Genomic DNA, 104,712 nt, shown 5'->3' with positions numbered 1-104,712 from the left:
GCTCAAATATTTCAAAAGGCAGTAAGGGCATGAAAAATATTAAATTTTCAGGCAAGGCTGGCTCTGCAGATCAGGAGGCTATGGTAGAATTTTTTTTAAAAAACCTGCTAAATGTTATACAGGAAAGGGTTATATGGAAGAGTAAGTTTACAATGCTGATGAAATTAACTTGTTTTACACGGATGTTGGCAAATGAACTGACACAACACAAGTGGCCTCCAAAGTCTTGCCTTTAAATCATTGAAAGACCATGCATTCAATTATTTGTAAGAAATATATATTAAATAAGGTGACTTTAAATAGAAACACACACAAAACAAGATTATATGTTGATGCATACATACATGCTAAGTCCCTTCAATCATGTCTGACTCTTTGTGACCCTGTGGACCATAACCCACCAGGCTTCTTTGTCCGTGGGATTCTCCAGGCAAGAATATTGGATGAGGTTCCATGCCCTCCTCCAGGGAATCTTTCTGACCCAGGGAATTGAACCTGCATCTCTTACGTCTCCTGCATTGGCAGATAGGTTCTTTACCATTAGCGCCACCTAGGAGCCCATATATAATTGATGGATTGATGAAAATGTGGTTAGAGGCCCCAAGGAACCTAACCTATTTCTGGTAAGAATATTGGTCCTGTATTTGCTAATTCAGTGTTTTCAGTGGCTTTATAGAACATGATGATGTTGTTAAGAAACAAAATTCAAATGAGTGAATTTAAAAATCAAACTGGCTTTATTCAGCGATGAATGAATCAAGTGGCATTCCATCTAGACACCAGAAAGGAGCTCCAGAGAGCTGCAGAAAGAGCAAGGTTGTTATAGACAAAAGGGGTAGTGACCAGGAAAAAAGTGGATGACCTCTAGGGGATCAGAGGAATCTCCTAGGCAGATTACCACACTGCTGTTGACCAAGAAATTCCAAGAATTCATCAAATTCTTAAGACTGACTGGTCAAGGGCTTCCTTGGTGGCTCAGATGGCAAATGATCTGCCTGCAATGCAGGAGACACAGGTTCACTCCCTGGTCCAGGGAGACCCCACATGCCTCGGAGCCGGTGAGCCCACGTGCTGCAACTACGGAGTCCAGAGTGCCTAGAGTCCATGCTCCACAGCAAGAGAAGCCGGCGCGCCACAACCAGAGACTAGCCCCTGCTTGCCACAACCTAGAGAAAAGCCCGCGCAGCAACAGAGACCAAGCACAGCCAAATAAATAAATAAAATATTTTAAAAAAAAAGACGGGTTAAGATGACATTCCTGCAGAAGACTGAAATTGCAATTAGGTTGGGTACTAAGTTTTGGCTTGGTGACATGGGCTTAGAAAGAGTAACTTCATTTTGGGCCTATGTTCTTTTATATTTAATTGTTAATTACTAGCATTACATATCTGAGGATTCAGAATTTAAAAAAATTTTTATTTTATTTTGGAGTAGAGCCGACTAACAATGTTGTGACAGTTTCAGGTGCACAGCAGAGTGACTCAGTCATGCGTCTACATGGATCCGTTCTCCCCTAAAGACTATAAAGAAAGCTGCTGCTGCTGCTGCTAAGTCGCTTCAGTCGTGTCTGACTCTGTGCGACCCCATAGACGGCAGCCCACCAGGCTCCTGAGTCCCTGGGATTCTCCAGGCAAGAACACTGGAGTGGGTTGCCATTTCCTCCTCCAATGCATGAAAGTGAAAAGTGAAAGTGAAGTCGCTCAGTCGTGTCCGACTCTTGGTGACCCCATGGACTGCAGCCTGCCAGGCTCCTCTGTCCATGGGATTTTTCCAGGCAAGAGCACTGGAGTGTGGTGCCATCGCCTTTTCCGAAAGAAAGCTGAGCGCTGAAGAATTGATGCTTCTGAACTGTGGTATTGGAGAAGACTCTTGTGAGTCCCTTGGACTGCAAGGAGATCCAACCAGTCCATCCTAAAGGAAATCAGTCCCGAATATTCATTGGAAGGACTCATGCTGAAGCTGAAACTCCAATACTTTGGCCATCTGATGTGAAGAACTGACTCATTGGAAAAGACCCTGATGCTGGAAAAGATTGAAGGCAGGAGGAGAAGGGTATGACAGAGGATGAGATGGTTGGATGGCATCACCAACTCGATGGACATGAGTTTGAGTAGCCTCTAGGAATTGGTGATGGACAGGGAAGCCTGGCGTGCTGCAGTCCAGGGGTCTCAAAGACTCGGACACGACTGAGCAATTGAACTGAACTGATTCTCCCCTAAAGTCCCCTCCTATCCAGGCCGCTATATAACATTGAACAGATTTCCCTGTGCTGTACAGTAGGACCTTGTTGGTTATCCTTTTTAAACAGAGCAGTTTGTACACGTGCATCCCAGACTCCCGAACTACCCCTTCTGCCATCTCTCCCTTCCAACCCGGCAACCAGAAGTTCCTTCTCCAAGTCTGTGAATCTGCTTCTGTTTTGTAAGTAAGTTTATTTGTATCATTTCCTTTTAGATTCCACATAAAAGGGATATCACACAGTATCAACTCTATTTTGGGCCTATGTTCTCTTTTTGTAATACTATAAATGATGACAAGTCAATGGTATTTAGAATTAAACAATATGCCTCTATCATAATCAACTGAATCACTCCATTATTAAACAATATTTAGGTGAGTTTCAGTTTTTTTTATATTATATCCAGTTTGTACATGTCTTTATACACATGAATATTTTTCTATGATACTTAGAAGTCCAAAACTGTTTGAAAGGGCCTGCCTATTTAAAATACTGATAGATACTGCTAAATCGTATTCCAGAGGCTCTCTCCATTTATACTTAGGCCAAAAGTCTATGAAAGTGCTTGTTTTTCTGGCTCTTCATCAGACTGGGTATTAGCAACTCCTAATGGCACCCCACTCCAGTACTCTTGCCTGGAAAATCCCATGGACGGAGGAGCCCGGTAGGCTGCAGACCATGGAGTCGTGAAGAGTCGGACACGACAGAGTGACTTCACTTTCATTTTTCCCTTTCATGCATTGGAGAAGGAAATGGCAACCCACTCCAGTGTTCTTGCCTGGAGAATCCCAGGGACGGGGGAGCCTGGTGGGCTGCCGTCTATGGGGTCCCACAGAGTCGGACACGACTGAAGCGAGTTAGCAGCAGCAGCAGCAAAAAATTTTTCCCAAAGTGATGGTCATACAATGATATCAGATTTTAATGTGTATATTTGGATTATTGGGGAATTTGCATACCTTTTTCATACGTTTAGTGACCAATTCAAAAGGTTTTACTTGAAGAATATAATGGCTTGATTCTCATATAATTTTCTTATGTTGCAGGAAGGGGGACTCCTTCCAGGGCCTGAGAGTGGGCTCTTGTCCAATACTCGGCAATGAATTGTCCAAGGAGACACATATGCTGACAAAGCAAGAGACTTTATGGGGAAGGGGCACCGGGTGGAGAACAGCAGGCAAGGGAACCCAGGAGGACAGTTCTGTCACGGGACTCACAGTCTCAGGTGTTATGGTGGTGGGGTTAGTTGTCTCTGGACAATCATTCTGACTCAGAGTCCGTCACGATGGCACACGTGTCGCTCAGCCAACATGGATTCCAGCAAACAGGATTCTGGAAGATTGGTAGGACATATAAACTCTCCTCCTCTTGACCTCTCTCCTCTTGACCTTTCGTGAATTCTTCCAGCTGGTGGTAGCCTGTTAGTTCCAGACCTTGTATTGTTGAATAATTCATGTAAGTGACTACGATCTTGCCCGGCCAGGCTGGGCAGTTTCCGTCAGTGTCTCCCCTGATGCTGACATCACAAACATTTTAATAGTAAATCTACATATTCATTGACCCCCACCCCTAGTTACTCAGGGTGACACGGTCTTGCATGGGTCTTTTTTTTTTTATTTGGAGGCTAATTACTTTATAATATTGTAGTGGTTTTTGTCATACATTCACAGGAATCAGCCATGGGTGTACATGTGTTCCCCATCCTGAACCCCTCTCCCACCTCCCTCCCCATCCCATCCCTCAGGGTCATCCCAGTGCACCAGCCCTGAGCACCCTGTCTCATGCATCGAACCTGGACTGGCGATCTATTTCACATATGATAATATACATGTTTCAATGCTATTCTCTCAAATCATCCCACCCTCGCCTTCTCCCACAGAGTCCAAAAGACTGTTCTTTACATCATGTCTCTTTGGCTGTCTTGCATATAGGGTTGTCGTTACCATCTTTCTAAATTCCATTTATATTGCATGGGTCTTTAGGAAACTCTAGGCTGAGCCCCATCAGTGGCTTCCTGACGTCATCCAAAGCCTAGGTTCTTTCTGTTTTTCGGCTCTGCCCTCTAAGGCTGCCTTCTACTCTTGCCATGGCATGACTGCAACAGTGGCAGACACCACATCAGCCTGGAAAAATCCACAGAAACAATGGGGCCATCTCTTCAGAGGATGGAAACCCTTCCCAGGAGCCCTCATGCAGATTATCTTTCTCATCTCACAGGTCAGAACGGGGTCACTGTTCACCCCTTAAACCAGTCACTGGGAAGGGAAACAGAATCAGCAAGATTAGCTTATAGTGAAACGAAGTCAGAGTCGCTCAGTTGTGTCTGACTCTTTCCAACTCCATAGACTGTAGCCCTCCAGGCTCCTCTGGCCATGGAATTCTCCAGGCAAGAATACTGGAATGGGTAGCCATTCCCTTCTCCAGGGGATCTTCTCAACCCAGGGATCAAACCTGTATCTCCTGCATTGCAGGCAGATTCTTTACTGTCTGAGCCACCAGGGATGCTCCCAAAAGAAAGTGAAAGTGTTAGTCACTCGTTGTGTCTGACTCTTTGTGACCCCACAGACTGTATCCTGCCATGTTTCTCTGTCCATGGGATTCTCCAGCCAAGCATACTGGATGATTAGCTGAGAGTCTTAGAATAGGCCTTCCAATCCTGCGCCAGGGCCCTTACACTTACAGTCTTCTGCCTAGAATGCTCTTCCCTGAGCTATCAGCAAGGCATAGTCGCTTTTATTCTTCCAGTCTTTCTCTATTTCTCATTTTACCAGCAAGGCTTTTTGTGACCATCTTGTTCACAATTATACCTCCAGCACTCTCCATGTGTTTTCTCTGCTTTCGTTTATTCTTACCTACCATGTGCCAATGCAGAAGATGCAAGAGACTCAGGCTCAGTCCCTGGGTACAGAAGATCCCATGGAGAAGGAAATGGCAACCCACTCCATTATTCTTGCCTGGGAAATCCCAGGGACAGAGGAACCTGATGGGCTACAGTCCATGGCGTCAGAAAGAGTTGGACATGACTGAGCAACTGAACACACACACACATCATGTGCTTTACTTATTTAAAAATTTTTTTTAAAAATTTATTGTCCATCTCTTTCAACCAGAATGTTAGCTCAATGAGGGTAGGAATTTTGCAGTTTTATCCGTTGCTCAGTCACTGGCACATCCTTCATTGGTGTTGTTCAGTCACTCAGTCATGTCTGACTCTTTGCAACCCCGTGGACTGCAGTACATCAGGCTTACCTGTCCTTCACCATCTCCTGGAGTCTTCCCAAGTTCAAGTCCACTGAGTCTGACACATATAAATAAAACTCAATAAATATTTGCTGAATGAGAGTAATCTATCTGAATGAATTCCACCTGAATCCATCTCTCAATTAATGCTAAACTCAGGGGAGGGCAAGAGGGGAGTTGTTTACTGACCACCCCCAAACTCCAGCAGTAGTGACATACCAGCAGAACAACCACACGGCCTCCCCAGTTTCACCCGCCAATCTCTGCCCTGCCGAGCACTGCCATGTAGATTCGGCATTGCAGCTGTTCCAAGGAGGGTGGCGTGGTACAGCTGAAACACAGCTCCTGATGCTGACCATGCTGCCCCAACATCCCTCCCAAATTGGTCTTGGACAGAACTTCCCAGGTAGTACAATGGTTAAGAATCCACCTGCCAATGCAGGGGACAAGGGTTCGATCCCTGGTCTGGGAAGATTCCACATGCCTTGGAGCAATTAAGCCTGTGCGCCACAACTATTGAGCCCATGTGCTGCAACTATTGCAGCCCACACACCCTAGAGCCCATGTTCCGCAACAATGAGAAGCCCGTGCAGCACAACTAGAGAATAGCTAGCCTTTGCTCACCGCAACTAGGAAGGTCTGCACAGCAATGAAGCCCCAGAGCAGTCAAAAATAAATAAATAAAATTAAAAACAAGAAGCTTTAAAAAGAAACTGATCTCGGGTGGCCGCAGCCTGCAGCAGCGTGAAGCAGGATTCAGGTTTCCAGCCAGAGATTGAAGTCAGGGCAAGGCGGCAGGAGTGCTGAATCCTAGCCAGTAGACCACCAGGCAGCAGTGGCCAGTGACAAGGCCCTGTCCTGCCAGCTGTGTAGCAATGAATTTCCGCCTTGAGATGGAAATGAGTGAAACAAGTCGAGTGTTTATTAAAAGGAAAAAGAGTAGGTGTGTATCAGTTCAGTTCAGTTCAGTTCAGTCGCTCAGTCGTGTCCGACTCTCTGCGACTCCATGAACTGCAGCACGCCAGGCTTCCCTGTCCATCACCAACTCGCAGAGTTCACCCAGTAGGCACATAAATGGACTCAAGAGAGTCATGCCCTCGTGGTAGTTTGAATCACTTATAAGGAGCAATTCTGGGTTTCCTTTGGCCAGTCGTCTTGCTTTGCCTGGTTCTGAGTCCATATTTGGTACATCTCAGCATCCTCCCCTGTGCGTACCTGCATCTCTTAGCCAAGACGGATTCTAGCAAAGAAAGATACGTACTATGGGGTGTGCCCCCTCCCTTTTTGGCCTTCAAGGAGCCTTTCTGACACATGTAGTCAGGAAGATACCCTTAAGAATGAGGAATACGTGGTCTTTTATCTCTTATCTGGGCAGGACTCAGCTCCTCTCTCGCTCCTGCTATTTTGGGGCATCTGGTCACAGAGGAGAAATTCCAGCTACTCAACCTGGGGCCCATCTCTCTCCTGCCTCAAAATGACCACACCACCCATGGGTGCCACAGCTTAGCTGGGAAACTCTGTTCCTGGCCATGCTGTAACCTTTTCTGATTGATGGCTTTGGGACCTGGCTCCCCAGCTCCTCTCATTCCTGTGTCTGGCTCTTGCTCTCAGTAACTTCAGAAGCAACACTGATCCCATGTCCAGGACCTGTGTCCATGGTCCCTTCACCTCCTCTGCTCCAGTGCTTTCCACCCCCATCTAATCAACCTCCAAAGGCCTGGCCATGTCGCAAACTGCTTCCACTTCAGGACCTCAGCCCCTCTCTCCTTATTCCATCTCTCCCTCCCCCTTATGATAATCAAATCTGCCCTTTATCCTCACCACTGCCTCTTTCGCTTCCTTGCTTGCTGTTCCTTTTCAGCCTCCTACTCAATCTAGACCCGTGGTAGGCTTTTTAATCATGTTCTTGCTAATGCCCTGGAATTCCTGTTTTTCGACTTTCTCATCCACCCACATCCAGGGGGTTTCCTATCCTGTACTTGTGTAGCTCCAGGTCTGGCAGAAGTGGCCACCACACTGCCTAGCTAGAAAGGCTTGTCCTCCCACCCCAGTTCCATCTGCCACTCTTTTTCCTCCTGCGGTCCTGGGTTCTGCCATGTGACTGGCCTGCAGAGCAGGAAAGAGATGGGGAGACAAGGGAGGGACATAAACATCAGGGCCTCAGTGTTTTGGGTTGCCCACCTGGGTGGGTGGCTGAGGGGGCATCTTTTGTCTTATTCTTCCTTGCTGCTGCTGCTGCTAAGTCGCTTCAGTCATGTCCGACTCTTCCTTGAGGCCTGTACAATTCCCTTCTGTGTGTATTAAATCATTTTAGTCATGTCGATCTCTGTGACCCTATGGACTATAGCCCACCAGGCTCCTCTGTCCATGGGATTCTCCAGGCAAAAATACTGGAGTGAGTTATCATGCCCTCCTCCAGGGGATCTTCCCAATCCAACGATCGAACCCACGTCTCGTGTCTCCTACATCGGCAAGCAGGTTCTTTACTTACCCTTATGCTTGTATAAAAACTTTCACGTCATTAGGGAAATTGCTTAATTTTACAAATGTTTTGAGTCAACTTATTACTAGACATGAATGAACATAGCGCTTGCCCTCCAGGAAGTCCTCAGAAGTTCACCGGAGTTTTAAGACCTTAATAAGACACTGGAATGAAAACCAAAAGAAATACAGAAAGACTACAATGTACGGACTCCACCCTATTTTACTGAAAATTTAGAAATGTACACAAATGTATTTCTTTATGTTTTCTGGGTGTCCCTGGAGGCTCAGATGGTAAAGAATCTGCCTGCAATGCAGGAAACCTGAGTTCGATCCCTGGGTCAGAAAGATCACCTGAAGAAGGGAATGGTTATCCATTCCAGTATTCTTGCCTCGAGAATTCCTCGTGAATATATTTTTTATGTCTTCTAAGCACAAGAAGGAATTCTAGCTTTCCTTGATGATTCATAGTTAAAGAACTGTTAGGTCTTAGCCTAGCCTTTTAAATAAACTCAGTTTGACTTTGAAAATAAACTGGTTCCAGAATGAATCCAGACTGTAACTTATTAACTCATGCTTTGAATATGAGTGATGTTTAAAGATAATTTTTATTGGAATATAATTGCTTTTCACTGCTGTGTTACTCTCTGCTGTACAACAAAGTGAATCAGCCATATGTACATATATCTCTCACCTCCCCCCCACCATCCCACTCCTCTGGGTCATCACCGAGTCCCAGGCTGAGCTCCCTGCTATACAGCAGCTTTCCACCAGCTATCTGTTTTACACATGGTAGTATACATATGTCAATAAAGCTAATTTTTTGAAGAGGACATAATCACTACTCTCACACAGATCAAAAATGAACACATGTCAAGGATTTTAATTTAACTCATTAATTAACCAGGGAACCAATAAGATGTTACAATGAATTCACAAGAGAATTCAAAGAACACACACGAACACATAGCCAGAAAGGGAATGCTAAAATTAATTTATAAATATATGGAAGCATATATCTATCCACAGGGCAATCAACAATTGCTTTCTACCAAACACAACTAATTTTAATTTCTATGGACAAGAATAATTTTTAATAATAAAGGTTTTCTACAACTTACAGAATTGTAAAATAGACCAAAGACAATAAAAAGCAGAGATAATATGGAAGAGTACCTTAGATAAGGCAGCCAGTAACTTTTTTTTTTGGTTCATTTCAGTGTTTCATTTTTTCCTAACAGTGACCATGGAGGAGAAGATCAAAAAATCTAAGTAAATAAAAATTTTAAACGTGTACATCACAGCAAAATATATTTGTTGAAATTCTTTGATATGTGTACTTAAGATCTGTGCACTTCATTGTGTATATAAATTTTATCTCATTTAAAAATATTTTTAATCTTAAAAAGCTCTAAACTGACAAAACTTGTGAACATTAAAAACATTATTAATAAAATTAAAAGCTAATTAATACGCTGAGACTCGGGGGGAGGGGGCTGAAAGGATTGAGAACTAAAAATGAAGCCTTGGGAGCTGGTAAAAGACTCCTGGTGCTGAGGGAGTGGAATCACCTAACAGGCCTAAGGACTGGCCTGCAGCATCACCTTGATGGGAATGCGCAGGAGCATCAAATAGTGACACCTTGTGGTGATAACGAAAACTGCAGGAACAGCCACTGTCCAGGGTTTGGGAGGTCTGGGCTTTTCTCCCACCCATGTCAGTGTCCCCAGGACTTCTTTGTGGGTTATGTAAATCCCAGGGCTCTGCGCAGTCCAGGAGAAGGGGGGGCTCCAACAAGGAGGTAATTGGCTAATTTAGTGGTTAGAGGCTTCTTGTTCAGTCGCTAAGTCGTGTCTGACTTTGTGACCCCATGGACTGCAGCAGGCCAGGTTTCCTCGTCCTTCACCATCTCCCAGAGTTTGCTCAGGTTCATGTCCTTTGAGTCGGTGATGCCATCCAACCATCTCATCGTCTGTTGTCCCCTTCTCATCCTGCCTGCAATCTTTCCCAGCATCAGGGACTTTTCCAATGAGTCAGCTCTTCGCATCAAGTGGCCAAAATATTAGAGTTTCGAGGCTAGAGTCAGTTTTAGCTAACTCTAGCCTCGAAACTCATTTGCTTTGGAAAATGTTTAAAGACATCCAGATTGTCCACATTCATATTCATAGAAAAAAAATGAAAGAAAATACACTAAAATGGTAACAGCTTATATCTGGGTTGAGATTATACACATTTTTTATTATCTTTTTAAAGTTTTCTGTATGTTCCAAAATTTCAACAATAAATATATATCAGTTTGCTGTTTTGTTCTGACAGAAATATTTATTTTTCTCATAAACGGTGTACATGGTATACTACTGTGATTTTTAAATTTTTAGTTATTTTTATTTTTGAAGACAATTTTTTAGAACAGTTTTTCTTTTATCTTTTGTGTTTTCTTTTTTGCATTGTCGTGCAGCTTGTGGGGTCATAGTTTCCCAACCAGAGATTGAAACCAAGACCTCGGAAGTGAAAGCCCAGAGTCCTAACTACTGGACTGCCAGGGAATTCCTTTGAACAGTTTCAGGTTCATAGCAAAATTAGAAGGAAGGTCCAGTGGATGGACCTAGAGGTTGTCATACAGAGTGAAGTAAGTCAGAAAGTGAGAAACAAGCACCGTATAATATTGCTTATATGTGGAATCTAGAAAAATGGTTCAGATGAATTCATTTGCAAAGCAGAAACAGAATCACAGATGTAGAAAAAAACCTTACAGTTACGAAGGGGGGTGGGATGAAGTGGGAGACTGGGGTTGGCATGTATACACTACTATGTATCGGAGAAGGCAATGGCACCCCACTCCAGTACTCTTGCCTGGAGAATCCCAGGGACGGTGGAGCCTGATGGGCTGCCGTCTATGGGGTCGCACAGAGTTGGACACGACCGAAGCGACTTAGCAGCAGCAGCAGCAGCAGCACTACTATGTATAAAATAGATAACTAATGAGAACCTGCTGTGCAGCACTGGGAACTCTACTCAGTGCTCTGTGGTGACCTGAATGGGAAGGAAATCTAAAAAAGACTGGATATATGTATACGCATAACTGATTCACTTTGTTGTACTGCAGAAACTAACACGGAGAAGGCAATGGCACCCCACTCCAGGACTCTTGCCTGGAAAATCCCATGGACGGAGGAGCCTGGTGGGCTGCAGTCCACGGGGTTGCTGAGGGTCAGACACGACTGAGCGACTTCACTTTCACTTTTCACTTTCATGCATTGGAGAAGGAAATGACAACCCACTCCAGTGTTCTTGCCTGGAGAATCCCAGGGACCGGGGAGCCTGGTGGGCTGCCGTCTATGGGGTCTCACAGAGTCGGACACGACTGAAGCAACTTAGCAGCAGCAACAGAAACTAACAGCATTGTAAAGCAAATATGTTTAGTTTTATAAGAAACTACCCAACTATCGTCCAAAGTAACTGTACTGTTTTGCTCCACATCCTCATCAACACTCTTTTATTTTTTATATCTTTTGGCCATGTGGCATGTGGGATCTTAATTTCCTCCCCAGGGATTGAACCTGCACCCCCTGCATTAGAAGGTGGAGTCTTAACCACTGAACCACCAGAGAAGTCCCAGTATGTCTATTTCAATACAAAAAGTTTTAAGAGGAAATAACAGAAAATTCCTCAACATTATTATTATTGAAAAAATAAATAAATGTACACACATGGTAAAGTGTCATATATTTTAGGAAACTATGGAATTAAAAGTAAAAAAGTCTCCCTCCTGTTTTCTAGTACCACTTGATAGAGTTTATCACTGTTCATACCTCCTTGTGTATGCAACAAGCAAAATGTGTGAGACGTTTCTTTACATTTTTTTTCACAAAATGTATCATACTATGTGCACAGCATCTTACCCCACCTGGAGGTCTTTCTACATTAGCATATAGAGATCAACCTCATTTTTAGAAAAGCAACAGAATTCCAAGGAAAGATACTCCAAACACTATCTATCTAGGCCTCTGTCTGTGTGTGCCCTGTTGAGTCGCTTCAGTCGTATCTGACTCTGCAACCCTGTGAACCGTAGCCCATCAGGCTCCTCTGTCTATGGACTTCTCCAAACAAGAATACTGGAGTGGGTTGCCATGCCCTCCTCCAGGGGAGGCCTCTATCTATAAACATTTAAATTATTTCATTTTTTGCTATAAATACTTCAGTAATAAACATTCTTATACCTATCTTGACATATTTTTATTATTATATTTATACGATATACTCCTAGCAACAGAATTGCTGGTTCTCCTTCTAAAAATGACTGCACTAATTTGTACTACCATCAACAGTAGGAGGGTGGATTATCTTCCTCATTGTCAACATACTGTGTATTATCACACTTAAAATTTTTTTGCTGAGACTTCCCTGGAGGGCCAGTGGTTAAGACTGTGTTTCTAACACAGGGGGCATAAGTCTGATCCCTGGTTGGGTTACTAGGATGCTTCAAGATATGGCAATAAAAAAAGAAAAAAGTTATCACAAGAAAAAAGAAATTGTTTAAATTGCCAAAGGTTGAAAGCAGGAGGAGAAGGGGATGATGCAGAGAATGAGATGGTTGGATGGCATCACTGACTCAATGGACATGAGTTTGAGCAAGCTCCAGGAGATGGTGAAGGACAGGGTAGTCAGGTGTGCTGCAGTCTATGGGGTCGAAAAGAGTCGGACACAACTGTGTGACTGAACACAGCAAGTAATACACGAAAAAATGGCATCTATATTTGTTTTGATTTGCATTTAAAAATTATTATAAATTTTTATAATTATTATACTTTATGATTTTATAACAATTATAATTTTGATAATTATTATAAATTTTTTAAAAGTGGGGTTGAGCGCTCACTTCCCGCCCCACTGCCCCTGTCTCTCTCTTTGAGCTGCTTATTCTTATCCTTATCTTTTATCTGTTTTCCTATTGAGTTCTTGGTTCTTTTCATACACATCTGTATAAATTCATAGTACATCAGAAATTAACCCTTGGTTTGTTACAAATAGCTCCCCCATTTTGTCATTTTTTTCTGAATTCATTTAGGAACTATTATGGTTTGTAGATGTTTTTGTGTTTTCGAATTTATTTTTCTTCCTGATTTCTGAGTGCCTTAGTTTTAAAATTTAGAAAAATTCAAGTTGCTTGCATATGTGAGTGTGTATGTATAAAGCATGTCAAACACACAATAGTAAAAGCCCATTATCAGAAAGTTTATGGCACCAAACCATTCCTTTTGGAAGTCTCTACCTCCCAGGCCATGTGACTCAGTAAATAATATAGTCAGTAGCTTCAATAATTTTGTAAAGGAGTATCTCAGGGGCAAGGATTCCGCTTGTGGCTCAGATGGTAAAGAATCTGCCTGAAACACAGGAGACATGGGTTCAGTCCCTGGGTGGGGAAGATCCCCTGGAGAAGGGAACTGATACCCACTCCAGTATTCTTGCCAGGAGAATCCCCAGGGACAGAGGAGCCTGGCGGGCTACAGTCTGTGGGGTTGTAAAAGAGTTGGACACTACTTATAACTATAAACAACAACAAATCTTAGGGGCACCCAGGCTCTGACAAGCCAGTCAGGCTCTGATGTTTCTTTTGCCTGCCAAGTGTCTTGGAAGCTTTTACTAACTGTCTCCCCACAAAATTCTTTTTTTCTTTTTTCAATGGTCAACTAACTATTCTGGTGAAAATTTTCTTCTTATGAACTAAGCAGGCTAGGGATACCCTAGTGTGTAGTGTGTTGGGTGTCCGGGTGTGTTTCCCTGTGCGTGAAAGTGTATGTATTTAATTTTTTTCCTTTTTTTCATCCTATTTGGGTAATTAGTCTTTGCCTGTAAAAGCTTGGTGACACTGAGGATTCTGGAGCCAGATCTCCTCTAAAACACCCCTCAAGCCACCTCCAGCGCCACTCGTGGCTCTGTGTCTTGGCAAGCATCACCCCACACCCAGGCCGCCTCCCGAGTCATTCAGTCCAGCCCAGAGCACCCTTGTGTCTTCCCAGAAATGTCCTTGAATAGAGCAGTTCAGCACAGGGCATGGGAACTGGCCAGAGGCTGTAAATCCATTTTTCTACTTGGCACTAAGGGGCTAGAGAAGCCCAGGCCGGCACAGAACAGCTGAAAAAGAGAAAAGCCAACATTCTCGGAGCGGCAACTCAAGGTCCAAAGCAAAGGGCCTCCTTCTGCCACGCTAAATGCAAACCATTCATTAAAAAAAAAAAACAAAAAAACAGGAAAAGATAGTGGTCTTGGAGGATAAAAAAAAAAATTTTACTCTAAAAAATTTTTTAAAAATCCTGCTCTAGCTCTTTTTACATGAGTATGTGTCAAGTGATACTTAATTTCACAATTTTTCAGTGACACCTCCTTGAACTGAATTTCACCCTTCTGTCTATAAAATAAATGTTTCCCTGATTCCGTTTGCTAGTTTCTCTTCCTGTCTGGGCTTTCCTACAATTGCAGCATCCTACAACACCTTCCCTTTAAATTATCTTTTCCTGGGACTTCCTTGGTGGTCCAAGAGTTACGACTTCCCCTTCCAATGCAGGGAATATGGGTTCGATCCCTGGTCAGGGACCTTAGATCCCTCATGCCTTGAGGCCAAAAAAACTTAAAAGAGAAGCAATACTGTAACAAATTCAATAAAGATGCTAAAAAATGGTTCACATCACAAAATGTTTAAATTATCTTTTCCCAGGCATACTTGGCAGGATTCTGTGGCATAGCTAGCAGAAAGGTGACCCGCCTTCTGCATAACCAGACCAGTCTCCCTTCTCACTCTGTCATCAAGGAAGTAGGTTGGAGTAAGCAATGCTGGGAGTCTTGAGGAGGAGGAGTTACTTCCTGGACCCTCAAGGCCCACAGGCCCCTCTGCCTCAATGCCTGGACCTCACCTGCTCAGGTGTCACTGGCTCTGATTGTCACTAGGTGTTATAGAAAACAGGATCTGCCCATCCCCACCTCTATCACCTCCATCCACTTGAGATGAGCTGGGAGCTCTCCCTAGGCCTTAGGCTGAGCATTGCTCGGGGTGAGTTTCCTTCCTGCTCAACATCTAAAGACAAGTAGTGACATGTGTAGTTTCTTCCTGTCCTGCTGCTGCTGCTGCTGCTGCTGCTAAGTCACTTCAGTCATGTCCGACTCTGTGCGGCCCCATAGACAGCAGCCCACCAGGCTCCCCCGTCCCTGGGATTCTCCAGGCAAGAACACTGGAGTGGGTTGCCATTTCCTTCTCCAATGCATGAAAGTGAAAAGTGAAAGTGAAGTCGCTTAGTCGTGTCCGACTCTTCTCGACCCCATGGACTGCAGCCTACCAGGCTCTTCCGTCCATGGATTTTCCAGGCAAGAGTACTGGAGTGGGGTGCCATTGCCTTCTCCATTCTTCCTGTCCTAGAGGCCTTCAATCTCCAGATTGGATAACTCACCTTTGTGGGGTGTATTAGTAAGGAAATCTAGAGCCAATCACCTCTCCTCTGGTGGATATCTGGAGTGGCCATGTGATTTATTTATGTATTATTATTATTTTGTAATTTTGCCGTGCCAAGTCTTAGTTGTGGCATTCAGGATCTTTAATTGTGGCATGCGAACTCTTAGCTGCCGCTTGTGAGATATCTAGTTCCCTAACCAGGGATTGAACCTGGGCCCCCTGTACTAGGAGAGCAGAATTTTAGCCACTGGACCATGAGGGAAGTCCCAGCCATGTGATTCAGACTCAAACAACCAAATACTCTTTTCCTGGTCTTGGAACCTTGAGAGGAAGGCAGGCAAACAGATATGGCTAGAGCCTCACCAGAGCTCATGGAGTGGACAGCCTGGGCTGTTTTTGCTAAGAGATTGTTGCTGTGGTTTGGGGGACTTGACTCCCTTTTCTTGGTTCCTGACTATTTTCAAGCCTGATACTTCTGTTCCCATTTACTCTGTAAGTTCCCTTATATTCTTTCAATAAGTCCCTTTTAAGTTAGCCAGAGTCAGCCTTTGAAGCTTCTAACCAAGAGCACTCACTAGTACAACTAAGCCTCTGTCATCCCTGTGGTTTGGAGGATGGAGAAAAGGAATCACTGGGAGAAGCAACCCTGCTCACTGTACTGGACTTGTTCTGGGCTTGCTCACTATCCAGGCTGGTCTTAGGGCACTGGCGTGGGTACCAGGACCATTATGCCCCAAACTGGACTTAAGTGTGACTTGCTCTCTATCTAAATGTGGGGTAAGTTGACACTGGCCAGGACCAACTTCTCAGAGAATCAGGCATGGCATAGAGATGGCTAGGTCCTAGATTCTCCTGTGACAAGACAGTGCCAGTTTCTTGACCTCATGGGTTGTCTTGGGAGAGAAGCAGAGGGAAATGAACCCTTAGACTACTGGGAAGTTTCAGCTGTATCCCACCTCTCCAAACCCCTGCCCCAACCAAACAAATATCTTCCCTTTCGTTGTAAATTTCCATTCCTCGTGGAGATGAAAAAGTGGAGATACAAGCTTTGTTAATACAATATCAAGTCCAGAATTATCATGTTCAGTCATTTTGGAGATCTTGCTTTTTAAGAATTCTGACCACTGCAGAGGTGGTGACTGGGAATTATGCCTGCAGGCACTTAGATTTCTCAGGCCAGCCTGGAGTGGTGCTGTTTGTATGTGATCACTTTGGACTAATAACTCGAGATGCTACCGTACCAGGGACAGAGCATTCAATAACTGAACCTCTCGTTGCATCTTATACTTAAAGAGGTTAATTAGTGAAAAATGGGTGAAATTCAAATAATCTTTGGAGTGGTGCCGACAGCTTTCCAAGAGTGACATAAAACTCAGAAGCTATAAAAAGACAAGACTGAGAAACTTGACAGCATAGACGTGTCAAATTTCTAAATAAAAAACAAAACAGCAAAAATCGAACAGCATGAGAAAAACAGGAGAGACTTCTGTGACAAACAAAGGAATCCTTTTCTTAATAAGCTAAGAGCTTTTTCCAGGCAGGGATCAGAGTCTCTTATCTCTCCTGCATTGAAAGGCGGGGTCTTTACCACTAGATCCACTTGGGAAGCCCAAAGAGCTTTTACAAGTAAATTCAACTTTAAAAATGGGAAGAAGATATGAAAAATCAGTTCATAGAAAATGAGATTAAAATCACCAATAATCATGAAACATTTCTCAAACACTCATGAAATGAAAATTAAATTTTCATGAAAATGAAATTTAAATAAAAATTAAATGTGGTCATTTGATTGTGCTGCTGCTGCTAAGTCGCTTCAGTCGTGTCCGACTTGATTGTGCATGCTCCCAATAATTGTGTTGTACAAAAATATACCATTGTTCTATCACAGACCATTAATTATTGACCAGACGTATTAATACCACTTTTGTTACCCAAACGTTATTGATCAGAGACGGTTCAATATTCACTAACATAACAAATCAGTGTTAGTTTCTGCAAATATCACCTGGTCAATAATGTTAGGAGTGTCTTTCTCTCTGGCCTTGTATTTCCCCCTTGAATTTCCAGGCAGTTATCCACCTGCTGTCATACATTGATATGACAGGCATTTCTTTAAGAGCACTGTGAAATGAAATATTTCTTGCCATATCGGTGGACAAGAAGTGTCATAGCTATCTGCGGTTTTCTCTCTCCAGATGTGAATTTCTGAGCTATGCCAAAAAGCAGCACCACTCCCTACGTGAGGAACTTAAGGAAGTCACAGTCATCAGTGACTGTGCTGTGCTGGACTTGCTCTGTCGTGTCCAACTCTTGACCCCATGGACTGCAGCCAGTCCTCCAATGTCAGCTGGTGAGCCCTAAAGGAAAAGGGAAAATGCAGGATGCTGGCCCCAGATAGCTGAGATGCATATGAAAGAAATGACTTCAATGATCCCAAACTCTTGCACCTTCCCATACACAGAAGAGTTTTTCTTACTGAACAATAATCTTTGTTGTGCAGATTACCTGCTCCCTTCCTTACAAACTTGTATATAGCCTGACTCCCTCTCCCGCCTTCTGGGAGCTGTGTCTTAGGGCTGAGATATTGTCTCCCGGGCTTGGAGTCCTGAACATTCCCAACTGAACAAAAGATTATCTACTTTCAAGTTGCGACTAATTTTTTAGTGGACAGTGCCAGCCACTGAAACCCCACAAGAGAGGCCAGTCTGTCACTCTCAGCCCCCCAGTGCCGAGACTGGTAATAAGTAAGGCTGGGATAACTATTAATAACGAGGCGACGTGGAGCAGGTGTGCTGGGGGCGGTGACTCCGCCTAGGGCGGTATGATAAGGCAGGTTCCATACAAGAGGAAACACAGGAAAGAATGGGAGGTCCGCGGCAGAAGAGGCGGGACAAATCTCTCCTCCTGACCCAGGAACACCACGTGCGTAAACAAAGGGGTGTCCAGAAGCCAGGTGCGAGCCGGGGGCCGGCTGTGGGAGGGGCGCCGGGCTGGGCGGGAAGGGACTTCTCTGTGCAGATTCTTTTCCTATTCAGGGGCCGCTTTCGGCTGTCGAAGGGCCTAACAAAATTATCTGCCACACAGTTACAGCTGAAAGGGAGCTTCCATCCAACTTTCCCTTTTTATAGACCACTATTTGGAGGACATAAAGAAGTGGAGTGATCTGTCCCAGGTCACAGGTCTGGGGCCCTGACTGCCAGTAGGTGGATTTTCCCGCCTGGGTTCCTCCCGCACTGCGCAGGTTATCAAATCCCCAAACTCTGCTCCCTGGCCCGAGGTCGCAGTCGGCTCGTGGGGACTACATCTCCCACAATGCCTTCGGCCCAGCCTCCCTCCCGCCGCCAGGCTGGGTCCGTATTCGCCAATGGGAAAGCAGAATTTCCAGGGACCGTTCTCGGTGGCCAATGAGCGCGGCGGGGGGGCGGGCCTCTCCCGTCCATTGTTCTCGGTGCCCCTCGGGCTTGAGCCGCTGCGACTCCGGAGGGGCCGGACCGTGCCCGGGGGCGCTTTAGCGCGTGGAGCGACCGAGGAAGTGGCATCCGGTCTCTGGAGAGGTGAGCCCGGAGACAGACAGCCGGAGCCGCGCTGGCCGGGGGAGCAGCCCAAGGCCAGGGGATAACGGGCCTGGAGCCAGGGCGGGCAGCCCTGCTGGGGGAGGGGCGTCGGGGGCCGTGTGCGTGTCCTGCGGGCCCCCGGCTGTCCGAGCTTAGGCGCTAGGTCGGGCTCAGGGAGCCGACCTGAACTCTTCTTCCTAGCGGCGAGCTCCTTGTACATCCAGCCAGGGGCACAGGCTTTAGACTGAAAGGCACAGTGGACGACATCCCGCGCAGCTCATTTTAAAAATGGGGAAACTGAGCTTCTGAGGGGGCGTGTCTGGCCCCAAGTGGGACAACGCTTAAATTGTCTGGGAACGGTTTTCCTGCCCCACCCCCCCCACCCCCCCACCAAGTTAAGAATTGTGTTATAACTGTTTGTTCTAGCCATTTGGTGAATACAGTTTGAGAGCTGTAGTGTTTCCACTGGCTTTTCTTTTTTCTTCTTTTTAAAAAGTTTTCCCGGGAGTGTTTCTGAGTCTTTATGCTGTAGTGATAATTTTTAAAAATACTTCATTGCCTTTTAGTCTTTGTTTTAAATAACTGCTCTCAACATTTTGTAGAATTTCTATCCAGGTTTTTTTTTTTTCCTTGTGTATGTGTTCATTTTTAAAAGGAATTGGGGTCATACTGTGTCTGTGGTTTTTCTATCTTGCTGGTTTTGTTTTTATTCATTAGTTTTCTTATTAGGATTATCTGAAATCATTAATGATTAATAATTATTGTCAGCATAATTTTTTAAATATTTAAAAATACATACATCAGAGCACACAAATCTTAAATTTCATATGTATGCTCTTATGCAGCCATTGCCAAATCAAGACATAAAACATTTCCAGCTCCTTTGAGCCCCTTCTCAGTAACATTCCCCTACCCCCTACCCCCCCACAACGCACCCCCCCCCCCTCACAAATGTAGCCATTATTACATCATCAGCGTAGTTTTTAGTACATTTCACTGTATGGATGTGCCATAATTAACCATTCTCCTGCTGCTGGATTTTAAGGTGTCCGTTTTTTTTTTGCAATTAGAAACGGTTGTGTGTCCTTGCAAATATTTAGTAAATTTAGCAAAGATGATTATTTTAAAACATAAATTCCTGAGGGGCCATGTATAATAATGCAGTTGAGATATTTCCTTCCTTTCACTGAGGCTCACAGTGCCTTGACATCTGATCCTTTGTAAATTCTTAAGACGTTCCTTTCAGATTAGTAGGATGGGTGTTCTTATCTGTTTATTAGGTAGTCCGTGAGATTGTGTGACTGAGTTGTATGTTAGGTCAAGGTCACTGACTCTGCAGCAAATCTGAACTTAGAGCAGGATAGCTCTGTCCTGGGTTCTTGCAAGGGCTTTGAATTTCTCATACTCATGCTTTGGTCTTTTGGGAAGAAAAACACTGTATTTTGTGCTTGTGATTCTTCTCTTGCCACAGAGATGGTTTCAGGAATAAGCCATTTTTCCTTTAAGAGGGACAGGAAACTTCTCCTGATTTGCGGATGTAAGAATCATTTGGTGGCCTGACCTGGGCTGTTGTGAGTTAGATTGTTTTAGGACCTTTTACTTATTGATCCTAGTTCTCTCTCTCATTCTTAGCCAGACCACTTGTTGAAACTGGAGAAGGGTGCCGTCTTCTCAGGGAGCCTGCCTGGAGAAGACCGAAGGTCAAGATCAGAAGCCTGAGTGATTCCAACCCAAGGACGTGGATGATGGCCTCAGAAGGGCCGAGAGTAACTGCTCCTCGAAGCCCTGTAGTCTGCCTCCCTCAGAAGGAGGACAACCAGGAGGAGGAGGTGGCCACCGTGATCCTGGAGGACGACTCCTGGGTACAGGAAGCTGTGCTGCAGGAAGATGGCCCTGAGACCGAGCCCTTTCCCCAGGGTGCTGGCAAGGGCAGCCCCCATGAGGACGTGGCCGGAGGGCCGCAGGGGGCACTCGGCCGCCTTCGAGAGCTCTGCCGGCGCTGGCTGAGGCCAGAGATGCACACCAAGGAGCAAATGCTGACCGTGCTGCCCCGGGAAATTCAGGCCTGGCTGCAGGAGCATCGGCCCGAGAGTGGCGAGGAGGCGGTGGCCCTGGTGGAGGACTTGACCCAGACCCTTCGGGACAGTGGTGAGATGGAGAGCCTCACAGGGAGAGGGTGGGAGCTCCCTCCCAGCCCAAGATGGAGGGGTGTGGTGTTTGCAGAGGAGGAAATTCAGGTGCATCCCGGAACCGAGTCCCCATCAGCCCATCCCGTCGGTCTGTGTGCAGGTGATCGGCACGCTGTCACCCCAGATGCCCTGGTTGTGTGCAGTGACAGTTCCAGAATTTCAGCATAAGGAATTACTCTTTTAAGTAATAAGAGTAACTTTTAGGGCTTAGAGGACTATTTTTTTTTCCTACTTGGCTGTGCTGGGTCTTCGTTGCTGCTCGGGCTTTTCTGTCGTTGCAGCGAGCGGGGGCTACTCTCCAGTTGTGGTGCACGGGCTTCTCATTGCGGTGGCTTCTCTTGCTGCGGAGTGGGGGCTCTAGGGCACAAGAGCTTTGGTAGTTGTGGCACATGGGCTTAGTCGCTCCGTAGCGTGTGGAATGTTCCCGATTAGGAATCAAACCCATATCCCCTGCATTGGCAGGTGGATTCTTTGCCACTGAGCCCCCAGGGAAGCACAGGCCTACCGTTGGAGCCACAGGTACATGTTAGCACAGTTGTTTGTGCTGTAGTTGATGGTTGGGAAGCTGATGGAGGTAATGAGGAAAGGGACCGAAGACCCCGGAGACCAGCTCTTGGCACCTGCAGCTGGTTGTGCAGTACACATCCAGATATTTTAAGTTCTAGCAGTTAGATAAACCAAATCCTGTTTTTTTTAAGTGATCATTTTTTGTGAAATCATAATAAATGACGAGTAAGCCAGCTAATAACTAGGGACTTAGTCTCTGGTATAAAGTCATCTTGGGCTCTTAAAAGAGTAATTCCAAACTGGAGCTTTTTGCAACTTAATATATTTGTCTCTGGTTTTATTATTACCTTGTGGGACCCACACATGCCATTTAGCCACCCTGCCTCCTTTCTGGTCTTCAGCTGTAAACTGGGCTGCCTTGATTGCCAAATGTTTACTGCAGATCTGCCTGTGCCCCTGGGCTTCCCGGGTGCTCAGTGGTAAAAAAAATCTGCCTGCCATTGCAGGAGACGTGATCCCTGGGTCGGGAAGATCTCCTGAAGAAGGAAGTGGCAATCCACTCCAGTGTTCTTGCCTAGGAAATCCCATGGACAGAGGAGCCTGGTGGGCTACAGTCCATGGGGTCCCAAGAGTCAGACATGACTTAGAGACTGAACAACAACCACCGCCTGTACCCCTAGGACTATTTCAGGACCCATGGGAAACGGCAGCTACCTTTGTGCTGATGAGAACTGCAGAGGTTCAGGGAAAAGGGTTGGAGGGGAGAGGAGAGGCAAGGTCAGTGAAGGCTTTGTGAATGACGTGCCCCTTGAGCAGGGGTTGAGCTGGTGGGGGGTTTGGAAAGGTGTGGGGGGAGGGGGAGGTTGTGGCATTCCAGGAGCTGTGCTAAGCAGAGGCCTGGAAGAGTGGACCCCTGTGGGATCATTCGGGTGACCGACTGTAAGGAAGACTGGTGGATTGGAGTGGAAAGTGTGTTTTTAGGAAGTGGTGCGAAGTAGGGTTTGGGGGAAGGGTGGGTGAGGCTTTGGCCTCAGCAGGTTGTAACCTGGGCCCCAGGGGCCGGGGAGGACGCTGAACTCAACGACAGGGTTCAGGTTTTATGCTGGAGGTGGGAGAGTAACTGGGAAGCCGCCTGGACGCTAGGTGTGCAGTGATGGGGTGGGGACAGCAAGGGAAGGGGAGGAGATGGGACACGTGAGAAAGAACTCATGGTAACACCAGCCAGCACTGATGGATCCTCTTTGTGGGCCAAGCAGTAGGCCTAGCGTCTTATATGCAAAACTCACATAGATGTCACCACCTTGAGAGATCGGCAGGATTATCATCACCAGGGAAGATAAATGACTCCATTAAGATCATGCCCCCAGTATGAGGCTGAACAAGAATGCCAGCTCAGGGGTCTGAGGACGTGGCTCATGTTCTTAATCGTTTCATCACAAATGAGATGCAAAGTCCTAGTTCTTGGTAGGGTATTGAAAAGAGGGCTACAGATGAGGACTGTAGGTGACTCATCTGTAGGGTCCCTAGGTGACTAGAGACTTCCCTGGTGGTCCATTGTTTGAGTCTCTTCACTTTAAATGCAGGGGCCACAGGTTCAATCCTTGGTCAGGGAACTAGATATTACATGCCGTGAGTGAGAGTTGCTCAGTCGTGTCTGACTCTGCGACCCACCAGGCTCCTCTGTCCACGGAATTCTCTAGGCAAGAATACTGGAGTGAGTTGCCATTTCCTTCTCCTACATGCTGTGAGACATGACCAAAAAAACCTTTTTTTAAGACAAAGGTGACTAATTCAGAGGCATCTAGTCTAGAGGATTCAGAAGACTGGGAAGGGAAGATGGTTTAGGGGCAGAGTTGTAACAGTGCCCAGAGACTTGGGAGGTGTGAATAAAGCTGTACTTTGGAGAAGAGGGTGGTCATGGAGGTTCCGCTGTGAGCCCAGGCCTGCACTGAGCACCTTACACCTACATCTCACTAATAATCCCGTGAAGTGTGTGGGACCATCATGTAACAGAGGAGGGGATATGGACATTCAGCAAAGTCAAGCTGTTCTTTGAGAGCTGGTTCGTGGTGGAACCAGGATTCAAACTCCAGTCTGTTTGCTTCCACATGTGTTTGGGGGGATCTCAGAGGTTTTTTTTTTAATATTTATTTTTATTTATTCATTTATTTGGCTGCACTGGCTCTTAGATGTGGCTTGCAGACTCTTACTTGGGGCGTGCAAGATCTAGTTCCCTGACCAGGGACAGAACCTGGGCCCCTTCATTGGGAAGCCGTGGAGTCTTAGCTAGTGGACCACCAGGGAAGTCCCTACCCCAGGTTTTATTTGAAGCAAAGTCCCAGATGGTCTTTGACCCTGAAAAATAACTTTTAATTTTACTCTTCCTGCTTAAAAAAAGCAAAAGCCTCTCATCCTTTTTAAAAAACCTTGTTTACTTTTCTAGCGGATGTAACAAGTCTGTGATGAATATCAGGCTCTTGAGTCAGAGGCTAAAGAGAGGCCAGAGGGCTGAAGGGCTGAAGAGAAGCCCCTGGGCTATTGTGCAGTCGGAGTCACAGAGCAGGGGGTCACGACTCACGAGGCATCTCTGACGCAATGACTGGCCCCCACTGTGACCGCCTTCCCCACCTGGCTTGTTGGAGGGGCTTTGTTTCATCTTTCACAGGACATCCCAGATGGAGAATGTCCAGACTGAGCAGCTTGTCAGATTTCTGCCTCTGAGGTCATCTTCGTTGGTTTTCATTTCTTCAGCATGTGTTCCTGACCTGCCTGGTGATTGCTCAGAGGAACCTCTGCAGTGATCTCCATCTCTTGTCAAGCATGTCCTCAAGATAAGACCACTTGACCTCTAGTCTGTTTGTCCAGCCTGGGACCTTTGGTCACATGTTTTACCCAGTACGTTTTTAAGACCTGGTTAGACCATGTTGTTTAATATTTGACTAGCAGGCACCTCTGGGTGTTCCCAGATCAAATATCTTGTCATTTCAGTTGAGACTGGACCTGTATTAATAGTTTTGAAATTTATTTTCCACAGTTCTGGAGACTCTTTTAAGTCCAGGATCCAAGTGCCATCAGATCTGGTGAGAACCTACTACCTGGCTCACAAACGGATGTTTTTTTTGTTTGTTTGTTTTTGTTTTCTTTTTTTTAACTAATTAATTAACTTGGCTGCATTGGGTCTTAGTTGCAGCACGGAGGATCTTCCTTGCGGTGCAGATGTTCTAGTTGTGGCACGTGGGCTCCAGAGCACTCGGGCTCAGTAGTTACGGCTCTCTGGTTTAGTTGCCCCCCTGCATGTGGGATCCTAGGTCCCCAACCAGGGCTTGAATCTGAGTCCTCTGTGTTGCAAGGCAGATTCTTAATTACTGGGCCACCAGGGAAGTCCCTTATATTAATAGTTTATGAGGTAAAGTTCATCTCTCTTTGCGTTTCCCAAGGACATTTTTGATCCCTGTGCATGCATGTTCAGTTGCTCAGTTGTGTCTGACTCTGCGACCCCCAGACACCTCTGTCCATGGAATTCTCCAGGCAAGAATACTGGAGTGGTTTGCTGTGAACTCCATTCCCAGCCCTCATTAAGGCTTTTGCTATTTCACCAGACTGGCAGGAGCCTCCAGAGGGAACATGCTTTCAGTCTCTTCCGCCTGCATGGCAGCTGCTGCAGTCCTACCTGAGCGATGGGGCACTTCTGCTTACACATCCTCTCTAGTCCCCCAGTGTCCCCGGATCAAGCATGACCTCTTTGTTCTGCTCGCACTTGTGGCCCTGTGTGGCCTGGCCCAGGTGGCCCCTGGCTGGTCCTCCCCTGATCCCCTCACCACAACCCTCGCTGCATTCAGATCATGCTGTTCCTTGAACATAGCCTGTGCTTGTAGCTTTCACCTGTGCTGCTGAATCGTGACTTGGAATGGTCTTGTTCCATCCCTGTGTGATGGTCATCCTCTGAGTACACACCTTTGGACACCTACCTGCTCCATAAAGCAGGTGCTTACTTCCGGCCTCTCTTCCCCGTCCCTAGATCTACCACCTAAGAGCATCTCTGTCACCTCTGCTTGAAGTCATTGCCCCTGGAACATTCAGATTCTCCTTCTCTTTTGGCTTTGTATCATATATTGTTTTCAGATTTTTTTTTTTTGATGTGGACCATTTTTAAAGTCTTTATGGAACTTGTTACAGTATTATTTCTGTTTTGTTTTGAATTTTTGGTCGCAAGGCACGTGGGGTCTTCGTTCCTTGACCAGGGATGGAACCCACACCCCCTGCATTGGAGGGTGAAGTCTTAACCACTGAACCATCAGGGAAGTCTCTTGTTTTCTGTTTGTATCGGTCCTCATCTTATTTTTTCTAGGAGCCTATAAAATCCCCAAAGTCAAGGAACCTGTCTTCTTTTCCATTTTTTTTAAAAACAGCACGCAGTACAGTGCCCTACACATAGTGGAGACTCATTGTTGTCGGAGTGAGAAAAATGAATCTTTCCTGTGTGGAGAAACAACTGCTGGGTCAATGAAGGAGGCAGATGGATAGCTTCATCATTCCAGGCTTATCTGCCTTTCCCTTGAGAAAGCCAAGCTAAACTTGTGTTTTAAAACATAATGGGGTCAAGCCCAAAGTTAGCACAATATTCCAAAATCTCAAAAGGGAGACTGGGTAAGACCTGGGAGAATTCTCAGGCTGGGAGGCAAGTCAGGCCAGGCAGCTTAGTACAGCAAGAGAGGACCTATGCCTTTTTTTTTTTTTTTTTTTTTTAATATTTAGGTATTTATTTGACTGTACCCAGTTTTGGTTGCAGCACACGGGATCTGTAGTTGCATGAAAACTCTGAGTTGTGGCATGTGGGATCTAGTACCCTGACCAGGGATTGAACCCGGGACCCCTGCATTGGGAGCGCGGAGTCTTAAGCCGCTGGCCACCAGGGAAGCCCCGAGAGCACCTGCTCTTAGGTTTTCACTCTTGGAAGCTCTGTATTAATTCTTTGTTTATATTTAGCAAACTCAATGGGTATTATCATCTTTTATGCTGGTTTTTTTTTTTTTTTTACGCTGTTGTTAAATACATTTTTATAATTTTATTTATTTATTTGTTTAGGGCTGTGCTGGGTCCCTGTTGCTGTGCGGGCTTCCTCTAGTTGCGGTTCGAGGGCTTCCCATCACAGTGGCTTCTCTTGTTGCAGAGCGCGGGCTCTAGGCATGTGGGCTCAGTAGTTGTGTCTCCCAGGCTCTAGAGCATGGGCTCAGTAGTTGTGGTACACAAGCTTAGTTGCCCCACAGCACATGGAATTATCCCTGGCAAGGGATCGAACCCATGTCCCCTGCATTGGTTGGTGGACTTTTTACGTAAAAACACTGAGCCAGCAGGGAGCCCATACACTCTTGTCAATAAGAAGAGTAGAGAGCAGTGAAGGGTTATAAAGGTATATGTCTTCTTAAAGCCATGATTCTCAGGTTCAGAACAACATCACTTTTAATTCACTTAAATATTTGAAATATATACCACACAGAACTCTTGAGATGTAACGTTATTACTAAACTATTTAGCAGTCATTCATTTAAACTGATAACAGCTCCTTGCTGTTTTTACCAGCACTTCATCTTTCAAGCAGTCAGAGTTCAGGGGGAACAATGGTCCAAGCCACCTAGGTGCTATCAGGTTCCCACCAGGCTCGCCAAGGCAGCACCCTGATGGGGAGAATCCCACTGGGGCATCAGCTGTATGAGAATTAGAAACCCACTTCTGCATTTCAAACCAGTAGCTCTGACCGTGGTATTGAGACCCAGCGGTATGTCACAGTCAGGTGGGAGGGACCCTTCAAGAATTGTGAGCCTAACACACACTAAAGCACTGATGTCTGTGACCAGTGATCTCGTTGTTCACTTACAGCACATGTACGCTTATCCCCATATTGACAGCAAATTTCTCCACACTTACTCTATTCTGATATGCTTTCTAGTATGGGATAGAAAGCAGAGGCCTCTGGCTGGGCAGGGGGACACACGTGGCCCTCTGAATTCCATGTGAGCCTAGAGCCTGGGTCAGGGTAGGAAAATGCAAGAACCATTGGTTTAGGATGCGTTGTAATTGTCTACTAACCAATAAGGGTCCTTTGGCAGTTCAACAGTATTTGAATGGACAGTGGTCTGACCCTTTTGAAAAACCTAAAAGTGGATCTCTGCTTCCTAACTTACACAGAAATAGAGCCCTGCTTCACAAGTTACACAGAAATAAATTCAGATGAGTTACAGATCTATACTGTAAACCATCTGAAATCACCTATAGGAGAGTATTTTTGGAATCTTGCAGTGGGGTAGGACTTCTTAATCTTAAAACAAGTCATCAAAGCTAGATTGGACTCATGAAAACAAACAAACAAAAGTCCTTTATATTAAAAAGATACTTTGAAGAAAGTTCAAAGCCAGTTCAGAGACTGGGAGGAAATATTTGCAACAAAGCCTTCAGTGTAGCAGATAAGTCAAAATCTTGCTCTACAATTCATAAAAAAAAATTCATAAAAAAATTCATAAAAAAGAGCATCTACAATTCATAAAAAAAGTCAACCCAGTGGAATAAAAGGTAAAAGATATGACCTGGCAATTTAGAAATGAATAAAAACGAATTATATCCATAAGAAAAGACGTTCAACTTTACAGATTACCAGGGAAATACCCATTAAATCGAGATGCTATTCTGTAGCCTGTGAGACCGTCAGAAATGGAATAGTGGGACTTCCCTGGTGACTCAGTGGTTAGGACTTCGCCTTCCAGTGAGTGGAGTGTGGGTTTGATCCCTGGTCTGGGACCTGAGATATTCCACATACCTTAAGGGCAAAAGGCGAAAATATACAATAGAAGCAATATTGTAACACATTCAATAAAGACTTAAAAAGTGGTCCCATGTCAAAACAAAAACAAAAACAAAACATTGAATCATGTTTAGAAGAATTCTCTGCCTTTTTGAGCATTGACTTCCTTTCAAACTGATTCCAGAATTCTTCTAGTAAGTAATGTTTTATTTATGTGTTTATTTTTGGCTCTGCTGGGTCTTCATTGCTGTGCAGGCTTTTTCTCTAGTTGCGCGAGTGGGGGCTACTCTCTGGTTGTGGTGCGTGGGCTTGTCACTGCAGTGGCTGCTCTTGTTGCAGAGCACAGGCTCTAGAGCTTGAGAGCTTCCGCAGTTGCAACCCTCGGGGCTCTGGAGCACAGGCTAAATAGATGTAGGGTCTTCCTGGATCCGGCATTGAACCCATGTCTCCCACATGGGCAGGGGATTTCTTCACTGCTGAGCCACCAGGGAAGCCCCTCCCCTTTGGTTTTCTTTTCTCATCATTATAGGAAATTGAGTACAAATTGCACATTTTTCCTCATTGTTTCAGATTTTGAGATCCAGAGTGAAAATTGGGAGAACTCCAACCAGGACATATTCGAGGACGTCGAGTCCCACGAGATGTTCTCAGACGTGCCTGAAGGGGAAGGCATCCCGCAGTCCGACTGGGAAAGTGACGTGGAGAGAGACTGCAACCCCCAAGGGCCCCGGAGAAACACCCCCAGGAAGGACCGCGGGGTGGTGCCCGCCCCGGGAAGGGAAGCTGGCCAGCTCATCGGCCTCCAGGGCACCTACCTGGGCGAGAAGCCCTACGAGTGTCCCCAGTGCGGGAAAACCTTCAGTCGAAAGTCCCACCTCATCACCCACGAGCGGACCCACACGGGCGAGAAATACTACAAATGCGACGAGTGCGGCAAGAGCTTCAGCGATGGCTCCAACTTCAGCAGGCACCAGACCACGCACACCGGGGAGAAGCCCTACAAGTGCCGGGACTGCGGCAAAAGCTTCAGCCGGAGCGCCAACCTCATCACCCACCAGCGGATCCATACGGGCGAGAAGCCCTTCCGGTGCGCTGAGTGCGGCAAGAGCTTCAGCCGGAGCCCCAACCTCATCGCACACCAGCGGACGCACACGGGCGAGAAGCCCTACTCGTGCCCGGAGTGCGGCAAGAGCTTCGGCAACCGGTCCAGCCTGAACACGCACCAGGGAATCCACACAGGCGAGAAGCCCTACGAGTGCAAGGAGTGTGGCGAGAGCTTCAGCTACAACTCCAACCTCATCAGGCACCAGAGGATCCACACGGGCGAGAAGCCCTACAAGTGTCCCGACTGCGGCCAGAGGTTCAGCCAGAGCTCGGCCCTCATCACCCACCGGAGGACGCACACTGGCGAGAAGCCCTACCAGTGCGGCGAGTGCGGCAAGAGCTTCAGCCGCAGCTCCAACCTGGCCACGCACCGCCGGACCCACCTGGTGGAGAAGCCCTACAAGTGTGGGGAGTGCGGCAAAAGCTTCAGCCAGAGCTCCAGCCTCATCGCCCACCAGGGCACTCACACGGGCGAGAAGCCCTACGAGTGCCGGACGTGCGGGGAGAGCTTCAGCTGGAGCTCCAACCTCCTGAAGCACCAGCGGATCCACACAGGCGAGAAGCCCTACAAGTGCGGGGAGTGCGGGAAGGGCTTCAGCCAGCGCTCCCAGCTGGTGGTGCACCAGCGGACGCACACGGGCGAGAAGCCCTACAAGTGCCTCATGTGCGGCAAGAGCTTCAGCCGGGGCTCCATCCTGGTCATGCACCAGAGAGCCCACCTGGGGGACAAGCCCTACCGCTGTCCCGAGTGCGGCAAGGGCTTCAGCTGGAATTCGGTGCTTATCATCCACCAGCGGATCCACACGGGTGAGAAGCCCTACAAGTGCCCCGAGTGCGGCAAGGGCTTCAGCAACAGTTCCAATTTCATCACCCATCAGCGAACTCACCTGAAGGAGAAGCTGTACTGAAAGGGCAGAGAGGGAGGGAGCATGAGGCACAGGGGGCCCGGGAGAGGGACCAGCCACCCTGCCCCCATGCAGGGATGCGTCTTTAGAGGAGCCGTTCCTCCTGAAGGCTTGTTGCCGGGATCTTAACCCCTGCTCACCCTCACTGCTAGGATCCCGTCACGTCAGAGTCAGAGTCAGACAGCGATAACCAAGCATGGGAACGGAAGCTCAGAAAGTTCAGTCCATTTCCTGTGACATTTCTCGACTCTGTTGGCTCCGTCCCTCCTGAACCTCTGTGCCTCAGTTTCCCCTTTGATAGAACAGGGGGGATAGTTCTCCGTGTGCAACAGAAGCCAGCGGGGCCCTCGTTTCAGAGAGAGGCCCCAGACCTGGTCCTTCTGCTGCCACTGTTGGGGGCTGAGGTCCCTTCACCCGAGCTGCGAGCATCCCAGGCCCCCTGCCTTGGCAGAACTGGCTCTTCCTGCCTCTGGGTCCTGGGTTTGGATCTCCGGTCAAGGCGGAGGGCTTCTCCTGTTCTGAGTCATCCACAAGAAGGTAAAGTCCTTTCCTAGAAAGTATCAGGAACATGGAAACACGAGGGAGTCTAGCCAGGAACCTTTCCATTGATAGGAGGTTGCCCAGGACTGCCAGGGAAGGCATGACGGAGAAGCGACGTGTTTACTTTTGTCTCTGCTCACTGTCCTGGGATAAGTCGGCTGCGGGTGGGGGATGCACATACTTTTACAGAGTTTCAGTTTTCGAGTGTGAGGTGTCATCGGAGCCCCCCGCTGCCCCCTGGTGGGTGGTGTTTCTGTCTCATTCCGGGTGATCCTCCTGCACTCTGCAGGGTGGCCTTGCATCTTTGCCCACCAGATCCGTGGCCCTGTAATCGCCACCCTGTGTACTTGTCGTTTCTGTCTTACATACGCAGACCTAGAGTTCCATCTGGTAGCTTTTGTGTACAGAGAGCATTCTTTTTAAGGTCAATTTTGAGGCCGCATCGTCTGTCGCCTGAAGAGATCTGGGCTTGAATCAAGAGAAGGTGTCTCCCTTAATCTTGGGACGCTCCTAGGGCTTTGTTCTCGGCCATGAAACAGTCGAGACAGGATGATAGCAGGTGAAGGGGTTTGTTAGGAGGGAAGAGGATGGTAAAAACAGGTTTTTCTCTCCTATGCGTGGGGTCTGCACTCAGAACGCACCTTGGTTTTTACAGGATGGCTGCTCCAAATCACCTAATAAAGTCGAGTCCCATTCTTTTCCCGAGTCTGTCTTTTCACATGTGTTAAAAACCCAAACTTGAATGTTAGAAAACCTGTGTCTCACTTCCCCATTCCATCCACCCGCTCACCTCCTGCCTCAGACCAGAAGTAGTACAAGACCTTTAGATTAAAAGGGTCACGTGCTTCAAAGAGCACAGCTTTAAGGCAAACCTGGTCCCAGGTGTTCGACCAGTGCGCACACCTCTCCACTTGCCCTTTGCCATCGCTGCATCTAGCCATCAACTGGCGCCTGGAGCCCCAGCTTTGGTTCCTGTGCCAGATTGCCTCCCCAGGAGGTATCATCTCCATCCAGAATCGACTAAGACACAGGAAGCTTTAGGCAGCAGCAGCTGTTACACCAAACCACTAGGCTGTGAGATCCCCACCGCTGGCTCCATTCCTTCACTTACTGAGAAAACGTACCGAGGGCGTGTGTATCCTCGCTGTGCTGGGTGCTGGGGAGAGGCCGTGAACAAGCAGTTCTACTGCGCATCGTCATGCCGCTTTACTGGGGGAGAGATTCCCGTCTGTCTGGGAAGAGACAAGGTCTGCCCTGCCTGTAAGGGAGGGAGACCAGGAGGGTTTTCTCAGTGATGCCCTGGAATTTGGGTTGTAGAAGATGGTGGCTCTCTTCAAGTCTCACCTCAAGAAAACAATTGATACTAAGCTTTTTAAACTTTTCTAAGTAAATTTCCTTCTTTATTCCTCCCTACCTGGTAGAGACACAAAATATCCTGGGAATAAAAAGCAAACAAGATTAGCTAGAATTGCAGAATCAATCAGGCAGGAACCAGGTTGGGAAAATGACCAATGGTGGTTTTCTAGAAAGGTTGAGAGCCCCTGGCTTCCTGTCCTGCTTGCAGCTAGAGGGGGTCTGCAGAGGCAGAGAGGGGTCTGTGTGGCAGGTGTGTTGGATGGAAGGACACAGCTTGTTCCCCTAAAAAACATTGAGAAGCCCCCACCCCCTGGGCAGATCCACCTCTGCCAGACGTGCGTCTGTAACAGACCGTCTCCCCTTCAAGGTACATATGTTTAGGGACCAAGTTTTTTTATTACCAGTTTGTTTCTAAGTTCATGAGGACAGCCGTGGGACAATTAAAAGCCCACAAAAGGTTTATTTGCTTTGCTCTCAGTGTGGCCCCACAACGACCACCCTGTACCCTCTGGCCTCTGCTCACCTCTGAGAACCTTGAGCCTGCCTGGTGTGGCCTCCCTCAGCGTCCCGCCCTGAAACCAGCAAACTTCTCTGAACCTTGCCACTTCCTCGCCTCAGGGCTCAGCCTGGAGATGCACTTTCGGTTGTCCACCTGCCGCTCGCCTCCACCTCCCTGCAGAGCTCAGGACCTTGCTCTTCTGCGGTTTTCTCCCTCAATTTCTAGTCTGTCCCTCTCTACTGGCTCCTTCCTGCGACTTCCCTCTAGTGTTCCTAGAGCCTCAGACTCCCAAGTTCAGAACTCACGCCCCCACCTGCCTGCCTCGATCTCCTGTGACCAGCGTGCTGGTGACAGGTGAATTTCCTTTTCGTGAGTAGCACTGCCATCCACTAGGTCTCACCCAACCTGGAAACCTGGGAGTCACCCAAGACTTCTTCCTTCCAATCCCTTAGAGCCATTCGGGAACCAGGCCCTACAGAATTCTTAGCCATTTGGGAATACAAGCGCCCATGGAGTGTCGAGAGCTGGACTGACCTGGCTCTGGGCACACTTGTGCCACTAACCACACACCCTCACTCTTATTATTAGAGATTTTACAATTTGAGGCAGGTAATCATGAGACTTCCTCTTGTTTTCCATGGACTTCTACTTCCCTGTGAGTTGCATTTCTGGTTTGCAGTAACCTGTAATAGCTGAGAGTTGCACAGTCTATGGCAAGGTTACTCTGCACAGGCAGCATGCTTATCAGCTCTACATGCAGGACTGAATCCTGACAACCACCCTGTGAGGTAGTAAGTTATCCCCACTTTACAGATGAGGACCTGGAGACCCAGAGGAGAGAGGTTCAGTTTGTAACTTGCCCAGCTGCTGCTGCTAAGTCACTTCAGTCGTGTCCGACTCTATGCAACCCCACCAGGCTCCCCCGTCCCTGGGATTCTCCAGGCAAGAACACTGGAGTGGGTTGCCATTTCCTTCTCCAATGCATGAAAGTGAAAAGTGAAAGTGAAGTCGCTCAGTCGTGTCCGACTCTTAGCGACCCCATGGACTGCAGCCCACCAGGCTCCTCCGTCCAAGGGATTTTCCAGGCAAGAGTACTGGAGTGGGGTGCCATTGCCTTCTCCGAACTTGCCCAGCACCTGTCGCTTAACCACTCTACTCCTGAAGTCAATTCACCCCACTGCATTTTTTTAAAAAAAAAAGGTGTTTTTTTTTGCCATGCCACATGGCAGGTGGGATCTTAGTTCCCCAACCTAGGATTGAACCAGAGCCCCTGCCTTGTAAGCACAGAGTCTTAACCACTGGACCACCAGAGAAGTCCCCCCACTGCATTATTAAAGCCAAAAGAAATCCCAAAGGAGCAAATGGAAAGAACAAGGAAACATTAAAATCGGCATATTGGCTACTTGTTCCAGTCTTCTCCCCCAGTGTCAAGGTGATCCACTGCTATAACTGACCCTTTCTTGCCCATCACTGGGAGTCACCCTCCTCAACCCTTTATCCCTGATGGGAGGTCTGTCTCATAACCAGAGAGTTGGGCAGGGGCCCCGTGTGCTGGGCTTGGCCCCTCCCACAGTCACTCAAAGACAGACCTGGAGTTTTTTTCAAATGTAAGGCCATTATAACCTCCCTGTTGCCTGACCTTGTGAAGCTATTTCAAATCTCTGGATAGATATTAAAGTCTTTGCTTTCTCTCACCCTCTTGATAACATAGCACATGGCCATAGAGGAATTGGAAGTAGAATTGCATGGATGATGCTCAGATTTTGAGATAGAAGATTTCAGAGCCTAGTGGGGAGCAGGGAGCCACAGCCTTTGGGCAACTAAGCCCACAAGCCACAACTAGAGGCCTGCATGTGCAGCTGCCGAAACAAGAAGCCCTTGTGCAGCAACTAGAGAGTGCTGCACAATACTGAGTGCCACCACGAAGACCCAGCACAGCCAAAATTAAATTAACTTTTAAGGTTATTTTTTAAAAAGAACAGGTAAAAGCAGAGATGCTCTGATGACTGAATGATGGGAACCAGAGCTCTCTCCTGGGCTGGGTCTTTGCCCCTCTTTGCTGGTCCCTGAGGCAGCTCTGTGGAACTTCTAGGCTGGGCTGGTTGGAAAGCTAGGTGTGTGTGCACCCTGAAAGCGCTGGGCTGAGTTTTCCACATTAGCCCTCTTGGAACTCTTGTTCCTAAGAACCAAGGGGCTAGAAGAAATCTCCATGATCCAGACTTGCAGCTGGATTTAGGACTCTACAGATAGAGCCCCTCTTGTCCTATACCCCACCACAGGCTGCCCCTCCTGGGGGGAAATAATATCTTCACCCACCTTCCACTGAATTTTAAGACCCAATTGGAGAAGGCAATGGCACCCCACTCCAGTACTCTTGCCTGGAAAATCCCATGGACGGAGGAGCCTGGTAGGCTGCGGTCCATGGGGTGGCTAAGAGTCAGACAGGACTGAGCGACTTCACTTTCACTTTTCACTTTCATGCATTGGAGAAGGAAATGGCAACCCACTCCAGTGTTCCTGCCTGGAGAATCCCAGGGACAGGGGAGCCTGGTGCGCTGTCATCTCTGGGGTCACACAGAGTCAGACATGACTGGAGCGACTTAGCAGTAGCAACAGCATGTGTTAAATAGGGAGTGAGACCTACTACACAAAATTTGTTGTCAGAACCAAATTAGATAAAATATTCTGAGAGGGACTTCCCTCGTGGCTCAGTGGTTAAGACTTTATGCTTCCAGTGCAGAGGGCACCAGTTCAATCCCTGGTCAGGGAACTAAGATCCCACATGCCATGCGGAGCAGCCAGAAATAGCAAAGGTATAAAGTATAGTTTCCCCACCCTCTTCCTTGAGGGTGCACCTTTTTTCCTCCTGGGTTCTCCCAGCTGCTCTCTAGTACTTCCTTTCCAGTCATTTACTTTGAAAGCTACTCCATTTAGCACTTAATCTTACTGCTTTGGAGCTCCTTGGGTTGTTCACCATTCCACTTTATAAAGTGCACCCTCTGCCAGTTTGCACTCAAGAGGAGGAACTGTTTTTCTTGGCCCAAAGTATATGCTCCACAATGGACTGTTAAACGAATAAGCTCAATGATAGTCATCTTGAATCACCCAGGACTGTGCACTGGGGAAATGAGGACCATGGGGAGAGGGGGGCAAAGGGGAGGATAGTGGTGAAGCATTACTACAGTGGGCAGCCAGAAAAGCACTTTGTTTAAATGGCAAAACATCTGAATTGGGGTCTCAGCGCCACCCTGAGAACTGGGTCCAAGCTGCCAGGGTTTATTCACCTGTATAATAGGATTAAATAGGGATAAACACCCGCTTTCAGCTGTAAGGGAAATGCTTTGCCAAGGTCCCTCTGTTTCAGTAACGCCTCCAGGCGGAGTAAGGCAAGAAGCCGCCACATCCCCAGATTCCCACGGGGGTGGGAAAAGCGACGCAGGGATGCAACCTCCCAACTTCCGTGGACTACAGTGTGGCTCAGCAACCCCGAATCTCCTTGTAGGAAAGTCCCACCCGTCATCGATGATTCGCATCGGTAAACGGCGCCCAAGCCACTCCGAAAGATTATTGGTTAATGCTGCTGTCAGTCGGCAGACGCTGGCGGAGGCCTATGGGAAATGTAGTTCAGCCAGCCCGAGTCCGTCAGAAGCTTGCATTTCCGCTTCCGGCGATTAGTCGCTGTCCGAATGTGGTATGTTGCGGTCCTTTCTCGGGGTGGGAGTGTCGTGTATTGACTGTGTGTGGCCACAGAGAAGGTGCCGCGGAGTCAGGCCCCCGGTGGTGGTCACAGGGCCTCGGGGGACGGGAGCGGTTCTCACCTCAGGTCTGGGCTCTCCACACGGGCTGGGCGTGACCAGGCGAAGACCCGGGGTCCGACCGTTCGGTCCGGACCGCGGGGGAGGATGGGACCCTCATGTTGGCGGCGCCCTCCTTCTCGCTGTCCACCAGGCCCGGCGGGGACGACTGTAGTTCCGTAGCCGACGAGGCAGCTCCGTCCGCAGGGCCTGCGTTTACCCCATAGAGCTTCCAGAGAAAGTCGCCCGCGGAGCAGAGTAGCCTTCCGGTGAAAGTCCCGCTCTTGCGGGTCAGACACCCCGTCCGCCGTCCCCGGACTGCCCATCTCCGGCCAACTTTGTGTCCTCCGGCAAGGTCCTGGGGTCTCTGAGCCCGACTGGGAGCTTTGAGGGAGTGGAAACCTGAGTATCTCAACTTTCCTTCCAACGGTAACATCCTTTGAGTCTGTGATCACATTATCCTTGCTCTCACACCTTGTAACCTTAATAACCAGGGTAGTTCTCCTTGTTTGGGAGAGTTATGATGCCGGAACTAAGGAATCCCCAGAGCGCCCCACCCCCCTCCAATCTGAGAACCCAGCCGGTGGGAAGGACAGCTGAGGGCTGGAACCATCGAACCTCCGAACCTCCGAAGCTTAGAGCGGGCTCCAGTCAGGCGCTGCTCTCCAAGGTGCTGCCACCTTGGGTGCCCGTCTGGCTCTCAGACCGCACGTACTTGGCAACACTTTGAAGACCAGTGGCTTGGGAGGGTGGGCAGTTTTTCGTTCCTATTTTCTCCATCCGCCCATCCTCATTCTTCAGTGTGGATAACTGGCATTTTCTTGGTGTAAAGTAAATTGGTATGCAAAACAGCTTCACATTCCCCTACTTTCCAGCCAGATCACCAGCCTTTGACCCCTCCTGTCAAACTTCTGGACCTGCCTCCCCAGAGGGGAAGCCAGTGACCGAGGGCCAGACTCCACAGGGCATCAGGACATGGCACAGGCAGGGTGTGGGTGTGGGGAGGAACAGGAAGACTGTTTTCATCACCTCAGTCTTACTGGGCTAACCTTGTGTGTTGAGGTCCTTTAATGGACCGGAACCTGGTGGTCCGGAGTCGACGATAAGAAAGTAAAGGAGAGAAAGAGGCTGATATTCCTTGGTTTACGCAGAAAGCCAATAAAGCCTCTGGCACGGGGCTTGCTCTGTTCACGGAGGCCTCAGGCGCCCTCTCAGTGGGGTGAAGGCGCAGAGCGCCTTCTCGAGAGGGTCTTAGAAGCCCCGGCAGGAAAGTGAACTCCGAGGGCCTCTGCACTCCAAAGAAATAGCCTGAGAGAGAAAGAAAGAGAAAGACCCGGGGACCAGAGCTCTGATGGAGCAAAGGTGTTTTATTCAACATTGTGTAGGTATTTATACTGTCTTACAAGATAGCTATTTTCAGCAGAGATAAAGTCAAAACTTACAAGTTATCAAGAAAACGTGAGGTCATCCATATGAAAGAGAGAGTTGTAAATAACCACTTTTACCGTATGGTTCATAAAAAGGAAGAGGGTACTTATCACTGTATAGAAAAACTAACGAAGGAAATGCCTGGATTCCTCAGTCCCGGGAGAGGCTTGTCTCTCCTCTTAATTCCTGAATATTCAGGAATTAATAAGGAACAGAGAATTCCTGACAGATCCAAAACAGCACACAGGAAGCCTCCTGTTAAATGCTTCCTGATACTTGTGGTTTTCACTTGAGTTCACTTTGTAATGTATGTCTCTGGCTCTAGAATTTCAAGTTCTACTTCAATTCCTATCTGAATGTGGCTTCTCAGGGAAGTGAAGGAAGAGGTTTGAAGTTCAGAGCACAGCTGCAGGGTTTCTCTCTGATCTGAACAATGGCTGTAGCTGTGGACAAACAAATCCACACTCAAGTACAAGGACTTCAAATAATGAAGCTGGAAGAAGATTCCCACAGGGAGCAGGAAATTTTCCTTCTAGGGAATGTCCCTGGACCAGAGACCTCCTGCCAGTGCTTTTGGCATTTCTGCTATTGAGAAGCAGCAGGACTCTGAGAGTCCCTCATCCAACTCTGGAAGCTTGGTCATCGGTGATTGAGACCAGAGATAAACGAAAGAGCAGTTCCTAGAGTCACTAGTCCTAGAATCGTTCCTGGCTGTCCTTCCCCAGGAGATCCAGATCTGGGTTAGACAGAAGCATCCACAGAGTGGACAGGAGGCAGTGGCCCTGGTGGAAGATTTGCAAAGAGAACCTGGAAGACAGCAGCTGCAGGTGAGACATGGGAACTTAGTTCTGAGTAGTTAAAGTAGAGGAATGTGAGAGAGCCACCTTGGGTTGCCAGCAGTATATGGATGATGTGTAAACTTTTCTCTTGGTATCAATGTGGAATTTGCTCAATACCTGGGACTGGTAGCTACAGCTTCCCTTCCATTTTCAGACTGACTCTTCTTTTTCCTTAAACATTTTTAAATTAATTAATTAACTTGGCTGTGCTGGGTCTTAGTTGCGGCATGCAGACTCTTAGTTGGGGCATGTAGGATCTAGTTCCCCAACCAAGGATCAAACCCCAGGCTTCCTGCATTGGGAGCATGGCGTCTTAGCACTGGACCACTGGGGAAGTCCCTTCCATTTTTCAGACTGACTCTTCAGAGAATGCACAATATTGGGTACTCTTGAGTGTTGGTCCCTGCCGTTAAATAAGAAAATTGCTTAAAATAGAGTGAGCACCTCTCTGATCCAGGAGGAGCATGCACAAGCTATTTTCCCTTTGGAGAATAGCTCTCATTCAGCAGGAGCCAGCCTGAAGCAAAGGGCTTCACTGGGCTTTAGTAACTTCATTGAACTTTTGGGTCCTGTTGCAAAATGGCTTTTTTGCTGCAGGCTGTTGTCTCTATGTTGTCAGTTTTGCCTAGAAGTGAGCAGAAGCAGCCCCAGGAGAGCTGGGTGGACAGACTGCAGTGGGCCTGGGTTCCAGATATTATCTCTCCTGTGTCTTCCACACCCACCCTCCTTACTGCCTCTGCAGTGATCTACATAAGACTGAGCTCCCCCTCTGCCTTTTTTTTTCTTTAGGATTAAAAAAAAAATTCATTGATTTTTGTTTGCACTGGGTCTTCGTTGCTGTGTGCAGGCTTCCTTTTTTTTGCAGAGCATGGGCTCTGAGCACAGGGGCTCAGTAGTTGCGGCTCTTGGGCTCGGTAGTTTTGGCACATGTGCTTAGTTTCTATGTGGCGTATGGAATCCTCCCAGACCAGGGATCAAACCCGTGTCCCCTTCATTGACATAAATTCTTAACCACTAGACCATCAGGGAAGCCCTCCTGTCTCTTTGCTTCTTTATGTCTTAGGATGATTTTTAGTGCCTACAGAATTTTTACCTTCTCCAGTGCTTGAACAGGGATTCAGAGAAGGAATCCTCAGGATCAGTACTGGGTTCCCTAAACATCCATCTGAAGCAAGCATAGAATCCATGTATCTGTTCCAGGTCATGGTGATGATGTCACAGCCAGACCAGAAGACCAAATGAATCATAGCCCCGAAGTAGAACTGGGAGCCTTCCACAAGAGTGAGCAGTAAGCAGCAGCAGTGGAGGGAGGGAGGGAGAAGGGACCCTTCTGGGTGGGTGTGAACCCCCCCCTGATTACAGTACGGGAAGTGGGATAAAAGGGTACAGCTGCTTTCCCTGGGAGGGTGTGGCATATAAACTGAAGCTGAGCACAGGAATCTGTGGGATCCTCAACAGGCACCTCCAAAGAGAAGAAGCACCTTGGTTGGCAGGTTTTATAAAACTCCACAGTAAAGCCTGTGACACTGTTCCTTACATGAGTGAGACATCATTGGTCCCAGTAGGTAAGGTGTGGTTACCAATTTTAGGCCTGGTTGGTAGGAAAGGCACAAGGTAGGGTTAAACTATTGTGGACTAATTCGCAAAACAGGTACATGTCCCCAGACCAATTCAGATGATTCCCATGTGCTGTCAAAACTGAAGAATAGGGACTTCCCTGGTGGTCCAGTGGCTAAGTCTCTGTGTTCCCAATGCAAGGAGCCCGTGTTCAATCCCTGGTCAGAGAACTAGATCCCACCAGCCGCAACTAAGAGTTAGCATGCTGCAACTATGATCTGGCATAGCCAAATAAATAAATAAAAATAAGTATTTAAAAATGTCATCAGCCTGCAAAATATTACCCAAATCTCCTTCCTTGTTTAAGGCAAGCCACAGCTGAGGTATGAAAGGCACTGTTTTCCCTGACACTAAGATTGATAGTTTGTCTTAAAAGTAATAGTCACTTCCTTCTTTCTGTATCTAGATCTTGCCCTCATGGTATTTCTTTAACATCTGGCGCTAGTGGTAAAGAAACTGCCCGCCAGTGCAGGAGACTTAAGAGACACAGGTTCGATCTCTGGGTCGGGAAGATCCCCTAGAGAAGGGCATGGCAACCCACTCCAGTATTCTTGCCTGGAGAATCCCATGGACAGAGAAGCCTGGTGGGCTACAGTCCATAAGGTTGAAAGAGAGTCAGACACAACTGAAGCAACTTAGCATGCACAGACACATATACATAACATAGTATCTACCACTTTAACCATTTGTAAGTGTACAATTCAGGAGCATTAAGTGCAACCATCACCACTATCCAACTCCAAAACTTTATCATCCCAGTCTGAAATTCTGCCCATTAAACAGTAACTCCCCATTCCCACCTCCCCCCGCCCCACCTCCGGCGGTCACCATTCTGTTTTCTGTGTCTACGAATTGGTCTGTTTTAGGCTCCCCATGTAAGTGGAATCTTGTATCTCTCCTTTTGTGTCTGACTTAACTCATGGCATCCATTTTGCCCAAGTCTAAGAAGTGACACTGGGCAGAGAAAATCTGACCCACTTATTGACTGGTTACACCAAAATGAACCCAGGACAACAAATGAACCATAAAGATGTGCTGCCCCAGGTGTGAGCATTGGATCACATGCCCCGGCTCTTCCTGCCTGGAGGAGGCCCTCACCCACTCATCCCACGGCACCTGAACCCTTGGGGGACTCCCTGCTCAACTCGGCACAGCACGTGGGACCACTGCGGATCAGCTGCAGCCCACGTTCCCAGTTGTATTTCCAACTTCCTTTGCTCCCCAGGCTGGGGCTGCACCTTCTCCCACTTCTGTCTTTTCTGTGCTGTTCCCTCTGCCTGGGATACCCCACACTGCTGAGGCTCCTCTCCTGACGCCCGTGGTTGAACTGGATTGGGTCCTGTACAGAAGTACCGCTGGGCATGCGTGCAGGGCGGTGCTCCTCAGCCAGGTCCACAGATGTGCACCCTGAGCATCACCTGGGAGCTTAAATGAACTGCAAATTCTCAAGCCCACCCTCAAACTGGAGGTTCCTTTTTCTTTTTGGCTATGCTGGGTCTTCACTGCTGGATGAAGGCTACTCTCCAGTAGCGGTGTGCAGGCATCTCATTGCAGTGGCTTCTCTTGTTGCAGAGCACAAACTCACTGCCCTGTGGCATGTGGAATCTTCCTGGACCAGGGATCGAACCAGTGTCATTAAAAGGATTCTTAACCACTGGACCACCAGGGAAGCCCAAGTTGACTTTTTAATGTGGTGACTTGTCTGGGCAGAACTACATGCCCGAGTTCACCCCGTGTTTCCAGGTAGAGGAGGCCACTGAAGATTTTTCTGAGCAAGAAGTGGTGGGTAGAAGGGAAGCCGCAGCCATCCTGGCTCCACGCTCAGGAGATGGGGCAGGTGCAGCAGTGTGACTCACGCACGTGGCTGGTTAGCTACCTTCAGCGATGCCATCTTCCCAAGATCCTCCTTAAGCTTCTCCCAACCCTGGGCCAGGGGCGTGTTAGCTCAGTGCTAGACTGTACCCGCTTCTCCAGAAGGTGACCTGCATCAAGAACTGACAGGTTCCAGCTGGTCCTTACCCTCCCCATCTTGTCTGCCTACCGGGGTCCAGCCCCAGCAGGATCCAGGGATACCCTCAGGATGGACAGCGTCGGTGAGAGAGAAAGTAAAGGAGAGAAAAAGAGGCTGATATTCCTTGGTTTACAGAGAAAGCCAATAAAGCCCCTGACACAGGACTTGCTCTGTTCACGGAGGCCACAGGTGACCTCTCGATGGAGTGAAGACACAGAGTGCCTTCTCTCTGGAGTGGAGACGCAGAGCGCCTCCTCGATTGGGTCTTAGAAGCCTGGGCAAAAAAAGTGAACTCAGAGAGCCTCTGTGCTCCGAGGAATCAGCCCGAAAAAAGAGAAAGAGAGAGAGAAAGAATGACGCGGGGAGTCCAAGCTCTGATGAAGCCGGGTCTGCAGCCTTATTTTCAAAGGGAGCTTTTATACCCCGAGTTACACATTTCCATAAGTGAAAGACACAAAGTCATGCAGAGTCAGCTCAACATTACATCTGTTTTACCTTTATTGAAACCAGGACATTTTCTGCATAGCTTTTCATAAACAAGGGTCTTATGTACAGCATCTTCTGGCCCTGTGGCCTGTTAACATTTTGTAACTCTTTCTTGATAAAGGTTGGTCAACCAGAAAACCTGCTTTCCCTTTATCTTCCCAATCTGCAGTCCTCCTCAGGAAACACAGCTACATTCTTATGGAGCAGAGGTGCAGTGGGTTACAACAAAGAAAGAACTTACTAACTCAAGGGTCTTATATTGCTAATGCCAAGGCTACTGCTTGTTTTCTTGCATACCAACTATACTAGCTAATGCACTCCCAGGCGCACATTGGGTAAAGGACAAGGAAACTCAGTAGCAAACATTGGCTCAACAATATAGTATTATTCTAATAAAGCTTTTTTTTATCGCTCGAAGTTTATGCTTGGGGTGTTGTGAACAATCATGTGTGTTAGTTGCAAGAGGATGGATAAACCTGTCAAGCAAGCTAAAATAGTAACAGAGGGGTTAAAGTAAAAATGCTCCTTTCAAGCCCAGGAGACTTATTAACTAGAGCCCTAAGTTGATTTTCTTCAGAGAAAGGTGGTTGGGGATAGCCCCCTGTTAATGTCAGAAGAGTTGGTGAAAGGCATAATATAATAAACAGTAGACAGATTTTGTTTTCCGGGTAGATGCTCGAGCAGGTCCAGGGAATCCCTCGAGTCCTGATCCGCCTTTGCCTGTCAGGTCTTCTCCGCATGACCTTTGTCATGAGTGGGATCTCCCGTGGTGGCCCCCGGCATTTGCCCTGTGGGCCCCAGGCTCCAGCAGCAGATAAATGGAAAGACAGCAGCCTTACAGAGACTGTGGGCCCAGCTCCCACAAGTACTGGTCTGCTTCTCTGACTACACCCCGGCTAACACTCCTGAGTGCCAGAGGGCTAAGTCGCTCAGTCGTGTCTAATTCTTTGTGACCCCATGGAGTGTAGCCCAACAGGCTCCTCTGTCCATGGGATTCTCCAGGCAAGAATACTGGAGCGGGTTGCCATGCCCTCCTCTGGGGGAGTTTCCCGACCCAGGGATCGAACCCATGTCTCCTGCATTGCCAGGCAGGTTCTTCACCACTAGCACCACCTGGGAAGCCTGGCTAACACTCCTACTGATCAGAAACTCTGGGAACAGAGCCCAGCAGTCTGTGTCTTAACCAGGTGATTCTGATGCATGTTAAGATTTGAAAATCACTGATGGAGGGGGAAGCTTTTTTACAATTACTGAGAACCTAACTTTCTATACACACATACAAGTAAAGTTTTGCATCAAGGAAAGGTTAGGATCAATATACCTGAATGTCCCAGAAATTCAACTACTGAGTAAAACTTTGAGAAAACAGTACATTCTTTTGTGGAGAACTTTCCTCAAGGGTTTTTTCATCAATTCAGAAAAACCAGGTCCTCAACTTTCGAGTGTGAGTCACAAATGCAGCAGCCCTCTCTGGGTGCGTAATCCTGGCTGCCCAGTTCTTGATTTTACCACATACATCCACAATTCGATGGACATGAGTATGAGTAGTTCCGGGAATTGGTGATGGACAGGGAAGCCTGGCGTGCTGCAGTCCATAGGGTCACAAAGAGTCGGACATAGCTGAGTGACTGAACTGAACATACATGCAGGGGTCTGATGACCGCATTAGGTGAAAGAATGGCATTTATATTGAAATACAAAGTCTTATGTTATTTTGTTCCCTTGTAATATTTTTTTTTAATCTTCTTTTAAATTGCTATTTCCTTCATTGCTACTGGGGTTGACATTTTTTATGTTTATTTGCCACTATTCCCCGATGGCTCAGACAGTAAAGAATCTGCCTGCAATGCAGGCAACCCAGGTTAAATCCCTGCATCAGGGAAGATGCTCTGGAGGAGGGAATGGCACTCCACTCCAGTATTCTTGTCTCAAGAATCCTATGGGCAGAGGAGCCTCCCCATGGCTACAGTCCATGGGGTCACAGAGAGACAGACACAACTGAGCAGCTAATACAACACCACAATACATTTTAGTTCTGTAGAAGAATTCACAAAACCTGTTCTTCAGATTCTCTATATTGTGAACACGGACAGGGTAAAACACTGCCATTCTGCACTCGGGAGAAATGGGGCTTCCAGAGCTAAGAGCGGTTACCAAATATTTATTGTGCCATGCATCCTAGCAGTTATTGTATTTTTTCTAGCAGTTATTTTAAAATATGTTACTTTTAACTTTCCCAACAGCCCTGCCAGGTAGTTATTACCAGCCTCATTTTACAAATAAAGAACCTGGGGTGGGCTGACAGGCTGGTTAACTTGCTCTCAGCCACTGAGCTGGTAGCAGGGCCGTCTGCGGTCGCCTGAATCCGTCTCCTTGCTCCGCAGCAGCTTCCCAGGGCCTGGGCTGAAAGACACTGGTGTCAGCGAGAGGCACAGGGGTCCACCCAGTCCCACACATGCAGAGAGGCGTCACTGGCTGCCGATAACACAGTCCTTGGTTTGTAGGGGTGCCAGGTGTGGGTGGTGACCAGCGGGGCAGGGTCCATCCCACTGTCGTCTAGGAAGATGTGACCTCTGTGAGTGAAGAGAGGTTCTACTTGGCGCCCCAGTCCAGCCCAAGACGTGACGTCATAGACCTGGACTGTCCCATCGAACCCTGAGGAAAAACAAGAGAAGAGTGTTGACGCTGTATCTCTCAAACTGTTTTTATAATTTGCTCTGTGGAACCAAACAGGCTGGAGGGTGAGGAATCCGACACTAATGAGGTACTTAAAGACCAACGAAGGGCACGTGACACGCGACTTCAGCCATGTCAACAGGCTGATGGCGTCACAGAGCACATGCTCATGAGCATGTGTGGTCTGTCCATCATGTGCCAGGCCCTAGGCTAACTCTGAATTCTCTCTCTTTTACCCCTCATGACTATATGAAGTAGGTAGTATTTTGTTTTTTTTAAGTTTATATATTTATTTGTAGCATGTGGGATCCAGTTCCCTGACCAGGGATCGAACGCAGGCCCCCTACATTGGGAGCAAGGAATTTTAGCCACTGGACCACCAGGGAAGTTCCCATGAAATAGGTACTATTATTTTCCCCAAGAAACTGAGGGTAAAGAGACTTTTCAAACCTTTTCTGCTAACCCCCAATTCTAAACCCTCCACATGTGGGTCCCTCCCAGCAGATGGCCTTGTCTCCTACCTGATGGGGGAAACAGAGACACCTAGAGAGAGAGAAATACCCCAGAGATGCCTACAGAGAATTACCCCAGCCTGGCTCATGTCTCCTGCTCTTTCTGGAGCCGATTGTTATTAATGAGCCTCTCCCGCTCTCTCAACTACTGTCAGCCTCTCCCTGCTCAGAGGATTCTTCCGTGGGCTTTAAGATACCTCATTGCACACCCTCATTCAGCTAGATGCTGCCAGAACAGACCCAAGAGTCTGCTGACCTTGCTGGCTTGCTGTAATTCTAAAAGTGAGTAGCCTGAGAGGCACCCGAGATCCTGTCACCTCTCCCTGGTTCAGCCCATGGCTGTTCTGGTGCTGTACCACCTGCAGGCTTCTGGACCAACCTCAGAACCGAATTCCTGCTGGAACAGGAAAGGCCCACTACCCACGTATGAAGTTTGGTAGCCAGGATGAGGAAGGGCCATCCCTCACGAACCTGGAGAACTAGGAGCTTTTCTGTGACAACTGTACCTTCTGGGGCCACGTTTATTATGGGGCTGTGGGCTCCCTCCCAAGCACCTGAGAATCCCCTGGGAGAGAGACGAAGAGACAAAGTCCTCTCAGCAGTACCTGAAATGGCCAAGCAGTTGTCCAGGCCAGGGGCCCAAGTCACTCGCAGCAGCTCTGGCTCAGGGCTGGGCATGGACACGGGGCACTGGACTGAGCTCACGGGCTGGCAGAGATCCCGGGGGTCGAGAAGACAGAGCTGCCCGTCTGAGCCAAGGCGGGCAATGCTGGGCCCAGGGCCCCGGCCGCCAGCTTCTGCACACCACTGCCTTCCAGTGGACCCAGGGCCGGGGCTGAGGTTCTCTGACGGGGCCCACTTCTGGCGGGTGTCAACCAGCCCCAGGCGGCCTGAGGAGCAGCAGAAGGCGAAGGTGTCCATGTCCAGGACCTGCAGGCTACTTAGCACATCGTCGTCACTGACACCTGGAGAACGGGGCTTGTGAGAAAAGCTGCTGCAATCAGATGGGGCTGGTGGGTGCGGCTGACGGGTAAGTTCCCCACCAGCCGCAGGCAGAGCGAGCCACGTCTCTGGTGCCCCTCATCTCGCAGATGCACCCAGCTGGCTGGGTGCTGCTCTGAGGACCACCTCCCCACACCCAGAACAGGAGCCCCTGTGGCCAGGCCTTGTCTCTCGTTCACCTCGCTTCCCCAGCAGTGGGCACACAGGGCTGAATCTGGATTCCAGTGTGGCTGAGCAGGGCTGGGGGGCAGAGGAGCTGGAAAGGCCTGTGGTACCTGAGGTGTACATGGTCTTCTGTGAGTGTAGATCCACCACCTTCAGGCTGCTGAGCCTCGTGCCGTGGAGGACGCCGGGTGCCACCGATGGGAAAATGGCCACCCTGGGCCAAAGAGGCTCCTCGCGCTCGTGTACGTCAATGGTGCTAACAGCTCTGATGACATCTGGCGGGAAGTGGGAGAGGCTCAAGTCCAGAATGTTAAGGCAGGTCTGCAACATTACATGGTAAGGGCCAGGCAGAAGGTCGGGGGAGAAAAGGAGCTCACTGTTGGCGAGGGAAGATGTGGAGACGCAATAACTGCGTGCTGTGTTTCCATTTCTGAAACTGTCAGGAGCACTGCCATTTCTCTGTGATTTGTCTTACGAACTATTTGCAAACTGGATATAATGAATGACAACAGCCACATCCAAATCCGCCAAGCAGTTCTGGCTTTTTATAGTTTTGTGGAGAACAAATAAAGGAAGAGAAAAGAACACACCGGCACTGTCGTTTATAACAGGAAGAGTTCATGAAGTAACATGATTTCTTCAAAGACATGTCCCGTGACCTCACGCTGTTTACTGAAGCCTAACAGGTGAACGTTACAACACAGATGTCTTCAAATGTAAACAGGGCAAGAAAGTCCACGTCTTTTTTACACTGAACATCGACACACTTGACCTCAGGCTAAATCAGACTTTAGCTTTGTTCGCCTCAGCCTGCTTGGACAGCAGGCAGGTTCCCATCCTCTGCCATCTCCATGTATAACAGTTCAGAACAAGCAGTGTGCTGTACACGCTATTGTTATTTAAAGGGAGACACCCATTTTCCATTTTCTATTTTCTTGCTCCTAGAGAGGGCTCACTGTTTGGTTTCCAGGTTCTCTGAAGAAAATGGAGATCTGTATTTTTACACTCTAGATGAAGAAGGGATGGATGAGAGAAAAAACACCACCACGGCTGATCAAGCGAGCACGTGACAGCTGTTGCCTTGTGACAGTTGTCACACACACACACACATGCACACACACGCACACAGACGGGTCACAGAGGGTATGGCCAGGCCCCCCCCACACACACACACACACGGGTCACAGAGGGCGTGGCTGGGCCTGGCTGCCTGCAGAGGCCCCAAGCCCTGTTCCCCAAGCCACAGGCTCTCGGTGCCTTGGTACAGACCTGCGGAGCATAACTGCGCTGCCCCAGGGACTGCGGGGGGGGGGGGGGGGGGGTGGAGGGGCGGGGCTCGAAGCAGACACCACAGCTGAGCCTCAGGCCCAGCATGTCTCTAGGGGCGCCAGTGAGGCCGAGATTCAAACAGCCCAGCCCGCCTGACGATCCAGGGCCTCACTTAGATGGCTCCCTCTTCCCCTTCCACAGACTCCAGGGAGCCTGGCAGGGATCCCCCAGGACCTCCTCAGGGCCAGGCGTTCTCAGGTGGGATCTGTCCCAACGGCAGGGAAGGAGGCAGCTGAGGGAAAGCCATCAAAGGCCGATTTCAAAGATGCAATGGAAGACAAAAGCTTTGGAGCTGCTGACTGGACAGTCACTCCACGGTTAGCAACAGGAAAGAAATGCAGGTTCCTCCTCCTTCTCCCCTCTCTCAGGGGAAAAATACCCCCTCTACGAAAGCACACCACCCTCACCAAACCAACTGAAAGGAAAAATTACTATGAAGTCAAAGCAAAAGATGCTGTGAGGCACCTCCAAGAACTGGGCAATAAAAGAAAGTGGGGACTTCCCTGGGAGTCCAGTGGTTAAGACTTTGCCTTCTAATGCAGGGGATGTGGGTTCAATCCCTGGGCAGAGAACTAAGAGCTCACTTGCTGCAGGACAACTAAACCCGTGCACCGAAATACTGAGCCCAGGCACTGCAACACAGATCCCGCATGCCACAACTAAGACCCAATGCAGCCAAAATAAATAAATAAATATTATTTGAAAAGAAGAAAGCAAGAAGGTTGTGTCTGAAGATTAAACCAGTAGGCCAGGTCACAGCAGCTGTAAGCAACCTCCTTCAGGAGTCAGAATGGCTCCAGACCTGAGATACTGAGCAAATGTATTACCGGGGTGAAAGGAAAGTGGTGGCCATGAGAGGGCGCTGTTGAGCCACCAAGGCACAGAAATCGGGGCAGCCTCTGGGGGGAGGGGTGGGAAGAGCCACTCAGACTGAAGGTTCTAACTTCAGTGGAGGCCTCGGGAGACAGGTGGCTGACACTGTTAGACATGTCTTCATCTAAAGACATCCTCAGCAGATTCCTCAGCCCCAGAGCTGAGAGAAGCCACAGACCCTACCTCCAGGGGCCTGGACAGCACCTAGGCCTGGGGAGCCACGCCTTCACAAGGAAGGTCTATACTCTCTGCCTGGGAGAACTTGGGCTTCCCTGGTGGCTCAGACGGTAACGCGTCTGCCTACAATGTGGGAGACCTGGGTTTGATCCCTGGGTCAGGAAGATCCCCTGGAGAAGGAAATGGCAACCCTCTCCAGTATTCTTGCCTGGGTAATCCCATGAATGGGGGGAGTGCAAAGTCAGACATGATTGAGCGAGTTCACTTTCACAGACAGCTTATAGCCATGCCATTTGGAAGCCTCTGAGCTGGTTCTTCTTGCTATGCTTATGTTTACCACACAGCCTGAGATTAGGTTAGGTCTTCTATAGGAAAAGAATAAGGATCTGGAATACTTCATCTTTGGGGATACTTGTTTTTTCATTATAAACTAATAAAAGGGCATTCTGGTTTATACAGCGGTTCTCCAAGTCTGGTCACTACATCCAGCCCTACCAACAGATTAGATTTGCTCTGGGTGTGCCACAAAATCAGGTTTCTGAGACACCAAAGCTGTGGGTCAAAACCTGGACCTTGGAAAACACACTTTTAGGTATCTACAAAAACAGCTGGCCAGACTTGCCCAGATATGGAATATTCTGCACTAATATCCAGGGGAAGATAATTATCTGATTTCCTACTGGCATATGAGAGTGTCAGGGCATGTCTCCTTGGGCCGAGCTCCCCGGGGCCTGGGGCTGCAGGTTCTCTGTGGCACCCGGTACCCTAGGCAGTGTCAGGACAGGAGGCAGCTCCAAAGGTGCCCCCCACCCCAGTTTTAAACCACCGCTGCCCCACACTGCCTAGTTTTACAGAAACATAAAAAACAACTATCAGTTACTGGTGTAAGGACAGACACAGTGATCACGGGAACAGAATGGAGGGTCCAGAAATAAATCCTTACATTCACGGTCGACTGATTTTCAACAAACGCACCAAAGCAGATCAGTGGAGAAAGGTCAGGCTTCTTGACCCATAGTGCTGGGAAAACCTGACATTCACAGGCAGAGAGATGAGCTTAAACTCTTCAGTCACACCACACACCAAAGTTAACTCTAAGAGATTTAAATGTTGGAGCTAAAGCAATAAAACTTTTTGGGGAAAAAAACATGGGGGAAATCTATGGGTAAGATAGTTATGATACTAGAAACACCATCCTTAAGAGAAATAATAAAATGGACCTCATTAAAATTTAAAATTTTATGCTTCAGAGGACCCTATTAAGACAATGAAAGACAAGGAGAAAATATTAGCAAAACATACATCTGATAAACAACTTGTAGCCAGAATGTACAAAGAACTCTCATAACTCAAAAAAGACAAAATATCCAACCAAAAAAATGGGCAGGTTTCCCTGGTGGCTCAGTGGTAAAGAATCCACCTGCCAATGCGGGAAATATGGCTTTGATCCCTGGGTCAGAGAGATCCCCTGGAGAAGGAAATGGCAGCCCCCTCCAGTATTCTTGCCTGGAGAATCCCATGGACAGAGGAGCCTGGTGGGCTACAGTCTGTTGGGTCACAAAGGGTCAGTCACGACTGAGCCACTAAACAACAATTAATAGTTGCCACCAGGCATGATTATAAGCAGACTCTGAAATCAGACTAGAATTAAGTCTTGGTTCTGTTACCATCTTTGTGACGGTAGCTCACTTGGAACAAGTGAGCCTCTCTGGACAGTTTGTTCTCAGACTCATGAAAATTTAATGAGTTCACACATGGAAAGTGATCAGTACAGTGACTGGAATATAATATATACTCACTAATATTACTGTTACATCTTACAGATTGTTGATTAATCTGAACAAGTATCTATTAAAATGCACAATGGAATGAGAATATCAAAGGGCCTGTGACAGCATATTACCTCAGCCTGCTGGCAGGGAGTGGATAACAAAACACCCTCATTGAGATCTGAATAGGTATTTTACCATAGAAGATACATGAATGGCTAGTAAGCACATTAAAAAGACACTCAACACTACTAGTTATCAAGAAACTGCAGACAAAGCCACGTGATATATAATTTCACATCCATTACGATGGCTTTAATAAAAAAGGACAAATAATAGCAAATGTTGGTGCAGGACATGGAAAACAGGAACCCTCATACACTGCTGGTGGGAATGTACATGATGAAGCCATTCTGGAAGAGTTTGGGAGTTCCCTGAAAAACCCAACATAAATTCACCACATGATCCAGCAATTTCATTCCTAATATCTATCCAAGACATAGGAAAACGTGGTCCACACACTTGTACATGAATGATCTTAAAAGCATTATTCCTAATAGCCAGAAATCAGATCCAGCAACTGGTGAACAGATAGACAAATGTGGTACATCCATACGAAGGAACAGTGTTCAGCCTTAAAAAGGAACAGACTGCTGATACATGTTACGACACTGTATGACATGGCAGACCACAAAAGGACTATGATTATGCTCAGTGAGAGAAGCCACAAGAGACCACATGCTGTATGAGTCCACTGATACGAAACATCCAGAAAAGGCAAATCTGTCACAGAGACAGATAGCAGGGTGTGGGCAAGGGGATTACTAGTAATTGGCATGACAGATCTTACTGAGGACATAAAAATGTTCTAAAACCGACTTATAGTGGTAGTTGCACAACTTGTTAAATTTACTATAAAAAAAAATTTCATTGAATTGTATACTTAAAATGGGTGAATTTCAATAACATTATGAAAAAATAATCATAATTATAAATAAGTATATTCAGACACCTGGAAGCTACAGCATCAGATAACTGACAAGGAAGAAACAACAAAGGAAAGCCCACAGGGTCAGTGACCTCAAAACCCAAATGAGGACCAGAACTGCCTTCCTGCAGCAGTGGAGCTGGGGGAGGAGCAAACAGCCAGTTTCTGGGAAGCACCCAAGAGAGGCAGTGTGGGAACCTCAGGCAGAGACCACAGGAGCCAAGGGGCAGTTCCCAGGGAGGCTGCCTGTGCCTCTGGGCCCGAGTCCACGCTGGCCCACAATGTTCCCACCCAAGGAGGGATGGAAGGGGCTGGTGCCTGCCTGACGGGAACCGCAAACCCGCCGCTGGAGCGGATGCACCAAGGGAGCCCCTCCACTCCCAGAGGAACAGTGCAAATGCTTCCCGCGCCTTTCCGTCTGCCTGCCGTAGGTCGGCCCGGCCTCTTGCTCGCTGTTTCCTTTCCCTGAGAGCAGCATGGCTGGAGAGAGAGGCGACCTCCCTGCCCTCATGGAGCCCCTTCCCGTGGGAGAGGCCCGCTGCTCACCAGGCGCCCTGCGTCTGACTGGGTTGGTGAGCTCCATTCCTGAAGCAAGCTACAGGAAGCTCCATGAGCGGCTTGTGTGCACTGCTCTGGCTGCTAATTCATCTCTGCTGTGTTAAAGTAGATACTGCATTTTAAAAATAAATTTTGGGGGCCACAAGGCATGCAGGATCTTAGCTCCTTGACCAGGGATCGAACCTGTGTCCCCTGTGGTGGAAGCACGGAATCTTAGATCACCAGGGAAGTGCCTATAGATTCTCCATTTAATTCCCAGTCGGCTCTGAGTCTACTTCTTAACCGGCTCAGATTAGGGATAGGGGGTGTGGGAGAAACAGGCTTTCCTACAACCTCATCCCCCACCAATTCAGTCACTCACCACTGTCCTCTGCGAGCTGCCACACCTGCAGGTAACTCCCGGGAGGGCCACTGGTCACCAGCAACCTATTTAGGATGGACAGGGAACCTCAGTGCAGACAGTGGGGAGCTCACCCACATACCCCCCAGCCTCTCCCTCTCCAGCGCACTCAGCGTGGGATCCCACACTCCCCAGATTGGGAGAGCTTACAGCAAGGAGGGTCATCAAGACCAGTCACCCTCATTTAGCAGATGAGGGGTAGGCTTGATCCCCTCCAGCGACAGCCGTGGGACTGAGCCCTGGCTGCCGCTTGGCATGATGTGTCCAAGAGGACCCAGCAGGAAGCCCGAACACCAAACCCTCACCCACGGGCTTTCGGCCTCTGCCAACCGAGCTGTGAGCCCCAACCACCCACCATCGGCTCTCTGAGAAACTAACAGCATCCCTTCTGCTTTATGCCCTGGAGCAACACTACTGATCTGTGAGTTACAGTAGTCAGATGGTTTGTGAGGGACCAAGACCCCACTGAGCGCTAGTGTCTCTGTATTCCAGATCTGTGTGTGCGCACAGCCTGTCCATGTGCCCCTGTGCTGAGGGCGGAGGGGGAGGGGTGGTGATAAAGAGGCAGGATCACCCTGCCATTTGCAGCCACTCTATCTGGAACGGAAGACCTAGGTCACAGACAGAGCTGACCTTACCTGGTGTCTGGCACGTGCTTCAGATCACAGACAGACCTATCTGAAAATCCTCCATGCTGTACCTTGAAATCTCTTTCAGGGAATAAGCCCTAAAATACAAAGAGGTGGCCGATCAGAGAGGGCTGCTCTCCAAAGGAGTGTTTCAGAGGAGCTCCAGGTGAGGAGCCATATCCCAGCCTGGCAGGAAACCCTGGAAGCCGCTCAGGTGGTAACGATGCTTCTTGAGGAGGGCCTCTGGCCACTGTTACTTGTATAATAAATGTTGGTCTCAACTGCCTACAGAGATGGCTTTCTTTCCTGCACACCCAAGGCCTTTCTTCTAACCTTTCTCCATAGTGAAAGCATTATATTCCAAGCCTGCTTAGGGGAGTCACAGAGGTTTAACAGCGTATCAGAGAAATAACTGGAATGTATCAGCAGACAAACACAGCCCCGTTCCTCCTGACACCTCCCACCAGAAGTTAGATGGGTTCCTCCAGCAGTAAAAATACAACTGTCAATCATCCAGTATTCACTGTGCCAGCCACCTTATTTAGAGCTTTATCACGTTGAATTCTTAGAACCACCCTGTGACGTGGACACTATAATTATCCCTATTCTAAAATGACAGAGCTAGGGTACAGGGAGCTTAAGCAATGTTTCTAAGGTCACACAAGGGTTATGTTACACATTTGAACCCAAGTCTGTCTAACCAAAGTCCATGCTCTTAGCTGCTGGACTACTATCTCCATGTGAGGAACCAGAAGCAGGGGAAAAGGAGGTGGCCACAAGAGAAAAGAGGAGGGACTTACCTGGTGGTCCAGTGGTTAAGAATCTGACTTGAAATGCAGGGGACATGGGTTCAATCCCCGGTCAGGGAACTAAGATCCCACATGCTACAAGATTTCCACGTAAGGCAACAAAGATCCCAAGTGCCACAACTAAGACCCATCGTGGCCAAATAAACAAATATTTTTTTAAAAAAGAGAGAAAAGAGGAAAATTCAGGGGTGAGGTGAGAGGTAAATCAGGTCTCTTATCAAAGCTTGATTTTGGTGTGGTCCTGGCTCCTGAGGGGTGGAGATGAGGGAGAACAAGAGCACTAGGAAGAAATTTACTCGAGGGCAGCAAAGGCTGAACTGATCTAGCCGATGAGTCTGAATGATTTCATAGTGACATTAGGCAACCATCAACTTTTTTCATCACACATTCTTTTCTCCTGGCTTCTGGATCGCTGGCCGTTTCTGAGATGCCTTCTACTTTGAACACTATTCATTCTCAGTATTCCTTGTGGGTCCATCTTCCTCCATCCATTCTTCAAATGCCCTCCCTGAGGTTCTGTCTTTAACCATCATCTCTTCTAACTCTATACACTACACATTCATCTGAGATGATCTTAATTATTCTAAGGTTTTAACCACCCTCCATACTCTAATAGCTCCCTAAATCTGTTTCTTTTTTTTCACATCTACAGGATCTTAGTTACCCCCACGAGGGTTTGAACCCAGGCCCCCTGCAGTGGAAGCACAGAGTTGTAACTGGACCACCTGGGAATTCCCCCTAAACCTATTTTTGATAAAGTATAATTGACTTCTTGCTCTAGGAGCCCTCTGTAAATCACAGGACTTTCTGTAGCACTTACCTCTCTGCATATCTGTCTGTCTTTATTAGACTATAGGGCAGGCCCAGTGCTTACAGTTTCTCTCTCTCTTGCTAAGTCACTTCAGTCGTGTCCGACTCTGTGCGACCCCATAGACAGCAGCCCACCAGGCTCCCCCGTCCCTGGGATTCTCCAGGCAAGAACACTGGAGTGGGTTGCCATTTCCTTCTCCAATGCATGAAAGTGAAAAGTGAAAGGGAAGTCGCTCAGTCGTGTCTGACTCTTCTCGACCCCATGGACTGCAGCCTACCAGGCTCCTCCGTCCGTGGGATTTTCCAGGCAAGAGTACTGGAGTGGGATGCCATCGCCTTATCTCTCTCTAGTACCCGGGAAAATATTTAGTAGACAATAGGAGCTCCATAAAGGTTTAATAAATGAGTAGAAGCAGACACATACATTCAGCACATATATTTCAAGTTACCTGGTTTTCTTTTACAGAAAGTCTGAGAGGCAGTATGAGATGAAGAATCTCATTTTTTTTCAGGCTTTCATAGCCAGCAACCAGGATTCCTGGAAAAAGAAGCAGAATATGCTGGGACAAACTGCTAGAAAGATTGCGAACCATGGCTGGGTCTAGACACTCTGCCATATCTCCCAAAGCAAAACTCAACCCCTTTGCCACTGGAATGCAGCCTCGTACTGGGGGACTGGCCCTTTGCCACTGGAATGCAGCCTCGTACTGGGGGACTGGAAGAGAGCTAGATAGAAATACAATGCTGACAGAACAAGAAATTGCTGCAAGTGACCAAGAGGCCCTCAAGCTCTCAGAAATGGTGGGGTCCCTCTATGCTGAGCTCCTCGAGTCCCAGCTTCAGGAGTGGGATTCCATCTCCTTCAGGGTCATGAAGGGCATCTCACCTTTGTCACCAATCCATTCAAGCACTCGAGTGGCTCCCGAGAGGTCGAATGCATGGAAATCTTGGTACCTGAATGACAGAGACACGATGTCACATATTGATGCATGGCACTTTTACGACTGTTCAAGATGAGATGTTAGCATGGTTCGGTGGTTGGGGGCCCAAGTTTTGGAATCAAGGAGAACTGGGATCAAACCTTGTTACATATTTTACCCTCTGTGTGACTGGAACCAGGCCAGTCACAATTTCCCTGAGCATCGTCCTCATGCGTAAAATGGAACTCCCAGAGTACCCTGACTTCACAAGGTTGGTGTGCGGAATCGAGACAATCTTTAAGGTTTAACTCAGAGGCTGGTGCAAAATAAATGGTCGCGTGCTTCCCTGGTGGCTCAGGTGGTAAAGAATCTGACTACAATGCAGGAGACCTGGGTTGGATCCCTGGGTTGGGAAGATCCCCTAGAGAAGGAAATGGCAACCCACTCCAGTATTCTTGCCTGGATAAGCCCATGGACAGAGGAGCTGGCCGGCTACAGTCCATGGGGTCGTACAGAGTTGGACACAACTGAGCAGCTAACACTATATAACAAAAACTATGCTATTATTATCCCCACAAGCACGGCTCCAACCACTACTTCACACAATTTGCACACACAGAAAGGTGCCATTTCCCAGAAGCGGGAGCCGAGGCCCAGACGAAGTCCTCCGTATAGGTCCCGCCCCACACCAGGATTCCCCGCATGCTCCACCCCGAGCCCGTCGGCCCCCAGGCCAGTTCCCTGGCCCAGATTCCACGTCCCAAGCCCACACGATTTACAAGCGCAAGGACTCCACCAGCCAGTCCTCCGCGGGCTCCATGGCAACAGTAGCTTCCGGTATCCTATTTCCGCCTCTGAGTTTTCCTGGGCAGGCGCGGCCTTCTCGCGAGGAGTGGGCGCGGCCTGCTTTGACCGGGGGGCGGGCCCAGAGATGCCCTAACGCAGGCGCAGACCTGCCGTTCCTTTGCCAGGCTCGGTCTGGGGTTCTCCGGATAAACTCTCTTGGAAAAATGACGTAAAGTCAGGGATTCCCAGGATGTCAGTTCCAGACGGGGCCTGAGGGAGCAAATACACGCTGGTTTTATGAACGTGTATTTGCAGATCAGAGGAAAAGGCCCGATAAAATACGCCCTGTTAAATTCGAATATTATGTAAAACAGCGAGTAGTTTTTTAAGTATGTCCATGCAAGGACTTCTTGGCCGTGCAGTGGTTGACTTCGTGCTCCCAATGCAGGGGCAAGGGTTTGATCCCTGGTCTGGGATCTAAGATCCCGCGTGCCATAGTGTAGCCAAAAAAAAAAAAAAAGTTATGTCCACGCAATATTTAGGATATCTTTTTATACAAAAATATTATTCATTGTTTATCTGAGATTCGACTATAACAGAGTGTCCTGTATGTTTATTTGCTAACAGTCAGTCCCACGAGGCCAGAGAAGAGAGTAAGGGGACACTGGGGTCTGGATCCCAGCTCAGCTCTCTCCTTTGTAAGCGCTGGGCACTCCCCTCAAACCTTGGCGAGTAGATAAAATCAGGTAAGCAAAGCCTTCCCGTGTCGTGTAGGCAGTTCCCTTTTACAGGTGGGAAACAGGAGAGACTTGCCTCTGCCAGTAGGTGGCAGCGGCGAGAGGAGAAAAGCGGCTGGCAGAGTACCTGGCATCCCAGCAGGCACTGAGTGAGTACCTGTTGCGAATGAGTGGATGAGCAGACGCCCAGAATCAGTTCCAGGCTGGTGCCACGGAGTGTTCTGGGCTCTTTGCGGCCAGCCCCATCTCAGTGAACACTGGATCTTCCAGTCTCCTTTCCCTCCCATCCCCTCCAGCACAGGCAGAAGGAGAGGACCAGACAGTCTACTTAAAGAGCAGGGTTTTATTCACAACTTCAACAGGGAAGCGAGAAATACGGCAGGGACATCATTTGCATCTGCACTGACAATATTCCTGACAGCCCAACCAGAAATCACAGTAATGGAGTGACAGAGATGTGAGCCCATGATTTACATCCAGATGGGTCCCATACAGCACCTTCCCTGGGTGGGCACAATTTCAGCCATGTCGTCATGTCTTCCTGATTAATAGCATCACTTCTGCAGCGTTTGCACCAGCAGCCTCCTGTGCTGAAGGGGAACACACAGAGGAATTGGCCCGGGCGGGGGTGGGACAAATGATAGGGGCATCCTGCCATTCCTAAGTGCAGGGGCACCCACAGAGGTCGGCAGGGGCAGCCTCCCCACCCCACCCAGTACCTTTCCTCCCTGAAGGGCCTGGGAGGGGTCAGGGCAGTGGTTTTCTCAACCTCAGAGTGGTCATGACAGTCAATGGAGATCCTAGAAATAAAGTCCAAGCACCAGGCCTGACCCTGGGCCAGACAGTGTTCTGACTCCCCAACCTCCAGCTCTGCCCTAGACCTCACTTCTGAAGTCCCACCCCCCCCAGGGTTAGGTACTGCTTCCTCTGACATTCTCGAGTTGGTCTTCATGTTTCAGGCCTTCAAGATCAGTGGACCCAGAGGGGCCATCGTCTTCCTTCAGACCCAGCCAGCCTGAGTACCTAGCCCTTACACCTGAGGTCTTTAGGGGCTGCGCAGCATGTGAGGTCTTAGCTTCCCAGTCAGGGATCAAACTCATGTCCCATGCAGGGGAAGCAAGGCGTCTCAACCACTGGACTGCCAAAGGAGTATCAGGGTGGTGGTTCTGTGCATCAGGAGAGTCACGGTTGACTGGGGCTGGGGATGAACTTTCTCTAGGGAATGTCCCTCCCTTCTTTCAAAATGTACACACTATATGCTAGGCACAGTGGGAGACACACGGTTAAGTCAGCCACCGGTGGTGCCAGGGAGCTCACAGACTGGTAACAGCTTCTGTTTACTAAATGTTTTCTATGCATTAGGCATCACGCTCAGCATGTGACATAAATGGTCTCATTTAAGGGAAGAGGGACACTATTATTCCCACTTTAGGGTTGAGGAAGATGAGGCTTAGAGAGGCTAAATGAATTTCTAAGGTCCCACAGCTACCAAGTAGCTGGATTATGAGCCCAGCATGCTGTCACCAGAGTCCACATTCTACTATACCTTACTGCCTTTTTCACAGAGCAACAAAGTACCAGGGAAGGGGTGTGGGATGGGGAGGTGCCAGGAGCAGAGAATGGGTGAGCTGCCCCTCTGCCAGCTGGAGACGAAGGCTGGCTTGGCTCCAGCTCTGGGGCCTTGAACCCTATGTGTGTGCGTGCTCAATGAAGTCAGTTGTATCCGACTCTCTGGGACCCCATGGACCCCGCCAGGCTCCTCTGTCCATGGGATTCTCCAGGCAAGAACACTGGAGTGGGTTGCCATGCCCTCCTCCAGGGGACCTTCGAACCTGCATCTCTTACATCTCCAGCATTGGCAGGCAGGTTCTTTACCACTAGTGCCAGCTGGAAGCTCCCTCCCCACCAAACCCCATAGGTCAGTGGTTTACAACCAAGGGTAATTTTGGCTCCCTCCCATGACCCCTCAGCAGGGGACCTCTGGCAGTGTCTGGGAGCATTGTTGGTTGTCATAACTGTGGGTGGAGAGGGAGGCTACTCCAGTGGATAAAGACAAGGGAGGCTGCTAAACTTCCTACAATGCACAGAACAGCCCCCACAATTTAGGACTGTCCCGCCCAGAAGAGCAGGAGTGCTGGGGTTGGGAAACCCTGCCAGTGGTCACTGAGGCACACGAGAAACTGGGAAGAGCACTGGTCAAAGTGAACAGGTCCAGACTTGGTCCTGGCTGTGGACTCACATCCTTTCTGTGGGCCCCAGGGTCCCAATAAGCACATACAGGGCACAGCAAAGGTGGACAGCCGGGGTGGGGCAAGTCTGCATAGACCAGAGGGTGAGGGGGTGTGGGAAGGCCCTGCTGGAAGAAGCTGGCTAAGCCCAGGCTGAGCCTTTAGACTGGGCAGTGGGTGAGGAGGAACGTCTTCCCCTACTTTTTTTGTCCCTTGGGGTTTGCTGAGGTCAGCTCCCTTTCTTTGGAATCCTCCCACTTTGAGCTCTGGATCACAGGGAGAGCCTAGAATCCCTGGCTTTCCTGGGCCTCTCCTACCCTGGCTGGGCACTCACACCCTAAGCCCAATGCGGGATCCAGGGGGAGCCCTGGCTGAGTTCTCCTGGCTCACCTGGGTGTGAGGTGCTGGGACACTGAGGCTCATGCCCAGAGCTTGCTTTTGCAGGAGGACCCTGAGCAGATGATGACTCAGCTGTGGTGTCTGGTCCCTCAGGGAGGTGTGGGGAGCTGTCCCCAGTAGGGATGGGCTGGGGGGCTCCAGGCTCTTCTTGCCCATGAAGTGACCTAGAAAGGAAGTGCCAAGGCACAGGGAAGTCAGGGAGCAAGGATGCTATCCCAGTGGGCATGTCCCCATCTCTCCCGCTTCTCAGTTCTCCTGGCAGGAAGACACACACACAGCCTTTCTCCTCCTGGTCACCAGAAACCACAAAGAACCCCCAGTGGTGGCAAGGCCTGCACCTCAGCTTTTCCGGAGCAGGTAGAGGTGGGTGGACGGGATGGTATAGCTGGAAGGGGCGGTGGGAGGCCCCAAGGGCCAGGAAGAAACTCTGCCAGTTGTGAGGTCTGCTCAGAAGAGGGACGGGAAACAGCAGAGAAAGAAGTGAGGACAATAGGAGTCTGGAAGGTGGAGGTGCAGAGAGAAGACACACTAGAGGTCGGAAGATTCAGTGCAGTCTTGTCTAAGGGAAGAGGAACAGACTGGCAGGTAGCTCTAGGATCCAGCCTCAGCTCTGCTTTAAACCGGCTGAGTGAATGATTTAAACCAAGTCACTGGGTCTGGGTCTCAAGTTCCCCCATCTTACTAGATGAGTTCCAGGGTCCCCACTAGCCTGGACACTAGTGTCCATGTTGAGGAGAGGCCAGAGAAGGAAGGTGGGAGGGGCGGGGAGCGCTTGCCGGAACCCCGAAGACTCACCGGTGGCCCAGAGGTTGCCCCGCGGGTGCACTCGGATCTTGCTGGCCCGGCTGCGGGACTCCGGAAGATCCCAGCCGAGCGGGGCGGCGCCAGCCGCGAGCAGAGCGAAGAGCAGGAGGCCACCGAGCAGCCGAACACCCACCGCTCGCAGGGTCATGGCTGGGCACGGGCAACGCCTCAGTTCAAGTGCACTCGGCGGTGGCTCCAGTCCCCGGAGCGTGCCTTCCCTCCTTTTAAACCCGCGCCGCTGGGGGCGGAGCCCGCCCCGAGGAGCCCGCCCCCTGCGCGCTCGCTGCCGCCCCGGCCCCGCCCTCTCGGACTCTCAAGTCTGCTGGGGCCAGGGTCGGGGACCCCCTCCACTGCCCCCACGCCCGCCCTCCTGCCCCGACGTGGGCATGGCTTCCTCAGGGTGTCCGGGCCCAAGCCCACCAGCTTCAAGATGAGGATGGGGGCAAAGCCGGCTCCCCTGGCCCTCCTCGCCACTCCCAACAGCTTTCGGCCGAAGAACGGCTTCAAGGTAGAAAAGGGGGCGAGGACGCCTCCTTCCTGGGTAACAGGCGTTACTGTGCCCAGCAAAGTGCACCGGAGGAGCTTGCCAGTCGGCCCCTCCCTCTTGGAGCATCTGACCTGCTCACCCAGCTATCTTTATGCCCTCTCTCCCAGCCAGCACTCACCAGGTCAAGCAGAAATCACGGCACATGCATGCTCCGGACAGGAGTGCAGAAGGATGGAAGGGGAACCCTCCTCAACCCACCTCAAATGGTGAGAGCCTGGCTTCTCAGTCGGCAGGGAGGCAGATCTTTTGAGTCAGGGGAGTGAAAGGAGCACTGGACCTGGAGTCTATATACAAGCTGTGTGATCTCTTTGACCCTCACCTTCTTCAACTGTCAAATGGGAATACCCCGCTGCCCTATTTTTAATAATATTACATCTTTTTAGCCCAATTATTTTGTTGCAGGAAGCAGCAGTCCTACAGGACTCTCAAAGTCAGCATTCTCATGGAGCTTGTCTTGGAAAGAACTTTTAGGTCAGTGGCAACATTTAATGAACAGGAGAAGACGCTGTGCTCCAGAATAATACATTTATTTTTGATTAAATGTTCACCAAACACCAACATTCAGAGCACCATGCTAAGGACAGGAGGGGAGACAAAAAATAACAATCTGCTTCCACCTTAGCTGACCATCTCATTGGAGAGACAGAGTACAAAAGCAGTTAATGACGGAGGCGCAGGACACCAACCCACCCCTGGGCTCTGGACTCTTCTCAGAAACACTGCACAGTGTGGCTGTGAGAGAACCTACTCCCCAGACTGGCTCAATAATGGTACCTGCTATTATTACTCTTGCCATATCTAGCTCAGCAAGGCTCTGTGGATCACCATCTTAGAAGGGAAAGTGTGTACTAGAAGCTGATTGTCATGCTGAGCTCCCAGAAAGCATGACAGGCAGGACAAGGACACTCCATTTCCGGCCCAGGCTTTCTTCCCACTCTCCCTGCTTCTCATCTCCCACCCTGGCATTTACACCTCTCTGTATTCTTGTCACTGCTTAAGCCATAGTGTACAGATATAGCTCTCATCACCTTCCCATTATAATCGTTCCCTTTTCAACCCCCCTCCCTCTGCTTGCATCACACACCCATCCTGTCTTCTCTGGTCCTCGGTCACAGAAATTAGGAGGTGGTACTGACTGCTGCCTCACTTAGATGCTTGAAGAAATCTTATTTGGCAGGTTTCTCTCTCCTCATTTTATAGCTGCAAGCAGGCTCGGACTGGAAACAAACTTGCCCAGATGTCATGCTGGAATCAGACTTCAGGTCTGTTCAGAGCACTCCTTCCGGGCCCCAGAGTCATCAGGAACCAATGCTGCTTTCTCTGAGCCACGCCCACTCCCGCTGTACCATCCTGTTAAAGAGCAGGTTGGTGTGGATTTCTCAAGCGGGCAAGGGAGCAGGCGCTGACTGAGAGTTTCACCTCTCTTCTGCAGGTGGCCCTGGCACCTTGGTTCTGCTCTGACAGGTTCACTTATAGTTAGGCAAACCTCTGACATAGCCTGTGTTCACAGCTCCAACCACACCTGCGAGAATGATCCCAGATGCCCCTGGGGATTATTTCATCTGTCAGGTGAGCACAGGAAAAGAGGGGCCTCCAAGGACCCTGGAGAAAGAAGCAGGGCAGCAGCTCCACAGCCAGCTATAAACCGCTGTCCCAGGAATGCAGTGTTAGGCACAGCAGAGAGGGGACTTGCCCAAGACAGCACTTCCACATCAGATCCCTCAGGGAGTTGTGCTGAGCTGAGTTTAAAGTGAGGACCTCAACTGCACACTACCTGTTCCTAAGTCCTCTCTCCCTGGGGGAAGACAGACAGTGAATCACATGTACAGTGAATCATATGGAACTGCCAGGGGAAGCTCTTCAGAGCTCACTCTGACCCTCTGAGATTTCAGACAATGCAGAGAAGATTCAAAGGACACCCAAAAGATGAATAAGGGGTGAAAGATATATGGCAAATCCTCTGATAACCAACACCAACCAAATATTTAAACTGCATCATGCTTTTAATAAAGATTGCTTAAAATAAAGAACATGTGTATTATTGATTGCTACGTTTCATTAAATTAGAATCAATTACAAATAACATCTTTTCACAGCCAAATCTTTTTTTGTTGTTTTCCAAAGCACTTCCATGCACACTCCTTTGATCACCAACACTACTTTGATGCAGTAAAGGACAGTACTATGTCCATTTTATAGATGAGTTAACTCAAGTAAACAAGTTAGATGCAGAGAAGCTAAACAAACGGAAAAAACCTGAGTGTGGACTTCAAACACGTGAAAGGTAGAGGACAGAGAAAATAAAAAGCAGAAATTTAAATGAGACATAAATGAGCCTAGAGAAAAAGGAGGGGTGACAAACAGAGACGCTCAGAGTAAGACGGTGTGAAATCCTCCTCCTGGCCAATCTCTGAGCACAGATCCCACAGGCATGGGTTGTGGAGAGAAAGAGCAACATCTCGGGACATCTCAGGTCCTGCTCTTTAGGTTCAGAATGGGCAAGGGGCTGTAGAAATCAGGAGAAATGCATAATCTTTAAGAGAGGAAGAAAAAGTGTCAGGGATATTTGATACAATTTCACAAAGTCAGAGGAAACACATAGGAACCAGCTAGAATATCAAAATATTAACCACTAATAAGGAACTATTTCAGGAACTGAAATTGCCAAAATACAAAAATTTTTTAAGACAATATTCAAAAACAAAATAGAGAAGATACATCTAATGAGAAAGTGATGAGGATGCCAAGAATAGCTAAGAAAGCTAAGCAGCTTCTGCTCAGCTAAATGGCACAGATGCTCAGGAAAGTTACAGCAACCCTAACCAAGTGAGAAGCCCCAGGCCCCGCGTTCATAAGGTAATTTGGGTGTAATAGGTACTTCAGAGGGCATTTCAGTAACTGAAATAAATACTCTTTTAACTCCAAAGAGGTTTAAATACTTGGAAATTTACCTGAGAATCTCACTATTTCTAGGAGATTTACTGAGGAAATCCATGGAAGAACCACCTAGGGCTTCTATGAAAGAACACCCAAGGGCCTTGTGATTGTGGGGTTTATTCCAGATAAATGAATCTCATGAGAGCTTATAAAGGTAGAATAACTGGGTTATGACATTGTGGCCTGGTTAACATAACCAGAATTCAAGTTCTGGCTCTGCCACCCACGGGTCTGGAGATCCTGGGGAAATCTCTTCACCTCCAGTTTCTCTCTTTGTAAAATGGAGTTTATTTTGAGGACTAAAGGAGAAAAAAAACAATCTGTTATAAATTCAAAAGCTCTTGGCCGAGCACTGGAGAATTCAGAGGACTCAGTATTATTAGCTGGATCCTAGGAAAAGCAAAGCCTGCCTTACATCTGAAGCCCATTACAGGGGAAAAAGCCTCCCTGGGTAGCGGGTGAGGCCATGGTATTGACACAACAGTCCGCAAAATGCCTATTACATCATGACTTGTTTGATAAACAGATGCTAGCATACCTACCTCAACTTTTGACCAATTCCAAGAAACATGTTCTCTATGGCATTCTCTCTTCTTGCTTAAATAAGCTGTCAAGCTGACAACTCTCATCAAAGCATCATGCGAGCAAATTTCCTTACTTACCTGCCCAAAGTCCTGAGTACAAATTATTTTAACTAGATTCCTTGAATTAAAGCTGGAAACCAGCTTGAAAGGGTTCCAAATTTGGCTCAAATGGTAAAGAATCTGCCTGCAATGCGGAAGACCTGGGTTAGAACCAGCTTAGCAACCTAAATAAACCGGCCAGTTAAAGTAAGGGTTTTACAGAAATGATTCTTGATGGAGAGTAGATGGTATTCCAGAAACTCCTAAAATTAACAGAACAAGGATCTATAATTTGAAAGTTGCATTGAATATAACTGTATATGAGAGATGAGTAACTACTGTTTTTATAATACAAACTTAAGAAGAAGCAAGATAACATGTTCTTGACTGGTAAGGATTAAGAGGCTGGATAAAACAGACCTGAAAAGAGGTTTATCAGAATGGAGAAGAGGTATGAAATTTTTGTTTCTTAAAAAAGACCATGAGTTTATAAAGACTTCCCTGGTGGTCTAGTGTTTAAAACTTTGCACTTCCAGTGCAGGGGGTACGGGTTCAATCCCTGATCAGGAAGATCCTACATGCCACATGATGTGATCAAAAAAAAAAAAAAAAAGACCATGAGTTTATAAAGACTTCCCTGGTGGTCTAGTGTTTAAAACTCTGCACTTCCAGTGCAGGGGGTACGGGTTCAATCCCTGATCAGGAAGATCCTGAATGCCACATGATGTGATCAGAAAGAAAAAAAAAAAAGACCATGAGTTTTTAAAGATTAAGGAAAACTGCTTTACAGGAAAACTAACTGGAGGAAGATTCCTGGCTGATTGGATGGGCAGCTGATTTTTTGCGAGGTGGCTTTCTGCAGAAGGGACCAAACTATATCTGAACATTCTCAGGAACAGCTCTATGAAAATTATTAGGCTAATTAATATTGAGATTATTGCATAAAGCTACACAGTGTCCTTGCAGTGAGGTCTCAGAAGAGAAGTTTCTAGATCTCTGAGTGTCATTACATGGAATTATATCCATTCCATGAACCATAGAAATGATTCTTACCCTCTTCACATTAGTCCCTAAGAAGCTGAGAACCAAAGCGACGGATCTCCTCCAGCAGACAGCAGGCTCTTCTGACATGTCTTGTAGGTACTAACCTCACCTCCCATTTTATTCTTTTCTCCTCTCATGCTTATTTCAATCCCAAATTCTTCAACTGTTTTATATCATATCACATAGTACTGGACGTATCTTTATGAGCCACTTTGTTCCAGACCTTTTCTGGAACAAAAGAGGCTATAAATAAATCTAAAATGTGAAAAACACTGTGACAGGGGCCAGGGGATACACAAGAATGAATTACAGGCTGGTGCTGTTTTCATGCCTTCAAGGAGCTAGCTGGAGAGCTGGACATACATAAGACAAACCACTCTGAGGACAGCGCACAAAGTACTGAGGAGACAGAACCAAGAGGGAAGCACTGTATACCCGAGAGCTTGGCGAATTAGAAACACCCCTCTTTGAGCGCCCTGTGCATCTCTTAAGGTTGCACTTACGATCCTATATGGGAAGATCTGTTTACACATTGCCCCAATTAAGGCACTGAGTTCCTGGCAGAGAAGGGACCTTGCCTCACTCATCTCCCCAGGGCCTGGCCCCAAAGCTGGCACAGAGTAGATGCTCAATAAATGTCTCCTGAATGAGAAAGCTTTTAGTAAGTAGAGAAGTGAGCAGGCACTCCAGGCAGGGCGACCCAGCATAAACAAAGACTGGATGTCCATACAGTGAGACCAATGTCAAGGCTATGAGAACCTGGGGTCTGCTAAGAGCTGAGGTCAGAAAAACCCTGTGGGCCTGGGATGCTACTAACTAAGTAACTACTAGAAGGCAATGTCCTTGATGTTTCTGATAACCTCTGCATATTCTAGTTCCTAACACTTTTTGGTTACACAGAATTCTTTCTATATCCAGATTCACCATAATTACGTGTGAAGGGTTAAATTTTTGTTTTATTTCTGAAACTTCTCTGATATTACTTGAGATTATAATAAGGGAGAATAGGGACAGAGACATGCCTGGCCAGGAAACAGCCTGAGGAGCTGACAAAGGTCCGTATAGTCAAAACTATGGTTTTTCCAGCAGTCATGTATGGATATGAGAGCTGGACCACAAAGAAGGCTAAGCCCTGAAAAATTGATGCTTTCTAACTGTGGTGCTGGGAGAAGACTCCTGAGAGTCCCATGGACCGCAAGGAGATCAAACCAGTCAATCCTAAAGGAAATCAGTCTTGAATACTCATTGGAAGGACTGATGCTGAAGCTGAAGCTCTAATACTCTGGCCAACTGATGTGATGGGCCAACTCACTGGAAAAGATCCTGATGCTGAGGAAGATTGAAGGCAGGAGGAGAAGGGGATAAGAGATAATGAGATGGTTGGATGGCATCACTGACTCAATGGACTTGAGTATGAGCAAATTCTGGGAGATTGTGAAGGACAGGGAAGCCTGGCGTGCTGTAGTCCATGGGGTTGTAAAGAGTAGGACACGGCCTCGCAACTGAACAACAAACTGAGGAGCATCCTGAGGAAGGGGGACAATCCATTCAGCCAGCTAGAATTTCTGAAGCTCAATAGAGTGATAAATGTCATAAGAAAGGTACCTTCAGAACCAGGGGGAGCTCCCACACCTGAGGGGTTATTAGCATTTGGTAACATCCTTATGCAAATGACCAAGAAATACAGTCAGGGATAACAGAGCCTTTATTCCAAGCCTAGGTTCTTTGAGAAGCCTGTGACTCCCTAAGAAAACTGACAAAAGCCATATTTCTCCCACTGAGAAAGAGAACATAGGAAGAGACCAAGAACACGCAAACAAAATGAAGAAAACAGGATTAACATAAAATATTCTAGAAAGGGAACATGTCGTTTTAAATAGAACTGTTGGGAGATAAAGTTTTTAGATTTAAATTTGGCAAGACCAAGATAATGTACTCACTAAATATCAGGCAAATACAAATCACTTTCATGATTCATATGCTCCGATCCAGAATAACAGCACAACAGTGACGCGACCCTTAGTTACTGCTTCTGGTTCCAATGCGTGATTATACTGAACACTTGGTATATGCTGCCGGATGCTACTGGGAAAACAGGGCTCAGTGTCTATGAAACGGGGCTCCTGCACTGGAGGAACTTACAGTCTGATGGGGGAACTTGAGTCCACAGCCACCAAGATACACAAATAGTATAAGGCTGCAAACACTGAATGACAGAGAAGGATAATTACGTTGTGAAAAAGTGCGACTCGGATGAGCAGAAACGAGAGTATGAAATAAGTGAAAACTTGGTGGGACAGCACAAGGTTGCTTTGCGTCAGCACAATTCAAAGTCTGAACTTGACACGCAGGGGATATGAGGGCAAACACAACATCTGTGGTCTAAAAAGAGACACTTCCTAAAGATAAGAGGGGTACGAAAATGAACTAACAGGTGGAAATTATCTAAAACAGGCACAGACCAGCATGTTATAGGGAAACTGGACGTAAAGCCACGCAAGCAACAGTCATGAGTTATGTTTCTGGAGTCAAGGCACGGTAATGAGAATGGGATGAGACGGGTAAATGCTGGCTTTTAAATGACTAAATATGATGAGGAAATGACAAACCCAGGCACATACGCCTTCGAAGAGAAGTTGACATGTGAACGGGAAGTTTGCACAAATTGCCATGAGCTTGGGTTTAAAGACAGGACGATGGACTGGAAGAGTCCTGTGGGAACAGACAGAAACAGGATTGGAGCTGAGGACAGGCACTTGGAGCCAGCGTGTGGAGACTACCGAGAGGGGATGAGTCACAGCCAGCAGATAAACCCATCATCACGCTCTCATCTGGAGCTTTCTCAATTCCTCTTCCATTCTCTTCACTCACAATGGTTAAATCCACCTAACTTCCCACTAGCCCTGTGAAATCTCACAGAGTTTATACTTCCCTTAAAATAACGAATCAAGCACCTCTGGCATTTCTTACATTTCCAAAGAGCTTTTAAAAATACATCTACTGAGATTTCCCTGGAGGACCAGTGGTTAAGACTCTGCACTTCCAATGCACGGGGCATGGGTGTGATCCCTGTTCAAGGACCTAGGATCCCACATTCCTTGTGGTGTGACCAAAAAAACCACATTCTATTTACTAATAAAATCTCCCAGTTTTAAGTCTTATGTTTTAGCAGTAAAATATAAAACGTGGGAACACGGTACCTCATTCCACAAATAATGTTTGTTTGTTTTTTTTTGCCTACTAGAGTGAGTCAAATTGTTTTAAATGATCTGATTACTTTTCAGAGAAATTTAGCTGTTGCTTCAAACTATGACATCCAGTTAAAGAGGAGAAACAGTAATTTTATAAGACTGGTATGAAAATAAGCAAGTGAAGAAAATATAAAGACTTCCCTCCCAGTAAGTGTAAAAGGAGGAGGAACCTGGATCACGGAGGATACAAGTACAAGCATGTTTATACTCTGGCGAGCTAGGATCACAAAGAACTTTGAGATCCCAACCTTTGCCAGCAGAACACACGACTTCTCCCCAGAGGAGTCTCAGAAAGGCTGGTACGAAAACAGCCAGTTACTACTGGCTCAACAGTTAGCCCCACCATCTTTAGGTTATCAGGAAGGAAAAATGGAGCAGGCAGCAATCTTCTACCACACGTGGAGGTGGGGTGGGGGTGGGGGGCATTTCAGCACTCTCCTTGGCTCATGAGAAAATAGAAATACTATGTAAGCCTCAAAGACAGGTTCAAAGAAGCTCTGTTAGCAGTAATTTGCCAAGTTTCATACTCTGCTGATATCTTTAAGAGTCTGTATGCAAAGTTTGAAGGCTAAATCCTAGAGAATGGATTTAGGATGGCTGATCTCTACAGGGGAGGGTTTCAGAAGATTAATGTCCCTGTTCTCATTCCATTAGAATTAAAGTATGGGCTGATTTCCACCTCAGTTGAACGAATCACAAAAACCATTCATTTACCCCACTATTTTGCAAAGTACTGAGATTTCACACTAATACAGAGAGAACAGAAAGGATTAAGTCTTTTGTGCTTAAAACACACCAGTTACCACATACTCCCTATTTCCTTTACTGTCTCAGTATTAAAAAAAAAAGAAAACACAACTGGGCTTTGCCTTTATCACTTTAAACCTTGCCTTCTGTTAAGTCTGCATTAGAGAAAAGCAAAGCCAGGCACTTAGGAGAACAGATTCAGGCAAATTAAGAGTCTAAAGAAAACAAGTAGCACCCTTGCCCTCCAGCACCTTCCTCATGCCTCCCCCAGACGCTAAAACTCACTGCCACCCTGCAGAAAGGGCTGAGAACGTCTCAAGTGCAGAAAAGGTTACAAGTTTACAGGAAAGTGAGAGTCACTGAACCTCTCAGCAACCAGCTGGGCTAATACACATCTGAGCCACACCCTCGTAAAGAGTCAATTTTATGACTAAGAGATCCTACTTCTTCTTCTTCACAAAAACAAAAACAAGCAGACAAAAACCAATTGTCAGCATTAGGACAACCTTCTTGGCTGAAGAACTGTTCCCATCAAAGCCTTTACCTCCCCAAGGGGCGCTAAGAACCAGCACAGGAAAGCAAATTTCAAACGCTTTCCCAACAAACACAAGTCAGGGATAAGGGGTTTCGATATGCAAAGTCTTTTATTTAAAATTTTGAAAAGTGAAAGACTACGACCACCTCAGTATATGCCATTCCCATGAGAAGGAGGGATGGCAGTTTCAAACTCGGGCAGAGCTGTATTTTCATTTACAGAATTCTGTAGGCACTTTAGAAGTGAAGCTTGGCTTCAAAATACAAACACTGGGGGCTTTGGCTCAACCTTTTAATATAAAAAATTCACTGATGTACAAAAATGCGAAGTGTGACAGTGACAACATATGAAAATCTGTGACGGAAAGTCCCCTCGAATGCACGTGGTGGTGCGCACACACCCGCCCACACGCACTCTGGCGTGGAAACATAAACGAATGCAAACCAGCCCGACCAGGAAGCGCCGATGTGCTCTCCACTCCACCAACCACAGATCGGCAGCTACTCCCAACATTCAGTAACAAAAAGGACCGCATCTTCCAGGAACAGCAAGGTAGACTTCTTACTCACGATGGACCAGCACAAATAAACCCAGCAAAAAGAGCACAGCGTACTGGAAAATAAACACAGAAGCACAAGTCAGAGAAGCTTGGAAAAGTTCACAAAGCCTCAGTTAATTAACTGGCCTTTGGGACCATGATAAATCACTAAAGCATCCAACTGGCCTTTCATCTTTTAACTGTAATCCATTTAACAGTTTCCAAAACTCATGAAACGCAAAGTACCAGATCTTACCTTAAATTTAGGATAGTCATTCATGAGGATCGTCACAATCCCAATATAAGGAACAAATCTAAACAAACAAACACACAAGAGATTGAGCATCACAGAACTTTCTAAGTAGCTATTATCATTTATGGAACATTCTCAGTTCTATCTTCCATTGAATACTGATTTTCGGCTGACAAAGTCCACTTGTATATACTGTTCTATTAGACTCTTTCAACAGCCCATGTGATAGGGAAGTTAGCGATATCACCATTTTATAGATGAGGAAACAGTTGCTCATGCCCAAGGTACACGGTAGAACCAGTATCAGATCTGAGGTTTCTGACCCCTAGTTGGTGGCCCTAATGTCACATGCTAATTCAGTGTCAGGGGCTGGGCTTGTTGTTATCACCTTGGGAAAGCTGTCAGTCTAGCTGGGGAGACCAGGCAAACACAGCCAGAGCTTTACAAGGCACTTCATGTTAAGTGTCCCCAAAGTGAGTGTAACAGCTCTATTACAGTACTTAAGATTTTACCACTCTCTCCTTTTACAACCATGTGTAATCTGGCTTGGGCTCTCTTAATCCTGAAACTTCTTTTGGAGTAGTCTAAACCCCAGGTAGCTCAGTTGGTAAACAATTTGCCTGCAATGCGGGAGACCTGGGTTCAATCCCTGGGTTGGGAAGATCCCCTGGAGAAGGGAAAGAATACGACTACTCACTCCAGTATTCTGGCCTGGAGAATTCCATGGACTGTATAGTCCATGGGGTCGCAAAGATAGTCCATGGGGTCGCAAAGAGTAGGACATGACTGAAGCAACTTTCACTTTCACTGTCTGCAGAAGACCCGTCTCAGTGCCTGTCTTCCTTTTCATCTCTGCAGCATTTGACTTTTGATGACCAGAAATCTGCCCATGAAACCTTTCTCCTTGGGTTCCGTTAACACATCAGTCTCTTCCTCCACCTCCACCTACCTCTTGGCTGCAACACCTGTTTTTTAATTTTTCACTAGTTCTTGCTTTCCTGTCATCCCTAAAGTTTATGCCCTCAAACTAGGTAAAAACCACGTATTAAATAATCTCATAGCACCTCATATATTTTCTCAGAAATCTTCATCAGAAGTTTAATTACAGAATTAGCTGCCTAACTAGCTGGAGAGTATCTGTCTTCCCTACTAGACGCTAAGCTCTCCAGGGGCAAAAACAGTGCCAATTTGCTCCCCACTGTATCTTCAAAGCCAAACACGATATACACGGCACACAGCAGGCTTCCAGCAAAGACTGCCAGACTGAAGGTTGGGATGTCCTGGCCTCGTCTTTTCTCTTTACCTGGGGAATCTCATCTCCTCCCAGGACTTCGATTCTCCCCTCAAAACAAAAGACTTTTCAACATAAAAATTCAGGGGAGAGAGATGTGGGAGGAAACAGCTATTAGAAATGTACAACTTTCTTTTTCTTCCTCTGCTCCTGTTGGATTCCAGAGTGGACTGGGGATACCATCCTAGAGCTTGTCCTAGAGAAGGGAGGCTGATCTTTGCCTACTTCAAAGTATCTCAGATATTTTTATTCAGGGCACTCACAAGTGTTGCACACATCAAAGGTGCACAAACAGAAATGACCTCCTATATAACACCTCCACCATCAAAGGCTCAGGCAGTCTTGAGAAATACAAGTTTTGTCTGGGGTGCATTTTACTTCCTTTTGAGAACTCCTCTTACTTCCTGCTTCCTGTCCCCACCCGCATCCTACCCTTCTCCCTTCTGGCAGTACCATCCAGACCCATCTCTCCTCCTCCCCCAAATTCCCATTCCTGTAAGCTGATGTTTCTCAAAACCTACACCTCTGTTGTGACAATCACTTGGACAGCTTGTTATGATGCTCTATCTTCCCAGGTTTACTGAGTCAGTGTACCTCCAGAAGGTCAGGCCCAAATCACACTTCTGCACATTTAAGTACAAGAAGCACAGCTTTAGCCAGTGAGATGTATGGAACAGGTGTGTAGTGACAGTAACTTCCTCTTTGAGGGCCCATGCTTTAGTTTCGACCCCTGGAACCTCTAAGAACTGAACAGTCACTACAGAATTGACTTGCTAAAGCTCTAGCAGGGTAGATAAAGGTTTTCTATATTTTTAATACACATTTTTTCTTTTTAATGCAACAACTCTATTTCTTTTGTCTCATTTATAACATTTCATATAAGCAACAGTTTCTAGTCTTTCAGAAGAAAAATGATCTAATTTAAGAATATAAAGGCAAATGCCTTTCAGTAAAATGAAGATTAAGTCATAAAAGCATCTATGACTTCCATGAAAACAATTATCAGGCTGCTAATTCTGGCCTGATGAGCAATCAGCAGCCATTCTCATGGGTAGAGACTTTCACTGTCACCTCCATACAATGATATCTATGCTCAAAGAACCAATGATTACACAGTCTGCTTACAGGTTATCAGTGGAAATATTTTTTTCCCCTAAAGGTGGTTTTACCTTGCTTATCATAAGTGAAATAGAAGCAACCTGATCTTTAAAAGTAACAGAAGCAAAATATAAGGTTGCCAGAATATGACAGGCAGTCCAAAGTCAAACGAAAATTTCGTTATCTGTACCACTGATTCCCTCCATGGACAGACAAGAGCTGCTATCATCAGTCGTCTTAAATTCAAATCATTTGCACTTTTTTCCTACTGAACTCAGATAAACTCTGCTGAAGCAGAGTTGATAATAAGCGGACGTTTAAAGTAAGTTTAAAAAAAATGGCACTCACAAAGCCAACTTCAACACCACCAGTGTAGCAAGTTAACATCTAGAAGGCAGAGTATGGGTAAATACATATTCCCCGGAGGTCTCGGTATCCAAGGTGCTGCTATGAAAGGAGCCTCAGAAGGAAAAAGAAGAACCATGCGCTGATGTTTTGGGTGAAAATAATCAGTCAAATGTCAAGAAAGGTCTATGCCTGGGAAGTCTGGACCCTAGTAGCTGACTTAAGAAGGATCACTGTTTCCATCATCCCGGAATGATCTGTTTCAAGTTAAGTAAAAAGTATTTTGAAAGCCTCCTCTATAAACCTGATTTCAGTCAACAGAGAGCTCACTTACTCTGTTCCTTCCTTTATTTTTATTCTCTTTATCATTGTCAATATTTTCCTATTTCCTGATCTTCTGCCAGGCTTTCTCCTTTTCTGTTGCTTTCTACCCTTCTGAAACTAACAGCTTCGCTTGTGTTTTTCAACTACCTGAAGTTAGAAAGAATCACCCCCATTCTTAGTAGGTCCAGTATTAGTTTCACTTTCTAAAATTGTTTTATTACATGCTATAACATGAATGAACCTTGAAAACGTTATGCTAGGTGAAAGCAGCCAGACATAAAAGACCACATATTTAAAAACAAACAAACATATATTGTAAGATTCTGTTTATACAGCATGTCCAGAACAGGCAATCCATAGAGACAGAAAGTAGATGAGTGGTTGCCAGGGGCTGCAAGGAAAAGGGGACAAGGAGTGACTGCAAATGAATACCCAGTTTTCTTTTTGGGGTGTGGAAATGTTCTGGAATTAAATAGTGGTGATGGTTTTACAACTTTCTGAATATAATAAGACCCACTGTACTGTACACTTTAAAATGATAAATTTTATATCCCAATATATGTGAATTATAGCTCAATAAAAAATGTTTTAAACTTGTTTTTATTTAGTGCCTTAGGCTTCAGTGTGCAGCTGTTTGAGAAAAAAAAAAAACCAGTTCCAAGGTTGGGTACAGTCTGACTCTGAAATGTAGTTTAGTGTTTTATAAACGCAATTTCCACAAAAGGAGGCGATGTGCCCCATTATGTGTCAGGGTTAAGTGGTGACAGGATCAACAGAAAGTGAATTTGTACACTTGAAGCTGTGCTCCTGCTGCTCACATCCCCGGTGCTTACACTTCAGGGAAGGTTACTTAATTCAGAGAGTTCCAGACTGTAACATTTTTTTAATTATAACATTTTTTTAATTAAAAGCAAGAAAAAGTTCTATAACTTTCAATGTCGGGATTTTAGATATGACACTGTATACAGTTACGGATTAAAAAAAGAAAAATTCTTCAGAATGACAAGCTACTTGAAAAAAAGAAAGCCTGGTTTCTCCACCTTTTCATGGGATGATGCATTTTTTCACCCCAAACGGGGCCAGAGTGAACAGACAGAGCAGCATGAAACACCTGAGAATCAAGATCTAGATAAAGGGACCCTCTGTCATACTGGTAGGAGTATAAATAAAACTGTAGAGTAAAACAGCCAAAAGCCTTAAAATACGCTCATGTTTCACCAGGTTACTCCACTTCTAAAAATTTACTGTGAAAAAGGCACTGGGCAAAAAAAAAAAAAAGGCACTGGGCAGAGCCACTGAGACATGTAAGAGGGATATTCCTCATTAACATCGCTCACAATTTAAAAACAGAAAAGAATCGAAGGCATTGAACAAATAGGAGGTTGGCTACATAAAAATGTGGTCTTTCCACACAGTGGAGTAGCATACAACTTTGATGATATGGAAATAAGTCTTTTGATCTGTAGATACTAGTAATATTGGGGGATAAAAAAGAGGTTATAAGCAGCGTGACCATTCTTTCCCCATACACAAAATATGTTTATGTCTGTATACACACTTACATATTAAGATCTGAATTTTTATACATAAAGATTAAAAGAACATGAACCAAAAAATTAAATATTTAGGGAGGGAGTGAAAAGGAGAGAAGGGACTTTGCTTTTTGATGTCTGTTATTTCCTCGTGTTTCTATAAGAATCTGTACATTTCCAATTAAAGGAAAAGCAAAAAGACTCAAAGAAGTTGATATTACCAGCACCTTGGGAACAGAGGGAAGTGGGGACTATGCCTTCTCTGAAGCCCTGATGTATCTAATTTGAATTACAGAAGTATGTTTGCCTCCATCCTAGGAAATCAAGTTCCCTTGAACTTGAGGTGTACACAAAATCCAGCTCTGCTGACGACAAAACATATTGGTGCGTTTTCTGACCCATTGTCTTTAGCCCCAAACTGAACATCTCTTACACTGTTACTTTTACTTAACAACTTGAAATTATTTCTTTACGGGAACACGGTTCATCAGTTCCACCATTGGCTCATGGGACCACTGAACCCACGGCGTCTGTTCTAGGTTAGAAGGAGCAGATGTCCTGACAGTGGAGGAGAGTACCACAGGCATCTAAAGAGTGAGAACAAGTGCTGCCCATCTCAAGTGTTAACCAGTAATTTGTGGGTGATGGTTAAAACAGTGGGTTCTGGAGTCAGCCAGCCACCTTTAGTATCAGTGTGATCTTAGATAGGCAACCTCACACGTCTGTTTCCTCATCTGTAGAATGGAAATATTAGGGTTGTTCTGAGGTTAAAATGAGGTAATTCGTGTCAAGAAAGCACTCAGGATGAGTCTCTGGCACATAGTAAGCCCTAGTAAATGTGAGTTATTGTTAATACTATTAATAACATGAAAGTAGTAATAATCCCATACTTCCTCATACCAATAACTTACAATTCCTGTCCTCCACTCATCTGTTCTCCTGATAAAATCTGAAATAAACAGGCTTAATATAACTTTAAAATTTCATTTGACCTCAGTAATTTCACAACTAGAAATAAAACAGTATGGAATACATTATCGTGATGAAATTAATCTAGATGAACACTTTGAGTTGCTGACTCAGTGAATACTTACGAAACGTGAGTTTTAAGAAGGAGGATTAATATCACTCTGGATCCCTACAGCCTAGCACAGAATAGACATCAGAGTACACGGGAGGTGCACAAAAACATTTCACAAATGAATTAAACAAATGAATTTTTTAAACTGTCACTCTAATTCATCCTCACCACTAATATTCTGTTCTTTTTCAGCAGTCCACATTCTCCCCCCTGGAGCAGTAGAAGTTACAGATGTGTTTTAAGAAGCGTACGTTTTCAAAAGACACAAGATGATTTGACCAAAACACGACCAAACCATTATATTCAATTGTGTATGACTAGCCAATACAAACGAGATAGCCAATGTGTCATAAATCTCCCCTCTATACTTACCCCCTTGCTCTTCCCACGACATCTTTTTTCTCTAACCAATGTTGTCCTTGTTTATAGAGGCCTCGGTCATCAACCGCATTATTATCTCCTTTGGTTAAAAACTTGATATGTCCATTTTGCCTTAAAAGAGTAAGGGAAACCCAAGTCATCAAATACCTTCATGCCATCCGAAAGTACGAAATTTGCTCATGATAACTGAAAATTCCTATGGAACTGTGGTATTTTATCTTCATTCCCAATATCAAAATAATTATTTAGCCAAAAGATGTTCACAGCTGTGTTGTTTATAACAGGAAAAAACTGAAAACAAGCTAAAAGGCTAACAGGAGTTGAAATCCATACAAGCATTAAGGATAATGATATAGAAGAACATTTAATGACATTAGAAGAGCATACAAATTTTATTAAGTGAAAAAATACTAAAAAATAGCATGCACAAAATAATTTTTTATATTTTTATTTTTATAATAAACACAAACCACCAACTTTCTGGAAATACCAACAGCAAAGGAAAACATTAAACTATCCTACAGGATATAATCTGCAAAATGAAGACAACGGGAAACTGCAGAATGACCCAGTTTCTTTATAAATCGCAAGAAACAAAGAAAGTTGGAGAAGGAATTTACAGATTAAATAAAAGACATAAAGCTGTATTAACCACATGCAACTGAGGACGTCCTTTAAATCTGGATTCAAACAAATTGCTGAAAAAAGTTAAGACACAATTAGAAATGTGAACAAAGATTGGAAACTTAATAATTCAAAGAAACATTTGTTCATTTTTTTAGGTGTAAGCATGCTAATTATCTGGAATCAAGCTTGCCGGGAGAAATATCAATAACCTCAGATACACAGATGACACTATCCTTATGGCAGAAAGTGAAGAAGAACTAAAGAGCCTCTTGATGGAAATGAAAGAGGACAGTGAAAAAGTTGGCTTAAAACTCAACATTCAGAAAACTAGGATCATGGCATCAAGTCCCATACTTCATGGCAAATAGATGGGAAAACAATGGAAACAGTGGGAGACTTTATTTCTACGGGCTCCAAAATCTACTGCAGATGGTGACTGCAGCTATGAAATTAAAAGACACTTGCTCCTTGGAAGAAAAGCTATGACCAACCTACACAGCAGAGACATTACTTTGCCAACAAAGGTCCATCTAGTCAAGGCTACAGTTTTTCCAGTAGTCATGTATGGATGTGAGAGTTGGACTACAAAGAAAGCTGAGCACTGAAGAATTGATGCTTTTGAACTGTAGTGTTGGAGAAGACTCCTGAGAGTCCCCTGGTCTGCAAGGAGATCCAACCAGCCCATCCTAAAGGAAATTAGTCTTGACTATTAATTGGAAGGACTAATGCTAAAGCTGAAACTCCAATACTTTGGCCACCTGATGCAGAGAACCAACTCACTGAAAAAGACCCTGATGCTGAGAAAGACTGAAGGCAGGAGAAGGGGATGACAGAGGATGAGATGTTTGGATGGCATCACTGACACAATGCACATGAGTTTGAGTAGGCTCCAGGAGTTGGTGATGGACAGGGAAGCCTGGTGTGCTGCAGTCCATGGGGTCGCAAAGAGTTGGACATGACTGAGCAACAAAACTGACTGAACTGCTGCTACTTATAGCTTATTGGAACTAGGTGATTGGTACATGGAAGTTCATTATACTGTTTTGTCTACTTTTGTGAATGCTAGAAATTCTCATATTAAAAGAAAAATTGAAAAAAAAAAAATACTAAGCAGGGTCTAAAATGATAGACCAAGGTGTGAACTGCAGCTATCTATGGGGTTTTAAGTTTTTTCTCCAACAAACGTATATTACTTTTACAAGCCAGGGTCTATATAAACATCACCTTACTTGATTAGACAATTATTAGTTTAATAATACTAAAGAACCAGGCTTCCCTGGTGGCTCAGATGGTAAAGAATCCGCCTGCAACGCGGGAGACCTGGGTTCGATTTCTTGGTTGCGAAGATCCCTTGGAGGAGGGCATGGCAATCCACTCTAGTATCCTTGCCTGGAGGATCCCCAAGGACAGAGGAGCTTGGCAGGCTGAAGTCCATGGGGTCGCAAAGAGTCGGACATGACTGAGCAACTAAGCACATACACATACAAATGAAATAAATTAAATAATAATAATAATGATACTAAAGAACCAGGTGGCTTCTAGTAATCTTAAAATTAATTGAAATTTACAGTTGACAAAGACTATCTTAAAACTAACTCAAGTGAGTTTGAGTTAACAGTTTGACTAGAAAGAAGAAAAACAGCTTCAGCTCCTACAGACTAATACCTTCTTAGATTCTAAGGCAGAAACTGGCTCACTAGACACTAAATCATCAGCAGATAGAACTAAATTGGAGGTGTTGCAGACACTAAAAACATTCAAGTGCAAACAGTATCATTAAAAATGAGATTCCAATTAGAAAAAATGCAAATATATACAGAGAAAAAAACCCTGTAGCTGACAACTCAGTAAGTGAAAGAATGTTTGAAAAATCCTGGAGGGTAAAAGAAAACAGGTGTGTAGGGGGTGGGGATAGTGAGTTGCAAGAGACCATCATGAAAATGCAGAGTAAGGACTAAGTCACCCCCATGGCAAATTCTTCTAAACTCTTTATCACATGTCAGTATTCAATATCATCAAATTATAATACTACCTACAGGCTGAACTTACTAAATACATATTAGAGTAGGCTATAAAATAAGATAAAGTATAAGTAGGGAAAATGTATTAAGAATTGCTCACAGGCTAATACAAAGAGCTATCCAAGAGAATTCAGTCAACTGATAACATTTAATAGCTACCTTTCACCAGGTTTCCCTTGTGGCTCAGAGGTTAAAGCGTCTGCCTCTAATGCGGGAGACCCAGGTTCGATCCCTGGGTTGGGAAGATTCAGCGACTTCACTTTCACCTTTTAAATTAAAAAACCAACTTCACTCTCTCCTCTTTCCTAATGCATCCATTTTGGAAGAAAATGGAAGACAAGAAACAGGTGAGGGAAAGAGAAGGATTTAAGGAAGATGTTTTTTGCTGTTTGCCACAGTACATATTGCCACAGCTTTCATTCCAATCCCCAAAAAAGGCAAGGCCAAAGAATGTTCAAACTACTGCACAATTGCACTCATCTCACACGCTAGCAAAGTAATGCTCAAAATTCTCCAAGCCAGGCTTCAGCAGTATGTGAACCATGAACTTCCAGATGTTCAAGATGGATTTAGAAAAGTCATAGGAAGCAAAGATCAAATTGCCAACATCCACTGGATCATCGAAAAAGCAAGAGTTGAGAAAAACATCTACTTCTGCTTTATCAACTACACCAAAGCCTTTGACTGTGTGGGTGACAAATTGTGGAAAATTCTGAAAGAGATGGGAATACCAGACCACCTAACCTGCCTTCTGAGAAATCTGTATGCAGGTCAAGAAGCAACAGTTAGAACTAGACATGGAACAACAGACTGGTTCCAAATTGGGAAAGAAGTATGTTAAGACTGTATATTGTCACCTTGCTTATTTAACTTATATGCAGAGTACATCATGTGAAATGCTGGGCTGGATGAAGCACAAGCTGGAATCAAGATTGCTAGGAGAAATAGCAATAACCTCAGATACACAGATGATACCACCCTTACGGCAGAAAGTGAAGAACTAAAGAGCCTCTTAATGAAAGTGAAAGAGGAAGTGAAAAAGTTGCCTTAAAACTCAACATTCAGAAAACTAAGATCATGGCATCCCATCCCATCACTTCATGGCAAACAGATGGGAAACAGTGGAAACAATGAGAGACTTTATTTTTGGGGGCTTCAGAATCACTGCAGATGGTGACTGCAGCCATGAAATGAAAAGACGCTTGCTCCTTGGAAGAAAAGCTATGACCAACCTATACAGCATATTAAAAAGCAGAAACATTACTTTGCCAACAAAGGTCTGACTAGTCAAAGCGATGGTTTTCCTAGTAGTCATGTATGGATGTGAGAGTTGGACTACAAAGAAAGCTGAGTGCTGAAGAATGATGTTTTTGAACTATAGTGTTGAAGAAGACTCTTGAGAGTGCCCTGGACTGCAAGGAGATCCAACCAGCCAATCCTAAAGGAAATCAGTCCTGAATATTCATCGGAAGGACTGATGCTGAAGCTGGAACTCCAATACTTTGGCCACCTGATGCAAAGAACTGACTCATTAGAAAAGACCCTGATGCGGGAAAGATTGAAGGCAGGAAGAGAAGGGGTCGACAGAGATGTTTGGATGGCATCACTGACTCGATGGACATGAGTTTGAGCAAACTCCAGGAGTTGGCGACAGACAGGGAAGCATGGCGTACTGCAGTCCATTGGGTCACAGAGTCAGACATGACTGAGAGACTGAATTGAATTGAAATGACAGTACATACAACCTTACCTGCATGCACATCTCTGTTTTTTTTTTTAATTCTCAACTTTAGTTCTGAAACATAATTTCCACAATGTTTAACGCAGCCTTTATAGATTCCATGATAATCCCTAATCTTCCTATGACTTTTGTATTTCTAAGCTCTTTAATTTGTTTCCTCAGGATTTTGTCTTCAGTTGCTTAATCAAGAAGGGTTTCCACATGCTTTATGCCCTTAGTTCTTTTTTAAAAAATTGCATTTCTGTTTAATTGGAGGATAACCGCTTTATAACACTGTGTTGGTTTCTGCCATATATCAACACGAATCAGCCATAGGTATACGTATGCCCCCTCCCTCTTGAACCTCCGACGCAAGATAACTTTTTTAAAATAAAAAACTCCAGTTCAAAGGATCACATATAAAAATGTACAACTTCTGCTCTATCCAAAGCAGGGTCTGATTTTCTCTGATAAATCTGGGGGAAAGTTGGTCCTGATATGTTCACAAAAGGCAGTGCTGAGAACAAAAAACACAAATACACTTTGAGAATTTGGAAAACACTACCTGTACTGAATAAACCTTCATGATTCTTTAAAAAAAAAAAAAAAAACAACTAAGTTCTTCCTTCCAAGTCACTAATAGAATGCCATTTAAAAATTATAATCTTGGGACTCCCCTGGTGGTCCAGGGGCTAAGACTCCGTGTTCGCAATGCAGGGGGTCTGGGTTCCATCCCTGCTCAGGGAACTAGATCCCACATGCTACAACTAAAGCCCAGTGTAGCCAAATAAATAAAATATTTTCAAAAAGTTATAATCTCTCAATATACTGAGGTATAGAAAGAGAAGAACAGTCAGATCTTTATTTCATCAATGAAGAAAAAACTCTTCTAAGCTAGAATGTTTACAATGATCTTCAAAAAGGAACAGGGGATGGTTCCCTCTATTGTAAGTGGAGAATATAAACTACTTGAGAGGGTTTAAGAATGAGGCAGAATTTATTTAGGGCTTCCTCATACTCAAGAACCTACATCACTCCCACTGCTTTACCTCCCTCTAATATGTTCTCCAGGAACTCCCTTTTCCTCCATTTCTTTCCTTCCTTCCCTTCTAACTAGGAATGTTATAGATTTGGAAGGGACGGGGTGAGAATATATAGTTGCACAGGGAGCACAGGCTAAGAACCCAGAGCTCATCTTCCTGAACTTCTTTCTATCACAGACAGGGAAACTGAGACCTGAGACGTGACAGCTTTTGCTCATTGTTATACCCCTCCTCCACCTCCACTGAATTCTAAAGGTCTTACATATGTTCTTTTCAATTCTAAAATCCAAGTCTATATTTACAAGAATAAATAATTTCAGATTTCAAAAGTTTTCTTTGGAATTTTGAAAAAGTTGATAAATTTATTCTTAAAATGTCTGTGAGATTGCCTTAAAGGTTTACTTTTGAAAGATTAAGGCTACCTCACCCATTATATAAGAAGATCCTTGTTTGGGATCAATCTTTATGTGATGTTTTTTTCTGGGATGATATACAGGGTCACTGATCTGGTTGGGAAGTAGAAAAGATCCAAGAAAAACCTCCAGAAAAGCCCTCAGGGAAATAGATGAATTAGTAAGTATTTAGTTTTCCAAATGTCACCAAAAGAAGTTCATAAAAATGGACTGGAAGAAGGACCTAGGAGTTCCCCACCCTTTCTTAAATCTTTGGGCTATCAAAATGATATACTGCAAAAACTAAAACATAAACATATTTTAAAATAGAGAAGATATAGTTTGCACATACTTTTCATGAATCTTCAAGACTCGGTGAACTATAGGAATCTCTCTTCCTTCTATCCTAAAAACAACAATTTCTCCCACTCGTATGGGATCTTCAACTCGATTTGTTAGAAAGAGAAGATCTCCTCTATGAAATGCAGGTTCCATGCTGCCACTGGGAGGGAAAAAAGAATATAACAACAAAAGAATGTCTGAGATTAAATTTATTTTCAAAGTTAGATATTCAACAAAAGTTATCACCTTTGTAATATACTTAATACCTTAACAAATGTATCAACATACATGTGTACTGTCCTCCAAAAAAGGTTTCTTTATACTAATTAGTTATACTAAAGGTTTCCTTTAGTTAACTAGTTCCATTTCAACCATTACTATTCAAAAGAACTTACATTTTGAAAAGGGCAATGTTACTAATTCCTTAACCTTTTAAAATTTCAAAACAGAATATAAAAGAATGAACTTTATAATCCCTGCCCTTATTCTCCATCTGAAAACACTAAAGATATTCAAGTATTCAAATGAGAACCAGATCATCTTCTTCTGCCATTTATAAAGATACAGAGCAAGATGACCTTATGGTTTCAATCCAACAAGGAGGAAAAACAGCTCATCAAGTCAAGGACAGTCAGCTACAGAGATAATGCTAGTGCTATCAACTGATTTATTTAAAAAAGAAAAACAAGAAAGAAAACCAAGGACAAAAGCAGAGATTTTTGCCTAAGAATTTCAAAAACGAGCAAAGAAATTCAATTTCATGGTACTTAGTGGTTACAAACTTTTAGAGTGTCTTCTTACCTTTCACCTGTTCTACCTTATACCAAGTCCTTCAACGGTCCTAAGATATTTGCACTACTTGATGAAACTTTTCTTTCTATAATGAAATAGTGCATCAGTATTTTAGAAACTCAAGCTCTAATTGTCAATAACTGCACCCCACTCCAGCACTCTTGCCTGGAAAATCCCATGGACAGAGGAGCCTGGTAGGCTGCAGTCCATGGGGTCGCTAGGAGTCGGACACGAGTGAGAGACTTCCCTTTCACTTTTCACTTTCATGCATTGGAGAAGGAAATGGCAACCCACTCCAGTATTCTTGCCTGGAGGATCCCAGAGATGGCGGAGCCTGGTGGGCTGCCGTCTATGGGGTCGCACAGAGTCGGACACGACTGAAGCGACTTAGCATAGCATAAGTTTAATAAGGAAAAAATGGATAGACAAGGAATAAAATTCAACACAAGAACAATGACAAGGTTCAAACACTTCTGTTTGAAGACTCTGGTCCTCTATATATAAGGGAGTATAGCAGTGGCTCCCAAACTCTGTTGCACACAAGAATCATCAGAGAAACTTAAAAATCCCCATGCCCAGGTCTTGTCTCAAACCACTTAAATCAGAATGTCTGAGGATGAGAAGTAGGCATCAAACCAATATTCTGTAAAGATCCCAGGTGATTCAAACATGAGCAAATTTGGGGGCTCACCAGAAATATGGATTTTTCAGCACAATGTTTATTCTTAAAACTTCTGTTAAGCTTCCTCATGGGGCAATCAATTCCCTTTCTTGGAAGGTGTTCAGACAAAAGATGAAACACATGTTTGGTGAAAACATTATAGAAGGTATTCTAGACATGAAATTTTCAAGTTTTTATTTTGGTTGATTTTTTTAAAAAATCAGTGACATCCTTGGTTCAAATAAAACCTTGCTTGAAAATTATATAAATAAAACAGATAAAAGTTGAGTTGTTCTGGTTCAATGACTCAGCTTTATTGAGCACTTATATACAAAGTGCTAATTCTAAGTGGTGTTTATTTCAAACAATCTTCAGAACAATTCTACGATGTAGGTACTATAATTATCCTAACTTTATAGATAAGAAGACTGAGGCTTAGACTGGCCTAGAGTTATTAGTTAAAAAAAAAAAATTATAAAAGAGGGAATTAAACCAAGGGAGTCTACTCTCACTGTGCTAAATTGCCTCTGAGATACTTCAGAACTTTAAGCGGGGAGTTATCATGATCACATTTGCACTTAAAAAAAAAATCACTTCAGAAGCTACAGAGTTTACAGAAGACATTCAAATATTTATTGGAGTCATGAATATATGGAAAAGATGAGAAGGTAAATTGGGAGACCACTTGTCCAGGGTATTATCTACAACTGAATACTTGGCAATTATTAAGTATTATTAAAACATGCACACTGGAAAATGATAAGGGGAAAAGACTGAAAAAGAATACATGTAGAGTTACCTCAATTATGTAAGAAATAACATACATGAAAAAGAGACTAAAATGTTAATAGTGATTATATCCCAGAACTATAGGTGACATAGTTTTATCTAGATTTTTTGTGTTTTCAAAATTTCATATAATGAAAATATATTAAGTGTTTTTAAATTTTTATTATAAAAGCATTTTTTTTAAAGTTCACTACAATAGCCGAAGCAGGAAATGATGAGGGCCTGAAATAGAACAGCAGCAGGGAGGACAGCTATAAAAGGGCAGAATAGAGGGAGGGAAAATAACAATCCGATGGTCAATTGGATTATGACAGAAGGGGAACAAGAATGACTCTTAGGTTTTTAACACTGGCAACTGAGCAGATGGTCGGTCGTGACAGTCACAGAACTAGGAGGAAGAAGAACAGGTTTTTGGGAAAAGAAGATGAATTTCACTTTTATTGGTGGAGTGTCAAGTGCCTGGTCAACATCTAGGTAGAGATGTTAGCGTAGGATGAAAACAAGAGTGTAGATTCAGGGGATAAAGTTGGATGAGGAAAAAAAAAGATTTAAGAATCCAGATATAGATGGCAATTCAAAACAGATAAAAAGCATGTAGTGAAAAGGATTATTAAGGAAATAATTATTAAAGAAACTTTTAAAGAATTAAATAATTAGTAGACTTCTTACAATTTATTATCCGATCAAACTATACTTTTAAATATAATACATCATCAATCAGTTTTGTAAGAGGTCATACATAATTTACATAAATTGAACTGGGGAATTTCCTGGAGGTCCATGGTTTGGACTCTTCCACTGTGGGGGGCCTAGGTTCAATCCTCCGTCAGGGAACCAAGATCCTGAAAGCCATGCAGCATAAACATATTTATATATAAATAAAAATAAAACTGACTTCAGTGTCACAAAGGGGGAAAACAAAATCAGTTTTGAATGTTCCCTGAAACTTCAGTAAATAAAATAAATAATAAGTATTTGTCTTTATTCCCAATAGTTTCACAAAAGTCCTAAAAGTGGATTTTCAGGTGGCCTGAGTCCTTGGAGGTACATTTGGATCTAGGTAAAAATTATATTCCTTGAAGTTTCATAAAATCACGTAAGCTACCTTTTCTCTAATGACTACTCCCACCAGTCTTGACCAGATGCTCTCTTGACCTGGTCTCTTTTCATTTTTTTTTTTACTCCACGTTGACAATCAGAAAAGTTCAATATATGAATAACCTAGCTAACAAAAACTTATCCAAACATGCCTTTTAAATCCCAGCTGATATTTTCAGGACCACCAAAGTGTGGAGCAGGTATTTAGTACAATCCCCTATTCACTCCATCATTCCAGTTTAAAGGTAATTAGACTGTCCTTAAGCATCTCCACTGAATGGAACTCAATCTGAAATAATCCCAGAGGAATGTCCAAAAGAAGCCTCCCTGGGCCTTCTCTCTACAGCTTTTCCCCAAAGCGACAATTAGTGTGGCTTCTCCTTCCATTAGCGTTTGAACGCTCACTGAATTCAAAACTGTCCATGAACTTAGTTAGGGCCACACAATTTTAGACCTGGAACATCTCTGTCTAGCCTTCATTTTCTAGATGAGGAAGCTATGATTCAGTCTGTAAGAGACTTCCCCAAGGTTGTAGGAAAGACAATGAAAGAGCTAAAGACCCAAGTCTCCATACTCCTAGAACAATACATTAAGTGTTTTCCAAGATAATAAAATCCAGACGTTTCACTGGATCTTTAAAATCACAATTGCATTTGATTAGTAATAAAGACAGACCGAGGGTGTGCGTGTGAGTGTTAGCAAGGGAGGAGGAAGACACTGGAGACCCAGTGCTTCCAACCACTTAACTGCTGGAAGTATAGCCTAGTAAGACAGTCAGAGTCGAATTCTTCTTGTTGAGACTAATGTACTATTATCTAGACTGTAGGTAATGTTAATGATTCAATTTATTTTATATTTATACTCTATTATCCCCAGAAAATACTTGAGACAGTTTACATAATTAAGATTCAAATAAGACCAAATTATAATGATTCAATTAAATAACCAAGTGTTAATTCTCCAAAAATGAGTTACTAAATTAAGTTTTTAAAATCATTAAGAATATGAGTACAAGGATAGGGAAGGAAAAATCAGTACTATTTGTCACTTTAAGAGATGGCATTAATACATTCAAAATTCCTGAAGTCTATTTAGAAGTGATATTTAAAGGTCAGCATGAAACATGGAAATAATTAGTGAGGCTTCTGTACTGACACTGAGAACATGCTGCAGAAGAAGTCTTAATGTATGAAGATGATATATGATCTTGTAAATTAACAACTAAGTATCAGCCCTGATTGGAGAAGAAAATGGCAACTCACTCCAGTATTCTTGCCTGGAAAATCCCATGGACAGAGGAGCCTGGCAGGCTACAGTCCATGGGGTCACAAAGAGTCGGACACGACTGAGCAACTAAACCACCATCAGCCCTGATAGACTAAAGTAAAAAACATAAGAAGACAGAAGGATTTTGGGAAAATAAACTATACTGAAACACTTTCTTAACAGATGTGCCAAAAATAAAGCTCATATGGTAAACATTTCATGGAAAAGTCATGAGCCCTTTGGGATCTGAATGGAAAGCTCCTGACAAAATTGAGAATTTCTCACAACTGAGAAAGAAAAACAAATTTTCTTCTAGGCCCTCTTCTGGGAAACAGTAATGTCTAAAGGAATGATATATCCGTTATTCAACATCTCAGTTTCTCTCCCAAGTTATGCCATGCAACTCCATGTCTTGAAAAGAAAAATTAATTGTTACCTGAGCACCACTACAATTGGACTTTCACTTCCAGTTATGACCATTAACCCCTTCCAGATCATTAGTGCCGAGGAGACAATCATTCCAAAATTTAGGACTTGATAATAGAGCTGTAAGAACAAGAGAAGAGATCAGATCCATAGTTAGCCCAACCGAGGAAAGCAACCGAGAGCAGTATCAATTTTAAAGTTTCAAGTAGTACTATTAGGGTACCTGAAGTTCACACACTTCTTTTAAATTTTTATTTATTTTTTTGGCTGTACTGGGTCTTAGTTGTGGCATGTGTGATCTAGTTCCCTGACCAGGGATCGAACCCAGGTCCCCTACACTGGGAGTGCAGAGTCTTAGCCACTGAACCCCAGGGAAGTCCCAGAGACCGCCTTTCAAACCGTGTAATAATTACCCCATCAGCACATCCCAGTACAGCCGCTCAACCCACCCAAAGAATCCTGCTCCGCTTTGTTTGCTAAAACACATTACATTCATATGACAACATCATTTTCAGAACTTTCCACATAAATTATTTCATTTGGGCTTCACAACCATTCAGCTTAAATTCCATCACATTCACGGCACACACCAGCCAACAGCATCGAAACTCCTCTAGGACTTACTTTTGTACAATACATAGCCCTTGATAATTACAGGCTATTCAATGACATTTAACCTGAACCCTCATTTTGTAGGTGATGAAACTTAGTCTCAGAGAGAGGAAATGACTTTGTCAAAGCCAAACCGCTTGTTTTATATTATTTTTTGAAAAGACGAAAAAGTCTTTTTATTCCAAAGACAGATTTAAGGAAGTAGAGTCAGAGAAGCTAAGGATAGAAAAACTAGCTTTTAAGAAGTGACTGTGGTCAGCTCGTGGATCGGCAGTCAGGAATTCAGCAAGAGGCTCTATTTTCCAAACCTCCCATGCTAAGAAAGTCACCTATATACACTACTGGTTAGGGCAAAAGATTATTAAGGGCCCCAATCCAGAGTCACTGAAGGAAGGGCTGTGGGATTCTATAAAAACTACAAAACATAGTTTCATGATTCCTTATTTAAAACCCTTGGGGGTCAGAAAGGCTTCATAATTCAGAATTGGCCAGATTTTGAAAAGATAATACCCGAACATACCATATAGTACATAACACCCCGAGCAGGCAATATCCTATAATCAAGCCTATTAATATTTCTGCAGCAAAACATAAAAACATACTGAAATAAATAAAGCTAAAAATAGCTACATGTCAGTCAGTTCAAATCTGTTTTGCTGAGGAAAAGCTTTCTGTTTCCAGAAGGGCACAGATGTAACATTGTCAGAACAGGTGTGGGATAGCTAATGAAATAACTGGTTGGGTTTTTTTTTGGCTGCACCCTGTAGCATGTGGGATCTTAGTTCCCCACCCAAGGATGGACGCTGTGACCCCTGCCATTGAGGGCAGATTCTTAACCACTAGGCTATGACAGAAGTCCCTAAAGTAGCTGTTCTCTAAAAGAAAAATGAAAGATTTAAAAAATCCTGATTTTCTCTGTCCCTGCAAGGAGGTCACTATCATTACTCTTCTCTTTTTTCTCAGACATGTAATCCTATCTTCACTACACAATCATTGTTGTGACATGTATCCAATCATCGAGAGCAACCTCAACAATAGAGAAAGAGGTTGAGTCTCTCACTATGTGTAACTATAAATGTTCCTTAAAAGATGTGCTTGTACACTTGAGTCAGTGTGTGACTGTCAAAACCTAGACAAGCACACTATCTGCGAAAACAAATATTCTGCCTGAGCAAAAGTTTGAAAGTACCGTATTTTTCACTCTCTTCTCCCCTTTTTCATGACAAAAATCTTTACTCAAAAGCCCCTGCTTTCTTCACCACTGTATCTGAATGCTAATGAATGTACAGAGGCATGTAGAGAAAGAAGTATTTTGGGTATCGACAGAAGTAAGGTGGCAACTACCTAACCTTCTCATACCATTTGGCCATTGCAAGCTGTTAACAGGACATTGTGACGTATGTAGAGTAACAATCACAGAACTGAATAGCCCCATTATTTTTTATATGAAATGGCTGGAACATTACGTTCTTCAGTGTTCAAAGTTAAAGAATGTTATTAAAAACCAGTCAAAGCTCTGTGTAATATCTCTTTGTAGCTATGGCATAAGGATTTATGTGTGCTACTTTTCTTTTGCACTTTTAGGAAGTAGTGTGTAGAGACTTCCCCATGAAGTTCCATGACAAGAATAATCTACATAATTTAAAATACACAGTAAGTAATAAATAACAAGAATTTGAAAAAAACCTACAACAGAAAATTCAGCAAAATTAAGCTGATAGTAAATTTAAATTTTATAATTTAACAAGTTCTAAAATGGAAGTTGGGGCTTCCATGGTAGCTCAGTGGTAAAGAATCTGCCTGCCAATGCAGGATATGCAGGTTCAAGTCCTGGATCAGGAAGATCCCTTAGAAAAAGAAATAGCCACCCACTCTAGTACTGTTGCCTGGGAAATCTCATGGACAAAGAAGCCTAGTGGGTACAGTCCATGGGGTTGCAAAAGAGTCAGAAACGACTTAGTGACTAAACAACAAATTTGGAAGGTATATACTTGCACTTATTAGTTACACACCATTATATTTCCTGTTCTCATAAGAGATACTTGAAGTTCAACAAATAGAGTATTTTCATAGGAGTCAGACTTCTAGTAATCTCAAGGGAAGACAAACATGACCATGGAAGCAAAAATGTATCTGAGAGCTACAAAATAGCGGTTGGCTTAAGTCTTAAATTCTACTTATTTTGAGACCTCAAACTTAAGAGACTTATTAATTCATAATCACAATTCCCCTGGTTTCTAATTCATAGAAGCAGCAGTTAGAAACTAGGGTGTTAGAAGCAAATACACTGAGAGCAGCTACAAGTAAAACTTATGGCACTGAAAAACTGAAGCGTATTCAGAATGGACACTTATTATGGTCCAATACGCAAAGTCACTGAGTCCCAGTGAGGGTCTTAAATGGTAACAACAATAAGAAAAATACCTGATTTGTCTAAACAGGCATAAGACGACTTTCATTTTTAAAAATCCATTAAATTTCTTTAAAATCTGACAAATGAAAACATATCCACGCAACACTTGTATAGTAGTTTCATTCATAATAGCTCAAATTGGAAAAAAAAAAAAAAACAAACCCAAATGTCCATCAACAGGTGAATAAATAAATTACAACATTATTTCCAAATGATGGAAAACTACTCAGGAATAGAAATGAATGAACTATTGAAACACACAACATAGATGAATCTCAAGAATATGCTATTTACTCTACTTAATGTTATGGGGCAGCCTGGATAGGAGGGGAGCTTAGGGGAGCATGGATACAATGTATATTTATGGCTGAGTCCCTTTGCCATCCACTTGAAACTATCACAGACATTGTTTGTTAATCAGCTATACCCCAATACAAAATAAAAAAGTTAAAAAAACCCCAAACATGTTATTCAGGCCAAGTTGGAGAAAAAGGGATCAAATTTACCTTGCTGCCGAAAATAATTAAAACACTAGATAAAATATATGAACAAAGGTTTTCAGACACTGGACATGTGACTGTGTCCAGGTAGCATAGGACTATGAAAGGAGAAACAAGGTGAGCCCTATAATAGCCCCAACTTATAGACTGGATGGTTTCCAGGCCACAGGGCAAAATGGAAATGTAGCCAGAGCCTACAAGTCTTCTGACTTGATGACAAAGAACTGGGAGTCTGGGGAGACGAAGGCAGCTTTGACTGTAAGGCATTACAGAAATGAGAACTATACAAAGATCTATGCAGCCTCTCTTCTCAAGTCTTCAGCTGAGTGATGATCAGCAAGGATTAGCACACGCATTTAAGGGAAGTAAATCATCTAAAGAACCATCTAAAAGGAGCAACAGAACAATTCTAAAAGCTCATATGGGGCAGGAATAATTTGTTTCCACTGGCCAGAGTAGAAATGTTTTGGATAGCATACTCAAAAGTTACTGTTTAGTTGCGGTGAAAAATTAACCTTGGACTAAAGGCTGCTGTGGACTTGCCTAACAAAACCTTTTTAAAAAGCCTTGAATCGGGAATTCCCTGGTGGCCCAGTGGTTAGGACTCAGTGCTTTCAATGCCGCAGCCCAGGTTCAATCCCTGGTTGGGGAACTAAGATCCCATAAGCTGTGTGGCTCAGCCAGAATTAAAAACAAAGAAGATGGGAGGGGAAAGACTGAGCACATTAGAGACTTGGATGATAGAAAATATGTCCAAGACCCAACTCAAACCTCTAGAGAAGAAAAAGAAAACGTCCGAAATGAAAACCACACAGGCTGACTATGGCCATACCACTTTGCATGTACCCAATCTTGCCTGATAACCACACAAAATGGAATAACAGCAGATTAGACATGGCAACCCACTCCAGTACTCTCGCCTGGAAACTCCCATGGATGGAGGAGCCTGGTAGGCTGCAGTCCATGGGGTCGCAAAGAGTCAGACACGACTGAGCGACTTCACTTTGACTTTTCACTTTCATGCACTTGAGAAGGAAACGGCAACCCACTCCAGCGTTCTTGCCTGGAGAATCCCAGGGACGGGGGAGCCTGGTGGGCTGCCGTCTATGGGGTCGCACAGAGTCGGACACGACTGAAGCGACTTAGCAGCAGTAGCAGCAGCAGACATCACAAAAGAAAAGTTTAGTGAAACTAAAGTCATGGTAATAAAAAACTATTTCAAGATGCAGCTGGAGATTATCATACCAAGTGAAGTAAGTCAGAAAGAGAAAGACAAATATGAAATGATATCACTTATATGTGGAATCTAAAATATGGCACAAATGAACCTATTTAAGCACAAACTGACTCACAGACATAAAGAATACACTCTCCCGCAAGAAGCAGAGGGAGAGCGAGGGATGGACTGAAGTTCGGGGTTTGGTAGATGCAAACCATTACATTCAGAATGGCTAACCAGGTCCTAATGTACAGCACAGGGAACTATATTCAGTATCTTGTGATAAAACATAATGGAAAAGAATTCAAGAAATAGACAAACTCACAGTTACAGTCCAAAATGTCAATATCCCCTCTCAATAACTGATACAGCAAGAAGATAAAAAAAAAAATCAATAAGCATAGAAAAGATTTGAACAACACTACCAACCAATTTGACCTAACTGATATTTACAGAACCTTCTGTCCAACAAGAGCAGATACACATTCCTTTTAAGTACACAGACTGTTCAGAAAGACAGACCATATTCAAGACCACAAAACAAGTCTCAATAAATAGAAAGGACTGATATTTACAGAACCTTCTGTCCAACAAGAGCAGATACACATTCCTTTTAAGTACACAGACTGTTCAGAAAGACAGACCATATTCAAGACCACAAAACAAGTCTCAATAAATAGAAAGGAATCTGAATTATGCGAAGAGTATTCTCCAATCACAATGGCACGAAAATAGAAATCAGTAACACAAAGATACCTGAAAAACTGCCCCAAATGTTTAGAAATCAAATAAGATACTTCTAAAATCACCCATGGTAGAAGAAATCAAGAGAATAAAAATACAATATTTCAAAATCTGTGGGATGCACTGATAGTATGTAGAGGGAATTTTATAGCAGTAAATCCTATGTTAAGAAAAACAGAAAGGTCTCAAATTATAAGTTGTGTTTTGGTTTTTATTCAGTTCAAAATATTTTGCAATTTCCCTGTGATTCTCCTTTGACCCATGAGTTATTTAGAAATGCACTGTTTAATTTTCAAATATTTGTAGATTTCCCAAATTAAGTTTCCAACTTAAAACACTAGGAAAACTCAAATGAAATCCAAAGTAACTCACAGAAAAGAAATACTAAAATTAGGAGTAGAAATAAGTGAAATAGAAAACAGAAAAACAGTAAAGAAAAACAAATCAATTTGACTCTGAAAAAGAAGACATATATATATGTGTAACTGAATCTCTTTGCTATACACCTGCAACTAACACATTGTTAATCGACTACATTTCAATTTAAAAAATAAATAAAGTAAAAATGGTTAGGATAGAAAATTTTGTTAAGTGTATTTCACCACAATTTTACAAAATTATGTGAAATGAAAACAACCAGCTACAAAAGGATTTTGTTGAATTTTACAGTATTCCATTTATATAAAATGTCTGCTTTGATTTACTAAAAGCCAATTGTTGATTAAAAAATTAAATAAAATAATAAAATATCTAGTAAAGGTAAATTATAGAGATTCAAAGCAGATTAGTGGATGTCTGGGGCTGGGAGTGGAAATAGGCATTGACTAAAAGGACACACAGGATCTGGGATGATGAAAATATCCTAAAAACGGACTGTGGTGGTAGGTGCACAGCCCTATAAATGTACTAAAACCCATGAACTCTACACTTAAAATGGGTGAATTTTATACATTATATGCCAATAAAGTGTTGTTTTTTTTTAAAGGCACATATTTACAAAAGTAACAGAAGAAAACAAAGTGGGAAAGGCCAGGATGTCCCTGGAGGTCCAGTGGTGAATACAAGGGGTTAACACAGTGGTTAGCCACCTTCCAACACAGGGGGTGAGGGTTCGATCCCTGCTCAGGGAGCTAAGATCCCATATGCCTTGTGGCCAAAAGATAAAACAGAAGCAATATTGCAAAAAATTCAATAAAGATTTTAAAAATGGTCCACACCAAAAAAAAAAAGTACGAAAGCCTTGGAGCAAGAGAAATTTTTTAAATTGACCTGAAATCCAGGAGCCATGAAGAAAAAATGGTAAATTTGACTACCCAAAACAATATAAAGAGCAAATAACCAAAAAAAAAAAAAAAATCCAACAATTATGCATGGCAAATTATACTATAAGCTAAATCAAAAGACAAATGACAAACTGGGAGAAAATATTTACTATATACATATAAAACAAAAGACTAATCGTCCTATAAAGAGATCCTAGAAATCAGTAACAATGATTCAAAAGGAAAATAGGCAAAGTGTTATGAACTGCTAGCTCATGGAAAATGAAATATAAACTCCAAAATCACATGAAAATATGCTCAACCAAACTCATAATGAGCAAAATACAAGTAAGCTGTCCTGATATACCACTTTTCATTTATTAGAATGGAAAAAATCTAAAAGTCTGAAAACACAATGCTGGCAAGACTATAGGAAAAAGTGACTTTCACTTTTTGTGAGGGTAGGGGAGAACAATGTAAATACATCAACTATTTATTCATTAAAAAGCAGGAGGAGGGAGTCTATGATCTTATTTTAACTACCTTGTTTTTCTGAGACACTTGGCACTTGATTAACTTCTTCTCACTCCCTGATCCCTTGGTTTCTGTGTCACCAACCTCAGAACCTGACCTCTTCTCTGACATCCCATTAAATACAGTGTTCTAGGAGTCCAACCTTTGCCCTTTTCTCTTTCCACTCTGCAGTCTTGTTTATTCATAGATTCAATCATCACATATCAGCATGTATCACCCAAATCTCTTCTCCAGACCAGACCAATTCTATCCAGTTGGTAAGTATATCCAGTTATTTACTGAAAATCACCCAGGTGTTACATAGACACTTTACATTCAACCCGTACAGAGCTGAACTCAATCCTTTTCTTCTACCTCCCTCCATATACTCTAGCTTAGTGATTAGTCCCACCATCCATGTAAGTCCTCTAAATTTTACCTTCCCAACATCTCTCACATCCAACCCACTGGCTTTATTTTTTTTTTTATTTTTAAACTTTACATAATTGTATTAGTTTTGCCAAATATCAAAATGAATCCGCCACAGGTATACATGTGTTCCCCATCCTGAACCCTCCTCCCTCCCCATACCATCCCTCTGGGTCGTCCCAGTGCACTAGCCCCAAGCATCCAGTATCATGCATCGAACCTGGACTGGCAACTCGTTTCTTACATGATATTTTACATGTTTCAATGCCATTCTCCCAAATCTTCCCACCCTCTCCCTCTCCCACAGAGTCCATAAGACTGTTCTATACATCAGTGTCTCTTTTGCTGTCTCGTACACCAGGTTATTGTTACCATCTTTCTAAATTTCATATATATGTGTTAGTATACTGTATTGGTGTTTTTCCTTCTGGCTTACTTCACTCTGTATAATAGGCTCCAGTTTCATCCACCTCTTCTATGACTACTGCCTTACTTCACATCTCATCTCCACTTATCCAGACTACTGAGGCAATACGACAGTTCTATCTCTAGTACATCTTTCTAATTCGTCCACCAATATATAATTATTGTTCGTAAAGTGAAAATAAAATTATTGAGCTGTCTGCTCAAAATCTTCTCTTCCCACCTATAGGATAAATTCCAAACCCCTAAGTACAGAGGGCCTTCCATGATCTGGCTTGGCTCTTGCTGTCCTCTCCTTTCTTCTTATTGAAGTGATTCTCTAGATTCAAACCATAATTTTACGTGTAGTGCAGTATATCACAGTGTCAGTCAGCCTCTTTCCCCAGCCACCCATGTCTCTTAACCAATGGATTCATGGTCAAGTGGCTCTAACAGCCAAGATGAAGGTTAGCAACATGGACTTTCACTCACCAAGACCAACTTGGTTCTAGCCAATGTTGAGTGCCTAGACTGCCAACTGCAAAGACCAACAATGCCACCATTCCTGACACCTTCTTCTTTCTAGAATAGACTCGATACAGAGGGCTTCCCTAGTGGCTCACCAGTAAAGAATCTCCCTGCAGTGCAGGAGACCTGGGTTTGATCTCTGGGTCAGGAAGATCCCCTGAGGAAGGAAATGGCAACCCGCTCCAATATTCTTGCTTGGGAAACCCCATGGACAGAAGAGCTTCATAGGCTACAGTTCATGGGGTCACAGAGAGTTGGACACAACTTAGCAATTAAGCCACCATAGCCACAGATCTGTCTTCCTTGTCTTCAGTATTTCCATCAAAACCACCACCCATGAATTTACAGAATGCCTATGACTCATTGTGATATTCCATACAACACTGCTTCTGATCAGGAAACTTATTCTACAGGTAATTAAAGCACAACGGTCACATGGGTCCACAGTCATGAATTTCACTGGTCTTAGTGTCCTCCATCATCTGAAGTGGCTGGCCTGAGAGAACAGTGGAAGAGTAGACATTATAAATTCATTGTCTTTCAGTGCCAAATCCATCCTTCTGTGTTACTAGGCTGAGCCCTGTAAACAAGGGCACCTCTTCCCACTGCCTCAAGGATTTACGTTTTTCTTAACAAAGGCACTGCAGGGCCGCTGCAAGATGACAGGGAGTGGGAGGGACTTCTCTTCCCATGGAGTGTTTGTATTTCACCAGGTAGCCAGTAGATCTGAGTACAGGAAGTCTGCAAGTGCTCACCTCGGAGACCATCACAGACTGGCTCCTGCCCACACACACTGGCAAATTTCTCAGCCTCTCAGTAGGCCGCTTCTATGGACCAGTTCCAGCTCACTGCTCCTGCAAATGTCACTGCATGTCCCTGTGGCAGCCACACCCTCTCTAAAGAAGTCTGTTATCTCAGGTTAGGAAGAGGCTTGGAGGGAGGTATTCTGCTAGTTCTTTGTTAACTCCCTTATCCTAGAAGGCATAATTACTGGTTTCTGCACACACTATTTCTGAACCCCTTAAGAGTCCTCTTTTACCCATTTTAGTGGTCGAGCATCTTTTCAGTTCAGTTCAGTTCAGTTCAGTTGCTCAGTCGTGTTCGACTCTTTTCGACCCCATGAATGGCAGCATGCCAGGCCTCCCTGTCCATCACCAACTCCCAGAGTTCACCCAGACTCACGTCCATCGAGTCAGTGATGCCATCCAGCCATCTCATCCTCTGTCGAGCATCTTTTACCAGTTGACAACTCTCTGTATTTAATACCCTGCTAGTGAAAAAGATTTTCCTGATCCTAAACAAGACCAGATTAGCTTTCAATAATTAAAAAAAGTAATGGATCTGTCCTCAGTCTTGTATATGCGTCCTATTTGCAGTACACTTGCTCATATTAGGTCCAAGTCTAAGAAGAATCTAGGCTTCCGTGTGCTTCACTAGAGGGCCAATTTATTAAAAAGAAAAAGTTACCAAAAATATCTGCAATTCAATCAGAAATCACTACAGTAGCCATTAAGAGTTAAGTGATCCTAAAAGATAGATATAAAAAGAGGGACTTCCCTGGTGGTCCTGTGGTTAAGACTCTGCCCTTCCACTGCAGGGGGCAGGGGTTCAACTCCTGGTCAAAGATCCCACGTGCTTCATGGGCACGGCCAAAATATTTTTTCTCTTAAAGAAAGACAACAAAAGAAAGGATTGTGCCAAGTCTTAAAGTCTTCAGATTTTGGTAGGAAAACATACAGATAATTAAAATCCAAAGAAATGCCAAGCTCAATCAAGTAAAGGAAAAGACCTAAGAAGACACTAAAAGGAAATTCTGTGACAGTCAGACTAGTCCATCAGGGTTCAAACACGGATCCAATCAGGCTGACCAAAGTCCTCTGGTCATTAAGAATTCTCAGCAAAAAACAAAAACAAAAATTCATAGCAAATAGAGAATTACAGATAAAAGTAATATAAAAATTTGGCATAACATACTTATTTAGCAAATAATCATCTTTTCACTCCAGGAAAATTTACAATTAAGCACAGAAATGCTTAAAGGAAATTATGTAGTGTTAATACTCTTATGTTAAGGACTCTGCATATTTGGAATCTTAAGTTTTTGTAACATTTAAAGAGAATCTGACCTATTAAAGTAGGTCAGGTTTGCAATTTTAATTCAAAATGTACAATTGTTATAGATTTATTTTTTAATCAGAAAGCTTACTATTTATATATTACATTCAAATTTAAAGAATTTCCTTTTTAAGAAGGTTGATTATTCAACAAACCTTCTTAAAAAGGAAATTCTTTAAATTTATAAATCAAATGTAATGTTTTTAAGATGTCTGTTTACAAATTAGCCTAAATATTCAAAGGCCCTTAAAAGTGATTCTTAAAATTTGCTAGACCTGGGAAGTCCCTGGAAGCCCAGTGGTCAGGGCCCTGTGATCTCACTGCCAAGTGCCCAGGTTCAATACCTGGTCGGGAAACTAAGATCCCACGGGCCTCGTGGTGTGCCAAAAAAAAAAGCTGCTAGACTTTCAATGGGATAAGATTTGAAAACTGATTCTAAAAGATTTAAGAACTTAGTTTTTAAATTTTAGCCGTTATAAATTGAGGTTTTTTAAAAAATACAAGAATTCTAAACAGGCTTTTCTGTGCACAAAGGCTATCTCAATGGGCATTAAGAAATTAACCTACAACCAGAGGAGTGATGGAACCAACTTGCTAAATTCTGAGGAATCTTGCAAGCTGATTGTTAAACACAGTGTTATAAAAATTAGTACAATTACTTTAAAAACAAAGTTAACAAATAATCTAAATTCATCAGTTTCTAATTATTTTATTACATTTTACTATTATCTATGTTCTTGAGATTATTTTTTAAATTTTATTCATAAGGTGGAAATTATAGTTGCATCCTACTACATTTCTTCCTAATTCAATATTCAGTGATGTCATGTCAGTAGCTTGAAATTGGCCATAGTGGAAGTATTTACACCACAGAAATGGGCAAACTACAAATCAAGGCTTGTGGATTAAGGAAAGCCACAGAAAAGCTGTGCTCTGATATTACAGTAAAAGACCCACAATGTAAAGGGGAGAAGACAAATAAAATAGTACATAACAGTTAAAAGGGCTCTAGAGATCACCTAATATTCTAGGTGATCCTTATTCCTTGGAAGGAAAGTTATGACCAACCTGGATAGCATATTTAAAAGCAAAGACATTACTTTGCCAACAAAGGTCCATCTAGTCAAGGCTATGGTTTTTCCAGTAGTCATGTATGAATGTGAGAGTTGGACAGTGAAGAAAGCTGAGAGCCGAAGAACTGATGCTTTTGAACTATGGTACTAAAGAAGACTCTTGAGAGTCCCTTGGACTGCAAGGAGATCCAGCCAATCCATCCTAAAGGAGATCAGTCCTGGGTGTTCATTGGAAGGTCTGATGCTGAAGCTGAAACTCCAGTACTTTGGCCACCTCATGCGAAGAGTTGACTCATTGGAAAAGACCCTACTGCTGGAAAGGATTTGAGGCCGGAGGAGAAGGGGACGACAGAGGATGAGATGGCTGGACGGCATCACTGACTGGATGGACATGGGTTTGGGTAGACTCCAGGAGTTGGTGATGGACAGGGAGGCCTGGAGTGCTGCGATTCATGGGGTCGCAAAGAGTCGGACATGACTGGGCGACTGAACTGAACAGTCTAGGGCAGTACACAAAGACTCAGAAATAATACAAGGGGAGTTCTCAAGACAGTTAAGTACACAAAGTTTGAATAGAACCATGTTCATACACACAGTGAAATGAAATAGGCAGGAAAATTAAACCCCAGTTTACAAGAGAGAGAGAGAGAGAGAAAGAGCAGACTGTAAAATGACTAGGACTTATTGCAAATGCCATTCTAAGGGGCTTGGGACTTTAACTTACAATAGGATCTACTGAAGTTTGAGGACAGGAGAGAAGACATTAATCTGGCAACAGCTTATTGGATGCCATGAAGGTAGTGAAACACTTTAATTCTGAAAATTGTGAAGCAGACAGAAAAAAAATTACATACAGTGAACACACAGGGGGGCCTGGAGGGCTACAGTTCATAGGGATGAAGAGAGTTGGACATGACTGAAGTGATTTAGCACACACAAGTTAAAAATCAATTAAAACTCAAAGCTCAAAAGAATACATACTCTGGTTCCACTTCTATAAAACAAACCCATTGATACTGACAAAAAGCAAATCAGTGGTTTCCAAGTGTTAGAGAGATGAACTACAAGGGATCTCGTGGGTGATAGAAATGTTCTATATCTTTACTGTAATGTATGTATATAACTGTAGAAACTTATCAACTGATACATTTTTTTGTTTTCTGGCCTTGCCGGGCGGCTTCTGAAATCTTATTTCCAGACCAGGGATGGATCCCGGGCCATCAGCAGTGATGATGCCGAGTCCTAACCACTGGACTGTCAGGGGATTCCCTCAGCTGATAACACTTTAAATGGATGGAGTTTACTATATTAAAGTATTCCTCTGTTAAAAAATAATTACAACTCAAATTAATCAAACATTTGATGAAACTTCTAGTTTCCCTCTTTTTATCTAGTAAGCTCTCAGTACGTATGCATGCATGCATACTCAGTCACTTGAGTGGAGTTCAACTCTTTGCGACTGTATGGACTGTGTAGCCCATCAGGCTTCTCTGCCCATGGGATTCTCCAAGCAAGAACACTGGAGTGGGTAGGCATGCCCTCCTCCAGGGGATCTGCCCAACCCAGGGACTGAACCCTAGTCTCCCGCACTGCAGGCAGATTCTTTACCGCTGAGCCACCAGGGAAACCCCTCAGTACCTATAATCACCATCAATTTTTTCCTCAGATACTCTGTGCAGGTAAAACTTCATTTCTAACTTTTCCTCACCCCATCCCCATGCAATCCAATCCTTCCCATCCCCTCCTAACAATCTCTGGTAGGCTGCTCATTTTCTTCACCTGTATAATGGGCATAAAATGACCTACCTCACAGGTATATAATGTACTCCACATATAGCAAGAGCTCAAAATAGTTACTGTTCTGCCTTAGTCATTTTCTACATACTGATGCTCCTTGAAGGTCAGAGTCTGTCTTACTTATCTTTGCATTTTTCTCACTGAACCTAGCATAGGGAACAATAGAGGCCCCAAATAAGAATTTCTCCAGAGAAATGTCTGTGGCACCTAGAAATTCAGATATGGATGAAAAAACACTATTCAAGTGAGAATTTTAAATGTTATAAAGTCATAAACGTCGTGCAATTTGAAAAGGAAAGATCAATTATGACTGAAGGAAGCAGGAAACATGTCTAAGAGGAGGTAACACTGAGGTAGCTGAGGTCTGAAGGGGAATAAGGGGAGGGTGCATATTTTCTTCCCTAAATGGTAATTATAAACTGCAAAATATAAGTCCAAGAGAAAAACCTTTAATAGTGACATCAGGATCCTTCTTAACAGCAAACTACTGTAAAAAGGTCCGAGGCAAGCAAAACTAGGCTCTGCAGACACTACTGACCTCGAAGACAAAAAGAAGCAACTTTTTCCAATGACTAAATAATTACAAGGCTTCCCAGGTGTCTCAGTGGTAAAGAATCTGCCTGCCACTGCAGGAGACACGGGTTCCATCTCTGATCCGAGAAGATATCCTGGAGAAGGAAATGGCAACCCACTCCAGTATTCTTGCCTGGGAAACCCCATGGACAGAGGAGCCTGGCGGGCTACTGTCCATGGGGTCGCAAAAGAGTCGGACACGACAGAAACGACTAAACAACAACAAATAATTGCAACAGTAGTATCCGGAATATGATCTCTAAGTTCAGGATGGAGTAAGGTTTAAGGACAAAAATCAGGAAATGTAAGTTTCAAGATCCCTGTACCACTAATATTCTGAGGTACACCTTAACGCTAAAGTGGACTCGAGGGCAAGCAGAGTAACTGTTTCAACTCTGACCTCGAAGGTGGTTCCAGGAAGTCAGTACAGACCGCTGGGGCCCAGCTTACAACGGGCTCAACGTAGAATGGCTTTTGTGAGGCCTATAACCGTCTCCCCGAGCATCCCAGAAGCCAGAGAAGCAGTGCACTACTAAACCCAGTTGCCGGAATCCATCGGAAGTCACTGCGATTGAAGTTTGCCGCCTTATCCAGTCTAACACAATAAGCAACCCCAACTCCCACTTACAAAGAGCCCTACGGTTTGCACTTGCTTCCCTGTCTCATTATGGGCAATGGAACGTGACGATCAGGCTTCCCGCTCCGCCCGGAGAAGGCCCAGTCTCAGCCAAGGGCTAAAACAGCGAGTGGATAAAGCTATCTCTGGACACAGAATCCACAGAGATGGAAGAGTCCAGGCGTCAGACCCGCTCAGGCCCTCACACTGGGGCCCAGAGGTCCGCGGGGCAACAGTGGAAGGTACAAGGGGAACGGTGGGCGGCCAAGCTCACCTGCCGCTTGTTCATCCGCCGCACATCGTCCAAAAAATCTAGAGACAGCATGGCGGGGCCGGCGAGGGGACACGGGAAGAAGAGAGGGCGCGATGTGACCGGCGGGAGGAACGGCTGGCGCACGAGCCAAGCGCACACTGGACAGGACCCCGCGGTGCCCGCGCTTCCGCTTCCGGGGTGGAACCGGCGCGGCCCCGCCCCCTCAGCGCGACGAGGGGACAAAGGGACTCCCGACCAGTCTCCTGGCCTGGCCTCGCTGAAGGAGGCTCTCGAACCTCCTGGAGCTCGTCTGCTGAAGCCCACTTCCCGCGCTCATCCTCGCGGCCCCACACTGAGGTGGC

At 45.1% G+C, this 104,712-nt stretch overlaps 5 protein-coding genes and 1 long non-coding RNA gene across 13 annotated transcripts; 3 read left to right on the top strand and 3 right to left on the bottom strand.

Annotated features, from left to right (window-relative positions):
• Window positions 1-18,385: 18,385 nt before the first annotated feature.
• On the top strand, window positions 18,386-29,157 carry LOC147349619 (zinc finger and SCAN domain-containing protein 2-like). The gene is made up of 4 exons (XM_086364458.1): window positions 18,386-18,955; window positions 20,588-21,103; window positions 24,686-24,731; window positions 29,018-29,157. Coding segments are annotated over exons 1-4 (753 nt in total). The 5' UTR covers window positions 18,386-18,765; the 3' UTR covers window positions 29,019-29,157.
• On the top strand, window positions 29,089-31,694 carry ZSCAN2 (zinc finger and SCAN domain containing 2). Its single transcript, XM_086364457.1, has one exon. The coding sequence runs from the start codon at window positions 29,089-29,091 to the stop codon at window positions 30,457-30,459; it is 1,371 nt and encodes a 456-aa protein (XP_086220583.1). The 3' UTR covers window positions 30,460-31,694.
• A 4,749-nt stretch (window positions 31,695-36,443) lies between these two features.
• Window positions 36,444-43,443, top strand: LOC147349617 (uncharacterized). 4 transcript variants are annotated; one of them, XR_015150041.1, is made up of 4 exons: window positions 36,444-36,542; window positions 38,399-38,900; window positions 40,113-40,200; window positions 42,102-43,443. It is a non-coding gene; the product is annotated as an uncharacterized LOC147349617 (long non-coding RNA). The 4 variants fall into 4 exon arrangements; XR_015150043.1 differs by having other exon boundaries at window positions 40,113-40,193; window positions 42,102-42,650; XR_015150044.1 differs by having other exon boundaries at window positions 36,473-36,542; window positions 38,799-38,900; window positions 42,102-42,188.
• Window positions 43,017-57,499, bottom strand: WDR73 (WD repeat domain 73). Of its 2 annotated transcripts, none has more exons than XR_015150039.1 (8): window positions 57,423-57,499; window positions 56,610-56,677; window positions 56,173-56,261; window positions 54,114-54,202; window positions 53,437-53,501; window positions 47,492-47,656; window positions 46,820-47,192; window positions 43,017-45,681 (listed from the first exon to the last, which is right to left on the bottom strand). XR_015150039.1 is itself a non-coding variant. In XM_086364451.1 (8 exons), the coding sequence occupies exons 1-8, from the start codon at window positions 57,461-57,463 to the stop codon at window positions 45,446-45,448; spliced, it is 1,113 nt and encodes a 370-aa protein (XP_086220577.1). In that variant the 5' UTR covers window positions 57,464-57,499; the 3' UTR covers window positions 43,017-45,445. The 2 variants fall into 2 exon arrangements, 1 of the variants encoding a protein (XP_086220577.1); XM_086364451.1 differs by having other exon boundaries at window positions 46,820-47,179.
• A 992-nt stretch (window positions 57,500-58,491) lies between these two features.
• NMB (neuromedin B) lies at window positions 58,492-61,794 on the bottom strand. 3 transcript variants are annotated; one of them, XR_015150040.1, is made up of 4 exons: window positions 61,589-61,794; window positions 60,785-60,957; window positions 58,886-58,966; window positions 58,492-58,756 (listed from the first exon to the last, which is right to left on the bottom strand). XR_015150040.1 is itself a non-coding variant. In XM_086364455.1 (3 exons), the coding sequence occupies exons 1-3, from the start codon at window positions 61,743-61,745 to the stop codon at window positions 58,721-58,723; spliced, it is 366 nt and encodes a 121-aa protein (XP_086220581.1). In that variant the 5' UTR covers window positions 61,746-61,794; the 3' UTR covers window positions 58,492-58,720. The 3 variants fall into 3 exon arrangements, 2 of the variants coding, with proteins under 2 accessions (XP_086220581.1, XP_086220580.1); XM_086364455.1 differs by lacking the exon at window positions 58,886-58,966; XM_086364454.1 differs by lacking the exon at window positions 58,886-58,966 and having other exon boundaries at window positions 58,492-58,751.
• A 9,577-nt stretch (window positions 61,795-71,371) lies between these two features.
• SEC11A (SEC11 homolog A, signal peptidase complex subunit) lies at window positions 71,372-104,510 on the bottom strand. Of its 2 annotated transcripts, XM_086364452.1 has the most exons (6): window positions 104,372-104,510; window positions 89,312-89,421; window positions 84,280-84,429; window positions 78,116-78,235; window positions 72,076-72,133; window positions 71,372-71,893 (listed from the first exon to the last, which is right to left on the bottom strand). In XM_086364452.1, the coding sequence occupies exons 1-6, from the start codon at window positions 104,420-104,422 to the stop codon at window positions 71,843-71,845; spliced, it is 540 nt and encodes a 179-aa protein (XP_086220578.1). In that variant the 5' UTR covers window positions 104,423-104,510; the 3' UTR covers window positions 71,372-71,842. The 2 variants fall into 2 exon arrangements, with proteins under 2 accessions (XP_086220578.1, XP_086220579.1); XM_086364453.1 differs by lacking the exon at window positions 89,312-89,421.
• Between the last annotated feature and the right edge of the window lie 202 nt (window positions 104,511-104,712).

Source organism: Bos grunniens, chromosome 21 (genome assembly GCF_055505025.1).
Source record: "Bos grunniens cultivar Pamir isolate PY7600 chromosome 21, Bosgru_T2T1.0, whole genome shotgun sequence".
NCBI lineage: Eukaryota > Metazoa > Chordata > Mammalia > Artiodactyla > Bovidae > Bos > Bos grunniens.
Note: the sequence above shows the minus strand (reverse complement) of the source record. Positions and strands in the feature narration are given on the sequence as shown.

Coding starts and splice junctions, on each gene's coding strand:
- LOC147349619 (XM_086364458.1), top strand. CDS start 18,766: ATGGGAAAGCAGAATTTCCAGGGACCGTTCTCGGTGGCCAATGAGCGC. Junction 18,956..20,587: donor GGCATCCGGTCTCTGGAGAG/GTGAGCCCGGAG, acceptor TCTCATTCTTAG/CCAGACCACTTGTTGAAACT. Junction 21,104..24,685: donor CCAGACCCTTCGGGACAGTG/GTGAGATGGAGA, acceptor TATTTTCCACAG/TTCTGGAGACTCTTTTAAGT.
- ZSCAN2 (XM_086364457.1), top strand. CDS start 29,089: ATGTTCTCAGACGTGCCTGAAGGGGAAGGCATCCCGCAGTCCGACTGG.
- WDR73 (XM_086364451.1), bottom strand. CDS start 57,463: ATGGAGCCCGCGGAGGACTGGCTGGTGGAGTCCTTGCGCTT. Junction 56,262..56,609: donor TGAATGGATTGGTGACAAAG/GTGAGATGCCCT, acceptor TTCTTTTTCCAG/GAATCCTGGTTGCTGGCTAT. Junction 54,203..56,172: donor TTTCTGTAAAAGAAAACCAG/GTAACTTGAAAT, acceptor TTTGTATTTTAG/GGCTTATTCCCTGAAAGAGA.
- NMB (XM_086364454.1), bottom strand. CDS start 61,745: ATGACCCTGCGAGCGGTGGGTGTTCGGCTGCTCGGTGGCCTCCTGCTC. Junction 60,958..61,588: donor GGGCAACCTCTGGGCCACCG/GTGAGTCTTCGG, acceptor CTTCCTTTCTAG/GTCACTTCATGGGCAAGAAG. Junction 58,752..60,784: donor TCCCAGCACCTCACACCCAG/GTGAGCCAGGAG, acceptor CCTTCAGCACAG/GAGGCTGCTGGTGCAAACGC.
- SEC11A (XM_086364452.1), bottom strand. CDS start 104,422: ATGCTGTCTCTAGATTTTTTGGACGATGTGCGGCGGATGAACAAGCGG. Junction 78,236..84,279: donor GTCTTGAAGATTCATGAAAA/GTATGTGCAAAC, acceptor TACTCTTTTAAG/GCAAAATGGACATATCAAGT. Junction 72,134..78,115: donor GTCGTGGGAAGAGCAAGGGG/GTAAGTATAGAG, acceptor TTGTTTGTTTAG/ATTTGTTCCTTATATTGGGA.